Source organism: Papilio machaon, chromosome 24, assembly GCF_912999745.1.
Source record: "Papilio machaon chromosome 24, ilPapMach1.1, whole genome shotgun sequence".
Classification (NCBI taxonomy): domain Eukaryota; kingdom Metazoa; phylum Arthropoda; class Insecta; order Lepidoptera; family Papilionidae; genus Papilio; species Papilio machaon.
Window position 1 is genome coordinate 3,013,056 of NC_060009.1, and position 121,896 is coordinate 3,134,951.

Consider the following 121,896-nt stretch of genomic DNA (forward strand, 5'->3'; position numbering starts at 1 on the left):
CATGAAAAAAACTGTAGCTTTTTATGTTTCAACCATACTCAAGGAAGACAATGTTTGAAGTCGCTGTTAACTTCTGTCGAAACGAAATTTTAATTATGTAACACGTGCTAAGAGTCTGGTATAAAATATGCCTTTAAATTAAATAGCAACTTACAAAGTTTAACGAAGCTATAAATCAATTCAGAAACCTGTACTGTAACTATTTGGTGACATAGCAACATAAATTAGCCTTAAATTCAATTATTACTCTTCATATTTGTTAGAACACAATGCAACAAGAACAACAAAGCAAATAATTCAAAGGCGGTTAACATAAGACATAGCTTAAGTTCAAACAATTTAACTACAATAAATTGCCAGTAGTATAACATGTTGTTAGCCAAGTAATAAATCTACATAGCGGTTTCTTACACTTTAGATTAAATTGTTTATATAATATACTGTAAACAAAATTATAGCACATATCAACAGTATACATAGGGCCTACTATTTTATATATCTTAATGTGGTTTTTATTAATACTTGTATATAGTTATATTCTAATCTATGTCAAAAAATAGATATTATGTGTTACACAAGTTAATCGGCAGTGGAATTTTACGCATTACACTATAACTTATGTGAGAATACATGCATACATCTTATGCTCAATAAAGAATCAAATTTGAATCAAAAATTTTCATTATAAAATCTCTTATATTCATCACATTTTGTGAAAAAGTAAAAAATGTAGGTATTTAACAACGTATTTCAATCTATCGACAACGTAGATAGTTGAAGATGTAACAAGCATCACTAAAGACGTCAAACGTAAACCGCGACAGGTTTATTGGAGCGATTTAAGTTAATGCTTTATCTCAAAGAACTTGTATTTTACAAGTATTATATAATAGACTAACGTAAATAAATATTAATGCCATATACCGCACGGTTTTACATAAAGCATTAGAATCCTTTTGCTTTATTCATGTTATTTATTCAATATTTCATTTCATTTGCACTGTGCCGTACACAACGGGTTCGGTACCCGCGGCACTACATTAGAGTACATCTCGCAAGGGTTGGCGAAATATTGTAAGTATATGAAGTGGCACTTACCAACTCGATGCCCCGTTCACCACCTACAGGTGCCTGGTCACTCTGTCGGTGTCAGTCGAGTCAAATAAGTAATTGTCATACAGTCTAAAGGCGCCAGCAATGATGCACCCAATGCACCGCTTCCCGTAAGCGCCCTATAGACGCGTCATTTTCGGACCGAACGCGGAACCGTAAACTTAGCGACCCTGTACGCTATATAATAGACACGTCCGATGTGCTCTCAAACTGCCAACCATTTTTGATACTGACGAATCACACCTTCCCCGCATAAACCCCCGCAGGCGCCGCGCCCGTCCGTAGCGGAGAGGGATTTCTAACTACCCGCTTATGCGGGGGAATAAAAATGAGTCGACCTACCTACATCAAACCTGTATAGTCGAACCGCGAAATTCAAATATGACGAACTACAGTGCATCTGTACCGAACATACACATATATTAAATAATCCATTAAATTAAACATCAATTCGGTTTTAATTCATGTAATATTTTACTGCCATCATAATTAAAAGTGTATTATCAAAAGAAACTGAGTTGATTAAATTTAATCCATTTGACACGTAAACAGAGCAAATAAAATATTTTTCTATGTAACAAACGAGCAAGCGGCCGCAGCAGCTAATAAATTCGCTGAAACAGCGAAACAATCGCTGCTTATTGTCGTCCATAACTGCAGATGCGTTGCACAAAAAAAAGGATATTTCTCCTTCCTATGGTTTCTAATAAAACCACTCGAAAAAATACTCACCAGGAACTGAATTACTATTATTTATAATAAATCAATTTTTTGAATATTAAGCTAATTTGCTCTTTTTTTTGTTTGTTTGTATTATTAAATTCTTAATGTCGTAAACCAGCAGATGGGCACCTCTGAATGGGCGCATGGCCCACCGGGACAGGCTGAAAACCAGCTTCACAAGGCCATAGCCTTGCCAAGGCCATAGCCAAGGCATACCTTGCGATACACGCTGAGCCTGCAGCCCATTGATGTAATTTTTTTTTCTGTTATTAATGTCTGATATATTGTATTCCTTATGATGACAATAAAGAAGTTTATTTATTTATTTATGGCTGGACCGATTTTGACGGGACATTTACAGGAAAGTAGCTGATATTTACGGGAGTAACTTGCCTTTGTTTTTTTTTTAATTCCATGCTAGCAACATTCCGAACAACAGCCAGTAATTAAATAATACGTTGTACAAATGCTATAGTTTGTACAACGTATTATTTAATTTAATATGATATAATTGAATTCATTAATGGTGTTATCATGTAGAATTAAACGAAACATGTTCCATTCGACCCATGTTGTCGTGTATTTAGTTTATCTATTAAATTGGTCTGTCTAGAGGATTATATTACAATGATGTATTACTACATAGAAATTGTTATTTATTTTCACTCTATTACTGCGTGTTTCCACTGTCGAAACACATGTATAAAAGCATATTGTCATTCTTTGCATACTCAATGAATAAACATAGACATCATGTTTTAATAAAAACTCATCTACTTGTGTTTTTTTTTATTTGTGTCGACTGAGCAGTCACTGTTTGTCTCGAAAAAGCATTTACAGTTTCACCGGGCTTGAGGTGGCCGGGCGCAGATGGCGCTAAGCTTAAACCTCGTTTAGGAGTAACTAGGCTCGAAGGCTGCCTCATGAGCCTAGGCTTGGGCGCTTACTACGTTATTCGCTGCCGCTGAGCTCTAAGGTTGCTTTGGTGGAAGCTCCATAGAGTGACTAGGCTAGGCCCCCCCGAGTTGGGACCTCGGCTTGGGCTGTCACTCATTACGCGTTATACATTCTGATTCAAAGGAGCCCGAGAGATACGAACCTCGGCTTCATCGGTTGCTATTTTCTGATTGACGTTTATCTACATACATACAAGAGGTTTATTAGGCTATTTTGAAAGGGCTCTACGAGAATGACACGTTTAGGAATCTCTGCTTTAATATGTCACTTCTTAGAGCTCCATTTTTATTTCGCCTTGTCCCCAATCTTTTAACTGCATACCTTTATACTACCCAATTTATATAATACCGATACGTAATTTTTTAAAACATGCAATGCAGGTCATGCTCAAAATTAAATCGGCTTACATCATTTTATATACAACGTTGTTCGTAAATTTCTCGGAACGATCGCGATTTAATATCCATTTGGTGATTGGTAACATCGTATCCGCTTAGCCGCAGCGCTTTCAGGTCATATTATATAGTAAATATGTATGACAATTATAAATACATTTATAATCCGTTCTTTGGTATTGATACTTCATTGCTGTGTGTAACTACTATCAAAACATTTGTACAAAAATATTGTTATCCCATTTTTTACAAAGATAACAAGAGGGATGACCATATGTTTTGTACGATTGTTACTATGAAAGATCACAGTAAATTAATGTCTAAATGAAAAATTAATATTTTTCATGTATATGTATGTGTGCATTCCTGTCAGTTAAGCGAAAAGACAGCAACTTCACTTTGTCATTAACTTCTAAAGTAATTTGATTATAACATTTCTTAATATTTCGCCTTTCACCAGCTATGCAGACATAAATTCTTCTCTAAAATTAAAAAAGTAATTTAATCTTGCTTAACTGTAAAACTAATATCACGTTAATGGTGAGAAAAAACCCATTTGTCACTATAAAGAAGCTATAACCTTGAACGGGGAGCGTTGCCCTTTAAAAGCCTTCGCTGGCAATGATAAATGAGTTTACGCGAATTTACATAGACCAATGTAGACAACAACAATGAAATATAGCCAGAATAAAACATCACTGCGACAACTTTCATACATGCACTAAAAATAACAGCGTTCAATAAAAACTAGTGAAAGATAAATACAATTTGATATATTCAAACTTAACTGAAAGATATTTAAATATTCATCTGCCTATCCTTATCCCACTAGATGTGGGACGGACACAATGAGCAATCTTTAGACATAATAAACTGGTAAATCTTTTCAGTGTGATGATCTGACTAATTATATTTATTGGCTTATTTGTTATTCATAAACTAATAGATTAAGAAAAGTTTTTTAAATTGTTTCTGAAAATAAAAATGGTCCTAAACGAATAAAAAAGCTCACATTAACATCTTCGACTTTAACCTTGAAATTGAACAGAAAAGTTTCAAGAACATAGGTCTTGACATTTTCAAGTACTCATCATCATCAACCTGCCCTTATCCTTATGGAGGGTCGGCACAGTATGTACTACTCCTCCATACATCTCTATCAGCCGTCATATCTGAATTTACCCCCTTCTTACGCATATCCTCTTTCACACAATCCATCCATACTTACTAGTACATGGTACTCTATTCTATAAAGTAATATAATAGTATTCGATAAAATAAGGAGATAAAATAACTCTAATAAATATGTAAAGTAAAATAGATAATAATTAGTATAGTATTTGATTCTGTATACATTTGTGTGCCATCGGCTTAAGTTAGGATGCACATTTACAAACGACGACCGCAGCGTCCAGATGCTTTGGCCAGGAATGTTTTGATATTTTGATAACATGGATTAAAACAATATTAGTGTATACATAGCATTATTGAATACATCGCTCTTATTAAGCTCTGTATTCTTCGTGGTCTCTATTACTTTTTGTGAAATGGTACCACTTTATGATTCTTTTTTGTTACAATTTTTGTGACTTAATTTTTCCTTTACTCTCTTCGTTTCAACTACATAAATATTAGAGTAATTGGAATTAAAATAACCTTACTAAAATAAATTTATAAATAATTATAAATGCTAATGTTTAGATAGATGGATGGATGGATGTTTGTTGGAAGGTCTACGAAAAATCCCAAAAATGTGTACGGTTCTTGTGAGATACGAGTACGTTTGATTCACACATTGACTCAAGAACTCCATAGCTGTTCAACACAGCTTATTGAAATTTTGCACAGATATATAAAATATTGAGCAGCAACACACATCATTCTTTTGGTCCTATTGTTTAATTCTGCACAAACGAAGTCGTGGGCAAAAGCTATTTATTATAGTCAAGATTCGTTTTAATTGTAAATAGTTATAGAATGCATTTGTCTATTTTCATAAAATGCTATTAATTTGCCTTGCAAAAATTATTCCGCACATTCCAGTATCTAAGCGTATTTTTATTACATTTGCAGATATCATATTATAGTGAAATATGAGTGACATTCGCTTTGACAAGGGTGAGGTCGAGATGAAGTATATAGTGCGACAATCTTATCTGGCCCGATGAGAAGGCGCTGTTATTGCAGTTCTAATACAAAACATTACACGTAAAACATACTATATCATAAAAAAATTACAAACCAGACAAGACATAATAATATGATACTCCACATAAGCAATTCAGCTACAATTCAGCACGGATTTTGTGGAGCATTTTAACTCTGATATATAGTATATTGTGCAATACCTGTGTCGTACACGACGGGTTCGGGTCCCGCGGCACAACCTGCCTTAGACTACGTATCGCAAGGCGTGGAGTAATATTGTAATTATATGAAGTGGCATTTACCAACTCGATGCCCCGTTCACCGCCTGCAGGTGCTTGGTCACTCTGTCGGTGTCAGTCGAGTCAAATAAGTCACTGTCATACAGTCTAAAGGCGCTAGCAATGCTGCACTCCTGATGCACCCGATGCACCGCTTCCCGTAAGCGCCCTATAGACGCGTCCTTTATCGAACCGAACGCGGAACCGTAAACTTAGCGACCCTGTACGCTATATAATAGACACGTCCGATGTGCTATCAAACTGTCGACCACTTCCGATGCTGACACGATGAGCTCTCTCGACTCACTCTTTACCCGCACAAGCCCCCCGCAGGCCCCACGCCCGTTTGTAGCGGAGAGGGATTTCTAACTACCCGCTTGTACGGAAGAATAAAAATGAGTCGATCCACCTATACATAAAACCTGTATAGGTCAACCGCGAAATTCAAAAGGGCATTAACACGACGTAAGCACATCGCAACTATACCGAACAACCTGTATATTCGTCCTCGTGGAATTTAAAAAAAACTAGTAATAATAAAATAATAATTCAATGCAAATGAACAACCAAATCTTTTCTCTTTGTAATATTAGTGTAGTAAGTATTTGGTACTTTTAATAACGGGCCCCTTAAATATTTCGCACTATACAAAAATATTGACTTGATAAGCGTTTTACAATCTCGCCACGTCATGACAATGTCAGTCTGCAAAAAGATAATATCCAATGTACGACATTTCAAGCTTTACTATTCTACAAAATACTAGAATACCGTCTAGCTTCATTCAAATAACAATATGCAGACAAATTTGGGATCATCGTACAAATCAAAAACTACTAGCGTCTCTGTGTTTTATTGATAGACACCATTATTTTACTCTGACATGCCAAACGAACAAGCGACCACCTGATTTCACGCTAAAATTGCGAAGGTCGCTGCTGATAGAAGTTGAAATTTTGCTGATGCCATACTTAAATGGAGAGAGGAGGAGACTTCCAAAAAAGAGCATCTTAGGCTTATCTATTATTTTTTATCCAACAAATGCCATAAAGTGACAGTATCGAATATATTTATCGTTGGTTTCTGAGACCAAAATCCCTGTTTAAAAAATATTGTCATACCTCTCATTATCTTTAAAAAACTGTGATTTTTTATAGAAAGAATTTGGTTTCAGAAAAAAACGAAAATAGGTTCATTTCATTTTCCTTTTCTTTTTATTATACCTCATTTCATTTACATTATGTTTCATATCAATAACATTGTAATGTTGAAATTAAATTTCCTGCTGCCAACTCAACATAATAACATGCCACGAGCAATGACGTCACAACAAAACGCTATTGTAATATTAACTCAACGAAAAATCATTATAAAACGTTCGTTACAATACTGAGAAATCATGTATAAGTGAAAAAAAGTATTGCGACATATTTTAAACTACACACATATAATAAGATTTATATAAACACATATAAATATATATAACATATCATCATCATCAGCTCACTCTACGTCCCCACTGAGGGGCTCGGAGCCTACCCCAAGTTAGGGGTGACTAGGCCACAGTCAACCACGCTGGCCAAGTGCGAGTTGGTTAACTTCACACATATAATTGAATTTCTTCTCAGATATGTGCAGGTATGTGCAGATATGTGCAGGTGCATCACGATGTTTTCCTTCACCGTAAGAACCCCATATATGTATTATTTCTGGATAGTAATTTCTTTTATGGGCGTCAAATCCAGTTCTTAGGAAACATTTTTTTTATAATAATGTTTTATACACACTGTTATTACTCGTATATTTAGGATTCGAACTTAATAACCTCTAAACCTTAAGTGATTTTACAAGCTACTGAAGTATCACAGCATGAAAGATATTAAACCATTGTAAATAGCTTTACGTGCCATTTATTCTTTGAAGTAGGAAATATTAATTTATTTTAATTTTAAACAATATCCGGAAGCCATTATTGGATTTAATTTCCGGTTTCTCCAAAACGACTTTCCTTCAACCTTATTGTTGAAATATTAATATTGGTAAGAACAATATTATAGATAAAGTGACTAATCAGTAACTTTCAAATTATAATAATTTTGACTATTCCATCGAAAATCCATCAAAAATTATACATAATTGGAATAGCTTAACATAAACAAATTCACAAATTTAATTTAAATCAAATACAATTTACATTACCTATTCAATTATTCCTTCGTCGAAATCGTTATGAAATGTCACAAACAGAAGTTATAATTATTTGTTAGAAAAGGAAGAAAAGGTAATCAAACGTTCTCAGAAAATGGGTTTTTCCGGACGAAAATTAATATTTAAGGGTGCAATTATTTTTTCAAATAATTGATTAATATTCTTTTCGTAGACGTATTTAAAATAGGGATGAAATGTTTGATGAAAAATCAACTTAACTATAGTTTGTTAAAAGTTATTAATATTAAATTCAAAAGATCTAAAGATTTCAGTTAATTATTTAAAATAATATTAGATTCAAATTGTGATGTTAGTTTTTTCATTAAAATCAATTCACAAACAATAAGAAAATATATTGTAGAAAATGTATTTGTCCGAAAGTCTCTTCGGCTCGTAAAAACGGAAATTAGAATCGTATTATTTTATCGAATGTTGAGATCGTATACGTAATTTATTAACTTTCCATCTGCGTCGTAAATCTCAGGCAGTCGTGCTTTAGTAGCAAAAATATTTCAAAGAAAATATTTTTACCTTTTATAATAATCATTACGAAAACTAGAATTAAATTGTTTAAACTTTTGTGAGACCTCGTAATTAATTAATTAAGAAACGTCTAAACTCACGTTTCATCGTCCGGTGACGGCACCGACTAGTTTCGGACCCATCGGGGGTCCATCTTCAGGGCGAGTGTTTAATCCGAGGACTTCGCGGTCGCGTCGCGTCTCGCACTCAGAGCCGTCTCTTAATTAATTAACGAAAACTAGAACTTGTTCTTTCCCCTTATGGCAGACTATAGTTGTATACAATTTCTAATGACAAAACAACGCAAGTATTTCCACTTCCATGATATTTGTGTTGATACGTATTAATCCCTTTCATTATCTCAGACAAAACAGACACGATATGATATTGTTTAGGCAATTTTATTTTAAGAAAAAAAATACTTGACAGTGGTATTTTTCCCATTAAGTTAGAAAACAAATGCCGTTCTACAATTTCCAAATGAAATGGTTAACTTAAAGTTCCAAATAAAAATTTATCGTTAGTTTGTGTGGTGAAAATTGCTGTTGAATTTGTGATGTTTTATACAGGGATTTTGGTCTCAGAAAGCAACGATTAGTGATACAGTCAAAATATGAGCGGCATTGAATTTCGTTTCTCTGTAAACTTAGGAAAACTTTGTGAGCAATCGCTGATCAAATAACAGAAAATTGTAAACCACTCGGGAATAAGAAAACATAAAAACTATTTAAATTAATTCAAGACTTGGTTAGTGAGTGCCCTATAAGAAGTTTGGCAAAGTGTTTTTTCGCATATATCATACTAATATTATAAATACGAATGTTCAGATAGATGGATATTGGTTTGAAGGTATCTCCGTAATGGCTCAACGGATCTCGGAAAGGAACGGAAATTTGGGAAAGGCATAGAACATAGTGTGGAAGAACACATAGGCTAGTAATTAAGTTTTTTCTAATACCGCGCGGATGGAGTCGCGTGCGACAGCTATAATGGAACAGGATAGTTATATATGTTACAATGGTTTCAAAAAAGATTATGAATGAATGCGCCATGTTCTAATGTCATAGGTGTGAATACATTATAAAAAGTTAGAAGCGACAGGTTAATATAAAATTAAATCACACAATTTAATAATATTCAATGAAATATTTATTATTATTAGGAACACCTTAAAAACTTGAATCATTTTACGTTCCGCTTTAAAATGCCACTCAATTCTCAAATTGATTGAATTTTCATTCTTATCTTCAGGAATCTACATTCAATTTACTTAGATATTTCGCCGGCGAACTCAAACGAACCCTTTTAGTTGTCAAATTTATTAATTTTACCATTTTCAAAGTATATATTTACAATAACAAGCAAAACTCTAATTATCAAATATAGTTGTAAATTTTTAAAATACGTGAGAGACTCGGAAAGTTTTCCGACATTAAAAAATGTTCTATAGGTAAATATATTTTTATTACATCTTTTCAAAATACTCTCTACCAGCCTTTATACAAAGTTTCACGCGTCTGAACCAGTTTTCGAAACACTTTTTCCAGTCCGCCGCAGACATCTCGTTTACAGCCTACAGGCACCATTCCCCCCTTGCCTGCTTCTGAACATCGGTGATGTTGTGCGGCACCCAGCGTAAACTATCCTCCGAATCCGTACATGCACGTGTAGAATCTCGTGCAGGCTTCCTGATCCAATCTGCAGTATATGCTGAATCTCTTGATATGTAACTCGTCCATTGTCTTGGATCAAAGTTTTCACTGCTAGCACGTTTTCTTCCGTAACTGCCGTCAAAGGGCGACCACTTCTTTCTTCATCCCCCAAAGTTAGTCGACCGCGCTTAAATTCATTACACGTAATTATAAGTAACTAGCTTTTACCCGCGACTCCGTCCGCGCGGAATAAAAAATAGAAAACGGGGTAAAAATCATATGTCCGTTTCCTGGTTCTAAGCTACCTGCCCACCAATTTTCAGTCAAATCGATTCAGCCGTTCTTGAGTTATAAATGGTGTAACTAACACGACTTTCTTTTATATAACGGCCGGGGTGGCTCGCTATCAGAATTATTATTGATTGAGATCACTTGTGGGCGGCTATGGGTAATATCGGATTCAAGGAATACACTGCTTATCACTTCTCAACTCGTTATAATTGATTCACAGGCTCATGTACAACGAACAATGCTTTAGTTACGATCCATATTTCCAGAATGACTAATGTCAGACGCGCATCGTACAAGAAGTCTCTTCGAACACAGCTCGTGTTCTAATTTCGATTTATTAAAGTTGATTTCTTCTTCTGATTGCGACACGGCCGTCCTGCGAACACCCGTCCTCGGGTGATGTTAGATTGCAAACACCGGCCTCAGTGTGCTCTTAGCATGTGAACATTAACTCAAGGAAATATTTTGTTACGCTCGGCCACTCCTGGCCCAACTTCTGTTATCTAACGGGACACCGCCGTAAAATCAACTTAAATACTCTACAACATTAGTTACTCCCAATCTCCCAGAAACCCACCGAGTAAGATCTCTAACGCCACGGCCTCTCGACCGAATTTCACTCAACGGCTCTCTAGCCGAATCTTTCACCACGGCTCTCCCGCCGAATCTCTCTCCACGGCTCTCCGGCCGACCAAACACCTGTGTTACCGTGATATCACACCACCGATCTGTACAAATGGATAGGCTATTTGCTTGGAAATGATAGCTTTTGCTTAGTTCTGCCCTAAAAGCGCATGTTCACGGTTGTAACAGTTAATTCTATTTCTATTATTAGTTTGAATCATCACTACTGCTACCAACCAAAAATACAGTCAACGTCAAAATAGCGAAATCAAAAATCAAATACACAAAACACCACGTCTTCAGCCTGTCCATTTATAGAGGTCAGTGCATCACACACACTGCGGTCCTCTAGACCTCGATCTCTGCCCGTCACCCTGTGACGTGGCAGTTCCACATCACGGTCCTCGAGACCTCTGCCCGTCACCCTGTGATGTGACAGCTCCACACCACGGTCCTTGAGACCCCTGCCTGTCACCCCGTGACATGACAGTTACACAAACCGGTCCTCCTGACCCCGACCTCCGCCAGAGTAGAACGCGCACCGCTCACCCACGGACTACTTGAGCTGCCCCAAGAGATACCGATTTCCACAGGGCTACGGTTACGACGTAATAACTACTGGTACGGTCGAACACAATACGGCCGATAGAGATCTTTACCCGAGTTTCTGTTACAAATTAGCTTTACTAAATATCACCAAATTCATTATCAACTCCACTTATCTTGCACCAAGCTTTGCAATCCTGCAAACGTCGCTGGTATCCACCAACCGCTGCCACGCAGACGCTACTGCAGTGGCTTAAACCCGCCAGTCTCGGCCATACTGACATTAGCACGTCCCCGTGCTATCCTCATAACAGACTTCCTTCATATTGTACATCTGCAAAAACAAAACGAAACCGCAGAGATTACTGTGTCACACCGCTCGTCTTATTCTGACATCATACGTATCATTACGATTTACGAATAGTTAATAATCATATCAATTAACTGTAAGAATGTTTGACCTTAAGGACATTAATATCTCCAATACAAAATTCTCTCCGTTACTAACTCATGGCAACATGGCTCAAACAATCAAACCATCTGCACCAAATGTCATTTCGTACGATAACGTCGACAACATCATTTCAAAGATTTACTTCATAAATTTAGTAGAAGTCAAACTTCCTTATTCACAATTTACAGATTTTAAAGTTTTGACATTAAGTAAAGGAAAAATAATCGGTAAAGAAACAACAATAATATTCGTAATGAAAACATCCTGTAATTACATGCCATATTTTCATTCAGTTAGTAGCAAACTCTAAAAGCTCTTTTTTTCTTAGCAAGCATAGCTCCTAGGCACCAGATTCAAATTCTCGTAAGCATATTGTGATTACATTAAAACCCAAAGATTTAATATCAATGCCAACCCGTTTTTATCGATTTTACTGAATTGCACTTGTTAATTCTTACTAACATCTTTACGACACCCACATTAACACCTAGACACGGAACCGTTTGAACTAGTTAATGTCAACAAACCATTTGTTTACTTGCAATAGTAACTAAAGACCGAAGGGCCAATCCGCTAAGGGAAAGCCACAAACAAGAAAATGAATTTAATTGAACTTCAGACCGAGAAGAGTTTACTATCTGTCAAATCTAATCACGTCTAAACACATTTTCGCTTTTAAGAAACAGCTACAAGATTTAATTCATTTCTGTTTAAATAATTTTCATTAAAACTGTCAGGGTCATGTCAGTTGACATTCAAAGAACTCGCTATATTTTTAAAATTTTGACAATCAGTTTCATTTTTCTGAATCGTCAATCATTGAGAACAACATCCTTTAATTACAAAATTGACATGACATTATTGATTAATGACAAATAAAAACCCCGAAATGTAAAATAACCGACTCACTAAATAACTCCGAACATAACTGCATTGCACAAATAACCGAAATACTAATTGAACCATTATTTTGGTGCCACTCATTAAACCAATAGTTTTAAATTATCTAACTTTAATAGAATACGTTACGACTAGTGCCCAATAGCATAACAGCTAAAACACACAAAATAGTACAGAAACGAACTCACCGGATGATTAAGTGAAGACACCACCTGTAGGATGATTATGAACTGTTGATATAAAAGAACACACATTCACGCAGAATGCATTCAAAGCATTCAATAGGTTGCACGACCCAACTACTTTTGGGAGACCTCTAACCCCTTGCGTCATCTTGCTCTTAAAGCCATCATTCTTTCTTTTCAATTTCAATTCGTTTCATTCTGATCTAGAATATCGTTTCTTAATTGTTGATGATCATTTTGGACTTCCGTATTAACCCGCATTGAATTATTTTGTCCTTAAGATTGGTTGAGGTGGATTTCGGCTATCCGGTTTTATTCACCTCTGCTCCAAATAGTGATTCAATGCCCATGCCGAACCAATGTCTAAAGTGGCTTGTTATTATTAATGTAGCAATACATTTTTACGTAATCGTTCTGCAATATCAACGTTATAATTTTTCAATTATTTTCTTTTGACATTTGGTTTCTCGAAGCATAATGTCATGAATCCACGCATGCGCGTTGGATTTTTCTTTCTTTTCTCGTAATTTATCTTCGAAATAGTTTTCTTCAAATTATTGTGTACCATAGGATTCCCAAATTACGTTAGCGGCTCACTTGTATCGGTCTGCGTATACCTCGTACTGCTGCGTAGCGACCCATGCATACTTCGTTTACGTATTTAGTTGCTGAAACCTCTAGATCGTACACAAAATCAAATAATATTCTCATAATCTTCCACATCAATGTTTCTTACTTACGTTCTACCAAATTAATTGCGTAGTCGGAATAATTTTCTTTAATGACGGACGGAACGTCATGTTATTTCTTTTCTTTTCTCAATGTCATATTTCACGGAGAATTTTACAAATACCAACTGAAAAAAATTACGCTCATCTCCATTTTCTCAATTACGACTTGAACCGATATGAATCCCACTTCTGATAACGGCCGGGGTGGCTCGCTATCAGAATTATTATTGATTGAGATCACTTGTGGGCGGCTATGGGTAATATCGGATTCAAGGAATACACTGCTTATCACTTCTCAACTCGTTATAATTGATTCACAGGCTCATGTACAACGAACAATGCTTTAGTTACGATCCATATTTCCAGAATGACTAATGTCAGACGCGCATCGTACAAGAAGTCTCTTCGAACACAGCTCGTGTTCTAATTTCGATTTATTAAAGTTGATTTCTTCTTCTGATTGCGACATATATATATAGATTATATTTTAAAATAAATTATAACTGGCCAGTCTCACATACATAAAAACTTTTTCTCGCAATACTTTTTGAGTGACCTGGTATAGGATTATCAGATTGAAATAAAATTGTGATCATCCTTAGCGTACCAAACCAGCTGTGCAATAGCGTATTATTCCTCTTTCATTCCCTTTGAAAAATAAGAGATCATTGATTATTTTTACACGTATTAACCCACTGGTTACAGATATATAATAAAAAATTAACACAGAATTAATTACTAAGGATAATTAAGATCTCTTTCTATAATTCAAAAAGGAAAAAAATAAAAGAGAATCCAATTCTTTCATTGCGGTTTGCGGCTAGGAAGCGGCGAGTGAGAATAGTCGAGGTATTTCTTAATCAAGATTCAATGGCATGGGAGAAACGCTTCCGACATTAGGGTAGTTACACACTGCGTAATTTCCCATTTACCACTACGTACGCATCCTAGTTTAGCGAATTAACTCTGTAAGTATAATCTAGCAAGTAAACAACCACAGAAAGAGCATTCTTTCTACAACATTAGAATCAAAATATACAAACAAATTGGGTAAAGTAGTTAGTAATAAGTAAAACATTTTGGTAAAGCACATTATGTACTTGTTAAACTAATCTGTATCAATAACCAAAAGCTGTAATTTCCAAGCAACGCTTGCACCGATTTCTTTCTAATATTGTAAATTTGGATTTATATGTTCGTTGCGTATCTCCAGAACAGTTGAACGAATCTAGATGAAATTTGCATAGACTTACAATTAAGTTTTTTTTTTAATCCGCACGGACGGATTCGGGGGCAAAAGCTACTACATATTTAAAGAGGAAAGATTCATTATTTGTTTGTTCACATAGTATAGGCTCCGAAACTACCGAACCGATATAAAAAATGTTTTCGCTGTTGGTTAGCTACACTATCCCTGGGTGACAAAGGCTATATTTGATAGTTATATTAATAATATAAAATGTTTTATAAGTTGACAAGCAAATCCATTTCAATATAAAAAAATGAGTTATTCAACTTTTCAGTAGAGTACTTCGTTGGAGTTGGAAACTTTACTAAATTGTTTGAACGGCGCATGAATACTCTTCTCTTTTGTTGTCCTTTTGTATGACTTTGTGTTATGAAACTTACAATATTTGAACGCAACTTATGAGTAAATTTTCCGTCTCGCAATATAAAGATAGAGTAGAAATAAACTTTGAAATATATAAGAGTAAATTAAAAAAAATAACTCAGTGTTAAATAAATATTGAAGTACATAGACTCGTGTTAATAATTTGGTATTGGTATGTTAATGAAATTTTTAAAGATACCTTAGGCGATTTTATAGCGACTTTTAATGCCATTTAAAATAACAGATTTGTTTTGATAATCATTTTTTTATTCAACATCATAGCCATTACGATATAATTTGGAATGTCAACCAAGCAATACTTAATGCTTCGGTTTTATTATTTTTTTTATATAAGAGAAGGGGGCAAAAGAGCAGCGGGAACACCAAGGTGTTCATCGACGCTGAAGGACATCTGCAATACCAGAGGAATCGCAGATGCGTTGCCGGCCTTTGAGATGGTGATACGCTCGCTTCCTGAAGGGTAAGGGTTCGAATAAAATACTTATATTCTGGACTTAACAATATTGAGATTCAAAAGCAATATTCTCTTTTGTTAGATTTATTATATTTCTATGTACAAATAAAAAAAAACTCCTGTACCCTTGCTTGAGTCAACTGAAAGTAATAAATACTTTCGAAAGACGCATTCATCTTTTACGATTGCTCTTTTTGACAATATGGTGTGTAAGGTTTTTATGAACACAACAAAATACACGAGAAAGCTTTAAATAATATTTGTTTTTGTTATTGTTTGTTGCCATCAAATTGATGCCATAAAACCACGAAGAAAAACTAATCACCGTAACGTAAAGTGGTAGACAGGGATTAAGAATTTCACATTGACGTGATATACACATCTGCATGCATTCTTATAATTTATTTTTACTTTTAAATTATGTAAATTAAAAAAAAAAACTTGTCAAAGATTTTACTTGTAGCCTTTGAAAATAAGCCCTTAGATAACTAAACCAAGAAATCGAACTAAAACTGAAGCCTCCAAATATTCAGTTTCGCATTGTTCATGCTTTTGCTGAAAAGAAAGGAAATGTAATCTTAGGTAGATTACTTGAGACATGTCTATTTAGTACAAAATGAAAGCAATTAATTGATAGCAGATACTTTGGCAGTAAATAATCAGCTGAATCATTAATCACAAAGAAAGCTATGGACTGTTAATTCCGCTGCTGTCAATATTGTTGCCCGCCCGTATCATAAATCAACGTCGACTCTAACAATGAATGGACAAACATTTTGTGTAAATTATTTTGCAATATACGTTACCCATTGTATCGTCCTACAAAGAAAATGAATCTCCATAGCCTTTAACTTTATGCTAGTTATTGTTTTCATATGCTAAGTCTCTTCATATTTTCGTTACTACAATCTAAACCTTCCACTCTTGGAAATGCGACAACTCTACTAAGACATTTTGTTATTAAAAATGACCGTTGTAGTAATAAAAATTAAAACATCTGTTAACTACAGTTGTTTTGTGCCGACGTAATATATCCTATGACTGTCCGGTTAAATAGAAGAATATAATGACACATCACTCGTCAAAATCGGTTGAGTCGTATAGGTTGTAGGTCAATACAAAGGAATTTTCATACATACAAAGACATTTTTTTTTTTTTTTATAAGAGAAGGGGGCAAACGAGCGGCGCGAACACCGAAGTGATCATCGACGCCCATGGACATCCGCAACACTACGAGAATTACAGATGCGTTGCCGGCCTTTAAGAAAGAGATATGCTCGCTTCTTGAAGGACCCTAAGTCGTAGTGGTTTGGAAATACCACCGAGGACAGACCATTCCACAACACGGCCGTGCGCGGCAAGAAATTTCGCGAGAACCGCACTGTTGTGGAATGCCAGCCATCCAGATGGTATGGATGGTACCTGGCGGTCTGTCGGGTCGTCCGATGACGAAACTCGGCGGCAGGAATCGTTCCAAACAGTTCTTCGGAACACTCCCCGTGGTATAAACGATAAAAAATGCAGAGGGAACTAACGTCCCTCCGCAAGGCCAGAGTATCAAGCCGATCGGTAAGAGCTCGGTCGTTGACGATTCGAGTCGCTCTCCGTTGTATGCGGTCAAATGGAAGAAGCTGGTATTGGGGTGCTCAAACATACATACATAAAAACAAAATTAAATACACGCATAAAAACATTACCTTCTTGTTACTCGGATAAAAGTATCCATTTCTATGAATGATGAATTAAACTATGTATCTACAATACTATTGAAGATATTTCCTGGTAGTTCTGTGAAAAGATTGAATGTAGTTTTAACGTAGTTAAAGGTAGATACACATTCATTTAAAGATAGTACACAAGGAAAATGGACCGCCCATTAGTGACCACCGACGTGACATTAAGAGCGCTCACCGAGTCATTTACGGCCGAAGCTTGTTAGCACTACCTTACATACAACCTTTTTTTAAGAGAAAAATTTGTCAAACATTTCTAATAAAAATGAATTTAAATTGAAAGAGAAAATCAAATTAAATCTCTACGCACAATTTTTCACACATTGCACGTAAGAACATTCATAATTTTTACATTGGTGTGAGTAATTCATTTAAAAGGCGCGACGTTTATTTGACGTACTACTTAAGTAAATTTGATGTAGCCCACGGGACGCGGTAATGGATTCCTTCACACCCACACCTGTGCTATCATAACTCTACCCCTTTTAATATTTAAAATTAACTCAGATTATATAAATGGTCGCGAAAAAGTCATAAATAAAGATATATCGTAGACCTGTAAAGGCTGAAAATTATAGTCGGTACTTGAACTTTGCTTAGACTTATCTTACGAGTTTGAAATTAATAGTCATATGCTAAACGTCCTAGAATGGACAAAGAGTCATATACATAATGGTGGTTGGTGGGAGACTCTTAAAAGACGTCCTCACATGGACAAAGAGTCACATATATAATGGTGGTTGGTGGGAGACTCTTAAGAAACGTCCAAAGATGGACAAAGAGTCACATATATAATGGTGAATGGTGGGAGACTCTTACAGGAACGTCCTATGGAGGAGAAAGAGTCACACATAATTGTATTTATGATAATTGGTGGATTGACCAATTTTTCATAAAGAAAAGTTGTGTTGACTCAATCGTGGTGGGGATATGACTTGAGCTTATATAAACCCTCGCTCGTCAGTCTGACCATCAGTCTGAAGCAGATACTCGGAGTAGCAAGACGTGGCTACATGTAAGTGACTATTGATTTTTTTTTAATTAATTTTTTAATCAAAACTTTAATATCTCACTCTTACAGTAACGTCCTATAGGGGACAAAGAGTCACATAAATAATGGTGGTTGGTGTGAGACTCTTAAAAGACGTCCTCGCATGGAGAAAGAGTCACATATGATATATGATGCGAAAGTTGTCAGTCGGTGTCATTTGTCACCGCAAAAACTTTGCATACAACTGTATTTATTATTTCATGTTTATTAAAGTTAGAGACTTTTATCTGAATATCTCTTAAGAATAACAATTAAAAAAACCTGGATTATGTTTTGGCAAAATCAGCTTGGAGGCTAGATTTTGTTAAAAAATCACATATTTCTTTAATCATTTAATCAAAAAAGAGTCAGATGTATTATCAAATGTTTTTATACATCGATGGCTCCTAAGTTTATCTTCCCCTGAGAGAAAACCACGCATTTCCAACTGCTTTTGCTTCTATCAATTTATCGTAGGGCATCGAATAAAAGAGGTTCAATACAAAAAGTGTACTGTCAGGAAAAATATCCGATCTTATATCTTGGACTTTGATTTGTAAAAGCCAGGACCTGTTAAGATCGCATATTCTTCTCTATTTGAAAACGAACAATAAGTTCTAAACTTGTCCGTTTGTGTTCGTTTTATGCATGTGTGTAAAATCTTGATTAAGTAGGCCGAGCACGAATATTTGTGAAAATCGCCTTCGCATCATCATATTCGTGCTCGGCCCACAGTAAACGTTCATAAAGATGTGTCATTGTCGACTTTACCTCATCCCTCGCGAAAAGTGGAAGTGTTTATTTTATACAATGGTGGCTCTTTACCTATTTTTTATTATTATTATTGGAACGAAGTTCCTTATCGCGCGTTGTGAAACGGGGCTAGACGGAAAAAATTCTTACGAACAGTTGTCACGACACTTTTTGCTATAGTAAGTATGTTAACGACGAATGAGCGCTACTTCACCATGGCAACGACGACGTGACAATATATAACGAAAATTCATAGAAATAAAATGTACTGAAGACTTAAGTTTTTTATTCATAGGATAAACTTTGGTTCCTTCACTAATAATTAATCGAAAGGAACTTCGTTCCATCCGGGTGTCCCTTGACACCTCTCAACTTTTTTTTATTTTTTATTTATAATACAATGTTAACCTAAAATACAACTATGTCCCACAAAATCATTTAAAATAATTTGACTGTATCAAAAGTAAATAAGTTAAGAAAATTAAAATTAAAGTAAATTTAAGTCCTAATTAATTAGTTAAGTCATAATTTTCCTAGTCCATTTCTCCTTAGTGAAAGATATTCTATTAGGTGACATTTATTTACTTTGATTTATCATCGATCTTGTTTTCCTGAGGGTAGGGAAAACCAATTTTCCGAAGTGAACGCAACAAAAGCATGAATGATACTAATGAACATTGGAATGGGATATATGTCATTCTTAATGTCAGGCCTGAATGAACACCTCGGGAAATAATGAATATAAGAGAAACGTCGGCACAAATAAACTTGTCTGCTGGTAACTTAGTGGTGGTTTAGTTTTAATTTATGTCATCTGCGCCTCACGTGTATTTATATTCGATCTATTGGCGTAACGTTTTTTTTTTCGACGAATGAAATGAACCCTCATTAATCTTATTTTTTAAAACTGTTACTTAATTACTTTATTGTTTAAAACAAAAGCTTTAAGATTAGACACTCGTAGTGTTTAATTGCAAGGAATTTATTATAAACAAAGGAAAAACAAATTAAGTAAACAGTAGCCACTTCGAATCTCCATTAAGGCGAAATTGCACACTTGTTTATTAGCGAAACTTCTTAGAGTGCTTTTGCTACATGTTCCGGATTACTTTAGCTAAAGAAAAAGACAACTAACTTTTTAATCCATGTTACTTTTTTCTTAAGTTATTTTGTTTCATTATTCAAGCATGATACAAATGAACTTCAAAAGAAACCGGTAATTTTATTTTGATAAAAGACCTAAATATATTTTTTACACCAGACTTAAATAATGATAAAAGCTATACTTAGCTTAGCTAAAGCTTAAATTTTTGTTACATAATTAGGTGGGAAACGAGCAAGCGGCTACCTAAATTCGCCTGAATAGCGAAGCAACCGCTGCCCATAGTCATCTGCATTTGAAAATGTCTTGCCCACCTTTGATCGACGGAGTAAGGGACGCACAGAAAGAGAATTCTCTTTCCTATGCGTCTCCTCCGTTAAATCCACTTACCCATCCTATCCTTTCCTTATAAGAAAAGAGTGGGAAAGAAAACAGGACTAAAATAGGCCTGCTACACGCTCACAGATCAGACGCAATGCGGAATTGCTTCCACTTCACTCTTGTCTGTGTGGTCATGGTATTTTAGCGGTAGAGCCGATCTATTCGTGCAACAGATGTGCTGGCGTGTAACACTATAAGCTATAATATGGGTACGCATATGCGTACATTCATATGTATATCCTACTGCTTATTTAGTACCAAGTTTTATTTGATTTAATTTTAATATACAAATAAAGAATTTTGTCTTGTAAAATAGCTTATAAAATTTATATTACAATAAGAATATGAGAAATATAAATTGAATGTCTGTCTTTAGCACTGCAATACAAAATTGTAGCATTTCTAAAAGCATTCCTATAATTTCCTTTGTCGTACGTAGTTCCTTTGAGAAACAGTTTTCGTTTGTCTCTACAATGTCGTTTACAAGCCATAAAAACAACTTATGTAAAACTAGATACGTTTATCCTTATCTTTACAACTTAAACAACTTTTCTGTACATTTTTATTATTATATCGTTCTAGAATCTAAGATAGACGCAGATATGTTCTACATATTATCTACATGTATACCGCGAGTTACAGTTACTTTAAGAAGAAAGGAGAACAATTGGAACGAAGTTCCTTATCGCGCGTTGTGAAAGGGGGCTAGACGGAAAAAAATCTCGCCACTTTTTGCTATAGTAAGTATGTTAACGACGAATGAGCGCTACTTCACCATGGCAACGACGTGACAATATATAACGAAAATTCATAGAAATAAAATGTTCTTCTTGTGAAGACTTAAGTTTTTTATTCATAGAATAAACAATGGTTCCTTCACTAATTAATAGAAAGGAACTTCGTTCCATCCGGGTGTCTCTTGACACCTCTCAAGTTTTTTAATATTGTTACGTGCTAGGGTTCGATGGATTTGCAAAGAAAAAACTTGTTGACTCTTTTGAAGACTTTATTTACTAACACTAGGTCCAACACAAAGGGGGTGCGGTGGCCGGTGACCTCCTCGTGGTGCATCCTGGAAACTCCCCACCTTATGTGGGGAGGCTAACAACTGGCCGGGAGGGAGATAGGGTCTGCGGGGCTAAACCGGACAGGGCTACCCATACCGGGAAGGCCCGTGGACACTATGGGGCTCTTGCCGGGTCCTGCGTTTAGCGCAGGCCCTGGACGGGGTCCAAGCACGCCCACTGGGCGGTGCTGGGCGCGACGTGCACCGAGGTGCCGCCGTGCGGAGTGGAGGGGTGTTTTCCCGCGGGGCTATGCCGGACAGGGCCTCCCATACCGGACAGGCCCGCGGGGAACACCAGTGGACCCTGAGGGGTCGGAGGATGGCGGCCTGCAGGCCGCGCGTCATGGGGACCACACCCCGTATCAAAGGCGGTTTCCGGTGTCCGACAACACTGGAAAACGGTATGAAATGGCAAGCTTAAAAACAGACATACCCCAGGAGGGTACCTCCGGCATCGCCGGAGGAGAATCCCTCCCCGCGGCCTCGGCCGCGGGCAGCCCCGCGTATTCTGGGGGGGGGCAAAGACTGCTGTGGATACACGACGACCTTGGCAACGGAAATGGACATTGAAGCAAGTGAAAGGGACATAGTTTTAAGGGAAGAAGTTTTAAGAGAAGAGGATAACGGGGGCTCGAGCACACCGACGCAGAGTGGGAGTAGTCAGTTGCTAGAGTCTCTCGCAAACAGCGGGCGCACGCTGAGGGTCATGCTGACGCGCTGCGACTCGCTTGTAATGGACAGGGGCGCTACGGCGTCCAACACCGATTTCGACTCGGACTCATCGGCCGCCAGCTACATGTCGGTCGTGTCCGGAGAGTCAGTAGTCAAGGGCCTACCTCAAAAGAGGAAGATGGTGCTACACAAATGGTGCTACTCCCGCCAAGGGGGCAGCCCACAAATCAAAACGAGGACGGGGCCGGCCCCTCAGTACGGAGTTAGCCGAGGCCGAGGTGGCCGCGTCGCTACGCACAGCGAGAGAGGCAAGGGCCTCCATACCATCCGGCCCGGCTCATCTCTCGCTGGTGGAAACCGAGGAGGACCAGACAAGTGTCGCCCTCAACAAATGCGTGGAGGCGTCACTTAAAACAATCATAGACGTGGCAACCAAGTCCACTAATATAAAGGGGACGTTGGTGAAAGCGCTGAAGGAGGCGGCGGCAAACATCAAGGCCGCCGTCTCTCAGCTAAGAGAGCGGACGATGTCGGAAGAGGTGGCGCGGCTGGAAGCAGCAAACGCGCGCCTCCAAAGAGACATGGAGGAGCTACGGCGCGAACTCAAAGATATCGACAAGCGCCGACCTGCCCAGCCTGGCGAAGCAGATATCCGGCAGCTGCTGGTTTGGCACCATACTCAACGCCAGGCTGGCAGGACTAGAGGATCGTCTCCTCCCCGAACCGCGGCGCCGGCCCCCACTGGCGGCGGACAGGAGAGATGACGCCACCCCCGCTCCGCTCCCTAAGGCGAAAAATGGGGCGACGAAGAAGGGACCAGCCAAAGAGCCCCTGCCCACAACATCGGGCACCGGGGCCCAGGATCGGGCGGCAACTTCGGCGGTCACCCTCACTCTCGCTCCGGGAGCAGAGGAGAGTGGTGCTACGTATGCCACGGTCTTGGCCGAGGCGAAGAGCCGCATAAACCTCGCGGAACTTGGCATCGCCGACGTCAAGTTCCGCAGGGCGGCCACGGGCGCCCGAATGTTGGAGGTGGGGGGCGATGCAGCCCCGGAAAAGGCCGACTCTCTGGCCGCTAAACTCAGGGAGGTGCTCGGCCCGGAGAAGGTCAGGATCGGCCGGCCGGTGAAATGCGACGAAGTGCGCATCACTGGCCTCGACGACTCTGTCACCGCGGCCGAGGTCGTTGAGTCAGTGGCCAGAGAGGGAGGCTGCGCGGCCGACGCTATAAGGTCGGGCAAGCTCGCCTTCGGCCCGAGGGGGGATGGCTCCCTCTGGCTGAGCGTGCCGGTGGCGGCCGCCAAAAAGGTGACCGACGCCGGTCGCGTGAGGGTCGGCTGGACCTCGGCCAGAGTGGTGCTGCTCGCCCCGCGGCCGACGCGGTGCTTCCGCTGCCTCGAGACGGGGCACATGGGTGCCAAGTGCCAGTGTGAGGTGGACCGCAGCAAGTTGTGTTTCCGCTGCGGAAAGCCGGATCACCGGGCACGGGACTGTTTGGCAGACCCGAACTGCCCCGTCTGTGAGGCGGCGGGCAAACCGGCGGGCCACTCGATCGGCGGCGACGGCTGCGTCACCGCCGGGCAGAAGTCGGCGCGCAGAGAGAGGGGTGCCCCTAAGCGATGGCCTCGGTGCAAGGCCAAGAAGGCCGGAGTGGAGCGGATGGACACCAGTTCGTAAATGGACACCATCCGACTCCTACAATGTAACATCAAACACTGCGCCCGAGCACAGGACCTGTTGGCCCAAACCATGGCGCAGTGGTTAATAAATGTAGTGGTGGTTGCCGACCCGTACGTCATCCCCTCTCGGGACGACTGGGCGGGTGATGTCGGCAACCTGGTGGCCATCTCCGCTCCGGCCCGCGGCGGCTCCCCCCCTCTCCGAAAGGTAGCGAGAGGCACGGGAAGCGTGCTCGTGGTCGTCGGGGGAGTGGCCATAGTGGGGGTGTACTTCCCACCCAGCTGGCCCCTCGCCGACTTCGAGCGCGCCCTCGCAGAGGTGCAGGCGCTCACGGCGCGGGTCTCCCACCTCCCCGTGATCGTCGCGGGGTCTTCAACGCCAAATCAACGGCTTGGGGATCCCCCGCGACGAGCCCGAGGGGGGAAGAGCTGGAGGACTGGGCGGCCGCGTCAGGGCTGATGCTCCTCAATAGAGGAAGGGAGCTGACCTGCGTGCGCCAACAGGGGGGGTCCATCGTGGACCTCTCCTTCGCATCCCCGGTCTTGGTGCCTAAAATCTGTGGTTGGAAGGTCGAGGTGGATGTGGAGACGTTATCGGATCATCGTTATATTAGATTCGACCTCTCCACTTCCGCCTCGGCCACGACGAACTCGCCACGCACCACGGCCGGGGACGGCCCGCGCTGGGTGCTGGGGCGCCTGGATAGAGAGATGGCAAAGGAGGCGGCTATAGTCGCAAGCTGGGCAGCCGACTCTGATCCCGTCGATTCCGCCGAGGACGTGAACGCGGAAGCGCACCGGCTGGGCGAGTTGCTATGCCTGCGTCTGCCAACTGCTATGCCAACGTCTGCGACTCGTTTATGCCGAGGGCCCAACCGTTCCGTCCGCGTCGGCGAGTGTACTGGTGGCGTTCCGAGCTGCGCGAGCTGCGACGGGCGTGTGTGGCGTCGCGTCGCCGGTACACTCGCTGCCGAAGGCGTCGAGTCCGGGATCAGAGTATGGAGGAGGAGCTGAACCAGGCGTACAGAGACGACTGCCTCGCTCTCCAGGTCGCCATTGCGAAGGCCAAGCAGGGAGCGAGGGAGGAGTGGCTCCAAACGCTGGAGGAGGACCCGTGGGGCAGACCGTACCGAGCGGTGCGGAAGAAGCTTCGACCCTGGGCTCCACCGATTACAACTACGATGGACCCACAGTTGGCGGAGGAAGTGGTCGGGGCTCTCTTTCCGCACCGGGTAGGGTCTGCCTTGCCGGCGGAGGAGGAAGGAGAGGCGGTCAACGATGAGGTGGAGCCGGTGTCCGAACAGGAGGTGATGGACGCCGCCGTAAAGCTCCGCCTCAAGAAGACCGCCCCCGGGATGGACGGTGTGCCTGGTCGGGTACTATACCTGACTCTTCCCGAGCTCGGGGGGCGGATAAGGGCCCTTTTTACCAGCTGCCTTGAGAAGGGCCGGTTCCCCAGCTCGTGGAAGGAAGGTAGGCTCGTCCTTCTAAAGAAGGATGACCGCCCGCCCGACCAGGCATCGGCGTATCGGCCGATTGTGTTGCTCGGCGAGCCGAGTAAACTCTTCGTGGGCCGCCTCGAGGCTCCCAAATAACGGTGGCCGGGACACCCATCACCATCGCAGGTACCATGAAGTACTTAGGACTCATCCTCGATGGTCGATGGGCCTTCCGGGAGCACTTCCGGCGCCTGGCTCCGAAACTGGTAGCCGCCGCTGGTGCTCTCGGAAGGGTCCTTCCAAACCTGGGCGGCCCTGGAGGGGCATGCCGTCGCCTCTATATGGGGGTGGTGAGGTCGATGGCGCTGTACGGGGCGCCCATATGGTCGGAATCCCTTAGCGCCCGTAACCGCATCCTGCTGCGACGTCCGCAGCGGGTGATGGCGCTGAGAGTGGCTCGGGCGTACCGTACGGCGTCATACGAGGCGGCGTGCCTGATCGCCGGTAGCCCGCCGTGGGCGCTCGAGGCCGAGGTCCTCGCGGCGGTCTATCGGCGATTGAAGGAGAGTGACCTCCGCCCGCATCCGTTGGAGGTCAAGCAGTGGAGGGAGGAGGCTCGCGACGACCTCTTCCGGAGGTGCGCGGAGGAGCTGGAGTCCCCGGGACCGAGCCGGCAGTTGGTGGCGGCGATCCGGCCCGTCCTGCGGGAGTGGGTGGAGTGCCGCCACAGGGCCCCCAACTACCACCTCACTCAGATGCTCACCGGGCACGGATGCTTCGGGGCGTATCTGTGTGGGGTGGTGAAAAGGGAGCCCACCGCGGACTGCCACCACTGCGGCACCGGAGAGGTGGACACGGCGCAACACACGCGCGAGGCATGCCCAGCGTGGGCAGAGCGGCGCGTCGCCGTGTCCTCGGTCCTTGGGACGGACCTCTCCCTGCCTGTCATGGCAGACAGGGAGGAGGTATGGAAGACGGTCTCCTCTTTCAGCGTCGGGGTTATGACGCTGAAAGAAGCGGCGGAGCGGGCGCGGGAAGACGCCGTCGACTCGCTCCCGATCCGCCGCAGGAGACCGGGGCGGCGCCGTCGGGCGCACCTTGTGGCGCTAGACAGGGCGCCGCCGTGAGGGACCCGCGGGCGGCGAATCGGGATTCGCCGCCTGCTTTGCAAGGGTCCCGTGCTGTAGGACTCCCCACGTGTTCCGAGGAGTCCTCGGCGAAGGCCGACGGCGCCTTCTGCTGAAGGCGTCGTCGCGGAAGTAGGGCCCGCCGCATCTCCGTGTGGCGGGCAATCTGCAGACGGGGTCGTGGTGGTGGAACACCGTTGGGTTTTGGTGAGTATACCCGGCGCCCCCTATTGGCATCGGGGGAGCCTCACATAACCGCCCGTATCGCTGGTTGTCGCTTCGAAGTCGTCTCGAAGGTAGCTCAAACTGAACTGACTCGCTCGCCTCCCTGCGGCTATTTATATAGGCCGAGTCGAGTCCGAGACGAGCGAACGTCATCGACCGGTTTGGACGCTTCCGGAAAGATGACTCATTTCTCACGCTCGCGCGCCGCGGTTTTCGAGATACTTCCAGTTTTATAATTTCACAACAGTACCTCTAACGCCATCTAGTGTTGAGTAAAGGGTTTTATGTGACTGTACGTTCGTAACAATATTTTTTACAAGTGTTTCAGCAGTGATTACCTTCATAAGATCTTATCACAATTCGCACACGTGAAGCAGATCAGTAAACCGATAGGCAGCTCAGCTCAATTGATTAATGATTTGAGTTGCTTTGTTTTTCTCTGTTTAAGACTGTTTTAAAATTAAAACACGATTTTATCATTAAAAATAACATTGCTAATAATCTTCTAGAATAATTTCAAGCGAACGTAAAAGTTTTATCTTTGTTGGTAATAAAAATGTATCGCTTAAAGAACATTTAATGCTTTGTCTGTATAATGTATATACAAGTTTGTACCGGCAATTTCTGTTAATGATACCACTTAACACAAGCGTTTAAGATTAAAAACAATGGTATATTAACACTTTCCATGCTACTACGATTTTTGGTATAAATCTTTGTCAGACGAGTCGGTGGCATTGTAGGTGTTAAACAATAAAGTAGCGCAGTAAAATATTTTAATTAAAACCAAAAACATTACATGTATCTAATATTAATATTCAAGGTCAACGTAAGGTCAACGAAAAAACGTTAACATTAAAAATGCTATTCACCCCGCTATTCGTGTTCGTCTCTCCTGTCCCACTGGGATGCCTGGAAGAAATCGCTTATAGCGATAAGGCCGCCCTTGTTACGTAAGTTAGTTTTTAGTCATTTTTCTGCATAAGTTATTATAGAAATAAGAGTCGATGAATAAATAAAAAAAATAAAAATACCATTTGTTAATTAAAAAAGAAAAAAACAGCACTGACTGTTTATCTGGAGAAAAAAACGAACGGAATAACACCTCACTCGTCAAAATATGTTGAATACGTTTAACCTACAAGAGGTTACAATAAAACTTGGATACAAAAGCACATACGTACTTAAAAAACATTACCCTCCTGAGTCAGTCCCTTAATATGGGAATTTCTTAATTCCACCAATGCTTACATTTTTCTATCTTCGTGTGAAGAGGGGGAATAAAGTCGAGCCTTGCAGCAATAAAATCTGATGAAATGAGTTCCGGGGTTTACGAACATTCGCGTCAATTGGTTTTATTGCCGCCTTTATGACCTCCTAGAAAACGGCAGCAGATGTTTTAAATTGTTCAACTACATAAATTGTACCTTCGTTATTTTAAAAACTAGAAAAATCTTTATAATAGACAAATGAGTAATTTTGATTGGAGTATATAATCATCCCATGGCTTAATTTTCTGTAGGTTTTATCTGCTGTGGCCTGAACGAGTGGACCGATTTTGACGAGTGAAGTGTAATTAGATTCGTTTTTTTATCCGGAATGTCACAGGATAAAAAAATAGTCAGTCGAGTTTATTCATTATCTTAAATTGATTAATTTATTTTACAATTAAGTTTTATAATTGGAACGAAGTTCCTTATCGCGCGTTGTGAAAGGGGGCTAGACGGAAAAAATTCTTACGAAAAGTTGTCACGACACTTTTTGCTATAGTAAGTATGTTAACGACGAATGAGCGCTACTTCATCATGGCAACGACGTGACAATATATAACGAAACTTCATAGAAATAAAATGTACTTCTTGTGAAGACTTAAGTTTTTTATTCATAGAATAAACATTGGTTCCTCCTAATTAATTGAAAGGAACTTCGTTCCATCCGGGTGTCCCTTGACACCTCTCAAGCTTTTTTAATGTATGTTTATTACTATTGTACATCTTTAAAGTACATTCAAGACCTTTTGTATCCATTTTTATTTCACGTATTCCTTCGAGCGTATACAGTCAGTGCGAACAAACATGGAATAACAAATTTCCTTTTTAACTCGTAATAAAATTATTCATAAAGCTCCACATATCCCACGCAAAATAATTTTCCCAATCTAGAGGAAATCCCACACGGGCATCCCCGCGCCGACACCGCGATTGATTTGCAAACAATGAAAAAACAATCGAATTTAAACTCTATGATTACACCAGTAAAGGCAATTATGTGTCGCAGTGGAAACATGTCTTATGTTACAGATTGTGTAAAATCTTGTTATATGTCTTTGCTACATAGACTAGATTGAAAATATCACAATAATGAATATTTTGAAATAACATTAAACCTTAGTTTAATTACTAAAGGAAAATTCTTTATGAACGTACCAAAATGCCTTTTGGTTTTATGAGGATTTTATGCGGTCAAATTTCCCGGGACGTATTATATGTTGATGAATAAATAAATAATGATAGTGTTAAAGGATCTATGTATCCTTTGTGTTTTTCCTTTTGTAATAAGGCTAAATAAATATAATAGCATTATTTTGATAACGCACGAATTTTCGAAATATTTATTCTTGTCAGGCGTTCGTGCAGAATATATTCTTTTATGCATAATTTAAGGATAACAGTAAACATTCTTATTCTAATGAACAGTGCAATTACATTTGGAAATATAGTTTTAAAAACATAATACCTTTCTTTAAACTGAGTCTTTTGCTTTCTTCTGTTTAATTACGTATAAAAAAGCAGTTTTGTTAACGTTTCATTTGTTAGAAAATTCAACAAATGAATATTTAATATTCAACTCACATTTCGTCCTTCGATCGATGTAAGTTCAAAACAATTTCATAATACATAATAGAAACAATTAGAAATTCATCCTTGTAATCAATTCTTGTATCGGTTTTAATTAAATCAAAACTATTCCGTTTCGAAATCTTCACAATAAGTTTATGATTAGACTAAGTTGATCAAAACTAAGCCGTGATAAACTATGATTTGGCATATTTATTGATTTTCATTAATTATTAACCGTAGAATTTCACTGTCGTAAATAATATTAATACGAAAAATTATCTCTATTTTGCCAAAAATTATAATAGGAAAGACATTATAAATATAATGTAATTAACTATATTGTTAATATTGAATATTATAAATATTATCTTATTGGTTTTATAATTTTCTAACACATGAAAAATTAATAAAATTTTAATGATAAATGATAAAACATCTAGAAATAAATTAAAATAAGTGTGCCAAATCTGAAAGTGTAATAGTTTCTTAGTCAGGTGTAACACAGAACTCTAAACATTATGGGGAGGCCTAATTTTAGTCTACGTTCCCTTCCCACCCTTTTCTTATAAAGAAATGATGAGGGCGCAAGGGAAAGGGAAATATCTTTCTGTACGTCCTTCTCCGTTAATTAAAGGTAAGCAACACATCTGTAATTGCAGAGATCTATGAGCATCGGTAGCTTCGTTATTTCGCTGAATTCAGGTGGCCGCATGGTCGTTTGCTACTTTTCTATATAAAAAGAACTTGAGAGGTGTCAAGGGACACCCGGATGGAACGAAGTTCCTTTCTATCAATTAGTGAAGGAACCAATGTTTATTCTATGAATAAAAAACTTAAGTCTTCACAAGAAGTACATTTTATTTCTACGAATTTTCGTTATATATTGTCACGTTGTTGCCATGGTGAAGTAGCGCTCATTCGTCGTTAACATACTTACTATAGCAAAAAGTGTCGTGACAACTTTTCGTAAGAATTTTTTCCGTCTAGCCCCCTTTCACAACGCGCGATAAGGAACTTCGTTCCAAAAAAAATATTGTGGGATAGTACAGGACTCTCTTCGCTCACTAAGATTAAAACAAATAGTGACACTGAAGTGGGTTTCCACTACACCCATAGATAATATAATAGTATATTAAAATCCGTTTGATGCGATACCTGCGATGCGTCCGATACTAACCTGAGGACGCTTAGTTTAAAATGATATTTTCTTCATTCTATTTTCATTACTTTTCAAATTTCCTTCAAACGCTTTCCTTATCCTGTATCGAGTTATCTTATAAAAGGTTTTTAATTAATGAATATATGGTGATTGAGAGGCAGCCAAATGTATTTTTACAGCTCAATGAATATCTCATTTTCTATTGCAGAGTGTTCTCAGATTGAATACAATTTTCATTTCAATAACGTCATGAATTTATTAAACGGTTTAATTTAACTTGCTCTATTTATTTATGTCATATTCTACTATTATTATAAACGCGAATCTTTAGACGGATGCATGGATTTTCGTTTGAAGTTATCTCCGGAACGGCTCAACGGATCTTGATGAAATTTGGGACATATATAGAACATAGTCTGGAAGAAAACATAGGCTACTTGTAAAGATTTTTTAATTCCGCGCGGACGGAGTCGCGGGCGACAGCTAGTACAGTATATCTTTGAAAAGAAGTAATTTACATGAACATCATGGTAATTCTGTGTTATACATCATACCAATATTGAATATTCCGTTGGGGTGAATTGTAAATCGGTATCATTTGTTATCAATGTACGAGTACATAGCTAACTATAACCTAGTTGTATGATCGACCTTTAAGTCTTTGCGAGCGATGATTAATTATACTTAGAAGGAAAATTTACATAACCTCGTGGCAGGTATAACGCTGAAAAATACCGCTTTCGGTATTAAGAGCTATGTACATTCTCTATATTAATGGATCATTCGTTTCAACGAGCAACCGTTTCAAATGATTTGAAGTTAAACACGCTATCTGTACTTAATCAAAACCACAAGTAATACAAAAATTACAAATCGTAAATGTTACTTATTCGTAATTAAAAGCTTTAAACTTTAGAGCTTCTTAATTAGTATTGTAATTCTTTTTTATTGAAAAATCTACAAAAACAGTTGTATCTGTATTTATTTGTATTAACGCACGATCATAAAAATATTGTATTTGAATAGCATAAAACTATAAGATTTTACAATATATTGTTTGTCTAGAAGTACAGATTTAGCAAAGAGTACCTAAAAGTAACCCAAAATATTATTTATTACCAACATCTGTTGCCAACCTACAACATACAAGGTTCTACATAAAATTTATTCTGTTATAAAAATCACGCAATCGCCAAACATATTTTTATATTGAGAGTTATCGTGAAAGATGAATGCGACTTTCAAAAGTATTTATTGCTCGCAGTTAACTCATGAATACGGGAATTATATTCATATATGAATATATCCAACAAAGAGAGGAATAATATTAAACTCAATACGACTGGGGTGTGCTTTGACTTTTAATAGACAGGACCTGTCAAACGTGCACCCCCCTCTGTCAAATAAAAATGCACAATAACTTTAAACTTGCTTGCTTGCGTGCTCGTTTTGTGTCAATTGACGTTCATAGACACCTTTCAATTTTATTCGTCAGCATGATACTCGTATGATCAAGTATGATTGTCATATTTACCTCACCCACAAATGTGGCAGAATATTTCGTACAACGCTGGCTCTTTTCCTAGTCCGTTTCTCTAAAGTGAAAGATTATTCTCAACACGAGTAGGACAAGCCTCTGAACGCACGTATGGCTTTTTATAGGAAATTTTTTTTTTATGTATAGTCCGAGATAGAAAATTTAAATCTGGACTGAAGTGTAGTAGCGGGAATCAGTTGTCATTTGTCACCGCCAAAAAGTTTGCATACAACTGTTTTTATTATTTCATGTTTATTAAAGTTAGAGACTTTTACCTGAGTATCCCTTAAGAATAACAATAAAAAAACCTGGAATATGTTTTGGTAAAATCATTTTAAAGGCTAGATTTTGTTAAAAAATCACGGCTCTATGGAATAATAAAATGTTTTAATTAGCTGGATATCTTTTATCAGACCGTTTTTAATCGTTTTTATTTAAATAATACTAATACTAACATGCATTCAGTTTCATACATTCAGGAGTTGTGAAACCGCAAACTTATGTGTGAATGTTGTTCGCGACGGGAAATAACAAGCCGTGGCGCCAACGGTTCCGCCTAATAAAACACGCCTAACAAAAACCTAATACGCCTGAATAACTAGACACTCAAGGGAAGAAAACAAAACGAATTATAACTCACTCGTCAACATTGATTTAGTGATTAAGGCTATAAGAAGTCACAACTCAACGGAAATAGACACTTAAAAGTGAGAAAAACATTACCTTCCAATATAGTAATAAATTAATTAGAATTGTTTAGAAGTTGATCCTAAGTTTTAGTAATTTGTTTGTCTAAAACATCGTAGTACATTAGTATTAATAAATGAGAGACATTATTCATAGGGCTGCGAATGTTCGTGATGTTTTGACCCCGTTCCCGCGTCAGACCTCGATGAAATCATTAGGCACGGGTCAGCAGAGGGATAGACGCTGTCACTAACAAATGGTGGCCGCAACACCGGCCATTCGGTGAGTTATTTCGTAATTTATATTACTAGCTTTATTACCAACTTTATTTATGGAGCTTGTTTTCTTTTTCGGATACTACTTCATTATTATATCTTACAACGCCAATTAACAAAATTTATAATTACTACAAACACAAAATTGCTATAAACTTAATTTGAGGTTGCCTTCTCTAAATATTGTAAGTGTAAACAAAATGAAAAACCACTGAATCGCATTGGACAGAAGAAAGTTATAAAATAATAGTTATTCACCAGAGACTAAGCCATCTATGTAACTATTACTATCTCAGTTTTTTTTAATGGAACAAAAAGAATAATATATTTTTTTACAAGTTTTTTTTGGTGTAAACAAATGATTACACTTAAAACATTCAAAAACAAATAAACTTTTATAATTTAATCACTTGTTTCGCGATTGTTGAAATCTGTCTGTGAAAGCTCTAGAGACTTGTCGCTGCGATAAGGTTTGTAAGCGACATTGTGATCGCGACGCGTAAACTGACTTGGGAAAAATTTTACTAGTAAAGCTGCCTAATTATAATCTTAAGTTCGCATTCGCACGCAAATGCTTTTCCATGTACTTAACTGTTCATAAGGCAACGCTTTTAAAACGCGACGCTATTTTGTTGTATTTTGAAAACTGAACGAAGAAAAAAAGTTATTTGAAAGTGTTCGATTGAGAGCCACTAACACTGATTTTTAACACCGCATAAAAAAATAAAAAATAAAGAAAGAAAGAAACTCCTTTATTACCACAAACTCCTTTATTACTAAAAATAAATAAAGAAACAACAAAAAACCTTTTAAAAAAAATAGGTAACAACAAGAGTAAACGAATTTAAATATAAAAACTTATTCGTATCAACCTAATTAAAATGCCAGAAGTTTATTGATTAATCAAAGATAATGTTTATCTTTCGTTTCTGGTATCATCTTTGTTAGAGAATAATTTATTCCACGAACATAAAACTAACATAACTCCTGAGCTCTGACAAGTTTGCAATTCGTTTCTGAGTCGAAAAGATTTCATCACAGCTTATTCGTATTTTACGCCCGTTGCCAACATTATTTCCGACTTCGTGTGAAAAGAAGACGTAAAACTTCGAATACATTTCTGTATAAAATATATAAAAAATACAATTGTATCTTTTAGTGATCCTTTTGTAGTTATTTCATACTGGAGTTCTGTAAATTCACATATCCAAAGAATGTTGGCGTATCTTTCAATAAACCTTTTGTACTTACACCATTCTGTATTTTGAAACATTAATATCCGAATAATATAGTCGTATATTCCAATGAACCTATTGTTATTTAGTCATTGTATAGTTTTCCGAACTCTACTATTAATTAGTATCCAAGTGGAAATTTAATACCATCACTTAATCGCCTAAAGCAATTCTTGCTATTAAACTATGACAATCAATTTGCTACTTCTAAACGAATTTCTATAAATTACTTTTAGTTTCTTACTGAATATAGAAATCTTTACATAGGTTTTTTCGGTTTTAAATCAGACGATCGCGTCATGTAATCTTTTTTAGTTATTAAGTACTAAAATATTCTATCATGGAATTGTTGTATAAATAATTTTTATTTCCAGGTTACCACTGACAATACACTCGTACATATAAAATCTTATTAATATCATGTACTAGCTGTTGCCCGCGACTCCGTCCGCGCGGAATTAAAAAAAACTTAATAAGTAGCCTATGTGTTCTTCCAGAGTATGTTCTACAACTACGTTAAATTTCATCAAGGTCTGTTGAGCCGTTCTAAAGATACCTTCAAACAAACATACATCCATCCATCTAAACATTCGCATTTATAACATTAGTAAGACATGAAAGTATCTCCGGAACGGTTCAACGGATCTCGCTGAAATTTGCATTGGATGTAGGATATAGTCTGGAAAAACACATAGGCTAATATTTTTTTTATACTACGTAGACGGAGTTGTGGGCAAAAGCTAGTTAACAGATAAAATTAAGACAAGATTTTCCCCTTCTTACAAAACGCATTGTAAAATAAACAACTAACTTTCTTCACAATAAATTATACGTTCGCATATACTTTGATTATAACTATATACTTAACAAACTTCTTGTTATAAATATCATCCGTTAAGTTCGCTTCTTTATTATTACACGATGGACGAATGCACAGAACTAATCTTGGCATATAAATTGCACGATGAATGCAACGGACATCCAAATGCAAGCCATTTGTGTACAGATTAACTACACTAACGACCATAAAAAACAAATTATAGTCTGGTCTCTACTGGACTAATATTTAGCCTTTGGGACTAATGACTAGTGAATTAAAATGCACAAAGAGATTACAAAATAATATTTATTAAAAACAATAATAAAACTATTTTGACCAGAGTTTTCATAATAAAATAAATACACAATATATCATTTGCCTGTGACATAATATATACCCTTCTATTCATGTAAGCCTCTCCTGTCCTACTGAGTTGCCTGTATAAAATTGCTTATAGCGATAAAAACCGCCCTTGCTCGCATCATTGTATCAGTGTAATATAATATTTTGACCAATAAAGAGTTATCACAACAACTACTGTTGAATTTCGTGAGACATTATTCTAACTAAATAAAGGCTACACTCACGAGTTTCGAGGCACCGGAGTCTCACCCTGAAGAACAGCCGCCAAGACCAAAGTGTACGTGAGTGGAGCCGTTTATATTTAGTTACTAGCTGTCGCCCGCGACTCCGTCCGTCCATCCAAACATTCACATTTATAATATTAGAAGGATTATGCTATGATCGTTAGTTTGCACAATGAAATATGACTATAAAAGCCAATTGTTATCACTGTTTTTTACAAAGAGAAGAAAGGGGGATGACTACTGACTTATGCGAGTTTTTCAGCAATGGAAACACGCTTTTATGAAGCCAATCTAGTGATATTACATGCATTAGATTGTTATATATTAATTAAAAATTACTCTGTCGTATTACTTCAAAAAAGAAGTGAGACACTGTTTAGTTATACACGTATTTGAACCCCTTGACCACCGGTAATTGATTATATGGCCATCAAAGACTTTACAAAAGAGTATGACATATCCTTAAATACATATTTATCTCCAAAGCTGCTTCTGGTCGATGTATTTTTTATCTGTCAAGATCGCATTTCAGCAGCTCGTGATTGTGATTATGCATTAAATAATCATATTCCTGGTATATTTTTAAGCTAATATGTAATTAAAATCCTTAGTTTTATGGTTAGCCCAATAAAATTCAGCAAGTGCTAATGACTCTTCTTCAAGTTGAAACAAATGGCGTAGAATGCCGTTAAACCAGCGCGACTTAGTATAATGAAATGTGTTAACTTTGTAAGTCCGACAACAGTTAACATTCACAACTTGAAGATATCTTAACAATTCAAGTTATGTAACAACGATTTAATTATTTTTACATGTTATTAAAATTGGAATGTCTGTATGTAATATAAAAAATAGATGATGTATTTGCGTTGCTAATAACGAAACACGTACATTTTAAATATTAGGTCCTTACATATGAAATTGGCGTTTTGTATGGGAGGAACAAAAAGTCGAATATTTTTTAATATAATATATTTAATTAATCAAAGTATAAACCATTATTTTCTATGCACTTTTGCCATCTAATAGGTAGTTCATTGATCCCTTTACTAAAAAAAACAGTCGGACGGGAATCAATAAAATCTTTGAAGGCGATTTGGATTGCCCCATCGGAGTTGAATTTTTTCCCTTGCAAGAAGTTATCCAAATTTCGAAAAAAATGGTAATCTATTGGAGCAAGGTCCGGGGAGTACGGAGGATGTCTTAGACTTTCCAATTGAAGCTCTTCTAATTTAGTAGCCGTCTGTTGCGCAGTGTGTGGTCTAGCGTTGTCGTGAAGCAGCAGTGGCGTGGAGCGATTGACCAGCCTAGATTGTTTAGCCGCTAGCTTTTCCATCATGGTTTGCAATTGCTGACAATAGACATCAGCCGTAATAGTCTGGCCAGATTTGAGAAAACTGTAATGAACAATACCGGCACTAGTCCACCAAACGCTTACAAGTAACTTTTTTGGGGTTAATTTTCGCTTGGGGCAGGATTTGGCTGGCTGGCCAGGATCCAACCATTGCGCTGAGCGCTTCCGATTATCGCAAAGAACCCATTTTTCATCACAGGTAATGATTCGGTTTAAAATACCTTCATTATTGTGCCGGTTTAGTAATGTAACGCAACAGTCGACGCGCGTTTGCCGGTTTGCTTCAGTTAATTCGTGAGGTACCCACCTTTCAAGCTTTTTAATCTTCCCAATTTGCTTCAAGTGAATTAAAACAGTTTTATCACTAACATCGCAGCCTGCAGCTAACTCGGACGTGGTTTGCGATGGATCCGCTTCCACAATAGCCTTCAACTCTTCATTATCAACTTGAGTCTCAGGCCGTCCACGGGGCTTGTTCTGCAGATCGAAATTTCCAGAACGAAAACGTTGGAACCAAAAACGAACTGTGTTTTCTTTTGCAACACGACCGCCATACACATCATTCACCCTTCGAGTCGTTTCCGCAGCACTAGTGCCACGGCGGAACTCGTACTCGTAAATAATGCGATATTTTAAGTTTTCCATTTTGTAAAATGAGTGACGCAAACAGAAAAAAACAGAAGAAAAAAAACAAATGAATGACGGTCATCGAACCACAAATACATGAGTCTATAGCTGTACAAATTTGAATTTGGAATTCCTTACCAAAGAGGAGAAATTCGTGATTAAAGTGACCAGTACGAAAAACGCCAATTTCATATGTAAGGACCTAATATTTGTGTATTTGCCTCTCTGACTGTCCTTAAGGCAGCGTTTGTTTCGAGTAATCACCGGAACGACGGAACCGATTTTGACGGAACTTTGACAAGTCAGATGATGCACATGTCAAAGTTATAAGCTACTCTTTTTTTAAATACTACGCTGGCGAAGTCTTGGCGACCGCTAATCCAACGTAACAATGAATACTATAATTTCTTTACATCTAAAAAGGTTACAAACGAATAAGCACAGTAACTTTATACTGTGTTACATGCCCAACTCACAGGATTCATAAATAGATAAAAAAGGCAGTTTGTTTACTAAGACCGTAATATCTTCTTCATTGCTAGCCTCTTGTAAAATATTTTTATATATTCATATTTATTGTTAACCACTGTATTTACACAGTGGTTAACAAAATTATGTAACCAATAAATGACTGACTATGACATCAAGAAACTCTGATGTTATAGGAACCGTATGACATAACCTAAGATCCGACCTGACTTGCGTCCTTTAGCAACTAGTAGAGTTGTTAACCGCATATCCTCTATAGGCGTAGTGACGATTGACAATTGTGATGTTAAAATTAACTATGTCTAAGCCTACAATGATTTTTACTGATATAAAAGCTATTAATATTACTTAAGCATTGTTGATGAGAATACCTTGACTTCTGGAACTTTCCTCTTCGGTTACAACGGACGGCCGTCCGCTGTAAGAACTTTTGGGCGAGTGACCCCGACACCCCGCACAATGTGCAGGCGCATCCTCCCTCGCACTTCAGACCCCTTCGCCGCATTAGTCGTATAATAATATAATCCTACCAGATTAAATTGGCGGCTCGGAGTATGGCGCGTTTGCAACTACTATTATTACTATTACTACTATTTAATATTAACATTAACATACTCCCCCCCATTGAAAGTTTAACTTTCAATAGTTTCTTGGGTTAATAATGGGCATATTTTCATTATAGCCCGTCGTAGAATTCCTTTTGTTGTTTGGACATCCACAACTCTGCAGACACCGTCAGCTCCAGGATGCAGTTGCTTAATGCGACCGACGATCCATTTCATAGGTGGCATGTTGTCTTCCTTGATAACGACGAGATCACCGACCTTCTATTGCTTGTTGTGAGTTTGCCACTTGACTCTTCTTTGCAGCTCAGATAAATATTCAGTACTCCAACGTTTCCAAAAATGTTGTCGCAATTGTTCTAGAAGCTGGTAGCGATTAAGAGTAATCCTCTCCGTCACAGGTGAGGGAAGCGACGTTAGCGATCGTCCACTCAGGAAGTGGCCTGGCGTAAGAGGATTTAGATCCGATGGATCAGCTGACAAAGGGGTCAAAGGACGCGAGTTTAAAATTGCTTCTATTTGGGAAAATAACGTAGATAATTCTTCAAATGTTAAATTGGTGTTACCAGCAATTCTTTGTAAATGGAATTTTGCTGCCTTTACACCTGCCTCCCAAATACCACCAAAGTTCGGGGCATAAGGCGGGATGAACTTAAAGGTGATACCTTCTTCCCGCGCGAATTCGCTAACTGACTGGTTACAGGCTTGGGTCATTCTGTTCAGTTCACCTTTTGCACCTACAAAATTTTTGCCATTGTCGCAACAAATCAATTTGGGTTTTCCACGGCGTGAAATAAACCGACGGAGACAAAGTATAAAAGCATTACTTGTTAAGTCACTAACGACCTCTAGGTGTATTGCCTTCGTTGAAAGACAAACGAATAAACATAAATAACATTTAGATGATTTAGCACCGCGACCTTTGCGATTTATGATTGAAAAGGGCCCTGCAAAGTCAGCACCACAGTTCTCAAATGGAGCAGCAGGAGTCACTCTAAATTGAGGTAAGTTACCCATTATTTGTTGCAATGGTTTTGCTTTTAATTTTGTACAAGTTATACATTTGTTTACAGTAATTTTAGCTAATACACGGCCACCTGTGGGCCAAAATTGTTCACGTACGGAACTTAATAATTGTTGGGGACCACAATGAAGTAGTCGGTTATGTTCATGCATGAAAAGAAGTTTGGTAAAATTATGTTTAGAATTGATCAAGATTGGATGAATCTGACTGTATGAACAATGATATGCATTTTGAATACGTCCTCCAACACGGAGAACTCCTTCCTTATCTAAAAAAGGGTTAAGTGACACTATATTTGACTTACGATTTAATGAATTTGTATTTTTTAAAGTATGAATGTCATTTGGAAAAGATTCTCTTTGGGACAATTTTGCTAAAATTATTAACGAATTTTGTACTTCATCGGTTGTAAGTTCACCAGTCTGACGTGCTGAAGGAGTAACTTTACAATTTTTTATAAAACGAAACACATATGCAGTTACTCTTTGTAATTTAGACAATTTGGAATAATGTTGAAATGGTATTACACTTTGTTGAATTTGTACACTACATGCAACCTTTGTTTCAGGTAAATTTAATTCAAATTTAGTTGGAGGCCAATCAACTTCATCTTTGATTGTAGCTTGTATAACAGCGTGATGTGGTAAACAGTAACCGAATTTTGGACTTTGAATTTCCGTTAAATGACCTAACCTTTCATACTCGTGAATAAAATCAGCATAGTCTTTTTTAACATCAGACAATTTGGTTAATTTTCTTTCTAAATTTATAAAACGCCTTTTAGCAATGGCATATGAATCACCTAAAGCATCTTCAGGTTTTGCAGATAAAGGAATTGTTACAGAGAATCTACCATTTGGTAATCTTTTAGTAGTTTGTATAAAATGAGATTCACACAATTCCTCAGCTTTGGATAAGACATTAGAGTGGGAAGATATTTCTTCTATTTCCCAAAATTTGGCAAGAGATTGTCTAATCTCTTGAGAAAAGTTACACTTAACATTAGCTGATAGTTGTGTTGAGCCGGTTGGACCAGCAACGAGCCAGTCCAACTTTGAACCTTGGAGAGTGGGTTTGTTTCGCCCCGTTTTAATTAAATTGGACTCAACGATATCCCAAAACACATCTGCACCTAACAGAATATGTATTTCAGAAGGACGGAAAAAGTTTGGATCAGCTAAAGTAATATTGGACGGTAAGTTAATTTTAGTTGTATCTACTTCTACACTAGGAAGAACACTAGTAATTTGTGGTATAATGAAACATGACACATTTATAGTAAATGGGCTAGATCTAGACTTTATTGTAATATTACATGATTCAGAAACTTTGCTTACAGTATCATTAATACCAGAAATTAATATTTGGTTTTTATTAGAACATGATAAATTCATTTTATTTTTGGCACTTTCAGTGAGAAAAGATGATTGACTACCACTGTCAAGAAGAGCCTTGCCAAGGTAAGTTTTATTTGTTTTAGAATCAATGATTTCTACTTCAGCGGTACAAAGTAACACTTGATTTGATATCCTGGTAGATAATGAAACTGGAGTTGAAACAGAACTAGAAGTATTAGGATACTCATTGGATGAATTTGAAGGTAAGTTACTATTATTAATAGAAGGTAAATTATTTTTTGTATTCTTACTATTTGGATTATTATTTGGATTATATCTGTGTAACAATGAATTATGTTTTTTCTTACAAATTCTACAAGGCCCCAATTTACATTGAGAATGATGATGACCTTGACTGAAACAATTTAGACATAATTTAAACTTAGTAACTTCTTTAAATCTATCTTCTAGGGTCATCCCTTTGAATTTATCACATTCATAGAGAAGATGACTTTGTTTGCATAAAATACATGATTTATTATAAGCAACGCCAGAAGATGAACTTACAAACGACTTAGTATATTTATTTTCCTTTGGAATTTGTCTTTCAAGTTTGGAGACATCACCCTTAAATTGTACAGTTTCCAGAAAGTCTGCACGGTTCCTCAAGAATTGGAAAAAATCTTTGAGCGTGGGAGAAGTAGACTCACCCCTACTTTCCTCCCATTTGCGAGCTGTGACACTATCTAATTTTGAAGTCATGATATAAATTACTAAAGTGTCCCAAGACTCAGTAGGCTCCTTTAAATTATTTAACGACTTTAAATTTTTTGAATATGTATCAATCATAAATCTTATAGCTTTGTAGGATTCTTTTGGTATAGGTTCAAATTGAAATATGGCCTTTAAATGATTGTTTACTAAAATTCTTTGGTTGTTGTACCGATCACAAAGAAGATCCCATGCTAACTTATAATTGTCTCCGGAACACTCAATTGATTGTATTACAACAGCAGCGGCTCCCTTTAGAGAATTACGCAAGTAATGGAATTTATTTATTTGGGGAATCATGTCTACTTGGTTAATAAGAGAATCAAAAGTGTCTCTAAATTCTAACCATTGTAAATAGTTTCCATCAAACACTGGTAAATTAATAGTCGGCAGTTTAATATTTAAATTGTTATGAACACAAGAACTCTGAACTGAGCCGTCATGGCTGCATGAACGATTAGCATTAGATGTACTATCTATAATCAGCTGTGTTGTTGCAATTAGACTACAAAAGGAATTTTCTATTTTTTCTCTTTCTTTAATTTGAATTTCTAAATTATCATCGCTAAGTGTTTCTATTTTATTTTGAACATCATCAAACAAATCAAATAAATTTCTAAATCTTTCTAATCTTAATTGCAATTCCGAACACATAACCGCAGTAATTTTTTTGGGTTCATTGGTTCCAAATAATTTTGATAAATAGTTATTCTCGCTCTTATTTTTGACCGACTTGAAATTAACGTTCTTAAATCTTCTGCCATTGTAATTTAAATATTTTGGAAACAATAATAAAAAAAAAAGATAAAAGGTGAACAGAACGGAAATAAAGAAAATTCCCAAACCGTGCTGGCCGCGCGTATATGTTACGCAGCGGCTCGACCTGCAACCAGCAGCAGCTCTGCAGCAGCTGCACCAGCGCAGCCCGAACTCCGGTGATTTCAAAAGGCGGTGCGCAGGCAGCGAAGCCTGGAATTGTCCGTCAAATAAAATTTAAATTGAGTTGACCTTGGTGGACTTTAAAGGAATAGAGATCGACTAGCAAAAAAAAATAGTTTGGTTACGCTTTACGACGAAATAAACAGCAATACAAAGTGCAATTAGTACGAATTATTTAGTATTCAAATAAGTAATATAAACTTTTAAATGGACTAATTGTTATTTGCCCTTGGAAAAAGTGACACTTCGGAAATCAACTTACGAATTTGGAAATTAATTAATCGATTCGGCAATTTATGCACTTTAATTTATAAAAAAAGGAAGGTAGGAAAATGCGTCGTAACAATGGAAAGTCTAGAAACTTCTTCTAAAATATTTTTTAATACGAAGGTAGGAAAAGAATTACGTCTGGTTAGAATATATCAATACTACGATGTTACGATATTTTTTGCCTAAAGCAAGAAAATAAATTATCTGCACAAATAAAACATTTGTTAAAATGCGTGTTAAAATTTAGAAAAAAGACCACTTCCCTTTATGGCTCGCGTCGTCGATGTTCCTTTGGCTGTTTGAATCGTCGTTACCGTTTCGTCCCTTCGATGTAAATTGATTTAAATTTGTTAGTCCATTGCGACGAAGGGGTCACTTTTTGCCGTCGATCACGTCGGGGTCACCATAAATGTTGATGAGAATACCTTGACTTCTGGAACTTTCCTCTTCGGTTACAACGGACGGCCGTCCGCTGTAAGAACTTTTGGGCGAGTGACCCCGACACCCCGCACAATGTGCAGGCGCATCCTCCCTCGCACTTCAGACCCCTTCGCCGCATTAGTCGTATAATAATATAATCCTACCAGATTAAATTGGCGGCTCGGAGTATGGCGCGTTTGCAACTACTATTATTACTATTACTACTATTTAATATTAACATTAACAAGCATTGTTTAAAGTAGACTCCTTTCATATGTATGTTAAAAAGTGAATACTTGTGTGGTAAATACCTCCGGGCCGGCAGCGGTACAAGCATTCGCCACTTTATAATACTTTTTGAAGTGACAATAAATGCGGCTTATTTTCCTTTGATACAGACTTTATAAAGGTCGTGAAAGCAACCGCAGCTTCATTTAAGTGGTTGTCTGAATATATTTTAAATTATTTATTTTCACGTAGACATTAAAATATTTTGATATAAGTTATTTAACTATTACTTTATTACTCTACAATTAGACAGTTAGACTACAGTTAAAGAATAAACGTGCTTTAACACTTTAACTGCTAGTTATTGATATTATGGAAGTCGACCAAAACTGCTTCGTATTTGTTAATAATAATCATGATTTCAAGTAACGCCTTATATCAGACTGTAATAAAATAGTTGACATTTATTTAAAGTAAAATGTAATTGTTCATGATTTAAATTTAAAAATGTTTCATTTTGTTTTTGACAAAAATAATAGCGAACTACCGCACGAACTGTGAGTTTCGACTGGAGACATTTGTATTGACACATGATGCCATCACTAACACCCTCTTAAAAAAACAGTGACAACATGTGTCAAAATAAGTGTCACGCCAATCGAAACTCAAATTAAGATTGGTTTAATGTTACGTAGCTATCCTTTCGAGTAGATTTCTCTAAACATCTCTGACTGCGATGATTATACTCGAAAATGCTCCAACTATACAACTTGAAACAAGTTATGCTCTACGTTCTAAACTTTCCAGTAAAACAGAGATCTTATCTAAGCATTTAGAACTGTCACGAAGCCTCCGTGACGTATGTTAACTCGAGATCAACCTTCCGATTGTAAAAACCGATTGGATACTTTTATTTTTGCTGACAGATATTTATTTAAATTATTTTTTTTCTGTTTTACTTTTTTACATACAATGTGCCAGCATTAAAAACAATATTTGATAAAGTAACTTTCACATTGTCGTTTATTAATCTTTATTTAACTTAATTTATAAGTTATATCAATGACACACGTCACAAAAGATGTGTTAAGAAGTAAATAATTTTATACCAACTTTAAACGTGTAACTCTACCTATTAGTATATCACTAAATCTTCCTTAACTATCTCTTACTTAGTAATTAAGTTTTACGCACATAAGACCCTTAACCACTGGAAGCTTGCAACATCAAACTTGAGTCTCGTCTCTTTGGGTTTCTACTTATCGCTTCATAACCTTGCTAAACCCAATTAATAAAGGTAATAATTCTCTAGTTTGTATGTATATATGTCCGTCCGCTTACTTAGCAGTCTTGACTGCTTTTGAAGAGGTATTATTCAATTCCTTCTTTTCCGTAGTGTCGAGTAACGGCCAGCAAGACCAACCCTTACAAGTAGGTTTAGAAAAAGAAATCTACGCTAAGCGGCTCTCTTATTGGTTATATAACGACTTCGAGTTCAACATTTATCTCATTACTGATATTTGTGGAACTATACGTGAACTTACGTGGAACTATAGTCGCATAAGTTTAGGTAAATGGGCTAAAACTGCATACATTTACCTCATTTCTTTATAACGTTCGATCGAGAACCTTAAACGCATTACGGAGCATTTTAAACGAGCCACGTCAGGTCAAACGAGAGGGTTGAAATCAGGTCACGTCAATGGTGCGTCACTTTTTCCATTTTATTGGACAACATAACTGATTTTTTCGATCGGTTACCCCATGAATTAAAGTTATATCGAAAATTGCACATGTTAGGAGTTTGGTTACTATATTAATCGCATGGTCTTAACGTCAGTTTTCACAGCTGAAGTATTCGTCTAAAAACATACAGTTTCACATTTTTCAGAGAGGAAGATAGCTTTTGTATAATTTTTTCGGTCGTGGATTTCCACGGTTATTCTTTATTTCGCTCACTTCTCACAATAATATCTTGTCAATAAGCTAAATGAAAATAAAAATCGATACCAAAGAGGTAAATATATTTTAATTTCCTTATCCATAAAACATTTTATAATGTTCATATTAAAAAAAAAGTTTATTTAATATACAACCTTCGAGGTAAGCTACGGGTAAACTCGTGTTATTACTTCCGCTAAGTACTTACCGTAGGTTTTAGAGACCAAAACCTTTGTATAAAACATCCCTGTCATAATATTTGACAGAGATAACAATATATTTTAAACGGAGATTTTGGTCTCAGAAACCCACGGTAAGTAATTAGACGTAATATAAAAGTTCAAATGAAAATATATGAATACATTCCTAAAGAGTAAAGACAACATGAATATATTTTACAAATATGATTAAAAATAAGATGATATAACTACGAGGGGAGGTCCAAAAGTTCGCGGAATGAAAGGGTTGTCAATGAAATATAACAATAAATTTATTTTTCCTTTTCAATATAATCACCCTTAAGTCTAATACATTTATTCGATCTATGAATTAATTTTTCTAAACCATCGAAAAAATATTTTTTGTCTTTGGCCTCAAAATGGGCCGAAATTGCCTCCTTCACTTCATTATCGTCGGAAAATTTCCTTCCCCTTAGCTCTTTTTTTAAATTTGGAAATAAATAAAAATCGCTAGGAGCCAGGTCTGGACTGTAGGGTGGGTGAACAAGTGGTTCGAACCCATGTGTGTGCAGAGCAGCCATGGCAACTCGGCTCTTGTGAACCGGCGCGTTGTCTTGCAAAAGCAACACACCCTTGGCCAATTTTCCTCGACGTTTTTCTTTAATTGACTCCTTTAACTTTTCTAATATGAGTGCGTAGTATTCTCCGGTTATAGTGGTACCTTTTTCTTTATAATCAATGAGTAATATTCCCTTACAATCCCAAAAAACAGTGGCCATCAACTTTCCCGCCGATTCTGACACCTTGAATTTTTTGGGAGGTGGTGTACCCTTTTTGTGCCATTGCATGGACTCCTGTTTGGACTCAGGTTCAAAGTGATGAACCCATGTTTCATCTCCAGTAACAATCCGCTCCAAAATCTGCACGGGCTCGTCTCCACACAACTCCAAAAAGTGCTTAGACGCGTCGACGCGCTGCTGTTTTTGAAGCGGCGTGAGCATTCTCGGCACCCATCTTGCACTGACTTTTGTCATGCCCAGGTGGTCGTGCAGGATACGCAAAATAGTTGTATCTGATACTCCAACAAATGCAGATAATTGTTTCTTCTTCAAACGTGTGTCTTCGAGTACAAGTTTTTCGACTTTTTCGACGATGTCTGATGTGGTGGCGTCAGCTGGCCGCCCAGAGCGAGAGTCGTCTTCAATTGAATCTCGACCATGTTTAAAAAGACCATGCCACTTATAAACCATTGTTTTACCAGGGCACTGATCTCCATAAACGGCTTCCATTTCATTTAAAATGGTTTGAACGTTTTTTCCTTGCTTGGTAAGGAATTTTATCACAGCGCGATGTTCAATTTTCTCCATAGTTGCAGTTTGCTTCCGGATTGACTTGTTCAGCAGGCGAGTACTCGTAAACGAATGGCACTATAGGGTTGAAATGTTATATATATACTAATTATGAGTGCCCAATTAGTATGACACTAAGCGAGCTACCCTATCCCCACTCCATCCCCTCCATTCCGCGAACTTTTGGACCTCCCCTCGTAACATAAATATTGCAAAACTTTATCAATACCGCATTCAATAAAAATAAGGAAATAAAGACTACTTTATGGAAATAGCGCTAGCGCTCCGCTAAACCAGTACGTTTAAATCCCAAAGGAATAATGGAAAAGTTAGTATGCAAAGAAAGAGGAAATTCAACTCAAAAGTAAGCCAAAATAAAATGAATTATTTATACAGCGAACTTTATTGTATTTTTATGTTTAAGAAGCTACGGGGAAAGAAATCTGCAAACACGATTAAATGTATCTAAAATGGATGATACTTATCTCCATTGAGTTTTTTTATTTGTTTTAAGCATTTCAACATTGGTTAAGCTGTTTCTGCTAAAACAATGGTTTCCTATCCGTGGTATGTGGACAACAAAACAGATGTGAGGATTTACATGTAACTTTCAGTGATCAGAGAAATAACATTAATCCAAAATTACACAAGTTTATTCTAACATATTGTTTTTATGTAATTTCCTATTAAGTATTTAATTCAACTTTCAGTTTATATATTACAGTTATATTTTATATTTAATACATAATACATAATAGATCTTGCTAACAAGAATAATCGAAAAGTGGCCCCTACCCATGAAAAGTTTAGGAACCCTTGTGCTATAGATAATCATAATTCGATACGAGGCCTAATTTTAGTCCTCTTTCCCTTCCCATCTTTTTTCTTATAAGAAAAGGATGGGAAGAGGATGTGGATTTGATGCAGGAGGAGATGCAGAGGAAGGTTAAATATTTTCTTTTTTTGCGTCTCCTCCTTCGTCGATCGGGGGTAGGCAACGCATCTGCAATTGCGAATGTCTATGGGCAGTGGTCTCTTCGCCATTTCGGCGAATTCATGTGGCCGCTTGCTCGTTTGCCACCTTGTAAAATAATAAAAAAACCCATTGCATTCATATACACATAGTACATACACGAGAAAACATTACCCTCTTAAAATCGAGAAAAATATTGAAACTATTAATCTAAAGTTTCACGAACTTCTCAACACTTGACTGTAATTAATGATAACTTTGGATTGGCTTGCTAAGTCGATAAAGTAATTACTTTACCAAAATGTCAAGGCTATGATTAATTTAATGTTTATTTTGTCATCAAAGGAAACCATAACGATCATAATCATAGTATCTTATTTGTAACCTTATTCTTCAATATTAAGATATAAAATTAGGTTGTTTTAAAAATTACAACAAACAGTTATAAATCAAACAAAAGAAACGTTTATAAAAAACAATGCGACATTTACGTATAATGTATATACAACAGTATATTGTGATACAAGTAAACAAATATATATTTTGAAAATCAAGAAATAGCAACGTTGAGAGCACATCATTTAACAGTAAACATTTGCTTAAGAAAAAGTCAATCGAATTCTTAAATACAAAAGAATTGGTGCTATTACTTAACTATTATTAAAGGAAAAGTCGTTATATTTCTCCTTTTGTTATATCACACTTATATCCATCATTCTTAGAACAGCGAACGTGCTATTATAATCACATAATAATCTTTTGTAAGATAACTAATGAATATACTTTTATTTAACGCATCTTTGTGGCACTGTCTACTTCTGTATTTTATTTATTGTCCTACAGTTACGTTGTAAACTGTTTGTTTTAGCGTAAAAACACATTTGCGACAGTTTCTTAGAGATAAAGGCTCTTGTCATTGCTAAATAGAGTAAAGAATCATCTATAATTTAAAATACCGAATAGGCAAGCTCAAACCCGCTTTAGCCATATAGAGCGGACGCTTGCATTATTGCTAACCTTAAAAAAAATAAAAAACAGTAATGAACAGACGTCATTTTACAGTACAGTGCAGTATAAAAACTACATAATGTATAAAATGTGCAATCGTAAGGAATGCGACAAGCGAGCAATTCCCTATCCATTAAATTCCGAATACAATAAAATTTAACGACTTTTCTATGGCCTTTTCTGAATTGTATTAAAGACAAAATTCCTTGATGCAACCTTCTTGTAGTGACCGTATGTTACATGATTAGTGTAGTAATGTACATACTATGAGTTCTGATTATATTCAGTAAAGGTTTTTACGTATGCAAATAAAAAAAAACTTTGCCGTCGTAATTGCATGAAATCAATACATCCTACCAAAGAAACATCAATATATCATAACAAACGATGTCTTTTGTGATTTCTGTAGGATTGTGAATAATATTTTTTCTTTGTAAATAACTGAGCTCCACATACGTAAATTGTGTTTACCCAAAACAGGGTCAGGACTAATTTATTAAGCCCCTGGGTGCTCTTAAAAAAAGAAGATTCTTTAAGGATAGGGATCGTAAAAGAATGGTCTTTGTAAAATTTACTTTGTATAATTAAATTACTGTATTTTCAGAGTCTAGAAACCTTTTTATCAAATTAAAGAAAGATTAAATATAAAATATGGATTTCAGAAAGTCTTTCTAGTTCTTAATTTTGTTAAGTATGATAATAAAAGAAAGTTTCTAATGAATAGCTTATTCGTTCGTATAAAATATTAGCAATAAAAATTACGTAATCTTAAAGAACCCTTTTCCCTTCGGAGGGTCGACACAGTATGTACTTACTACTTCCATACATCTCTATAAACAGTCATATTTGAATTTAAACCATTCATACGTATTAACTTTTAATATTTATTACAATTTCAACATTTCTTCAATGGTAATATCAAAATAATGTTCGTGCTCTCGAAAGCCGCAGGCGGATTATGAACGAGCCGTCTCGGTCAGATATTCCCCTTATCAATTTTCAAACGGGAGCCTCTTTTATGGCGTTTTCAATACAGCCTTAACTTTTCCTCATTGTTAGTATTATATATAACTTTTTTAACACCACATTTTTATTTTCTTTTCAATCTAAATTTATTGGGGGATTATTTCTTTTGTACTCAACTTCGTAAAACCGAACAAAGTTGAAGATATAGTTAATATACGATTATAATATATCTGAATGGAATGACGTAGCATGGCATGACAAATTTTATACAAATAATAAAACTTATAAATACGATATCAATCTTTATGTCTACCAAAAATAAAATTATCACTTGTACGAGCTAAAAAGCGACAGTTAAAAAAGTTTTTTTTACCTGTTACCTATATGAAAAAATAATAACATCGTTTTGAAACACCATCGATAAGCCTAAACGCATTACAGAGCGTTTTAAACGCGTTAGGTCAAACGCTACAAATCAGGTCACGTCAAACGCACACAGATGTATTAATTTGTTCACGGCAGTGAAAAGGTTAACTGACAACTGACGATTAGTAAAGTGAACAAAGAATTTAAGTGACATGAATTACTTGTCATTATTATAAAAATCAATTATTCCCACTTACAACAGTCTGGGAAAAAAATGAAACTTTAATGGCACCTAAACGATCAAAATCATTCAAGCAGTAACCGTATAATTAGAGAGTACCCGCAAAAACCATTACCGTCTTAGCAGTCGGAGTTATTGTTAGTTTCTGAAACCAATATCCCTGTTTAAAACTTATCATCGTCCCTCTCAGTATCTTCGATAAAACAGAGATAACAATATATTTTATACAGGGATTTTGATCTAAGAATTCAACGATTAAACAATTAAATAATTTGTTTTATGTGAAGATATTTGACTATTCATATAAACTGATAAAAATTATTCGACTTAAATCGCTCTGTGTACCCAAATATTAATATTCTTGTTACGAATAAAAGTAATAATCTAATTTCAAGCCAGTAGCCGTAATTGTGCGGTCGTTGTCTTAATTAAAACAGCAGGCCTAAAGAGAATAAATTTTCTTTACGATTAAAATGTCCGTTCAGATTTTCGTATTTTTAACACGCAGAGAAAAAACAAAGGGCTAAAATAAACAGTAATACTAACTAATAAAAGAAATATTACATTTTATTGATAAGATGTACTTACAATAAGTGCCACCAACTAGAAATAAAAACAAACAACACTTAGTTTTTTAGACAAGAAAGAATTAGTACATATTTAAAAAAAGGCAGACCAACCAGTAACAAATTGAAATTTAGTAGGAAAAATTATCTATTTGTCAAAGAAATATTTCTTTTGTGCGACGATCCCGACGTTAATCTACCCACATTTGAGCACGGTACTTTAGCCTTTTCAATCAAAAATTCATGTCAAAGAAGGTAAAATGCTTTATTATAAATATTTTTAGCAATTTCTAATAAAATTCGCTCACCGTACCCGTGTCAAGCCAAAACGCCATTCAATATACCCGTGAACGAATTACAAGGGTGATATAACGATTTTATAAAATGTTATTTCAAATGCTTCATAATATAATATTCACACAATGAAAAATTCTTTAAACTATTTGTTAACAGTTATTGAAACAATAATTAGCATGTTTTATTCCTTTTCTAAATAAAAAAGATATGATTTTGATTAAATCGCATAATTACATTGTTAAAAATGTATTGTAAATTGTAAATATGAATTTCTGTTACTTTTCTAGCAATTTTTAACCGAGGTCATTGACGCGTCCCACTTTATTTGAAAGTCATAATACAAGCTATCTATTTTGTACAATAAAGGAATATTCTTTGTGAAAACGGCGCGACACAGCTGTTGAATGATAAGTGTTAGCAAAGTTGTACAACTTTAGACTTCTGATAACGTTATAATGTGCTTAGTTTCTTGTTTCTTTGCATCACTTTGTTGATGTCACGCCGTATTCACGCTGCCTAAACATACGTATAAAAACATATTATAATTTACCCTTTTGTGTAGTTTTATAAAGCTGTCGCCCGCTCCTTCGTCCGAGTTTAGCCGAAAAACTTAGTAAATAACCTATGAGTTCTTCCAGAATATACCCTACATCTATGCCGAATTTCATAGAGATCCGTTGTACTGTTTTTGAGATACCTTCAAACAAACATTTATTCATCCATCCAGGCATCCATCTAAACATTCGTATTCATAATATTAGTCAGATTACCACTGGTATTTATATGAGTTTTGTTGTGAAAAATATGTGGTGTGTTGTAATACTTGGACGTTCGATCCTATTACACGGACAAACAACATTTTTTCACATCATGAGCAATTACATTAAGTAATCATTACGTTTTTACGCGTACATTTTGTGGGGTTCTACTCATAAGTAAGCTTATACGGAGAATAAATAAGAACGAAGGAATTTTTGAGTAAATAAAACCAAGATAGAAAGAAATCTTTTACATTTATTAATTTGTTAAGTGTCGTGTATAATTTAAATAATATTTATAAAATACTGGCTGTCACCCACGACTCTGTCTGCGCAGATTTACAAAAAAAACTTAACGAGTAACCTATGCTCTGGATTTGATCTGGATTTGTGGTCACAATCTCTGCACTTATAATATTATAGTAAGAAGAAGAAAGATATGCGTTTCATATAAAAGCAGTGGGCGAAACGATCCAATATGCAAGATTTTTAATCTGTTTAATATTTAGTACTGTAAAATATATGTGATCATTAAAATGAATTAATTGCTAAGTAAACTTTAATCCTCATTTACTACTGATGTAGTAAGTGATAATATTGACCAAGTCGTTTTCATAACCTGAAAGGTAAAAAAAATTATACACAAATCTGCTGAGGCGCAACCAATTATTCCTTATGTCACTCCCGCAGCTAGAATTTTGAACTTTTAACTATTTTTTTCCCGAATCTATTTTAATTTAGCAAAAATTTAATAGTCTTGAATTACGGAATAATCAATTTCTAGGAATTTGTCAAAAAACTGGTCTTTAACAATTAGCAATTTTCATTGTTTTAGATTTTTTACTTTAACATAAAATATCCACAGTCTTTTTGGGTTTATTTTGTTTATCGTAGTACATACATTTTACTGCCAGTAGCATAACGTTCTGAGTTTCCACTGCCGTAACATGTGTTCCAAAAACATAATAGATATAACAATATGTATTTGTACATTGGTTTCGCAGTGTTTTCAATAAAACTCACCTTAGTAAAAATAGTCAAGGAAACTTCTGTTAGACTAATCGATTGGACGTAATTAATTTTCTGCGATCTGCAAAATTATCTATTGACTAGATAACTAAATAAGAAAAAAATGTGATTCAGAAAAGTTAACAAATACCTCTGCATTATAATAATCATAACTTTTTGATATTTAATTGGTAGATTGTACCATTTACTCTCATATATTTTTGTCCCAACATCTACACTCTGAAAGATTAAAAAAAATCGTTATTTATAAAAATATATAATACTAGCTTTTACCCGCGACTCCGTCCGCGCGGAATAAAAAATATAAAACGGGGTAAAAATTATCCTATGTCCGTTTCCTGGTTCTAAGCTACCTGCCCACCAATTTTCAGTTAAATCAGTTCGACCGATCTTTAGTTATAAATAGTGTAACTAACACAACTTTCTTTTATATATATAAAAGATGAAGTTTTATTTTTGTATGAGAATGTCACTAACAAATAGCGCGTAGCACTTACTGAATCTGACAAAAGTTGACCATATAGACAGACGGAATAAAAATTTGCAATCACCAAGGTTGAAGCAATAATATTATTTAGATTTTCTACCACGCCATTTACCTAAATTTAAGAAAAAATGTTTAATAAACCCTTAAAAGAAGTAACTTAGTACATATTTCGAAAATACTCACAGTTGGAGAAAGAAAAAAGAATGCTATAGTACCAGATACAAATATAAGATGTACCGCGAATACATTGCCGAAAGCTTTACTCAAATCTTCTATTAAACTGTAATAAAATGAAATACATTTTTTATTGTTTTTGACCTGAAGTCGCCAAAATAGCGAAACGACCGTTTCCCATAGAAATCCGCAATAGTAAATGCGCTGCCTACAGTTAATCCACAGAGGAGGAAGGCACAGAAAGAAGACATTTACCCTTTCTATGCGTTCCCTCCTGCGCCAAATCCATTTCCCCTACCCGTCCTTTCCTTTAAAATAAAAGATAAGGTGGAAATGAAGCCTTTGGCACACACAGTCATCAGACGAAACGCGGAATAATTTCCACTTCACGCCTGTCTTCTTTGTGGTCGTGGTATTGCACCGGTCGAGCCGACGCATTCGTGCAGCATATGTTTTTGTTAGTGGCGTTTCCACTGTTAAAATGTTTAAAATGTGTTGTGATTAATTTTAAAGTGACCTTAAAATTAAAACTGGTAGTAAACACCTGGAAAACTTTCAAATTTTTGTCAAACTAGTTTGCCAAATTATTTGATAGACTGGATCAAATAAATTCTACCATAGTTTACCGAGCGCTACGATGATGATAGCTGCTACGTAGCATAGTGTTTCTACACGAAATCGCTCGTCAGTTTGCGTAAAAACGGAAACTAAAAGAAAAATATAATTACTTTAACAAATCTATATGTATTTTTAATATCCTCTTCATTTCCTCTTCGTCAAACTCATCTCCGGCGTCGAACAACTTTTTAAATTCATGTTGTAAAATAACAAACAGTGTTTTCAAGTTGCTCATAGTAATAGTGAAAGTTAACAATCCCATGTTTATTAGAGCAGTCAGATTCATAACTAAAACATTAAAAATATTTATTAGAAAATCATATTAATTAAGTAAAATATTACAGATAACTCAATATTATTTAGAGTTGCAGTTACAATATTTTACTAAGAAAATAAATAAAGTAATTAAAAAAAGAAAGATTGACATCAAAATCGTAATCTTTACTTACTCCGGTACTCTTCAAAGTGGCACAATGAAACGGGGATGCATACAAAGCCAAGAAAATTTTTATCGTATTACTCGCGGAAAGCCTTTTCAAAGTTGAACTATAATTTTTAATTATTAATTTAACGTACCAGTTATAAAATCACCCACACATAACATGACATACAAAGCGAAATTGTTCTCCCATTCAAAGGGTACTAGAAATCGAAATGTCGTAACATAAGCAATATCTTTTCTTAGTATAAACTTCATAGTCAAAACTTGCATCAGTGAAGCCAAAATGTAGAGGAAAGCAAATCCCATTATCATAGTTGAATATACTGAAAAAGAATCGATGACTTGACTTTTATACTTTTTTTATAGCAATTCAAAGTTTAGTAGGCTAAATTGTAATCTTCCCTTTCCACCCTTTTCTAATCAGGAAAGGATGAGCAGGAGGTATTGACTTGATAGGGCAATGTACAGGAAGGATAATCTTTTTTTGAACAGCTACTTCTCAGACCATTAAAAGTATGTACCGTATCTGCAACTTTTTATTGGCTACTAGTAGAATTCTTATGAAAGTCAACAGGAATTCTACTTTACGTATACATAAATACGGATAATAATCACGTTAAATGACACGCCTTCCTCGAGTTATCACAAGAAAATATGAATTGCAGAAAACTCACTATATTTAAAAGAGTAAATAGCTTTCAATTCTTTTTTCTTAACAATAATCAAATCCTGATCCAAGTCGCTGTCGTTGCGCCATTGTTCACTTATTTTAAGCAAACAGCTCTTAATTCGCTGCTTACCAAAATACAAAATGGGATGTAAAACCCAACCTAAAACGTTAACATAAATATGTGAAGTAGCAACAGAGAAAACTAGAACTTACAAAAAAATCAAACACGTTTATTTGTAAGATGTCAATTAATAGTCGACTAATATTTATTATTATTATTACCTTCAGCAGCTGCCAAACATAGAGACACTTCGAGAGATAAATCTATAACATCCGCACCATTATAGATAGACGTGAATAAAAAAGCCATGTGCGAACCAGACCATAGTATCAGAATTATTATTTCAATGATATACAAAGGTTTCATAATAACAGGATTATGTCTATCGAATACATCATATCCGATACATTTTATGTATCGTAAAGAAACATTATATTGTTTTAAAAACTCTGCGTTCACTGTAGAGTCTGTCATTTTCCCCACGTCTGACTACTAGACCGTCTTATAATGTAAAAAGAAAGCGCGTGTCTTCGTTGAATAATTTTTATCGATGCCATAAAGCTACTAAATTTTAGATCAAGACATATTTAATTGCATAAAGCCAACTGCACACCTTCAGTTTTAACTGAACAGTTGTATTAAATAACTATATTGATAGAGTGTATGGGCTTTATTTAATTTTGTTCCTTCTAAATTCTGAGCTGAGCTAAAAAAAATTATGATTACCGGGTTTATATTAAATATAATTTTATGTCATCCCAAAGGGAGGAGTTATTCGTAGTATATGAAAGGAAGTGGCGGTAGGAACAATTTAATGAGAAAACTATATGGTCATGTTCAAAATGGTAAAATGCGAAAGGATTTTTTTTACCAAAGAAATGAACCATACCTAATTGAAAACTACTAATATATCAATATGGTTTCTTTATTGTTATCGTAAATCCTGTAAGTTATCCAATTATTACGATTCAACTTACACGCCTCTTTGCACAAACATAATAATTTTTTCAGCACAGAAATTTTTTTAACAAAATGATATGTGAAAACAGTTGGTATAATTCAAATAATAAATAATACATATTTCATGTAAGAAAAATTACTTTAAATATAGTTAAGTTACATGTAATATGTGATATTAAAGTTCGATAAAAATTATACAGACACAATGGTTCCAACATAAATAACTGTTTGTTTCAATGTAAATACTACAGGTACTTTAACACTAATGCAAGTAATTACGCCACGTACAGTAGTTAGGTACATTATTTATTAAGTTATGAACTTTCTAAATTTCATGGACTTAAGCAATTTTTTTGAGTTGTGCATCACAGGAAAAGATCCCAAACTTTTTCTCTTAAGTGCTTTCAAAATTTTACTGATGACTTCCTAGGGTCTAGGATGCTGTTTGAAATGTAATGTTGTTTAAAATGTAGTTGAGCTAAGGCTCAACTACTAAATAGGCAGCTCACGGCTCATGCGATTCATTATAACTATGTGACCCAACGAGCCGCGAGTCGTTTAGTGACTTGCATTTCGCGGCTCGAAACGCAAATCATAACCATAAGCAGGTACAAATTGAGCTGAGCTGCGAGCCGGTTCACTGATTTGCTTCACACATGTAAACCATGTCCTGATCAGGTGGTCACCAATTTTAGTTCACTTACCCATGACTAAAAGGAACGCCATAGGGTCTGCGAATTACATATATCTTATATAACCCTGTTATCCCACCTATAATCATGCTAAAAAATTAGGGCATCGAAGTAATCTCGCTCAGGGCTTTAGCAATACTAAAACCATTACTGACCGTCGTCCACCCCTCAGGTTGTCCCCTTTAACCCCAATGGGTTCAGCTGAACCACTTTGAAAATTTCTAATTTAAAGAGTTAAAAAGTGTAAGCTATATATTTCTTCCTTTTATAAAGATTCTTAAGTTTAATAAATAAAAACATTTTGAAGGATATTTCATTTATTTTACTTAGATACACAGATAGTAAAAGTAAATTATAACATGACTGCTATAAGGAATATTCTTATTATGATAAAATTGAGACACAAGAGTATATTTTAACTAATCATCATCTTCTTGTACCAGAACAACTCTATTTTTATCAACTCTAACATTTGGGGCACTTTTTAATTTCTTTATAAATTTCTCGGCAATCCTGTCGTCAACTTCATTGCCAGTAATTTCCGAATATTCAGAAAGAACTTTCTTTTGCAGTCTTTTAAAAGGTACTTCATTATCTTTCTTCTGTAAAACAGACACAATAACTGCATGCCAATTAAATTTGTCATTTTTAGTTGATTGTTCTTCACTTTTGGCTACATTTTGGTCATGCAGTGTAACACTGTCTTCCTCTGAATCTACTTTTTTCTTCTTTTGTTGAGCTTTTACTTTAATTGGCTCCTCAATTGCAATTTCATCTTCAACAACTTCAGGTATAGTGTTAACAGTATCCTGACGTTTTCTCTTTTTGTTTTTATTTTTCCCTTCAATGTTATTATCACCTTCTGCTTCATCTGTACCATTTGCTTTATTCTCTTTATTTTTATTCTTTTTTCCTTTCTTTTTCGATTGAACTTCTACAACTTCTTCTTCAGCAGGATGTTGTTCAGCATCCTGTAATTCAGCTTCATACTTCTTCTTTTTCTTTTCTTCTTTGCGCTGCTTCTTAGACAATTTCTTATCAGGGACGTCACAGTTACCATTTTTTATTGGCACATCATTACTTTCATCTTCGTTCTCTTCCTTTTCAGTGGCATTTTCAACTTCATCGCCATTCTTCACATTGTCTTTAGAAATTCCTTTTGACTTGTCTTCAGATTTTCCATTACACTCTCCATTTGCATTCTTTTCGCTATTATTCTTGTTATGTCCATTCACTTGGGATAAAGCTGCCAGCTTTACTGAAATCAGATCCCATGCTTGATCAATATCTTTTGGATTTGTTTTTTGACCACAAACATTTTTAACAAAATTAACAAATTTTGGCTTCTTTCTGGGAGTATTATTATGTTTACTAATTGTTTCAATAATTCTAAGTACATTAGGAGATTTTGTTTCAGTCTCGTCTAACACGGATTGTAACATCTCAACCCAGGCATTTTGCTTCTTCTCGCCTTTCTTTTCTTTGGCTGTGAAACCTTTGCCAGAATATCTTTCCTCCTCAGTTATACATTTGATATGAGCATCATAATCATTCCCTCTGAAACATTATAAGTCTAATATTTACTCACTATAAAAGGAATTACAAAAACAATTACAAAAGTGATGCATAAGGAGTGGAAGCATTATCATCTAAATATTTCACTCACAACAACCCCAAATTCAGTGGTTTTTACTTGCCAAGTGGGTTCCTAGTTAAGACCTAGTATCAGTACTACATGGCCACTGCCATTTCTAAAATTAACTACGCCAAGGATAACAACATTGTCATATTTATATTTATAATACAAGCTGATAGTCCACATATCTTTTAATTTAACATTTTAGCTCATATCTATTTAGGATTTTATATATCATAAGGTGACATTTAAGCAAGCAGCCACCTGAATCTACCTGAATAGTGAAGCAACTGCTGCCCATAGACATCCACAATTGCAGTGTGTGTTGCCTACCTTTAATACACATACGAGGGGATGCACAGAAAAAGGATATATTCTCTTCTCCCATCTTCTGTCAATTCCACTACCCCTTCCCATCCTTTCCTTATAAGATAAGGGTGGGAAGGGAATGTGGACTAAAATTAGGCCTTCAGCACCACACTCATCAGACGAAACGCGGAATTGCTTCCACTTCACGTCCGTCTTCTGTGTGCCTCATCACAAGTCTCATCGTTTTTACTAATGTTAATCATTAGAATACTACTTCCATGTAGAAATTATAAAATTGAAGCAAAAATGTAACAATTACCAAATGCACATCAAATTCAGCAGTGGAATATAAATGGAAATTTGAATGAAAGTACTCACAAAAAGTCCTTGAAGCAATCCATACAGGACAAGTTAGGAGTACGGTTCCTACATTTTGTGAGATAATGCTTTTCTACTTTTGGTTTTTGTACGGATTCGCCACAATGTCCACAAGTAAACACTACCATCTCTTCTTTTAGTATATCTTTCTTACAAAGATTATCCGGTCAACCCCTGAGATAAAAAAAAATAATTACAATATGTCTGAAAAGTCTACGATACAATATAGGAAACTAAGAATTCATCTGATTATTATATACTAACTAAAAATGTAAAGCTCCAGAATTTTTTAACATAAACACGTGTGCGCTAAACATATGACGACAAAGAGTAAATAAAAATAATATTAAGAAAAGAATGTCAAAAATTTTAAATTGTCAAGATATTTTTGTTAGTCAAACTCTTACCTTTTTAAATGACATTCCTGTTCCATTTTAGGATTTTATGATCTTCAATCGCCCAAATAAATTTTCCTATTTGCACACAATTGCATGTTATATACGAATCGAGACCAAGAATTTGTAATTTAATAATTAATATATAAATAATAAATGAGTTCTTCATTTGGTTGTTTGTAGCTTTGTTGTAGTTCCAAAACATTTAAAAATCGTTTGAACAATTAATTTATTATCTATGACCACTTTGCTTTTGTGTCTCTTTCAATACTTTAAACTTGCTTCAAACTTCAAAATACCGAATAATTGTTTGGGGTGTGTCATTTGAATATTATTTTGTAAGTTATAATTTTACGACGATATAGTTTACAAATGTAATTATAAAAGTGGTAAAAACATTAAAATGGCAGCTATGTATAGTTTTGTAATACTACTGTTAATAGGTAAGTTCAGAATGTCCTTAGTTGATGAGCTAGAATTATTTACAAATCAAAGCCTATCCAACATTTATTTAACTGCTAACTCTAAAATGCTTTTAAAACCAAGTTTAACTTTCAATCATCTTAAAATCGATGAAATGTTTATGTTGTGTAAAAGTTTAAATTTAAGATTGTTGATAATTTCAATAAATCTTTCAGGTTTTGGAGAAGCTTATTATTACAATGACAATTTATCTCAAGTTCTATTGCAAAAAGAAAAAGAGAAAAATCTAGAACTTGTAACATGGTGTACCACATCAGTCCTAGAACAGGAAAAATGTGAGAAATTGGCCAAAGCGGTGATGCAGGATAAGGGTCTATTTGGCGATGATTACAGAGAAATTGCATGTAAAAGGGTAAGATGCTGAAAAAAAACAAGTGTATATTTGTTAATAGAATTTGTATGACAATGTAATAATGTAACAGTGATAGTCACTAGCAACAACAATATCTGTTGTATGAATGGTCTGGCTCAACCGGTGCAATACCAAAACCACACTGAATACAGGTGTGAACTAGAAGCTATTCTACTTTTTGTATGATTAGTGTGGGTGCTGGAGTTCTAATGTTAGTCCTCTTCCCTTTCCCACCCTTTTCTTATGAGGATGGTGTGAGAAGAGGTGGTGGCTTTGGTTGAGGAGAGGATGCATTGGAAGGGGAAATATCTTTTTGTGTGTTTCCCCTTCCCCAGTTGGTCCCAGATATCGCTGGATGGATGAGGTAGATAGGGATCTTCGGGACCTACAGGTCCGAGACTGGGTCGGGACGGCGCGGGATCGGAGAAAGTGGAGACTTTTGTTGTCGGAGGCCAAGGCCCACTTTGGGTCACTGCGTCACCCTAGTTAGTGCTTCCCCTGCTCTGTTGTTTAAAAGTTGACAACACAACTACAAATGTTTGTCTGTGTGCAATGGGTTTTTTTAGCTAATTCAAGTGGCCATTTGCTCATTTGCCACCTTTTGGCCAAAGATATAGTCAATGGAATAGTAGGTCTATAGTTTACTCTCAATTAAGGAAAACAAATATAGAGAAAGGAATTGATGGAAATGCAGATGACAATTCGAATTCATTAATGTTACACATTTTTACAATAATAGATTTTTTTATTTCAAACTTCCAGGCTTTTGACACTGAAGACTGTATGATATGGGTGGATCAAGGAGAAGCTACACTTTTAGCTTTAGATGCTGGTGAAGTTTATATCGCAGGCAGATATCACTCTCTCGTACCAATAGCACAAGAGGTATTACACATATCATTTTAATATATCATCAGAAAACTTCTAACTTTTAAAGTTGAAATTAATTAAGTTTGTCTAAATTATAATCAAAAAACTCGACTTAATTTAGAGGTGTAGACAAGAGATCACATTCCATTTTAGTATAATCTTGGCATAATTTTTTATGTAATAACATGTCAGTAGATAATTTCTTAAGTAATTACCATTATGTTCGACCTAATGTGAGAATTTTGCTATTGACAAACTAGATTTTTTGTGCTTAAAAAAAATGTGTACTTTTATGTAAATAATAAAATTTTGAATAAAATTTTTCGATGAATGGAGAAAAGAGCTATAATCTATATATATAAAAGAAAGTCGTGTTAGTTACACTATTTATAACTCAAGAACGGCTGAATAGATTTGACTGAAAATTGGTTGGCAGGTAGCTTAGAACCAGGAAACGGACATAGGATAATTTTTACCCCGTTCTATTTTTTATTCCGCGCGGAAGGAGTCGCGGGTAAAAGCTAGTTAATTTAATAAAAAAGTGTCCAAACCTGTGTCTAAAAGTGTGTAAATTTGACATTATTATTAATAGCAATTTGTATTTTCTAGTTATATGGCAATGGTGAACCATATCAATATTCTGTGGCTGTTGTGAGGAAGGGAAGTCTACCTTCAGTTCAGCCGAGTACAGGACTGCACGGACTGCGGGGTGCAAGGGCCTGCTTCCCTGGTGTAGGGGCATTAGCTGGATGGGTTATGCCAGTACATATTGTAAGTTATTCATTATATCAATATTTTGTAATGTATTTTAGCCATATAATATCTGGAATTCGCTGACGGATTGTAAACATTTTCCGTTTGTATTTTGTCTAGACAAATTGCAAAGAGTTGTCCAACAAATTGTTTTCATCACAAACACAATTTGACCAATGATTGGTTTCTAGAAGTTAAAATTATATTGGTTAGTTTATTATTTAACTTAAAGACGGACAAATTATTTTCAGCTGATGCAAGAAGGTGGTTTGAAAATAACAGATTGTAATAATCATATCAAATCAGCGGTGGATTACTTCGGAGACTCGTGTGCACCAAACTCATTGAAGGACATATACAATCCTATTGGAGACAATCCTGACAAGTAATTCTTTATTTTTCTTAAATATTCATCATATTTTATAAAGTCTGGATTAATATGAATTATCTATTATTTACAATGTTGGTATTTTAAAATATGATTGTTTTATAAATTATAAGTTAGCAAATAAGCAAGCGGTCACCTGAATTCGACAAAATAGCGAAGCGACTGCTGCCTAAAGACATCCACAATAGTTTATGTTTTGCCTATTTTTAATCTACGGAAGAGTAGAAGGACAGAAAAAGAATATATCCCCCCTTCCTATGTGTCCTCTCCATTTTTGAAGCAAATTACAATTACAAAAGACAGAATAATATTCTTGTATTAAATTCAAATAACTTAGCGGCTCTGAACATCATATGAGTCGCTACACAGAACATCATTTTAAATGTAAAGGGATGTAAGGGGAATGACCTTGAACTGTCACAAAATTTGAAACGGCCTATACTTGTGTTTCGGCAGTAGTTCACTAAATTACAACAATTTTCAGGTTATGCAAGTTGTGTTCTGGTGGTGCGGGTATACGTTGTACATTAGCGGACCCTTACGCAGGGTACGAAGGTGCACTCAAGTGTCTCGTAGACAACAACTCCGGTGATATCGCATTCGTAAGAGATACGACCATACAACATGCGCTGTTATCACACAAAATATTAGGTAAGTCTATTCGATATGAATGGAATAAAAATACTTAATTAGTAACCTATGCAGTCTTTCAGCATCTTTCGCATTTCTAATTCTTGTACATTTAATTTTATTTACATGTTTATTTTTAATAAAACAAAAACTAGCTGTCGCCCGTGACTTCGTCCGCGCGGAATTTTAAAAAACGTTATAGCTTATCAGTTCTTCCAGCCTATGTTATATATCTGTGCCAAATTTTATCAAGATCTGTTGAGCTGTTCCGGAGATACCTTCAAACAAACATCCATCCATCTAAACATCCGAATTTATAATATTAGTAAGATAAAACATCTAAATAAAATTAAATTTGCAAGGATTTTTTTCAAAAAATGCATTATCTACTAGCCCTAAAAATTCACATGAACATTAGACCTCTATAAAGATTTACTATTGTTTCTGTGTTTGTTCTTTTAATTTAGATCCTCTGTAACCTAAACAACTTAATCTATTTTGAATAGGTGAAGTTATTTGATATCATTTGAAGTGTTATATACTTAATATTGCCATCGCTCTCATTCTCTTGAACTAAACACATATAAATATATATTTAGGTGGAGTGAGTGAGGATAGCTTTGAATTGATATGTCGCGATGGTTCCCGCGCTCCTGTGACGTCATGGGAGAAGTGCAACTGGGGTCGTATCCCCGCTGACGCTGTTGTGACCAGCAGCGCCGCCTCACAGGAACAAAGGAAAAGGTAACCTGTGTTGTACACTTTTGGACAAAAATTTGGGGGTCATTAATAATGTTGTAGAAAAAAATATTTAATATAAAAAAAATTTATTCATCATCAGCTCACTATACATCCCCACTGAGGGACTCGAAACCTACCCTAAGTTAGGGGTGACTCGGACATAGTCAACCACGCTGGCCGAGTGCGGGTTGTTTGACTCAATTTATTATTTTTTTGATATTCCATATCAAGTCTTTATTCTTAGCTATCTGTGCTGTATGTGTAGCGTTGCCAGGTGTCCGGATAAAGCCGGACATAGGTAGGCTTTTTGATTGCGTTTTCGGCCAAAATAAACGGTGTCCGGGTTGTCCGGCTTTTGTTAGGCTTTTTACATTTCCCAAATGAGAGTGTACCTATTAATACTGAGACAAAATCCTAAAGAATATAGGGTGTCCGACCTTTCTACCCAAATGTCCTTCCAAACTGGCTGGTCTGTCCGGCTAGTAGGTTTGGCGACCTGGCAACCCTATGTATGTGTAAATAAACCTTTTTTCCGCAGCTATCAAAATCTTCTACAGAAAATGGTGCAATTGTACGGTGAACCCAATCCTTCTAATAAGAATCCAAACAATACATTCGGACAACAGAATCGCGATCAGTATGGTAATCCGTTCAGTTCTACTGAACGAGATTCATATGATACATATGACCCGTACAGAAGAAATAGATTTAATTACGATGACAAACAAGATAATGATGGAAATAGGTAAGTACAATAATATTTATAATTTACTAGCTTTTACTCGCGACTCCGTCCGCGCGGAATAAAAAAAAATGCACACAAGATAAAAAAGTTCCTATGTTCATCTCCTAGTTCTAAGCTACCTCCCCATCAATTTTCAGCTAAATCAGTTCGATCGATCTTGAATTATAAATAGTGTAACTAACACGACTTTCTTTTATATATATAGACTAGATGTCGCCTGCGACTCTGTCCGCGCGGATTAAAAAAAAAAACTTAATAAGTAGCTTATGTGTTCTTTCAGACTATGTTCTATATCTGTGCCAAATTTCATCAAGATCTGTTGATGTCTTCCGGAGATACCTTCAAACATACATACATCTAAACATTCGCATTTATAATATTAGTAAGATTACTTATCATTATGGTTGTTAATTACCAGAAAAAAATTTAGGTAATGTGGAATACATATAAAACATCTTAAATATATTTATTTGAATAACAGGTTTCGTTAGGATAATTTATTAATTTTTATTTGTGTATTTTTTATTTCTTAAATATGATAAGTATCAGCAACAGGTAACACTATATTTTTTCTGGTAATTACATAAAAAATGGTATTAATTTGAAGTCACTTCATATTGAGGATAAAATACGTAGATCCTACGTGTGGAAAAACAAAGAGATATCTCTCCTTGGATAATATTGACCTTGGAAAAACAAATTTTATAGCACCACTTTTTTATTTGAGTATTTATAATATTTTTTCAGAGTAAGCACACTAGCACCGTACCAAGCTAGATTGGATCGTTCCGGACAACCTATTGAACTGCCTTTCCAATTGTTTGTTTCTAATGAAACTACTGATTTGTTGCTACAGGTAAGTCTTTCTTCTTCTCTTTCACAGTTTCTCTCCACCTCTCTCTCTTTCTGTGTGTGTCATTAAATAGCATCGTCAACTTTGTAATTTAAAAAAAAACTTAAGGTCGATTTTTTTTTTAATTTGATTTTTTTTATTTCAGGATGCAACAATAAACTTCCGTATGTTACATGAAGAAGAACAAGCATCAAAACACATATTGAACAATAAGTATGTCGGAGACCAGGCAGAGAAAGCGGTGCTGGGTGTCAGAGCATGTCCATTGAAGCGAGCTATACTGTGTGTTACAAGTGACCCGGAGATGGACAAGTGTATTAAAATGAGAGTAAGTTATGAAAAAAATATATATACAAACAGACAACTGACGAAGGAGGTACACAGAAAGATGATATTTCCCCATCCTATGCGTCCCCTACTCAATCAAATCCACTTTTCCTTCCCATTCTTTCTCTGATGACTAAAATTAACCGTCCGGGTCACACACTCATCAGATAAAACGCAATATTGCTGCATTTGATGCCTGTCTTTTATGTGGTTGTGGTATTTCACCGGTTAAGCGGACACATTCGTGCAACAGATTTTTTTTATATCGAAAGGTGACAAACGAGCAAACGGCCACCTGAGTTCGCCGCAATAGCGAGGCGAACGTTGCCCATAGACATCCGCAAATGCAGATGAGTTGCCTAGCTTTAATCAACGGAGAAGTTGACGCACAGAAAGAGGATATTTTCCCTTCCTATGCGTCCCCTCTTCCGCCAAATCCACTTTCCCTTCCCATCCTTTCCTAATAGGAAAAGGGTGGGAAGGGAAAGAGGACTAAAATTAGACCTCCGGCACCACACTCATCAGACTATACGCGGAATTACTTCCACTTGAGATCCGGCACATTCGTGCACCCAAGAAATATTGTTAAAGGTTTACATTTTTTCTGACAGAATTAACAACGATAGTATTACCGAGTCAGACTATATTGTAGTATATATTAAGTTTGTCTATTTACGTTATTATTGTGACATCAGATAGCGTTGAAGGCGGCTGTGTTGTCGCCGACATTGTCGTGTTGGCGCGGACACAGCGCACGTCACTGCGAGCGCGCGGTCGCTGAAGGTAGTGCTGACTTCACAGTACTGGATGCTGCGGACATGCTGCACGCCGCGTATAAACACCGGCTAGTACCCTTCATGCAGGAGGTATGTATGACTAGGATGGTCATTTTTATTTATAAGTTAGTTTATTGTATGAGAGGTCAACTTATAGTGGTTTTTACAACGCAAAATTACACTGGTCTACAATGACATTTTCTGTAACCATTACAGAACTGTAAGATTTCTAAGACTAAATATGCCAATACAACACAATATTTTTAGGTACAATAGCTTAACACAGTTCTTTTTTTTTCGTACAGAAACACATTTGCAGCTTTGGACATACGTTTTATTTTGACATTCAGTAAAAAAAATATCGATTAAATGATAATTGATATAATAACGATTTTTGTAGAAGGTAAAAATATTCCCCTTGAGCGTAAAAGGGTAAAAGGTATTTCTTCATAAGTATTTAAATTTTATTATCCTGAATATATTTATGTTGTTAGTTTTTTTTTGTAGTGTGTCTACATATATTTTATGATTTTTTTGTTTTTGTGATATTCTTTAATGAAAACTTTTTACTTTTATTTTATATTAATTTAAATTTAAATTTTTGATCCCACAGTCAAATTATTTTATATAATTTTGTGGGACATAGTTCTATTTTAGGTTATCATTGTATTATAAATAAATAAATAAAAAAATAACTAATAAATAAATGTTTGAATATATTTTCTTTTTTCGCAAACATCATAATTTCAAGGTTGTTGGTCAAGACTAATTAAAACTCCAAGACTTAAAATCTGCATGCAGATATAAGTTTACCTAATCTAATATTATTAAGCATAAAAACCTAAAGCATTAATAAGAATTGCGGACCAACGTTATCACAAAGGATATAGATTTAACTAAGATAGTTTGAAATTTGTAAAGGTTTACACAAGCGGCGAGAGTTGGTACTACGCAGTTGCAGTTGCCAAAGAACAAGACCCCGACACCGACCTGACGTATCTGCGCGGCAAGAACACCTGCCACTCTGGGATCGGCACCGCAGCGGGATGGATATATCCATTGGCCTATCTGCTATCCAATGGATGGATCAGGTATGAGAAATAGATTTGCTTTTTCATGTCAAAATGTAAAGAAATATAACCATTGTAGTAGACGGCCTTTACTACTTCTTCTTCTTCCGTTAAAATTGGCAAATGTATGTGATTCGGTTTAATATTAATTTAATTGCATGTAGTAATTTTAGTAGTAGTAATTTATACATTTATAAATTTGTAAACTTTGCAGTATACATATCCAATGATTTACACGGTACTTGTTTTACATGTTTTCGCTTTCACACGGTTTTCCAAATAAGTTTTTTTTTGGTTTTTATCGCACTCTACTAAATACTACTGTGATTGAACACGTGCGCTGTGTACACATCTCACAGGGAATCCCGAGCTTATGTGCTGACCTGCTGCACACACTGTGTCTGTATTTCTTCGCATAAAAGAACAATAGCAGAAAAATAGCTGAAAAAAAAATAGCGTCTAGAAATGTAGATATAATATATAGATACAATTAATTTTATACAATTGATAAACTATTTATGCAGTGTGTTGTAGTAAGGAAATAATTTTTATCTTTTTCTTTTTGTGCCGCAACAAAAAAAGGTTGAGAATCACTTATAGATACTATATGTGTCGTATTTACATTGAGTATATAACTTCAAACTTTCGTGGTTTTTACTAATACATATAATGTTCGTAAGAAACGGGATTCTTACCACGATTAGGCTGATTAGGCTGTTGTCAGCAGTCAGCCCGTGAACATGGCGCATGCAACTGTGCCGAAATATCGGGAGCTCAAACAGCCTAATCGTGGTAAGAATCCCGTTTCTTACGAACATTATACATTGAATAAGTAATAAAAAACAGTGTTAACATTTTGCAGGCCGTACGGTTGCGATGGCGCACACGCAGCCGCGCAGTACTTCAGCAAGTCGTGCGCACCTGGCGCCCTCAGCACCGAGTACGTGGACGCCGCCACTGTGCCGCACGACAATCTCTGCCATCTCTGTCATGGAGCTTCCTTCAGGTAACAACAGGGTCGGCGAATGCCCAAGGAGGGAAACACCCCCCTACCCCCAACCCCAAAAAAAAAATTTAAGAGAATGCCGTTGAAATCTCACCTAGTACTCTAGTATAGCTGAAATCATAATTGGGTAACATACAAATCATACAAACTGTATGAAGACTGCTTATTTCGCAAGAACTTCAAACATGTCGCACAAAAAACGTGCAATCTTTAAAATTATTATTATCTTTATATATAAAAGAAAGTCGTGTTAGTTACACTATTTATAACTCAAGATCGGTCGAACTGATTTAGCTGAAAATTGATGGGGAGGTAGCTTAGAACTAGGAGACGGACATAGAATTTTTTTTATCTTATATGCATTTTTTTGTATTCCGCGTGGACAGAGTCGCGGGTAAAAGCTAGTTGTTTATAAATAATTTATTTAAATTGATATATGCAATGAAAGTAACAGGTTTTTTGTATTTTCCAGTTATTACGGGTTTTGAAATAGACAGTATATAATTATTTTTTCTCTATACAATTGTATTAACCATGTACAGACGTTGTCGTCGTGACGCGAGCGAGCCGTACTACGGGCACGTGGGCGCGCTGCGCTGCATGGTGGAGGGGGGAGGGGATGTTGCCTTCGCGCGACACACCGCCCCCGCTGAGGTGTCAGGTGGGCGACGACGAGAGTGGTGGGCGCGAGACCTGCTGCCAGACGACCTGCAGCTGCTCTGTCCTGATGGTATACCAACTGTCTTCATACTTCGTAATAAGTGGAAGTCATTCCGCGTACAGTCTGATGAGTGTGGTGCCGGAGGTCTAATTTTAATCCTCTTTACCTTCCCAACCTTTTCTTATAAGGGAAGGATGGGAAGTGGATTTGATGGAGGAGGAGATGCATAGGAAGGTTAAATATTCTCTTTTTGTGCGTCTCCTCCTTCATCGATTGAGGGTAGGCAACGCATCTGCAATTGAGAATGTCTATGGGCAGCGGTCGCTTCGCCATTTCGGCGAATTCATGTTCGATTCATTCAAAAAATACACTAATGTTCTTGATACTTTGATTACTCTCAACAAACGCGAACAGTTTATGTTCACTAATTTTTTTTTTCGATATTACATACAAACACTACAATTTTATTAATTTTATAGATAGATTAAATTTAATAAGATATATTCTAGTTAATATCCCGCACTTCAAACAACTGTACTGTTGTTCTCAATGCTTGCACTAACAAGCGTAATTCTTTAGGGTTATCAATCTAGTTTTAGGCCGTTCAGTTTTTGTATCAGAAACATCAATTTACAATTTATTCTAACGTGAGCAATAAATATTTAAAAAATATGAATACTGGTATTACAAATAACTAAATATGCTAAATAACTTTGTTTTGTAAATTTATTATTCACAGGTACTCGTGCTAAGATGTATGAATATGAACACTGCAATCTAGGCAAAGTACCCGGCGCGGTGTTGATGGGACGCGCCAATCACACAGAACTTGATACGTATTCGAATCTCATGATATACGCACAACAATTATATGGCGCAGCCACTTCTGATGAATTCAGGTAAATTTAACAACATTTTGTACGTGAAATTCAAAGAATTGAAAGCCTTGAATGAGGTCAGGAATTTAAACATCACTAGATTTTTTTCTACTTGCTGTTACTTCTCAGCATATTGTGACGTCATCAAATCAAAAAAGTAGGGTCTGTAAAACAGATATTTAAAAATATATTTTTCAAATTTCCCCCGTCTCAAAAATTAATCTTATATATATATAAAAGAAAGTGGTGTTAGTTACACTATTTATAACTCAAGAACGCCTGAATCGATTTGACTGAAAATTGATGGGGAGGTAGCTTAGAACCAGGAAACGAACATAGGATAATTTTTACCCCGTTTTCTATTTTTTATTCCGCGCGGACAGAGTCGCGGGTAAAAGCTAGTTCTTATTAAAAAAAACGAATAATAACGCTTAATAATTGTTACAGTTTCAGCATGTTCTTTTCTCAACCACCATACGCAGATCTAATCTTCAGCGATGCAGCAGTCCGTCTAAAGCCATTGGCACACAGCAAGCGATCAGCTGAGACAATAGCTGGTCCAGCGCTACTCAGAGCTGCAAGAATAGTGTCATGTGATGCACCTCAAGCCTCATATTATGTAGCTCCCGATCCTGAATTCTTATCACATTCTTACAGAACATATATTATGGGACATGTACTGGCTATTACATTGTTTATGGTCGTTTTAATGCAATAAGTCGTTAAAGTGAAAAAATGTTGCCAGTGATATATTAAAAATTAATTCTTTTCTTTGAATAGAATTATTCTTGAGTTTCTCGTCCTATTTTGATATAGTTGATTACTTTATAGTTTTCTCGATATACACTGACAATAATGATTTTTTTTAATTAAGTTTTAAAAAAATATATTTTTATAGTATATATATGGCAACTTTATTCAAATGTTGATTTGAGACTAGACCATAAAAAATAGTAATACTAGATTGTAAGAATTAAAAGCGTAAAAATAAGTGATTGATTTTTGTAATGAGATTTTAAAAAAGCACAGATTTCTACAAATTATGAAATATTAACATATGTGTGTAAAAACATCTTACAAATTGCATTTACATTATATTATGTATGTTGTTTTTAATGTTTAATTTAGGTAAAATATTCCGTCCTAGTGAATCTCTTGTTTGTATGTTTTTTTTTATTGTATTAACCGCGCCATTTTTTGACCCAGTACCTACCTTTCTCACATCTTGTTCTGCACAGCGACTTATACAATATTCAAAAGCAGGAATATAAAATCTTTAATAGTGTTATTATTTCTGAAATTTGTGATTTTTATTTTTAAATACATAGCTGCAGTATCCATATCATTGTTCACATTAGAATTAATATACACAATTACAATGTTAAGAACATAGTTTTTAACAATTCTTAACCCTATGACTGCTATCACGACAAAGTTAAATTTTAAGTCGTGTTTGAATTATCTATGCATTTTCGAAATACAATAAAGTTATGTGTTATTTATATTTTATAGTGTTTTACAATGCATTCCGTCCATGTGAATCTTTTTTTTTTTGTACATGTTTTATACAAATAAAATTAAACAATTTTAATAAATAAATCTTTTATTTAATTTAACAACTTATTACTAATGTAACATTGGAATCCATCAGGTAAATTTTCAAATTTCTTCATGATTATTTTTAAATCCGGTCTACGGCATATTTCTCTAACAGCTGATTTACAAACTTTACCATTAGTATATAAAACACTAGCATGTTCCTTCCATTTACCAGACATACAATTCGATTTAGCTAATTCTGATTTGATAATTGGCAGCAATATACTACATTTTGATGTCAACTTTGAACATAAAAACAATGCTTTATATGAAAGATATCTCAAATGATTTATACAATGTACGAAATTTAAATCTTTCGGTTTATTGTTCATTATTATTTCTATAATAAAATTACATAATTTAACTGTAACCTTTTTCTTGTACAGAAAAAAATATTTTACAATCTCTTCTTCATCGCAGAGTATAGACAATATGGTACAAAATTTATTTGCTGCTAAACAAAATGTTATAAATATATGTTCCCACAATGACTCCTCAGTGTTATAATGCAGATTAAAAATATGACCACTTATTTGAATACCCGATACTCCAATACGGTTCTCTAAGAATTTATAAAGGTTCGTAACAGCATGGGAAAAGGAGATCTTATAACACATTTGACCTGAATATACATTATTTGCCCGACTAACAGTTAAAGTGTTAGTATCGTAGGAATAACCCAAAAATGTCATTGTATTGCTAAATTTAATAAATTCATGAGGAAAATTTACCAATGTCTTATCATAATTGACATTTTTATATCTAGATAAAGCATTTAGAAATGATTTTGCATCATCTAATGAATTTGTAATATATAAATAGTCATCCACTACTCGAGTAAATAATTTCAATTCTTTTACATTTGTATGATGTTCGTGGAAATAAATTTTATCCATATAAGAGTAGTACAGTTCAGAAAGGGCTGGTGAATACTTATACCCTTGTACTAAACCTTCTTTCCATTCATAAATTGTTGATCCAATACGAATTAATAAAGGCTTTTGTAACTCCAACATAATGTCCTTAAAATTCTGCGCTAACTTTCTTTTCATAAAAATACATTTCTCTGATTCTTGTAACATTAAATGTTTTTTATAAATTATCTTTAATAATTGCTGTTTATTAATAGAACCAAAAGCATTAGTAAGATCTGTTTTTATAAAATACAGCTTTGGTTTATTTTTTTCAAGCCATGTTGCATGGAGTAACTCATATTGTTTCCCCATTTTCTCTTGAGTCTTGCCAGTTAATAAATTTATAAAAATTAATTTCTCTTTTATCTTATATTTTTCATCTTTACTTAGCTGATTATTTTTGTAGCATACAATTATTCTACAATTGTTATTAGGCTTAAGTATTAAATGAAGTTTTGGAATGTCTTTTTTAAGATTCTTGAGACACAATCTTTCCTGAAGATTGTTGTTTTTGATACATTTATTACCCAATTTCAATTCATATTTTTCAATAACTTTGGTGAGGAGCATATTGCAGACTTTTTTGTCATGAAAGCTTTGCCAATGCTCTTTTTTAAAAAAATAAAGCTTATTTTCATCTGAATCTAATTTACATGTAGTCACATAAAAATTTAAGCTTATAATAGCCGATAATACATATTTTATAATCCAATCTACAAATCTATAGAGTAATTTCCTAGATGTATCAATATAAAGCGTTTTCCATGGAGATACAGAGAAGTCCCATTTTCTGAATATTTTTGAGAAAAATAAATATTGTCGATTCATACTGTATATAATTGTGTGGACTAGTTTTCGAAAAATTTTAAAATTATGATTTCCACCGTAGAAGTGTTTAGGTATTAAATCTTGTAAAGCCTTCATACATCCAATGAAGATATCTTCCTTTGCAACTGCTTTCATAGTTTCAGAATATATAGATCGAGGAAAATACTGTTTAAAGTCTTCTTTGCAGTTAATTCTAACATTAATTCTTACCTCGTCGATCAAATTAAAAAATGTTTCGGATAGTTCGTCCACAAAACATTTGTCTTCAAATATATATTCACAAAACACTTTGCTATCTTTTTCTTTTAGATATTTCAAATTAAGAACATTTTTAAATGTCCTAATGTTTTGTTTATTTATAAAGTAATGAGAGAAACATATGGGATTATCCATAACACACCAACTGAAATTACCAGATTCAAATAATAAACAACTAAATTAAATCAATCCATATCTTTCACTTTCTTTTCTTTTCAAAATGCATTTAAATTTTGCGGCTACTTGTTGCAACTTGTATTCGAAATTCGAACAAGTTGATACAAGTCGCTACGTTTCTTTTTAAGTGTCTATTTCATTGAAAGATAAAAAAAAAACAGTTCTTGTAAAATACAAGTTTTTTCAATATTTGTGACAGAATATTATGATAATTAAATAATTAGTTGGAACCACTTTGTAAGCAACAAGATTAAAAGAAATTTAAATTATTACTGGGTAAGCGGGTGATTTTGTCTTATGGCAACATGGATATTTCGATTTAATTGGAAAATTGCGCTTGCACACTTGCGCATAATTCAAAATGTTTTGTTTTCTAAGATATATACTATAACTTTAAATGTAATTTATTTATGAAATTACATGAAAAATATTTATGCAGGTTATAACCTACTTTATTAAATAATTAACGTTAAGTTATGTAACCTTAATGTCAATATAATTTTCATTATCAAATTATCAATATACGCATGTGATAAGCTAAAAGCTAACACGACGGTTCGACGTTACAACACAGCACAGCATACAATCGACAAACTTTTATTGTTCTAAATTATTATGGCAAAGGCAATTGTGAATGATTTGATACAAATTTTTAAAAGCGGTGTAACAGCGGTCTTACCAGAGAATATCGTAAAAAAATGTTTAAATTACAGTCCTATTACACAGAATCTAAAAGTTTGCGAAGAAAATTACGACTTAAAAAACAAGAAAGTCTACGTAATCGGAACTGGAAAAGCTGCACAAAATATGGCTGTTGAAGTTGAGAAATTATTAGGAAGAAAAATCACTGAAGGAATAATTAGTATACCCAAAGGAAGCTTAAATAAGAATTTAATTAAAAATAATATATCTTATTATGAAGGTGCCAAAGACAATTTACCAGATACAGAAGCTATGATTACAGCTAAAAAAATTGATCATCTCATAACAAATCTAGGGAAAGATGATTTCCTTTTAGTCCTTATATCAGGAGGTGGCTCGGCTTTACTACCTTTACCAGTAGAACCAATAAGCCTAAGTGAAAAAACTACATTGATAAAACAATTAGCAAATTCAGGTGCAGATATTAAAGAGTTAAATACTGTTAGAAAAAGGATATCTGCTCTAAAAGGAGGAGAATTGGCTTTAAAAAGTAAAGCAAACAAAACTATTGCTCTAATACTTTCTGATATAGTTGGTGATCCATTAGACTTGATAGCTAGTGGTCCTACAACAGAGAATACAGATAATCCAGAAGATGCTTTAAATATAATTAAAAAGTACAATTTATATGACAATCTTTCACAATCTATAATAACAGTGTTAGAAAAGAATTATCAGCAAAAACCATTTCCGAAAGAAATAGTTACAAACTTTATTATTGGCTCTAATAAACTGAGCACAGAGGCAGCGGCTATTGAAGCTATAGCACTTAATTATTTTCCAATTCAATTATCAAATATTGTGACTGGTAATGTTAAAGAAATTGCACTTAAATATGCAAATTTAACAAAAGCATTTTGTGACTTTTTGAGTAACAAAATCAATGCACCAACATTTAAAGATATCATAGACAACTTGAGTATACCAGGACTGAATTCACATTTTGTAGATTCTCTTGAAAGTATAAAAGAGAAAGATATCTGTTTAATATTAGGTGGAGAAATTACTGTTGAGGTAAAAGGAAGTGGTTTAGGTGGTAGAAATCAACAATTAGCTTTAGAATTCTCAAATTATTTGAATGACATAAAAAATAAACTAATCAATTATGATATTTACTTTCTAAGTGCAGGAACTGATGGTATTGATGGACCAACTGATGCAGCTGGAGCTATTGGCTATATTAATTTGATATCGGATTGTGAACTTGAACAACTAGATGTTAATTCATACTTGAATAATAATGATTCATATAACTTCTATAAGAAGTTCAAAAATGGATCTCTACATATAAAAACAGGTCATACAAACACTAATGTGATGGATATACATTTAATACTCATTAAAAGACTAATTATATAATAATTATCAGAAATATATTTTTTAAGAACATGGTTTAAGAAATAAAGAAATGTTACTGGGCTTTTCTTTTTCCACTTTAAATTTAGCAGAAGCTAGCACTGCTTGTTTACATAAGCCGGCAAATTTATCCTTTTTCCTTTTGTTGTTCTTGATTAGTTTTGGTTTTTCCTTTATAGTGTTAGATAGTGTATTGTTTTTATTACTCAATGAAAACACATCCTTTGATGTGATATATGCATTTAGTATTTGATTTTTATCAGTTGATTTTTGGTCCTCTTTTTTTTCTATTACATTTTTGGATTTTTTGCTTTTTGTATGTCCAGCTTCCACTTTAATGAGTGCTTTATTTTCCAATTTAGGTTTTAAAACTGTCCTAGTAGTGGTGTGTTTACAAAAGTTACAAGTTTGTTCCTAAAACAAAAATATACAGAGAAAATGATAATAAAAAATAAGTTATAAAAATAATGTTTTCTCACTGTACTTACAAGCTTATTGCTGTACAATAAATCTTTTTTTAATTTGTTTCTCTTGATTCTTTTTCTCTGTCTCTTACTTAGTTGTAAAGATTTGACCTGAAAATAAGTTATAATGGTCAAATAATATCAGTACGAATTTCGTATGTATATGAAATAACAGAAATGTCATACTTTTGTGCCAGTATTTCTTGTCCATTCTAAACAACAATGTGGACAACGATTTTTGACAGAAAATTGTTGCTGTGGTAATCCATAACCCTTTGTTATTTCTATACACCTCATCCTGAAAATATTTGTGTATATTTTAGTGGTTAATATGCAAATACAACAGTTAATAAAAAGTAATTTATAGTTAGGATTATTACATGTAATAACTTCTTAGGTGTTTTACTTGTGATTCGTCTTTTGGTACAGTTGCTAATCTAGCAGCTACTTTGTATAAAAATCCTATTTGCTTTTCAGTCATTTTATTTACTACAATAAGTTAAAGAAGTGAAATAAAACAAGGGCCAAAATATTTCGGCAATTTCGGTTCAATTACATGGAGAAGGTTATGTTTCAAATCGTAAAAATTCCTCACTAGTCTCCAATCACATTGTACAGAATAACATGAAAGAATACTATATTTTAATACATTAGGACTGTATTAACTTAAGTTTTTATTTATTTGCTAGATTTTTTTGTATTGCTTTGCTTTGCTACAACTTGTCACATGTCAACATCTGTCAAATATAATGTTGACCTCAAAGAGTATAATAAGTATAGTCTATGTTCACTTTGTGTTTTCTCGAATAAGTCTAAAGTTTAACTGAATGTTCGTATTTTAATAAACTAAAGTTGTCATTCGTTTCAAGTTCGACTTTGAATTTCGTTTAGTTCAATCTAAGTTGATATGCTAAAAATTCTATACGCTACAAGACGAAAAAATATGCTAAACTGACCAAAATGTTCACAAATTTAGCATAAAATATGTTAAATTGCCGACACAAGTCGTTCTGGAAAAACTTTCTAACAAACATACATCCATCCATCCATCTAAACGTTCGGATTTTAGTGATGTTAAAAAATAACTATTGGCCAAAAAAAATTGTATCCAAAGCTTAAAAATAACGAAGGAACACTATCAATTTCGCGCCAAAATTAATTGAAGCTTGTCAAACTCTTCTTCTTCTTCTTCTTCTTTTAATTAATAGTGGACCCCATCGTTTTTATTTCGATGATTTCGCCAACGTCAAGGTTGAAGATAAATGAAAGTGTAAAGTGCGTGTGATCAAAATATTAATTAGCAAGAGACAATCAAGGTAACGAGGTTCGGTATGCTCCGACAAATGACCGGTAGCTGATAATGACAGTTGAGACACTGAAAAAGGACAACACAATTGTTAGTGGGTTAATAAAAATTAAGATATCAAGTAATTGTCAAACTCAATCAGCAACTTTATTGAAAGTTGATATTTTAAAACAAAAAACTAAGTTCCCATTCCAAGATACCAGACTATTTTTTAATAAATGTGTTTTAACTAAGAATACGAAAAGAAAGTGGTCTCATAATTGATATATCTGAACCTCCTCATGTGTAAAATAAAATAAAAAATTGCAACCTAACCTGTCAATTGTTAAACAGATAGAAGCTTTTATTTGAAAATAATAATAGTAACAGTTTTTAACATTTTTAAAAATGGATGTAGCTGATACTTATTCTACCCAGAAGCAAGTAAAAGATGATGTAGGTGTGCGTTGCCAAAAGTTGTTTCAAGATTTTTTAGAAGAGTGAGTTTTGTTTTTACCGTATTTGTAATACATTTATAATTTATAACATAAACACAAGTAAAGGAATATTGTACAATGTAAACGTAAAGAAATAGTGTTTATTAACGATGAATTTTTAAAGAATTTTTCAATTTTTATATTAGGATATAAAAATCTACAATTCCTACCAAGCCCTCTGAGTAATATGGAAGAGAGCTTCGACTATATGTTATATTATGCTACAATGTTAAATTACTATTTAAACTTGTTTAACTAATATTGCAAACTATACCAACCTTTGAGTTTCTTCAACAACAGAATATTTGTAAAATAGTTTAAAAAAGCTGTTGATATTTGAAAACGAAATACAATTTTCATGTTAATAATTTCAGGTTTAAAGAAGACAATGAAATTAAATACGAGAAACCGGCAAAAGAATTAATAAAGCCAGAAGCCAGTACCTTAGAAGTCAGTTTTGATGATGTTGAACGATACAACCAGAATCTAGCTACAACTATTATTGAAGAATATTATAGAATATATCCATTTCTCAACCAAGCTATATTAAACTATGTGCTGAGTATAACTGACAGTAATGTTAAAAAGGAACTCGTTGGTAAAGAATGCTATGTGTCATTTGTAGATGTGCCTACAAGGCATAAAGTACGAGAATTAACGACAACTAAGATTGGGACGTTGATAAGAATTTCAGGACAAATTGTAAGAACTCATCCCGTACATCCGGAGTTAGTTTTGGGCACATTTGTCTGTTTAGATTGTCAGACTGTTGTAAAAAATGTTGAACAACAATTTAAGGTAAGTTTTTAAATAATCAGGAATATTTAAAAATCTCTTTATTTTGAGACATTATTAAAATGTTTATCATCAAGAAAAATACCACAATTCCTTAGACTCTTGCTTGTATGTTTATTATGTAAACATCATATTAGTTGAAGTTCATCATTTTTATTTAGTTTATAATAAAAAAATCTGTTTGTTTTATTGAAACATATTAATAATTATATTAAACTAGCTTTTACCCGCGGCTCCGTCCGCGCGGAATAAAAAAATAGAAAACGGGGTAAAAATTATCCTATGTCCGTTTCCTGGTTCTAAGCTACCTGCCCACCAATTTTCAGTCAAATCAATTCAGCCATTCTTGAGTTATAAATAGTGTAACTAACACGACTTTCTTTTATATATATAGATTTAAGAACTATAAATAAATTAACTAAAGTAATCATATAAGTAGATAATACGTAAGGTAAATCTTTAATTTTCATTACTTTATTTAATCTTTTTTTTATTTACAGTACACTTTACCAGCAATTTGTAGGAATCCAGTGTGCGCGAATAGAAGACGGTTCATGTTAGATGCTGACAAATCAGTATTTGTTGACTTTCAAAAGATAAGAATACAAGAGACACAAGCGGAGTTACCCCGTGGCTGTATACCACGCTCTCTTGAAGTCATACTTAGGGCAGAGGCCGTGGAATCTGTACAGGTATGTATTTTATAAAACCTTGACTTATATCAACTTGGTGGTTTTTAATTTTATCCTTTACGCTTATTTAATTGTAAAGTGCATTGTTTATCTACCATTTCTTTTTTTTATATTTTTTGAAGTGGAAGTAATTCCGCATTACATCTGATGAGTGTGGTGCCGTAGGCCTAATTTTAGTCCTCTTTCCCTTCCCACCCTGTTTCTAATAAGGAAAGGATGGGAAGGGAGGTGGATTTGATGGAGGAGGAGATGCATAGGAAGGTTAAATATTCTCTTTTTGTGCGTCTCCTTCGTCGATTGAGGATAGGCAACGCATCTGCAATTGCGAATGTCTATGGGCAGCGGTCGCTTCGCCATTTCGGCGAATTCATGTGGCCACTTGCTCGTTTGCCACCTTGTAATATAAAAAAAAATCTACCATTTGACTGAGTTTGGGATAAATAAGTCTGTATTAAATATATTCAGAGCCACTGTTCTCTTCACCAATACAAAAAAATAACATAGTGAGTTAATTCTAAAATAAAAATGTATAATTTAGATATATAGTTACACCTGGAAAGTTAACAACCTCTATAAGCGAGAAAAATATTGTTGCGCCTTAAACTCTCGCTTAACTAGGTTCAACTGTATTTTATTACATAATAAAAGAAAAGGTATATTTTAGGATACATGAACATGCAACTACATTAGAATCTAGAATTTCCTTGAATATTGAATACCATCTAATTTAATAATTTTAATTTGAAAAATTCTTGTATTTCTCATTCATATTTCTTTAACATTACAGGCAGGTGACAGATATGATTTTACAGGTACACTTATAGTAGTACCAGATGTTGGCTCCCTTTCATTACCTGGAGCCAAAGCGGAACTGACTACAAGGACTAGACAGGGTAATGAGGGTCAAATGGAAGGTATCAAGGGACTGAAAGCATTGGGTGTACGTGAACTGCATTACAAGTAAGTTGTGGAGTCTATTCATACATAGTCAAATAGTGATAGGTACAGAGCTACTAAATCTTAACCAATCTAATTAATGTAGTGTGTACTTTTTGAGAGATTTTTTTTTACTAATAGTGGTAGATTCCGCAACAATAATATTTGTTGGATGCAGGAATGGGAATGACTGGTGAAATACCACGACCACATAGAAGACAGGCGTCAAGCGGAAAAAAATTCGCGTTTTGTCTGATGAGAGTGGGCCGGTGGCCTAATTTTAACCCTCTTTCCCTTCCCACCCTTTTCTTATTAGGAAAGGATGGGAAAGGGAAGTGGATTTGGCGGAAGAGGGGACGCATTAGAGAGACAAATATCCTTTTTCTGTGTCATCCCTTTTCCGTTAAAGTTAAGCAGCATATTAGGATTTGCGGATGTCTATGGGCGTTCGCCTCGCTATTTCGGCGAATTCAGGTGGACATTTGCTCGTTTGTCTTTTTATATAAAAAAAAAAAAATTGTATAAGTAAGTAGTTAGTAACCTGGATAAGCTAGAATCCAAGGGACCGTGATATTTTCTTCGCTTATAGACGTATCTCTCTAATTCGAGTTTCTCGCTTATCCAGGTTCGACTGTATTTGTTTAAGTAAGGTAGTTAGTGTGGTATTAAAATGGTTTTCAGGACAGCATTCCTCGCGTGCAGTGTACAGGCAATGTCTCGTCGCTTTGGCACTGCGGAGATAACTGCAGATGATCTAACAACTGATGACATGAGGAAACACATGACTGACAAGGAGTGGAACCAGGTATAATATTTGAAAACATACCTAAATTTAGTAAAAGTCATACTTATCTCCTTAGCTTTATACCAGTCACATGACTTTGGTGCATTAGGTGTTATAAACTTTAGTCCCAGTGCATTCCTTTGGAGATCCCGGGACTCTTACCATTTGCACATGAAGATGGCCACTGAGGGGGTTTTAGTGAGTTAAGTCTCACATAATCCTGACTTTCCCTCCGAATTTTCCCACGAAAAAAAAAAGAAAAGAAAAGGTGAAAAAACTTTAATGTTTTGGCTTTGAATTTTTATCGTCGCCTGCCTGTTGCTAAGTCTACTTAGGACGGAAATTAAAATTAAATATTTATATTTTTGAAAATAATTACAGAATAAAGATGTAATTATAAACTAAATAACTATAGCTAAATACTTTAAAATACCTTTAAAATAAATGTTAACAATAAACATAATATATAATAAGTAGAACACAACCTTCAATCTCTTGTCGTTTTATAGTGAATATCAAACACAATTAATTCAGGAAGTATGTAGCTCTTTATCATCTCTATATTCTTGATAATTACTATGTTATTTTAATAGTATAAAACAAATTTCTTGATAATTCAATAAAAATTACAGTCTTTTTTACTCTTAAATGTGTCGGAATTGAGCGATAACGTGGAACGAATTTTAAGTAATTAAATAGCTAATAGGATAAGGTATTGTGAGAAAAAAATAATTGTTTTCTTGAGTATCTGGAATTTATGTATATGTTATGTATTATGTTAGTCTAAATTTACTTTACCGTTTGAATCTTTTAATTTTCTTAAACATCAGTTTCCACTGCTGACTTACCCGATTATTTCCACAGTGGAAACTCACAAGTACTTAATTTTTTTTTTATATGTTTTTCTATCTAGGTGTATGAGATGACAAAAGACAGGAATCTGTATAATAATCTAATAACAAGCTTATTTCCAAGCATACACGGGAACAATGAAGTAAAACGAGGAATATTACTTATGTTATTTGGAGGAGTCGCTAAAACTACTATTGAAGGTAGGTCAATATTAAATTTTAAAGGAAAAGCCAAATTAAATTTGATTTAATTTGGCTTTTCCTTTTTTTTGTAATTAACGTTAAAATTGATAAATTCTTATTAGTTAACAATTATTTATTTTCCTTCGCATATGTTTATGTAGGAATACATGATTTGATGTAATAAAAAAGATTTCTGATATTAAGAACTGCCTCGACAATGTTTTTGACCAATTTACTACTTGACTGCGGTAACTTGAAATATTATAGTCCTCTAGTCCTTCCCACTCTTTTCCTATTAGGAAAAAATGGGAGGTGGATTTAGCGGAAGAGGGGATGCATAAGGTGAAATATCCTCTTTCTGTGCGTCCCCTTCTTTGTTAATTAAAGGTAGACAACGCATCTGCATTTGCGGATGTCTATGGGCAACAGTCGTCTCGCTATTTCGGCGAACTCAGGTGACAGTTTGCTCGTTTGCCACCTATTGATATAAAAAAAAGCTTGAAAAAACATATCGATTTTTCGAAGTTAGATATTACAGAGATTATTTGTTTTATACATGTTTCGTCAGTGTAAACGTTAACATGTAAATATTATCAGGTACCACACTACGTGGTGACATCAATGTATGTATAGTGGGAGATCCGAGCACTGCTAAGTCACAGTTATTGAAACAAGTCAGTGAGATGACACCCCGTGCTGTCTATACTAGTGGCAAAGCATCATCTGCAGCCGGTCTCACTGCGGCTGTTGTTAGGGTGAGTATATTTATGTCTTTATATTTGGTTCCAAATAAAAGTCTTAGCATGGGTTTCTGTGACCAAAATATCCGTTTAAAACATATTATTATCTCTGTTTTGTCAAAGATAACATATTTTAAATTGAGATTTTGATCTCAGAAATCCACGCCAAATATTGCTTGTTTGTTTGTTTGTTTGTTTGTATGTGCCATTTTTGTGGTTAATATTTCTTAACCCAGCCTAAGTGACCTACATTCTATTTGAAATTGTCTCTATTTTTTAAAACAACTAATATCCCTCGTATATTCCTAATACAGTCGAACCTAGATAAGCGAGAAACCTCTATAAGCGAGAGTCATTATCCGGTCCCAGCTGATCTCCATAAGTGAGAATCTTTAGTTAGAGAGAATGAGGATTCTCTCTGATCTCTGATTATAGAGGTATAAGCGATAAAAATATGTCCGTCTTTTGGAATCTCGTTTATCCAGGTTCGACTGTATTTACCCACTATCATTACCCTTCTGTAAGTCGGGCAAAAATCAACATATAACTTGGTATTCCAGGACGAGGAATCATTCGACTTTGTAATCGAAGCGGGCGCACTGATGTTGGCTGACAATGGTGTGTGCTGTATTGATGAGTTTGATAAGATGGACCCCGGAGACCAGGTTGCTATACACGAGGCCATGGAACAGCAGACTATATCCATTGCTAAGGTTGGTCCAAATGTTTGGCAAATAAAAAAAAAATTGTTTCCTTGGTAATATTAATGGAAGCAGTTAAGGGATTTAAATTTGAAATTTCTGTGGTTTTTTTGTACTTAAAGTATTAATAGCTTTAGAAAATATTAGTGATAAACACAATGTTTACTTTATTTAACTTATATTTTACCAATACAAGAACGAAAGATAAATAATGTGAATGAATTAAAAAAAATGTAGGGTAAACGCGACAATTTTAGGCACCCAAAAATATAATCTCTAACTCATGCTAATTAATCTAATATATAAAATTCTCGTGTCACAGTTTTCGTTGCCATACTCCTCCGAAACGGCTTGACCGATTCTCATGAAATTTTGTGAGCATATTCAGTAGGTCTGAGAATCGGACAACATCTATTTTTCATAACCCCTTTTAAGTTTTTTTTTATTGCGCGCAGACGGAGTGGCGGGCGACAGCTAGTCATTTTATAATATTAGTACCAATATTAACAGTGAATAAAATTGGAGTGTCTGTAATATTGAAAAAAAATTATATTTCGTATACGTGATATTTCCTTTACCTATAACGAAAATATGTCTGTCTGTCCGTAAACCGTGTTTATTCCAGGTAATCTGAGTAATATCCGGATTAATTTTGAGCATATTATAGGCTACTTTTAATAATTTCTATTTATAACTAATATTAATTATTTCAGGCAGGAGTAAGAGCAACTTTAAATGCTAGAACTTCAATATTAGCTGCCGCCAATCCTGTAGGTGGTAGATATGACCGTGCGAAGTCTCTGCAGCAAAATGTAGCTCTCAGTGCACCTATCATGTCCCGGTTTGATCTATTCTTTATACTAATAGATGAGAGCAGTGAAATGGTTGATTATGCCATTGCAAGGAAAATAGTAGATTTACACTGCAATAAAGAAGAAACCTACGACTGTGTTTACTCTAGAGAAGATCTGTTAAGATATATTGCTTTTGCGAGATCATTCAAGCCGTTTATCACTGAAGTGAGTGTTGTTTTTTTTTTATTTGGCACAGATGTGGAACTTAGGCTACTTACTAAGTTTTTTAATTCTACACAGATAATGTGGTTACAACTAGTTGTGAATTAAATTGTGAAAACATAGTTATCTCAGTTTTTGTTAATTACATGTTTTTTATTGTGACGGCAGTGAAAATCAATTCTTATGTATATTTTTAGTAAGTTGTAACTCTTAAGTATTCATCATCATCAGCTCACTATATTATGTCTCATCCGAGGGGCTTGGAGCCTCCTCAAGTCACCCCTGACTAGGTCATAGTCAACCACACTGACCAAGTGCGGGTTGACTTCACACATGTCATTGAATTTTTTTTCAGATATGTGCAGCATCACGATGTTTTCCTTCCTCCTTAAATGTACATATGTAAATATAAAATCGGAAAACACATTGGTACATGGCGGGATTCGAACCAAGGACCTGCAGATTGCAAGTCAAATGCTTAAAACTCTGAGCCACCGACGCTCTAAGTATGTTAGTAAAAAAAACATACACACATACCCAAGCACAAACACATATATATACACGTGTGCACACATACAAGCATACTGTATAAATAAGTACCTGACTTTTAACTTACAGGAAGCAGAGTCGTAATAAAATTTTGTGAACCAATATATTTTTTTTATTATAGGAAGCAGGGAAGTTACTAGTGGAATACTACACAGTGCTGCGGGGGCGTGACGCGGGCGGGGCGGGGGCGGGGTCGGGGGCGTGGCGTATCACAGTACGTCAGCTGGAGTCACTTGTGAGGCTCTCAGAAGCCGTTGCCAAGTTGCACTGCAGCGGTGCTGTCACTGAACATCATGTACATGAAGCTTACAGGTATAGTCTGTTCTATACATGTTGTGTGAACAAAAAAAAAGGTCACTATCATGTGTATACTCTGTTCTAAAATAATCTTGGAAATTTGTAAATTAAAAAATGTCATTTTAGTTAATAAGTTTTGCAAATGCAAAATGCAGATGCGTAGCCTTCCTTTAACCGATGGAGAAAGGGATGCACAGAAAGAGAATATTTCCCCTTCCTTTGCGTCCCCTCTTCCGCAAATCCAGTTCCCCTTCCCATCCTTACCTATAAAGATAAGGGTAGGGAGGAAAAGAGGACTAAAATTAAGCCACCGGCACCACACTCATCAGACTGTACTCAGAATTGCTTCCACTTGACGTCTGTCTTCTGTGTGGTCGTGGCACTGCACCAGTCTTTCCCATTCCTGCACCCAACAAATATTGTTGTTGCGGAATCTACCACTGTTTAATTCTCAAATCTATTAAATGTATCTTTTTTTATACGTGATATTATAAATTCTTATGCAAATTAAACGTAAAGAAAACTTACAGGTTACTAAACAAATCTATAATCCGAGTTGAGCAACCTGATATACATTTAGATGAAGATGATCCTCAGTCGGAACCCATGATGGAGGTTGACCAAGACCCATCTACAACCACCACGGGTGAGTATCCTGTTTTTTCAAAGTTTAACATATTTAATTATTTGTGGCTTAATTTCTTATTAGAGGACGTCGGTGGCTCAGGTGTTAAGTACTTGACTTGCAATCTGCAGATCCTGGTTTCGAATCCTGCCATATACTAATGTGTTTTTCGATTTATACATTTACATTTATCCGAGGTTCTTAAGGTGAAGGAAAACATCGTGATGCTGCACATATCTGAAAAGAAATTCAAAGATATGTATGAAGTCAACCCGCACTGGGCCAGTATGGTTGACTATGGCCTTGTCAACCCTAACTTAGGGTAGGCTCTGAGCCCCTCAGTGGGGATGTATAGTGAGCTGATGATAAATTCCTTATTAGTTATTTTTTAATGCTACTCAATGTTACTGAGAAAATATTATCAAACTCTCATGCTGTCATCACTCTGCTGCTCAACTCAACTCAACTTTAACTATTAATTTTTCAATGAACGGTTCAAAAAAATTAGTTTTTTTTTTTTAATTTCTTTCTAGTAAACGGAGACTCATCTGGAAAGAAGAAACTAACCCTATCATTTGAAGAATACAAATCTCTAAGTGTCATGCTTGTTGTGTTTATGAGGAAAGAGGAAAGCGAAGCTGAATCTAGAGGTAAGTTATATTTTTTTAATGCTTTTGCCCACGACTTCGTCCGCACGAAAGTAAAAAAAAATGTTAGTAAAAAGTAGTAGTAATAAATTTAGCTTGTTACTCAATAATAATGTAGCTTCCTAATGAAAAAAGTTATTTTTAAATCAGTCCAGTAGTTTTTGAGTTTATTCTATAATCCGACATTGCAGATGCGTTGCCTACCTTTAATTGACAGAGGATGCACAGAGAGAGACTATATTCTCTTCCTATGCGTCCCCTCCTCTGTCAAATCCACTTCCCATTCCCATCCTTTCCTTATAAGAAAAGTGTGGGAAGGGAACATGGACTAAATTGGTATCCAGCACCACACTCATCAGACTGTACTTGGAATTACTTCCACTTCACGTCTGTCTTCTGTGTGGTCGAGGTATTTCAATTCGGCACTGTTGTCACATTGATGTCATTGAGGTGTCATGTTATAGTACCCGGGTAGTACACTGATTATTCTTTCAGGTGAGGAGAGCGCAGGTATGCGTAAGAGTGCAGTAGTAAACTGGTATTTAGAGCAACTGGTGACACAAGGACAGATAGAAAATGAAGACGAGTTGGTTGAAAGGAAAGTTCTGGTTGAAAAAGTTATTGAAAGGCTCATGTATCATGTAAGTATAGATAGCCGCTCCTGTTTGTTAAGAAAATATATAATTTTTAATTTTAATATCTTACCAGCCATTATGTACCTTGAATTCATGTAAATTCCTGTTTATTTCTAACTAGCTTTTACCCGCGACTCCGTCCGCGCGGAATAAAAAATAGAAAATGGGGTAAAAATTATCCTATGTCCGTTTCCTGGTTCTAAGCTACCTGCCCACCAATTTTCAGTCAAATAGACTCAGCTGTTCTTGAGTTATAAATAGTGTAACTAACACGACTCTCTTTTATATATATAGATTTTTGACTAAGGGAAATTTTAAATGTGTTCAAATGTAAGGTTTATTTCAAGAAAAGAAAAGAGATTGTCTAAAATGGTGATGAAATATAGTTTGTGTCTATCACATGTTTTTTTTAAAATAAGATTTGCATATTATATGTTTTTCTATTTTATTACAGGATCAAGTTATTATACCTTTGACAACCACTGGTCTAAAAGCAACTCAGAAATCATCAGAACAAGAGATAGAAGACGATCCATTATTAGTCGTCCACCCAAACTTCGTTGTGGACGCATAATTGATTTTTATTTTTTAATTATTATGCTGGTCTTATTATAATAATTAATGATGATTTTTTTTTAAGTTTTGTTTTTTTTTGCTGATTAGCAAATCCCTTCCAAAATTTTCAAATCACTGAACTGAGATTTCTGCTCCGTTACTCTTCCTGTTGAAGATTAAGACAATGTTAAAAGACAATTAAATACTAAAATTTTTATAGTTTATTGTTTACAGTTGAAAGAGAAAATTGCAGAAAAAAATTTTGACTATAATATCAACTTCTAGAATAGAACCTGTGAACAATGATTACCAAAAATGTGTAATCAAATGGTTAGTAGATTCAAGAGTATCACAGAAGAATCCAAAATATCCAGTATCAAGTTTAGGACACAAATAAGTGTTCATTTAATGTAACCAGGTAATGACAATATACATTTTATATTAGGGCAAAAACACAAATTGTATTTTTAACTAGCTTTTACCCGCGACTCCGTCCACGCGGAATAAAAAATAGAAAACGGGGTAAAAACTATCCTATGTCCGTTTCCTGGTTCTAAGCTACCTGCCCACCAATTTTCAGTCAAATCGATTCAGCCATTCTTGAGTTATAAATGGTGTAACTAACACGATTTTCTTTTATATATATAGATATGTAACTTCAAACTTTCGTGTTTTTTTATAAGGGGCAAATGAGTGGCGGTAACACCAAGATGATCATCGAAGCCCATGGACATCCGCAACACTAGAGGAACTGCAGATGCATTGCCAACCTTTAAGAGACATATATGCTTGCTTCTTGAAGGACCTTAAGTTGTAAAAAAATAAAACACAGATTAAAAATATAATTTATATTCAACACCGTTCAAACACTTTATATAAATCACTCAAGTTTGCTATTTGTAATATCACTCCGTTAGTCACAAATCTATTTGGAGGTAGAAAATTTCTTCGTATCGCTGGAAATATGACATGTTCTTGTTTCCATTCTTCTGATTTTTGTGTTTCTTGTATAGAATCAGGGTTCGGTTGAGAATAAAAGATGGCGGTCTGACGACAGAAAGTATCGAAGCATTCCTTCTCTGAATCCCAATTCACTTCGGTAACTAAACGAACTAGATATGTTGGTAAAGCACCCATGAATGGAGTGTGACCATCTAAAAAAGAAAAAAATAATAAAACAATCGTCCATTGCTGGATAATAACTCATTTTTAAACCTCCAATATTTTATAAAAAAAAAATCTTAAAGTTTAGATGGATGGATGTTTCTTTAAAGGTATCTCCAGAACGGTTGAACAGATCTTGATGAAATTTGTTACAGACATAGAACATAGTCTGGAAAAACTACTTATTAAGTTTTTTTTTTTTAATTCCGCGCAGTAGGAGTCGCGGGTAAAAACTAGTATATATATACAATAATAATATACCAAGCAACAAAGGCAACGCCAAAAGTTCACCATCTGCATTCATTTCCAATGAGAAGTATTCAAACAACATTTCCTTCTTACTGAGCAGAAGTAATGTCATTTGCTTTGCCACTTCGCACATTTCACCTGAAAAAAAACTTACTCTATAACACGTCTATTGATGTTACGTAACAGTTAATTCGCTAACCTTCGCTAGTTGGAGAGACACCTCAAGAAGAACAATTAATTCTATTTATATTATTAGTTCGAATCCACACCACCGCTACAAACCGCTACCATCAGCGATAAAATGGCGAAAATTAAAAAAGCACAAAATACTACGTCTTATAGTCTATCCATTTATAGTGATATATACCAACAAATTAAAAAAAATCACAGGTATACTTAGTTTTGATCGTCTTGAGAAGGAAAACGATCTTAACTATATCTAATTTGTTCCAACATAAAAGATAGGGTAGTTTTTATTTAGACTATATTGATGGAGAATAAATTACTGGATTTATAAACGAATCAAATTTAAGCTGTTATTACTGGCAAAGTAAAAAGTGACAGGTAAATAACAAGAATATGTCACATTTCGTTACATGAAAGAGAAGGAACATAAAGCGTAGGCGCACGGAAAGAGACAGATATAAAAAACTAGCTTTTACCCGCGACTCCGTCCGCGCGGAATAAAAAATAGAAAACGGGGTAAAAATTATCCTATGTCCGTCTCCTAGTTCTAAGCTACCTGCCCACCAATTTTCAGTCAAATCAGTTCGACATATCTTGAGTTATAAATAGTGTAACTAACACGACTTTCTTTTATATATATAGATATGTCATTATTAATTTTTATAGTGATTATTGTTTTTACCATATTGTGAGTTCCATTCTGTTTCCTGCGTCTTTAGACCTAACATCATCAGTTCTTCGAGAGGCAACGGGTTCGACAACTTGATCAAACCAAAGTTTTGAAAGTCGTACAACAACGTCTCGTAGAAAAGTTCCTCCCTGCAACACATTTCTAAAGGTCAGTATATCGTTCGTTTTTCCACCAATTTAATAGATATATGTCCATCTTTTTCATGTAACGAAATTTGCCTAAACTGATGCATTTTTAAAACACTCCACTTGTATCTAGTCTTACAGCTAGCGTTGCTAGGTGTCCGGATAAAGCCGGACGTAGGTAGGCTTTTGATTGCGTGTCCGGCCAAAATAAATGGTTTTCCGGCTTTTGTTAGGCTTTTTACATTACTCAAACGAAAGTGTACCTATTAATACTGAGACAAAATCCTAAATAATATAGGGTGTCCGACCTTTCTACCCAAATGTCCTTCCAAACTGGCTGGTCTGTCCGGCTAGTAGGTTTGGCGAACTGGCAACCCTACTTACAACCGTACTTAGAGTTTTTTTAATTGATCACTAAGAGTAATTACGGTATATTTAGTATAAGAATCATGCCTTGTCAAAAGGGGGTGGGCAGTAGAGGTCAGTTGTGCTTGAGTATCGAAAATTTAAAATATAACTATACTCAAAAATACTAATATGCTTACAAACCCTATGGTAAAGTCTAGTTTTTTTTTAAGAATTATAACTTATTGAAATACTCACGTTAATTTCGTCGTATTACATAAATATAATTTAGTAGAATGTTGTATTAAAGATTGATGGCAATCAATGCAAGCGATGAATATTAGATTCGCTAATATTTCTCTCAAATTCATATTACAATTATTTTCTACGTCCATACGTAGTTGTTTAACACTTGTAAGTTTCGTTTCTACCCTCTCATATTTAAATGTTCTGGTTTTAAAGGATTCCTTTGGATCTATATAAGTTATATTTGCTTGGTCCACTGCGGTATGCAAATTCCATTTTTCTTTGCCTTTTATTTCTTTTGGTTCCTCTATTAGAGAATTTTCTAGAATATCTGAAGTTTCATCATTAATTTGTACGATTGGTTTATCTTTAATTTCAGAAACAATTTTCTCCGTCTCTTTTGCATTATTTGTTTCGTTTTCATTACGTTTGGAAGCGATTTGGAAAAATTTATCAATTTTCTGTGTATCTGAACTAACTCTGACTAAATCTTTGGCGTAAATTTTTGCTCCATCGGTTGTTTTTTTAATAATTTCATCGACCATTGTCGCGCCAGGTAGACGAGCCTGTGTAAAACTGAAATATTACCACTTGCCTAGACCCCTTAGACCCTTTTTTCTCTAAACCCTGCCATTATAGTCATCGCTATCGCGCCAGTGAAAATGGAACATTAAATGCTCACGGCTTATTCTATTAGTAGAATTAGGGTTTTCTAGAGGTTTGAGACGCAGTCATAAGCCGATTTAGTTAGTTAAATAGAATAATTTCAAAGAATGGGAAGAAAAGCTGAAAGCTTAAATAGTTGGCGCTGGCGTAAAGAGTGGGCTATCATTTTTTCTTTTTTAATTATTAATTTTTTGTTATAAAATAATTTTAAATTGTATCGTAAAAAAAACTCGTTGCTATGAATACAATCCACAGAATACTTTGAATGTAAAATAAAATGTTTTTATTTTATATCTGTGATATTACTTTTTCTCAGTATTGCCAGCACTGAAATTATTCTATTATACTTAAAATATAAGACTTTTTGTGGTGAAAAATTAATATTTGTAATAAAAAAATGAAAAAAAATATTTACCTGCGTATACATAACCCTGGATGAATTACAACTGAGCAGTTTTGCTTCAATGCAAGATTTAATTTTGTCAATTATCTGCTCTTCATACAAAAATTGAACTTCATGTTTTGTTGGATGTACATTCACATCTACATTTCTTGGATCTAATTTGAGAAAAAACAGTTTTAACTAAGAAAAAAACTATTTTTTTTTATATGACTAAGTGAAATAGAGTGAGTATAGTTTAAGGTTTTTTTAAGGCCGTTTAGACAAAACAGAAGGCGTGGAGTAGAGCAGATTTTTTTTTGTCAAATAAAATTAATCTTTATACGATTTAATTTTATTTTACACGTCTTTTATTATCAAGATCAAGGGTAAAAAAGACATAAAAAATAAACCTTGTTTTAATTACATAAAGTTCAATTTTATTTGTATTAAAAATTTGCTCTACTCTCCGCCCCTGTCTATATAGACAAACTTTGAGAGGAGATATTTTACTCATATTTTTTTCTACACTAACTTATCGTTGGTTTCTGAGATGAAAATCTCGTCATTTCTGACATTATCTTTAACAAAACAGTGATAAGAACATTTTTAAACGGGTATTTTGGTCTCAGAAACCCACTGTAAGAGATGCAGTCCTTTATATCCTATATATTTATCTATGTTAATATTACCTAGTTCGATACTGAGGTAGACATAAGAATGTGCATTCTTCGGCAAATATGTTGAATAAACGGAATCCACCGCTTTTCGTATACCTGAAAAAAGAAAACTTTAACTTAAATATAAACATTTATTATTAAAAACATTTAATAAGTAACAAAAAAATACTTTTATTTATTAATTAATTTTTCTATTATATTTTTTACAGGTAGTCAAAATTTAAAATACAAATAAAAACTAAGTGTTGGTGGCTCAGGGGTTAAGTACTTGACTTGCAATCTGCAGGTCCTGGGTTCGAATTCCGACATGTACCAATGTGTTTTCGATTTAAATATATAAATTTATCCGACGTTCTTACGATGAAGGAAAACATCGTGATGCTGCACATATCTGAGAAGAAATTCAAAGATATGTGTGAAGTCAACCCGCACTTGGCTGTGGTTGACTATGTCCTAGTCACCCCTAACTTAGGGTAAGCTCCGAGCCCCTCAGTTTGGACGTATAGTGTGCTGATGATGAAATAAAAACTTACTCTGTGAATCCACTAAACGATGATTTATAAATAAGAGCATGGTTCCTCTCTTATGTGAGTAATTGACATTAGTAACAAATCCATGCAGCGACATTTTCAATGTTTCATCCTTTAATTCAATTTCTAACAACTCCCTGGCGATGTTATTTCCATGAATCTTTAAATATACAATTTAAAAAAAAACATATATTAAAACAACAATATAAAAGCTTTCATTTAATGATTAAGCAGTACCTTAGATTTCTAATACTAAAATCTCCTAACCGAGTACGACAGCAAATATTTTATTTAAAAAAAAAACTATATTACTAACAATCCTAATATTTTCCACCACTGTTGACTTAATAGACGTTTTGATGTCCGTATTCTCTCCGAATTTCTTCAACGTGAAGCCAACATGACTATTATGTATGGCATATCCACCTACAACCTCCATTATATATGAATATTCTTCTGTTGCACTTCGGAGAGACTTCTTACGAGCTAATACATTATAGAAGAGGTCTTCGACAGTTATTTGTGTACCGTTGTTACCAGCACATGCCTTTATTGGACCTTTCAGTTTACTATTTTCATATGAAGCCCTGCAAAAAAATTTATAATTCAAGTTTATCTCCAGCTTGAAGGACCAATGTGCAAGTTGCCATGAAAGATGTCATAAGATATGTTGTATACATTGAGAAATGGACCAAAAATATTTGAGTCCATTGAATCAGCGGCACCATTGGACCAGTTTGATTAGGTGAGTCCAAAATAGAAGTGGCAGGTTAAAGAGCTTCCCTTTTAGTAAATTATTTTGTAACCTCGAAATAACACTTGTATTAAAGATCATTGTTATCTCTGTTTTAGTCTTAGTGATAGTGAAGATAGCATGTTTTTTTAAATATTGAAATTGCACACTTATTTGTATCTCAAATTACATCGTACTTATAAGCGCATTTATCAGCCGCTGTCTTCGTGAGTATAGTGAGGTGTGAAATATAGCTGATACTAGCCAGGGCTTCACCTCGGAAGCCATATGTACTGATCTCCTGAAGGTCCTCATATTGTTGAAGTTTGGATGTTGTGAACCTCTCACAAACAATGTCTAAATTATCATGCCTAATGCCAGTACCATTGTCTTGGATCTGAAAGAAAGAAATAGAAATTTAGAACAATTTAATGTGTCAAAATAGAAATTCAATATAATGTTGTAATGAAATCAATATCATCTGAATTTACCTGTAAATATTTTAAGCCTCCCGCTTTAACGGTTATTATTATGTTTGTAGCATTTGCATCTAAACTGAAAATAAAGAATAAAATAATCAATATAATGTATTAAATAATCAAAAACTATGAATAAAAATCATAATTATGAATCAATTCATTTATGAAGCATGAAAATGGTCATGTCGGATTACAAGGGGAGAGAGGCCAGACAGCTGTGGGTCTACTGTAATGGTTTTTGTTTTTATATTATATATTCATAAACTATTAATAAAAAAAAACAAAAATAAGGTAACAAAAATTACAATTTATTTTATGTATTAATTGCCTAATGAAAACGACAACATAAGAAAAATTTTCCATGTAAAAGGCCATAATAGGACTTTTAACTTGCCTCACTTTTGTGTTCTGGATTAGGTATTAATGCTCGAAACCAAATAAACTTGTGAGTTCTATCTTTATATCGTAAACAATTTTAAGACTTAATGAGGGTAAAAAAGAACACAATGTAAACGTATACTTTGTATGAATAAATAACAAAACAGAAAGTTGTCTAATGGGTGAATAGATTAAACTCGCCTGTTTTCAATTAATTCTTTCAGAGCATTGGCGGGTCTTTGAACAATCTCACCAGCAGCTATACGATTCACAACATTCTCATCTAATTTTCTAATAATTCCTGGTTCTGCCATTATCGTTTCATATTATTTAATTAACACTAAGTTGACAAAACGAAAATAATCAAGAGAATTTAGGTTTGACGTTTCCCGCATTTTTCTTAGTCAAAGAGATACTACACTTGGCCTTTGGCGTAAAAGTCAAGAACTCTATGGCAGTTTAGCTAATTTTGATTTGCCAGATTTTGTTTGACAACTTCTTTCAATCTCTTTGTCAATTGATGTTTTCGTAGTCATACACATAACACATACATTTTGAATCTCGCAAATCGTGTATTTAAATATATACTTTTACGCGCGACTTATATGGTGCAAATAACGATATAGCAATTAATTAGGTGTTTGGGATTCTGGTGATCTTCGTTTATAAGTTATAACAATGAGTTTTAAAGACTTTAATTTTGAACACAGTGATGATGATGTTGAAGTATCAGATTTACAAGAGCTTAGTTCGGTTTTGGACTTTATTGGCCCACCAAGTACTGCATCAACGTCACAAATTACTTCTCCATATATCAACGCCGACACTGCTGAACCAGTTTATACAAAAATAGACGAAGCATTATCACTGAACAGGTTAGCCGACGAAAAGTTACATGGACTGGAAAAAATCCTTATGTTACGATTAAACGAATGCAATCATAAATTAAAAAGTATTGAATCTAAATATAAGAGAAATAAGTTTTTTGACAAAAATGAATCATTTAGATATGTAAGCTGTGGAAAACCATATTTTAAAGATAAATCTAATTTTACACCTCCTCACAATAAAGACACTATTACTATGTTGAATAACGGAATGTATAACTTCTCAACAATAAGTCCGGTCCCTGGCTGGACTGTCAGAGACAAGAGTCAATTTCTTACTATGATTCATAGGGTCTCCCTGGATATCCTCAGGAAAAAAGTTGAGACAAAGATAACAGAGTTAAATCGTGAAAAGAAGATACAACCTAATATTAAAATTGATAGAAAAATAGAAGCCTTAAAACATGAAATTGTTCTTATTAACAAAATGACATTGAAGCAATCAGCATTACCAATAAATGAGGATTATGATTGGGACTGTATAGCTAATAAGCTAAATAATCGCCATTCTGCACACGAATATGAAGCTCTATGGAAATTGTTTTTACATCCCAATATTAATAAAAGTGCTTGGTCTAAAAATGAGCATACATCATTACAGAAAATTGCTTTCAGTAATAACTTTCAAAATTGGGAAGATATTGCTACAAGACTGGGGACAAAACGTACTGGCTATCAGTGTTTTGTTTATTTCCGTACAAACATGAACAACACATTCACTGGTCAAAAATGGACAAAAGAAGAAGAGGAGTATTTGAAGAGATTAATAGATTATTATAGAGAAGATAAGTACATTCCTTGGGGTAAAGTGGCAACATCAATGGAAAATAGAACTAAAATACAGGTTTACAACAAATATAATAGACTAATCGAGCAAAGGAAAGGAAGATTTTTACCTGAAGAGGACACAGTGATTCTGACATGTGCAGACCAATTTGGACTTGACTTCAAAAGAATGACAAATTACTTACCTGGCCGGTCATTAGGACAATTGCGTATCCGGTATCAAATCTTAGCCAAGCAAAGAATTTCAACAGTGTGGACAGTAGAGGAGGATAATAAACTTATTCAATTACTAGCAAACAAAAAAACACCTACGGTATATTCTGACCTGACTAAATATTTCCCTGGTAAAGATAGAATGCACATAAGAAGTAGACATATGACACTATTAAAATGGATGAAACTTAATCCTAATAGTGATGTTTCAAGAGCACCCAGGCGAGCAGCACGACGATTAGGTCATGGACAACCTTCCGATAACAATTTGCACAAGGCAATTGAAAATCTAAAGAACCGAATTAAATCAGAAGTGGAAGAACGCAAATGCAAAAAAATAACAATCAATTCACCAGAAAATGTTATTGAAGATGGTATTATGGCAACATTAGTTAATCAAATCACAAAAGTTGAAGAAGTTAAAAAACTACAACAAACACAAAATGAAGTATTGGAATTCTTAGAAGATGTTAGTATTTCACCTCAAAATTTAAATGCAACAAACATAAAGAAGTTGCTCATTTTATTTAAATCTAAGTTGGACAAAAGCAAGCTGGCAAATAGTGAGTATGTTAAAAGTTTTCCTGACTTAATTGAAGGCGAGCAAGAAGTGTGTCTAGTGAAAAAGAAATCATATTCAAAAAAAGACCGTGAAAAATTGGTTGTAAATAACATTCCAGATATATTTGGGACAAACACATTAGACACTTTAGAATATGTTTTGCCACCTCATTATGCAACTATTACTGGCTGTAGACAATTAATGGCATGGGTATCAGAAAATAAAAAGAATAAAGCGTGCGATATTAATTTAAATGTACTAATAAGAAAAAATGCTTTATTAAAGGAACATTTCTTTCACTTACTGGAAAGATTTAATTCACTGTTTTTGTGGCCCATGCTACTTTCAAATGAATCCCCTCATTTGAACCAGGTAGATGAGAATATTTTTAATTTGAGCAAGCCAATGCATAGTATTTGTGACTCTACAGAGAAAAATGATATACCTAATTCTATTGCGGATAAGCTGCCAATCTTGACCCGTAATCATACTGAAGACACAGAACAAAATCACAAAGATAAATTAAAATCGGATAACACTTGTACTGAAAAATCGATTTGATAGTGTTAGCACATGAAAAGAAATTTAAAATTTTTGTTATAACAATTTGATAATATAACAAAGACGATTGAATAATTTGAATTTAGGCCAACACCATTTCTATTCTTTTTACTTGACATTTGAAAGTAAGGGAGGTACCAAATCATGGTAAAACTTGTACTATTAAAGTTGATACATATTTATGTATAAATTAATTGCAATGGATGGATAGACAAACTTTCATTTAGTAAAATACTAACACAAAAACTGATCACAATTAATAATTTATACTTCTACTTTCATTAAAATTGCATTTAGTTTTGATTACTCTCTTGTATAAGATGGATTAGATTTAAGACTTAAGATTGCTTGTTAGCCATAAATACTTGTATTAAACTTAAGACTGAGAAAATTGTATGTAGCGAAAGTAATGGTAAGTATATAATTTGTTACGTTAGAAAATCATTATGTTGCTAGCCAATATAGTTATAATAGGGTGCCAAAACTATTTTTTTCTCCATATGTTTATGTGTTGAAATGCAGTGGAAACATGTATCTTATTAAAATTACGAAAAACTTTTTGTTATGTTTTAGAAATATTTTGAAACCATAAAACATGTACATGTATTATAAGTAGCTAGTTCCTATTAAACAAGCTTTTAAATAAATAAGCAGTAATCAACATTTGTGATGCTTTCGGAGTAGACTCAGTATATACACTGCATGATTCATTGACTACAAATACTGTGATAAAATGTTTTTATAACATCACAAAATCACTTGTGTTAGTTTGTATTAATTATAATATCAATGTAAAGAAAATAAATTGTGATATTAGATGGATAATATTTAATTGTTTGATTATATTGCCAAACACTGCAGTGTCTCTGCCAAAATGCTTGCACAAAAACTTATCGTCATCCTTTAATTCTCTTACTCTAAAATTGGCAGGTTTGGCAGGTCCAACTAAATGTATGAGGGTAGATATAAATTTAAAATTGATGAATAACATTGTTTGGAATATATCACTTGTATAATTAACATAATTTTATAGTTCTTTTAAATTGTAGGCTTGAGACTTATATAAGCACTAACTGGGGAAGGATTCTCTCTGTAATAATTTGTTTTGTCATTTTTAATGGGAACTACCAATCACTTTAGTCCCTTTTAATCAACGTTATACGTTTTAAATGTCAAAATTTCTGTTTTTATTTATTAAGTTTCGGCTTTACTTGTTTACTCTAAACTGTAAATTATTTTCAAATTTTAAAAATCATACGAGATTTTTAGCGAACACTTTCGTTTATCTGTGTTTAATTGGGATGAACACTATGGTTTTTGTCGCCATCTTTTTCGTCGTGACGTGTTTTACAAAATTCTCATATACTCTTTGGTTTAAGGATTGATGTTCGCTTGTATTTTTCTAATAAACGTTTTAAGATATATACTCTTTGAAAAATAAGTTTGAGCGGTAAAATGATTATAGAAAGTGTTTTTGATTCAGATTGATAATATTACAATAATTACAAAATGATGGATTTAAAAGCTTGTGCAATATGTTTGACTACGGACACGGACTCCATTGGCGTGAAATTCTATGAAATGGATGTCGGGTTAAGAGTCGAATACAACATAGTATCAGGATTACGAGTAACTGATTTGTTTATGATTTTGAAGTTGATGTAAAACAGTGTTTTGTTTATTTACTAAAAGCTTTTTCTGTTCGTAGACACAAAAGGGAGATGGCTTCCCTGGGTACCTTTGTTACGAGTGTTTCGCCTACGTAAAGCGTTTCATAAAATTTAGAAATAAATGCCAGAGAACCCATTATGCTCTCAAGCAACTTCTTGACAACAGAAAACAAGTAAGATTATTTTGTTTTTAATGGTAATTATAGGTAATAACAATAAAAAAGGTTACCTGAATTATAATGATTTTCAGCCAACCAAATGAAAGATAAAATTTTCAGCTAAGGTGCACCCTTTCTTTTAGATTTTTCTGTCATCTTTTGTCATAGAGAGGAAAGGAAATAGTCTGGTTAAAACATAAGTTTACTATTATTCTTTTAAATTACTCTATATTTTCTTAATTTCAGGTAACTAAAGCCGCTATTGAAGTCATTGATCGTAAATTATTAAATGTCGAGCCATCCCTGTCTTACTTAGAAAGTAATCGAACACATTACGAGCAAGTAAAGTTTCGATGGGTAAAGCACAACCGCTTCAGTGATGTAAAAGGTGAAGTACCGATCATGCATCACAGTACAACGGATACAGTCAAATTTGAGATCCCCAAAAATGTTACTATTAAAGCTGAAATAGATGAAGAAAAGACAGATCAAGATGTTAGTATGCCTCTATCAGAGAATATTAAAGAGTCTGATGATTTCAATCAAACACTACCACAAGAAGTGGAGTATTCAAATGATGAGAATGTATACCAAGAGTACTATGCTAGTAACCCAGAAAGTGATAATAATGATTACGTTGAAGAGGCTAAAGATAATGGTGAAATAAAAAATGAGGATGAAGAGGTAGACGGCTGTAATTTGGACGAGGAGTATGCTAGTGTAGTACCAATTACTATGAATGAAGCAAAGGCTGCTGTAGAAGTGTACAAAATGTTCAGTTTTGGAAAATATTCTTGTAACATATGTACAAAATCATTCTTTAGTGAAAATAGATTGATAGCACATATGAGAATGCATGATAAGGTTTGTTATGATTTTTTAAGCTAAATACAGTTGAGCCTGGATAAGCGAGAAATCTCTATAAGCTAGAGTTGTTGTCCTTTTCCAATGGACCTCCATAACCGAGAAATTAAAGTTAGAGAGAATCTCTATAAGAGAGATATATATCTTGGTCCTGTAGACTCCAGGTTCAAGTACATTCAATGTTTATGTTCATGTATTATATACTGGAATTAAATGGGTAATGAGGTTGCTTAGCAAAAAATTATAGACTCAGTCCACATTAGTTTTTAAAATTAGGTAGCAATTGTTATATTTGACAAATAGTATATAAATTTCAATATTAATGTTTATTTTTTCAGCATATAAGTGGTACATATTGCTGTGAGTTATGTAATTATTATTACAAAACTGAATTTCTTTTAAAAACTCATATGACCGAAAAACATATGTATAAATATATATGTAGAAAATGTCCCGAAGTTAGTTTTGATAGGTAAGTTGTATTTATTATCCTATACACATGTTTTTTTTTTAAGTTTACTAATATTATAAATTCAAATGTTTATATGGATGGATGGATGTTTCTTTGAATGTATCTCTGAAATGGCTAAAGGGATCTTGATGAAATTTGGCACATATGTAGAACATAGTCTGGAAGAACACATAGACCAATTAATAAGTTTTTTTTTTAATTTCGTGCGGACGGAGTCGCGGACGACAGCTAGTACTATAAATGTGAAAGTTTTGATGTATGGATATATCTCGAATAGAATATAGATGTAGAACATAGTTTGGAAGAACACATAGGCTACTACTAAAGTTATTTTTTTTTATTCCTACTTTAAGTGGTCACTAGAAGTGAACTACAATTAACGACTTTTAATAACCATTAAATAACTTTGAGTGCAGCCCTATAGTATATTTATTTTTCAGAACTTCAGCTAAGCAACATTTCATTTGGACACATTTACAAAAAGGGACCTCTAAAGACTTTAACTGGTACGAAACTAGACCTACTTGGTTGAGTAACCGAGGTGGGAAGAGACACAAGGGTGTGGTATCACTCCGTCCAGTACGGAGAATCACAAAGTTACCTGATGACTTCTTGGTATATTCTCCTGTGACTCATGAAGAGCAGTACCAGATTGTGGAAGCAAGACAAACTAGTATGAATTATTTGGAAGCAAAATTCAAATGTAATTTGTGCTATAAAGGTTTCCGTGAGATTGTTACATATAATAAACATATGAAGAAACATAATCCGGTAAATATTATCTGTTCTATATCTATATATATAAAAGAAAGTCGTGTTAGTTACACTATTTATAACTCAAGAACGGCTGAATCGATTTGACTGAAAATTGGTGGGCAGGTAGCTTAGAACCAGGAATAGGACATAGGATAATTTTTACCCCGTTTTCTATTTTTTATTCTGCGCGGACGGTGTCGCGGGAAAAAGCTAGTATGTACATATTAAAGATGTTAGTTTGTTAGTTATTTCGTAAATTTAATTTATAAAATGTTTCAAAACAAAACCTGTGATCTTTGTAAACTAGTAAATGTCATAGGAGAAGTCTGTGATTACGCTACTTTGTAATCTAACAGTAATTATTGTAATTACAAAATGATAAAGTGAAATTAAATTAATATTGATTGTGAATTCAAATGGTTTAGTCGAAGGTTAAATTTTATTTTTTTGATTTTTTTAAAGTATTCTTCTTATTAAAACATTTCTTTATTGGAAAATGTTTTAATTTTCTTTTAAATTTAATGAATTCAATTTCTTCTTTTATTTCTTTAAGTAAGTGGTTAAAAATTTTTACAGCCATATAGTAGGGACTTTCATTTAACATTTTAATTCTAGATTCCAGTAAATGTTAATTTATTTTTGTGGCGAGTATGAAAAACAAAGACAGTAATGTTTTTATACAAGTTAAAATATATCTGAAATAATATACAACTTGAAAAGTTTAAAAAAAGTGTTCCCATTATTAATATAGGAGATTTTATTGCAGGCTTTCTCCGGCGACTACCAATGTGATGTGTGCAAGTTGTACTTCAAGGATTTAAGGAAGATGTACAAACACATGAACATTACTCATTTGTATAAATATTCCTGTCAAATGTGCAGTTATGTTTGCTATAACAAGTAAGTTTTACTGTTTATAAAGTAAAAAAAATACAGTCGAACCTGGATAAGTGAGAACTGTAAGTGAGACCTTTATAAGCGAGAGTTGTTGTCTAGTTCCGAAGGATGACTTCCAAAAGCGAGATACATAGGTTATAGAGATAATCCTGTTTATCAGTTATCCAGGTTCGACTGTGATAGTGGGTTTCTTTTGTTATTTAATGTCACAACTGTATTAAAACTATCTAATATATAAAATTTTGGTGTCACAATGTTCGTTCCCGTACTCCTCCGAAACGGCTTGACCGATTCTCATGAAATTTTGTGAGCATATTCAGTAGGTCTGAGAATCGGTCAACATCTATTTTTCATATCCCCTCCCATTTAGTTTTTATTTAACTGCGCGCGGACGGAGTCGCGGGCGATAGCTAGTAATAAATAAAATCTTAACACTTTGTTGACCGGTCACAAGTTAACTTGTGATGCGCTTTTTTACGCATCGCTGTTGTTGTCTCTGTTGGTGAGCATACAGTGCTATTGTTAGTCAGTATAACACAAACTGTTTCTCTCGCTTGTAACACCAGCCAGATCTTTTGTTGAAAAAATATTTAATAATTAAAAAAAATTAAAAAAACGATGACGAAATCTTTCAATGAGTTATATGCGGATTCTTTATCTGATTGATTTTCAGTAAAATTGCCGGTCAACAATGTGTTAAATTAATTGAAAGATAGGAAGATATGTGGGTTTTGTGTTAAATAAGAAATGAGATTATCATCATATTGTATTTTTTTATTTATCACAAATAATGTGGAAATAGTTATTTGTGAGAGGTACATTATGTAGAAATAGTTTTGATAACTTTATGTATTTTATGTTCCAGAGGTCAAGCACACTTGCATTACAGATGGCATAAGAATGTGACATATAAATGTCAACATTGTGACAAAGTGTTCAAGTGAGTGCATTGTCATAATATAGTTTCTTTACTTATCTGTTAGGATTATCTCTAATTACTATATTAAACAAGTGTCAGTGGTTCAGGGGTTACGCGGTTGACTTTTAATCTGCAAGTCATGGGTTCGAATCCCGACATGTGCCAATGTATTTTTAGATTTTCGTTTTACATATGTACATTTATCTGACGTTCCTCCGATGAAGGAACACATCGTGATGCTGCACATATCTGAGAAGAAATTCAAAGATGTGTATGAAGTCAACCCGCACTGGGCTAGCGAGGTTGACTATGACCTAGTTATAAAAAAATATTTAAGTTATTTACTAGTTTTAGAATAAAATATATAGTTTGCTCAAAACATTTAGATATAACAAGATATTGTAATTTATATTTTCAGGAAATCATCAACACGTTTAACTCATATAAGAATAAAGCATCCGTCAACAAATATATGTGAATTGTGCGGACACAGCTTTGTCAGTGAGACTGGATTATATTGTCATAAGAGAATTGCACATAGTAATGAGGTGAGTTTATGATATTAACTACTTATCATAGCACTTCACTAAGTATGTAAGGTCTCTGTGTAGAATTAATTTAAGAAAATTTCAGTAAACGATTGTTTAAATAAGTATGGTTATAAAATTTCTGTTCGCGCCAATTCGCTGTTGTGAAACGCGCCTGCCACTTTACGACGAGCAACTCGCATTCGTCTCTTCCCTCTTTGGCATAATTTTTTTTTTATTCCGTATTTAAATTCACTAACTTTTACAACAGGTATCCGCAAACTATTTTGAACAAGTGACCTCCTTTTCCAAAATGAACTGTTACCATATACCCCCCATGGCCAAATTATCTACTTTTAAGATCAATTATTGTTATTTTTTTTCATTCTGACTTAGGTCAATAGAAGACTGAGTGAGAATTAGCAATGCTTTAAGTTCGATATTGACCCCTTTGGGAATCCCTGTTTTACAACTTCTGATTTATTATTGAAAATATTAAAAAAAAATCCAACCTAACCAATGGTATATTTACGTTTATTAAAATATATATACCAAAAAAATTGATTAGTTTGATTGTTAATAGGAGATAGAAGTAAGTGAAGATGTGAAGATAGATGTGAACGATCCATTGTACTGCGCAGACTGTAACATCTGTTTCAAGAACCAAGAGGCCTACACCACACACTTTGGTAGCTCCAAGAATCATTCCAGTACTAATTTGTAAGTAAACAGTTTTCATTGCTTAAAAATATGCACAATATTATCTATTTAAGAGCGTTGGTGGCTCAGGGGTTAAGCACTTGACTTGCAATCTACAGGTCCTGGGTTCGTATCCCGCCATGTACGAATGTGTTATCAAAAAAAAATGGTGATAATTGCCTTCTATCATATGTTTATCTATGTTAATAATATGAAGAAAGAAGTTTTAATTTTTTTTTTATTGAATAAGCTCCGGAACTATTGAAATTATTTGAAAAATTATTTCACAGTTGGAAAGTTACATTATTACTGGATGACATAGACTATATTTATTATTCGTCAACGAAATCGTGGGCAACTGTTATTGCATTAGAAATGTATTACTAATAGTCAATACATAGATAATATATTATATTAATTTAGTGCATCCTATAATAAGTGATTTGTTCAAATAAATAAATAAAAAATAAAATAAATATTATAAAAAAAGGAAAACATTTTATTATTATTTTTTTAATTTAATTCCAGGTCGATCAATCAAAATGGCGTGACAAAGAGACGTCGTGTGACTCGACGCGACACATCTCTCATCATCAACAACGGCGTGCCAACTGTCACCAGATGTGAAGTTGTGAGTCATATCCATCCATACATTATAAATTATGTATGGATTGTATGGAAGATATAAGAGAGTTAATTTAAATATGACGAATGATAGACAATATGTAGGGAGTTCTGTTCTAATTCAATGTGGTTCAATATGTAGGGATGTTTGTGGAGTATAAATTCGTAGTGTGTAGTACTTGCTATCGCCCCAGGTCTTAAAAAAACTTAATTACTAGCTTATGTATTCTTTCAGATTATGTTCTACATCTATGTCTATTTGTCCATTTTATAATGATTAGTTTGTAAACTCATGTCTATGTAGTATTTTTTTGTATGACAGTTAAATTATACTTAATTGACTATCTATTATACGATTAATAGTGAAAAAGGCAATACTGAGATGTTTGGTTTAATGTTATTCTTTGTTTGATTCTGCAAAAAATAAAACTTGTGAGCCGTCATGGGACGCCTGGCAGATGTGAAACATCGTGTGTGTACAAGTAATATGCATAAAATATTAAATATTATAATTAAATAAATAATAATGATAATGATAATTATAATAATAATAATGATGATAATAATGATAATAATAATAATTTATACCTCAGCGTACACTCTACTACACATAAAATATATATATGTATACCTTAATATAGCGTGGCGACCCGTCGCCACGGCAAGCGTCGCCACGCCAACAATTCGGTTTACAAGTGATCCTATAGATGTTTCACATCAAAAGTTGGAATAGAAAGTAACAATTTTATTTGTATTGTAATTCAATAATCACCAACCATCATTGAAAATCATATCCAAAAAAATTAGAACCGTTTTTATCCAACGCTTTAATTATAATTTCCTTGAGATGCATGTATTTACGAGATAAACATCCATCCATCCAAACTTTTTCATGTATGATATGATTAAAATTGTTGTATGTGTATGTATGTAGTGCGGCGAATGTCTGCACAACGACGTGGCGGCTCGCAAACACTACGAGGCGCAGCATCCCGGCGTTGATTATCTCAAGCGGTACATGTGCGACGTCTGCGGACACAAAACTAGGGTAAATATTATCTATATCTTATAAAATTTATTTAAAAGTCACAAACCTACTGAGGCTCTATATTTCTCAATAGATGGCGCTAACTCATCCAAATAGCGCCATCTATTGGTTACATTTTGAAACAAAGAATTTAATTTTTTTTAAACTAAATAAAACTTCATGTAATAATTATTTTTTAATGTACGCGAACAAAATTGCCCTCCTATTGGTTGTGTAATAAATAAACTGTCCTAAGTGCGGGTTGACTTCATACATATCTTAAAATTTCTTCTCAGATATGTGCAGCATCACGATGTTTTACTTCATCGTTAGAAGTTTATTAAATATTTTTCTATTGTAAAAATTATGATATATTTTTAGCCGACTTCAAAAAGAAGGAGGTTATCAATTCGACTTTATTTTTTTTTATGTATGCTACTGCGAAGCTCCGCCCCTGGTGGTCCGATTTAGATTAAAAATATTTCAATCGAAAGGTAGTGCTTGCAGATGGGTCCCATTTTTTTGATTATTTTTTAAAATAACTAGAAGACTAGTAGATTTTGAATTAAGCTTCAAAATGTGTTGCGAAAATTTAGGACATTTTTGCTTTCAGCGCTTACGTAGGCTAAACTATATGACCTACATAAAAATGATGTATGGAAGAATTGTAGCTCTTTAAATTTGCTAAATAAAAGTCCGCGATAGCATATATCTATATTTTATAGTTTTCTCACAATAACAATTTTTTTCTTTAGAAACATCAATTATAACATTTGTTTCAACTCTAACTTGTATTTCAACATGTTTGAATGTGCGTTTCCACAGCAATATGCCAACCTGATGGTGCACATGCGTGTACATACAAATGAGAAGCCATACCAATGTCCTCACTGCGACAGGCGCTTCAGTATGCCCAGTAACAGGGACAGGCATCTTGTTGTAAGTACATACATACATACATACATACAGTACACTAAATATTACCTTTTTTTGTTAAATTATTTAAACATCTTTCTTATTTATTAAATTAATGTCACAAAAAAATAAACATATAATTAAATGTGTTATGACTCATGAATAAATCGACATAACAGTCGTTGTTATGGCTTTATATAAATTTGTATATAAAATAAAGTGTTTTTTTTTGTTAATCTGTAGTATATTTAGTAATATTTCGCAACTGACCATACTGATATGCAAAACAAAATGTTAGTTTTTCTCTCCTAATATATGAAATAAAAGAAAAAAAGGAACCTAATTTACTATATAAATAAAAAATAAATATATAAACAGGTGCACACCGGTGAGAAGCGGTACCAGTGTCAGTTGTGTAGCAGACGTTTTACACAGAGTAGTGCTGTGAAGCTGCACATACAGACTGTACATCTCAAGATACCATACGCACCCTGGGATAAGAAGAACAGGTATACTGTCCACCCTGTCTCATATACACCTTCATCATAAAACAACCCTTAAATGATAAAGTACGATTGCATTAAAACTACACTATTTTATTCTAAAACTAGCTTTTACCCGCGACTGCGTCCGCGCGGAATAAAAAATAGAAAACGGGGTAAAAACTATCATATGTCCGTTTCCTGGTTCTAAGCTACCTGCCCACCAATTTTCAGTTAAATCGATTCAGCCGTTCTTGAGTTATAAATAGTGTAACTAACACCACTTTCTTTTATATATATAAGATTGAGTCAGACACAATAAAAATCATAGTGAATCATATTTCCCTTCCCTCTTTTTTCTTATAAGTAAAGAATTGTAAGGGGAAAGTGTATTTGACAGAGAAGGGGATGCATAGGAAGAGCAAATAATTTCTTATATGTTGTACCCTTCTGTGAAAGTGATCTCTAACAGCAGCCCAACCCACATTGTACAATAATAATAATAATAAATTCATTTAATCCATTCAGAAAGCAAACAATAATAATGTAAAAAAACAAGCATTCTGAAAGGAAGGAAAAACACAAAAACTATAAAAAAAAAACAATTCTGCGTAATAGACAATCCCCAACACATACTCAAAAAATATACCAACAATACAACCGACCCTTTTGATGTAAAACATCTATAGGATCACTTGTAAACCGAATTGTTGGCGTGGCGACGCTTGCCATGGCGACCCGTCGCCACGCTATACTGAGGTATACATATGTATATTTTATGTGTTTAGTTTAATAATATTTAATTATTTAATATTATTTATTATCATTATCATTATTATTTATTTAATTATAATATTTAATATTTTATACATATTACTTGTACACACACGATGTTTCACATCTGCCAGGCTAACCATGATGGCTCACATTTTTTTTGTACCATTATCAACTTGCCCTTTTTCCCTTCAGCTTGAATATACTATACTTATAATATACATCTCTATCAGCTGTCATACACTTTCATACAATCCATATTATTATACAATGTTATATTAATAAAACTAGTTATCGATCGCGACTCTGTCCGCGCGATATCAAGAAAAAAACGTAAAAATTAACCCTAAGTGTTCTTCTATACTAGCCAAATTTCATCAAGATCTGTTAAGCCATTCCGGAGATACCTTCAAACAAACATCCATACATCCATCTAAAATTTCTAAACTTTGGTATTTATAATATTAGTAAGATGTATTTATTTATGTAGGAAACGTCGTCGCGAGGTGGAGGCGCCATCGCTGCCGCTACCTGCGCCTGTGCCGCAGAAAGTGGAGCTCGACAATGTGGACTATCTGCATGCTTATATCTCTTATAATGATGAATAACTTTGTATCATCATCATCATCATCATCTCAGTATACATCACCACTAAGGGACTAGCTTAAATCTAGAGGGGAAAGGTAGGAAAAATCTTTTTTTTATGCAAAAAAAAAGTTTTTTCCTATATTTTATAATGCTTATTAGCTAGAGAATGGAAGAAAGTGACAAGTAGTTTTTGAGTTATCTATGTGGAAGTATTTAAAAATAGTTTATATACCTATTTTATATTTTTTCCTTTCTCTATGGGGGGGGGGGGCATCCCCATTGCAACCCCATCTATCGACGTACATGCCTCGAAGCCTACCCTATATTAGGGATGACTAGGCCATAGTCAACAACTCAGGCCCGTTACTGAATTGACTTCACACATATCTTTAATTTTCCCAGATATGTGCATGTTGCGATGGATAACTTCGTATTTGACTTTTCAAATATTTTAGCTATTTAAGGTCATATGCGCCTGCGCAGTGATTCCCTTCACATCATTGTTTACCTCGCTACATATAACACTGTGTTCTGAACACCGACTTATGTAATGTTTGAAAAACTATATACCCTATATTACCCTCAATCTCATTTTTTAGCCAACTTCAAAAAGAAGGAGGTTATCAATTCGGGCTGTATTTTTTTTTATGTATGTTACCCCGAAGCTCCGCCCCTGGTGCTCCGATTTTGATAAAAAATATTTTAATCGAAAGGAAATGCTTGCAGATGGGTCCTGTTTTTTTGTTTTTTTTTTTAAATAACTAGAAGACTAGTAGACTAGTAGCTTCAAAATTCGTTGCGAAAAATAGGGACATTTTTGCTTTCAGCGCTTACGTAGACTAAACTCTTATCTTCTCCATATTCTTTCTCAGAAGAAGAAAGAAAAGTAACTTCTAACAATATTAATATTGTAAAAAAATCTGATATATGAAGTTAATTGTTTATTTTTAATTTCATGTATATTATAACTATATGAAATTAAATAATACAATATTGAACAAAAAAAAAGTTAATGAAAAGACATAAAATAGGCTTAATAAGAGTATTTTATATATATTTCACAATATCAATATTGTGTTAAATTTAAATAAATAAAAAACACTTGCTCCTTATGCAGGAAATTATATAATGTATATGGCTTTTATCAAATTATATCAATGAATTCTTGTATTGAATTGTTGCGTTAAATATTTTACAACTGCTTAATTTTTTCTTGTATATTAAAGTTGCTTTTCGGTAAAAAAAAAACTCAGACGGAATTATTAAAAATTTAGTTTTACGTATTAGATATAATTAATATAGTTTATTTTTCATTTGTATTAACTTAGAATAAAAAATTATAATGATTGATAACTAGAATTTTGTATTTATAATAATACTGTATTTATAGATTTGTAACCTATAGATGGATATATTTTCAACCTCACTTTTGTAGTTTGGATTAGGTATCTATAGATTTTTTTTTTATATTACATAATGGCAAACGAGCAAGCGACCACATGAATTCGCCAAAATGGCGAAGCGACTGCTGACAATAGACATTCTCAATTGCAGATGCGTTGCCTACCCTCAATCGACGGAGGAGGAGACGCACAAAAAATATTCTCTTTTTGTGCGTCTCCTCCTTAACCTTCCTATGCATCTCCTGCTCCATCAAATCCACTTCCCCTTCCCATCCTTTCCTTATAAGGGGTGATAAGGGAAAGAGAACTAAAATTAGTCCTCCATCATCACACTCATCAGACTGTACGTGGAATTACTTCCACTTGACGCCTGTCTTCTGTAAGGTCGTGGTATTTCACTGAGCGAGGACAATTCGTGCAACAGATGTTGTTACTGACGTCTACCATTGTTAATTAATTATAGATTATATATCTATGAATTTAAATTTGGTTTAAAATGTAATAAAGATTTGTAAGTTTCTATGATATGATTTTGTGTAATATTAAAATAATAATTAATTATTACTTTAATCCATTGCCGAAACACATGTACAAAAACATATATCCTTTTTTTTTAATGAGAATATGAGATGTTTTGTTCAAGTGTTTAAACTTACGGTAAGGGATTTGGTTAATTTAGATATTTAGCTGTAATGTTTAGTAAAGTATTATTTTTAAGCTGCATAATGTTTGCTTTTTAAAACTATTGTGAATTTTGGTTTATTTTATTCAACGACACAATTTGTTTGCTTTCATTAGTATTCATAAATTTTTCTCCTAATATTGAATGTTTTATTTAATAACAAGCTACTAAAATTTGGGTAGCAGAAAAATAAAGTACCGCATTACTATTTTTAGTTTTAGTATTTTTCTCACAAATGAGGGTACTTCGAAAGTTTTAACTAAAGAAGCGGGACATTTGTCCAGTCGCCTGCTAGTCGTGGAACCGTTTGGTCGCGTCTGTTCGCATCTGTTCGCAGTTCGTATTGGTTAATTTTTCAATTAAATTAAAAAATATTAACGTGCTTAAGTGAAGTGTTGTAAAAAAAGTTTGCATACAACAGAGTAAGGCAACGCAAGGACATCGTGGTGGTAAGTCTTATTCGATATAATTTATTGATATACTGGCTTTTGTCCGCGACTCCCTCCATGCGGAATTAAAAAAAGGAAACGGGATAAATATCCTATGTCCGTCTCCTAGTTCTAAGCAATCTCACCACCAATTTTCAATCAGATCGGTTCAGCGTTTTTTGTGTTAGTGTAACTAACAAGACTTACTTTTCAATATATAGATTACACAACATGTAAATCTAACGACTCGATCTCGAATCATTTTTACTTATCCGCGGCATTTTTAACTACCAATTTTTAATTATGTTCATATATTTCTGAAGATGGAAATTGATGGAAATGGATTGAATAAATTATTATTGTATTCCGTTTCATACAAAGTAATGAAAATAATTTTCGGATTGATCTCAAGCGTCGGCGCCGCAGTCTTCTGAACTTGTTTTTTGCGGCAAATTAACTGCTAGTAGATTGAGTTAACTACACTTATTATAGTCTTTGAAGTTAACCCTTTAACCGCGATAGGTTAAACCTTTCAACCTCGTAGGTATTATGAATCGTCATAAATAAAACACATATAAAGCTATGCAATAATTTATTTTGACACATTTGTGATGACTGTAATAACTATTGCAACTATTAGTTTTTGTTTCTGTAATAGTTAAGTAAACAAAATGCAAATTAATTATCGTAATTCATTTTTTTAAAACCTGTTATTTTATTAGGAGTTCTACTGTGTCGAATACAAATTTGAGGTTATAAAAATTTATACAAAAATATAAAACTTTAATAAGTTACAAAGAAAAATACCGCACTATTACAAAAAAAAACGAACAATGTAAACAAAAACAATATATAAAATTTACATTATAAACAAAAGAACAAACATAAAATTTACAAAAACACTTAATTTTTAATGATAATAAATACAGTCCATATTCTTTAATAACTTAAATAAATAATTTAAAATTACAGTTTTGTTAAATTATTATGTATTAGGTATTCATATAATTTTGTAAAAAGTATCGTCACATCAAAGAAAAATTAATACTATCAAAATGTTTGTTATAGAGATTATTTGTTATAAACCTTTGTTGAAAACAACAACTTTACATGAAGGGCATTTCCTCTTCACGATACTCTGTAACATAAAACATCATCATTTTTAAATTGTCTCTGTGCGGGTCAATGACCTCGAACTGTCAAAAATTGTTACAAAACTACAGATTAAAAAAACAAATAGGCATATTATTTTGCGTAAACATATTTATTAAACACGGAAATGCTTGAAATATCTTCTTTTAATATTTTTCGATTTGAGGGCTATGACGTCACAATATTACATGCCCAATAAAAATCTGTTAAATCCTAGTTAGTTCCGGGTAATCTCCGCAACGACTGGACCGATTTTAACCGGACTTTAATTGGAAGGTAGTTTATATAATAATTATGTTTAGGGATCGGTTCGCTTAATGTCAGGTTAGGGTTGTAATTAGGATTGTGTATACCTGTAAGTTGGATTCGATCTTGTCGACTCCGATGGACGCTTGCTGCTCGAACAGCGCGCAACAGAGAGGTGTGGCAAATACCACACAGAGGCCCACCAGACCCAGTTGGAAGGGGATCACCATCATAGGTCTCTTGCAGAACATGCCACGCTTCGTCGCTATGTTCGTTAGAATCGGTGTTAACGCTGGAAACATATTTTATTTTGATGTGCCATCTTACTCTAAGAACTCTAGTGAAAATTTTAGAGTATTAATCCATATTGCCCTCTCTCACAGACATTTTAAAAATATTTGTTAATACAAGTTTTACGTCACCCAAAGTGAGTTAAATTTATTCTAGTTTGTGAATTCTTACCCAGTGTTTCCCAAAGTGGGCTATAACGCCCCCTTGGGGGAATTTGAAACCTAGAAGGGGGCGTTAAGGGGCCCAAAAATTGGGGCGTTGAAATTAAAGTAATGAAATTGTGGTTTTTAAGTTTTAGGGGTGAATAAAAAATGGGGGGCGCTGAAATATAATTGATTTTCAAAGGGGGCGGTAAAAGAAATAAGTTTGATAATCACTGTTCTAACCTATAATAATACTAATATTGATTAATGATAGAAAATTATAAGTTCTCACATTGCAATGTTTGACAGCGCTCAAGCGATTTGTAAACGCTCGTAATTTCTATCCAACAAAGTTTGTCAAATTATTTGATAAGCGTTATTGTTTCACGATTTTGTCCGTAATATGAAAATTTCTATACATTGAAGTGAATTGAAAAAAAAAATTACCATCAAGAGCCTTACCATAAAAAAACTTAGCTTTTGAAATACATTTTAGCTTAAACATACATCAACCCTTTTATACAATGACTAGCACCCGGCGGCAATTTTTGACATCATAGTTATCGAATGAATCTTTCCCTTCCTACTCCTTTTCTTATAAGAATGAGAAGGGGAGATGGATTTGATGGAGGAGGAGATGCATAGGAAGGTTAAATATTCTCTTTTTTGTGCGTCTCCTCCTTCGTCGATCGAGGGTAGGCAACGCATCTGCGATTGCGAATGTCTATGGGCATTTGCGCGCTAGCGGTCGCTTCGACATTTCGGCGAATTCATGTGGCCGCTTGCTCGTTTGCCACTTTGTAATATAAAAAAAAAAACATTACTATGCGTAGGATTGCAAAATGCGATCTTTATCAATATATAATGAAGTACTTATACCGAAATCATTGTGGTGATGCATATAACCAAGTTTACGTTAATAAAATCAGTAGCGGTCAAAGGGTTAAAACACGTGTTTAACCAAACAGTGTCTAACAATATTTTTGTAGTAATACTTCGTAATAAGTATGAAATATACTTATATATTTTTTTAAGGTTATTTTCTTTTAATATATTAATAGTTTTTAAGGGTAAAAAAAAATTTAGAAAACATATTGTAATATGTATACGTTTATTTTGTAAACATTTTGTACGAGTGTAGCTTAACATAAATAAAGGCGACTTCACAATTGTTTTTATTGTCAACGTTTAATATATTTAAAACACACTTCATTATCTATGAAATATTTTTAATATAAAGAAAAATATCATTTCATGAAAATAATAATAACAAATTACTTTCAATTAACGTTTAGAGAAGTTATTTTATATAAAATAACAAAAAAAACATAGAGTTCGTAAATAACCATTCATAAATAACGTAATCGACGATGTAACGAACCTAAATCAACGAAAAACATACAAAATTATAAATAACCGTTAAATATTAATCACAGCTAAATAAATGGCATTTTTAAAGTTTTATTTGTCTTTTTAAAAAAACTTTATACAACAGTAAAACTTCGTATTTCATACAAAAAAAAAACCTGTAATAATATTAAATTATTAAAGGTAAAAAACCAGTGAAATCCACATTTATTTCATAATCAAAGCAACCGCATGAGTTATAATAAAAATCAGATCATTTTGTAGTCACAACCTAAAAAAAAATCTAAAAAATTGAGCATTACAAACAACTACTATACGGGCACAATAACATGAAAATTCAATGTATTTACGTAACAGTATACAGTAAAGAAAAATTAGCGAGAAAAACTGTGTTCCAGATTTTTCCTGTTAGGCAGATCAACTTACTGATACGATTTTTTTTCGACAAGGTAAATACTCAATCGGCCCAATAAAAAAAAAGAATCGGAAAAATAATAGAATAGGCCCAATAGAATAAAAAAAATCCCAGAAACAAACGATTCCATAGAAAAAAAATGCTATTGGGTCGGTATTTTTTCCACCATAAAGAAGATAGTCGGTAAATATGACAATAGCATGTTTTACAATGTATTATATTCTGGGGGTACAATAGAGATAATACACGTCGATTAGACACTTTATTTTGGAAGGGGCGTAGTTTAAATTAGTTATGAAGTGAAACGGCAATTTTTTTTTTGTAACTAGAACACCGCGAACGAATTTGACTGTACATTGTATTTTACGAGACTCTCATGTTATTTCACACGCATTATATTACATATAATAAATAATTATAACAACTAAAGTTTCAAAATTACAAATATATATTTGATCTTTTATTATGGAATGTTTGATTTTGGAAATTATATGTACAATAATATGACATCAAATAAAACAAACATACAAATTTTAAATTAATATACACAATTAACTAAAACCTATTAAAAAATATATCCAAAAATTGACTAAACTATTTGAAAAAGTACATCATTTGACTAATAACTTAAACATAACTGCACTAAAATTCAAACTACCTACAAAATAATTTGTTCTAGCAACAAGAGCAAAACTACCCTACAAGGTATCTCGGAATTATTTATAAACCCTTGTTGAATACCACCTCCGATACATCGGGATGTTTTTTCATAATTATCTCCTGAAATTGAAAAAAAATAATTAATGTAAAATTATGTAGGTAGGTAAAAAATATTGGGAACCTTGAACTCTTTTCGAATGGTTTATAATTATTCCATAAAACAAGATATTTTGTAACTAAACTATTTTAGAGATTTAACACTGATTTCACATGAAAACTATCAAATTTATTTTTGTAATACCCTCACTTTGAAAGAAACCTAAAAGCTTTCATTTCCTTCAAGGTTTAAGTCCCAAAATTTAAAATCCTTTTCGTTACAGTACGATCAGAACTGAGCAATAGATCTTGGTTGAATATTTTTTTTATAAGATATCCCTTTCTTAATGTTTGTGTCTCTACGACTTTTTTTATCAAAATATCCTCACTGAAAAAATCGTTGGCACAGAAAGTGTTAAACATCAATAAATATGTCGTCTTTTCGTTAAATTTATCCTCACCTGCAGATGAGGTTCCAGCTTGGAGACACTGATGGTGGCCTGCTGGTTGAAGAAGGCGCAGCACATTGGTGTGGCGAAGGTCACACACATGCCCACCAGCACCAACTGGAACGGCATCACCGCCAGCGGGTACTTGTTGAATAGACCACGTTTGGTCGCCATGTTTGTTAATATAGGAGTTAACGCTGAAAATATGTTAAATATAAATTTCAGTCGTTTGAACATTTAAGAAAAATACATGGAAATATAAAGAAAGTATAGTACGTATTTTAAAATTACAAATACTTTTTACTATAAAAGCCTCTTTCTCAATGTCCAAGTCCTGTATAAGTTACTTAGAATTTATTATTATTATTTATAAATAAAGTCGTTACTATCTTTTTACAATTTCCAATTAAGTTGTGAAACTTTAACTATATTGACAGGAAGTTTTATGTGACAGTTAATTTATTAGTAAGTTATTTAATTATGCATTTTACTTAGATATAGTGAAAAAAGGCTTTTAGCGTATTTTCGTATCTATTTTTATGTTATTATATACTCGCTAAAATACTAAAAAAAAAAACAATTTGTATATACTTTATGTACATATATCTAAATACATTTAATAACTACTTTATTAAGTTTTATAATAGAAAAGGAAACTTATGATAGATTGGCCTTCGCTTCCATTTTAATTAAATTAAATCACATATTTTGAAGTCACACAAAAAAAACATAAACTGAACATCTTTATTTTTTTATTTTTTCCAGTAAAATCTAAAATGTCATTTTTTCGTTACGCGAAAAGATTATTTGTGTTTTTTTTTCGAATTTTCTCTTAGAACTGTCATAAAAAGATTTAACAAAATATTAAATACTTTTTTTTAAAAAAACAAAAGTAATTAGAAATTATTACGATTTATTATTTGTTGAAATAAAAAAAAATATGTTGTTCTACTCTCCGTTTCGTAATATATGAAACATGTTATTGAAGATTTCCACTAACGAAACATCCTTTTAAAAACTTAGTCGTTTTCTCTGTGAAAACTTTAGAAAACAATACTGTAAAAAAATGTTCAACAATTCAATAGGGCTATTTGAAATTAGATGTACTCTGTGTCTGTGACAGCGTCTTCTCTCAGATATGACTTTATGCAACACGTTGTATGTTAGTGCAGTGTAACACGTTCTTAATAATACTAACTCATGCCGGGCAGAGCCATGAACGTGCGTGAGATGCAGACGAGCATGATGCCGAGTTGCGCCGCACGTTTCGACTCCCCGATGCGTTCTCCCGACGGCGTGAACACAGGCGTGCCACCCATCAGCTCACTACGGATTTTTTTTTAAATCTTAACATATGTAAAGTTAAGCTGGGCTTTGTGATATGGCGGGAATAGAACTCAAGACTTCGAAACCATTAGGCTATTGATTCATCTGAAATATGAGCATTTTATTCAAGTAAAGGCCTAAATATATACCTCCGTCCTCTCTCCATCTTCTTTTCTGTCTATCTCCGACTACTCGTAGAATCTTGTTTAAGTTAATGATTATTATTAACAAAGGTAAAATATTCATTCATGGGTTGTTATCTTTTCATCTTCGACGAAGGATTTATTTATCGTGGGTTTCTGAGACCAAGATCCTCGCTTAAAATATATTGTCATCTGTGTTTTGTCAAAGATAGTGACAAGGATTTTACAGAGATATTTTGTTATGAAAAACCAACAGTTAAAGATGTAAATTGAACTTACTTGCTCCTCATCATAGGGATGTTGATAAAGTTTGCGCCGCACACAGCCGCGAAAGGCACGAGGCGGGCGAATATTGGCGGCATGTTCTAAAAATAACAGTGCGGGTGTTTTTATATTTTTCATATTGAATCTAAGCTAAGCGTGTCCCTTAGCGATCGTTTAACGCTTGACTGTTCCTTCCGTTTACAAAATCATAGTTTTTACAGAATCCTATATGTTTTCAATTGCAATGACTTCCAAAGATCACAAAGAAATTGACCTTGAATGTTGCTAATATCTTATCCGCTAAACATATAAAAATGTGGGCGGAACTGTGACGTATAGATGACGTAGGCACTTATCATAATCCCTGTTATGTTATGTTATGTTAGAAGGCTTGTTACTATCTAGTTGGCATATACAAGATAATTGTTTCATCATGTTTTTTATGTAATTGTTTGAAATTGTAATCTTTGTGTAGATGTACATGACACATTATTTGCTAGAAATTATTTATTATTATTGTAAATAATGTAATTGATTAGGACAGGGGTGGAGAACACTATGAAAAAAGTGTGAAGTTGGTATTATGAGGAGCCATCACTGGGATCCCTATGCTACGAAATATTCACAATAATCGCATAGGCAAATTATTTGATGGCACGTATATGACCTCATTAAACAATTCTTTAGTAAAATGGCACTATTATGTGTAAAGGTTCGCCATCTCTAAATTAGCAGATTCATTAGTTTACTTTATAAACATTGACAAATGTGTATGGTTCATTCCCTTACTGTACTAAAACATTTCGGTGTCTCTATTTTATTCAAAAAGAATAAAAGGGATGAATATTTGAAATTGTAACGAGGCGTCTTAACTTCGAGTTTACCGAATTGTATAAATTCAATTCGGTAAACTCGAAGTTAAGACGCCTCGTTACAATTTCAAATATAAATAATATATACTTTATTAATCTATAAAAACGACGTAATAAAATGTGAAAACGTAAAATCATTAAAAAGTATTTGTTAATAGCTGTCGCCCGCAACTGCGTCAGCACGTAATTAACAAAAAAACTTAAATAAGCAGCCAAAATCTATGCCAAATTTCATCAAGATCCGTTGAGCCTTTACGGAGATACCTTCTTACAAACATCTATCCATCCAACCATCTAATCTTTCGCATTTATAATATTACTTAATATTAAAAAAATCAATCCTTTACAAAAACTTTCCTATATCTCATTAACTAGTTTAAATTTTTGTAAGAAAGTCATATCTTAAATACGTGTTGCTATGACATTTTAAGTCGTAGTAAGACGAGCCATTCATCAAAATCTAAGGCATGTTTTAACACTATCTAATCTATAATTTTCCATGTAGATGAATGAATCAAATAACCGGGATCAGGATGTTTACTTTCCCATATCACAATCTAGCCGTGGGTTTACACTGTTGACACAATCAAAATAATAATCTATCTCAGTCATTCTTTTGGAATTATTTGAGACAACAATACGTAGTAGTTTCCGGTTTGCGTATGTTTACAAAACTTTTTCGTTAAGTAGGCGTTGGCTGTTACGTATGTTGCGTATGTTTGATGATTTTATATTATGAACTTAAAGTTAATGGATTATGGTTTAAAATTGAATGACGTATAAATAGTGCGGATTATGCGATTTATTTGCATAGTTGTAAGTTGCTCGTCATGATTTGTTGTAATTTTCTATTATAGCATTGTTAAGGTTTATTGACGCTTTATCTTAAATAGACTTAAATATAGGCAATAACATAATCTTACTAATATTATAAATGCGAATGTTTAGATAGAAGGATGGATGGATTATTGTTAGAAGGTATCTTCGAAGATATAGAACATATACTGGAGGAACACATTTTTTTTTAATTCCACGCGGACGGAGTCGCGGGCGACAGCTAGTAGTATACATAAAGACACATATACATAAAGACAATAAAAATACTTGTTATAGTATTTTTTTACTAAGTACCTATCTATATTAAAAAAAAAAATAACTTTGATCCAATTCACAAACACATAAGTAATCCTACATTTGTATTGTGCTTTATATTACTAAATGCTTATTTTTGGATGGATATTTGTTACTACATACATATCTTCAAAACAGATCAACAGATCTTACTGAAATTTGACAGAGTTGCGGGCAACAGCAAGTTTACCTTTATTTGATAATTTTTGATTTTTTTTATATAACTGTTTTCGTTCAACGTTTTTCAATTTAACTCCATAAGATAACAGATAATTAAAGTCTTAGCTAAACAATGCA

At 34.5% G+C, this 121,896-nt stretch overlaps 10 protein-coding genes across 10 annotated transcripts; 5 read left to right on the top strand and 5 right to left on the bottom strand.

The window, feature by feature from the left end:
- Positions 1-58,345: 58,345 nt before the first annotated feature.
- On the bottom strand, positions 58,346-60,648 carry LOC106720487 (cell growth-regulating nucleolar protein). Its single transcript, XM_014515202.2, has 3 exons — positions 60,549-60,648; positions 60,285-60,458; positions 58,346-59,518 (listed from the first exon to the last, which is right to left on the bottom strand). Exons 2-3 carry the CDS (start codon positions 60,410-60,412, stop codon positions 58,381-58,383), a joined length of 1,266 nt encoding a protein of 421 aa, XP_014370688.2. The 5' UTR covers positions 60,413-60,458; positions 60,549-60,648; the 3' UTR covers positions 58,346-58,380.
- Positions 60,649-61,014: 366 nt separating this feature from the next.
- On the top strand, positions 61,015-71,976 carry LOC106720476 (melanotransferrin). The gene is made up of 16 exons (XM_045683937.1): positions 61,015-61,122; positions 61,318-61,514; positions 62,277-62,399; positions 62,994-63,155; positions 63,389-63,522; positions 64,010-64,176; positions 64,755-64,899; positions 65,435-65,641; positions 66,389-66,497; positions 66,640-66,822; positions 67,517-67,687; positions 68,519-68,688; positions 69,530-69,673; positions 70,216-70,403; positions 71,074-71,233; positions 71,660-71,976. Exons 1-16 carry the CDS (start codon positions 61,083-61,085, stop codon positions 71,928-71,930), a joined length of 2,571 nt encoding a protein of 856 aa, XP_045539893.1. The 5' UTR covers positions 61,015-61,082; the 3' UTR covers positions 71,931-71,976.
- An 843-nt stretch (positions 71,977-72,819) lies between these two features.
- Positions 72,820-74,955, bottom strand: LOC106720475 (telomerase reverse transcriptase-like). Its single transcript, XM_014515189.2, has one exon. It carries the CDS (start codon positions 74,944-74,946, stop codon positions 72,820-72,822), a length of 2,127 nt encoding a protein of 708 aa, XP_014370675.2. The 5' UTR covers positions 74,947-74,955.
- Positions 74,956-75,423: 468 nt separating this feature from the next.
- On the top strand, positions 75,424-77,049 carry LOC123722380 (glycerate kinase-like). The gene has a single exon (XM_045684032.1). It carries the CDS (start codon positions 75,604-75,606, stop codon positions 77,047-77,049), a length of 1,446 nt encoding a protein of 481 aa, XP_045539988.1. The 5' UTR covers positions 75,424-75,603.
- A 57-nt stretch (positions 77,050-77,106) lies between these two features.
- On the bottom strand, positions 77,107-78,243 carry LOC106720474 (the record flags this gene model as incomplete). Its single annotated transcript, XM_014515188.2, has 4 exons — positions 77,891-78,243; positions 77,697-77,808; positions 77,535-77,621; positions 77,107-77,460 (listed from the first exon to the last, which is right to left on the bottom strand). Coding segments are annotated over exons 1-4 (654 nt in total), but the record flags the coding sequence as incomplete, so codon positions are not given.
- Positions 78,244-79,039: 796 nt separating this feature from the next.
- LOC123722387 (DNA replication licensing factor Mcm6-like) lies at positions 79,040-89,340 on the top strand. Its single transcript, XM_045684083.1, has 14 exons — positions 79,040-79,295; positions 79,667-80,090; positions 80,588-80,779; positions 81,567-81,739; positions 82,397-82,520; positions 83,413-83,551; positions 84,131-84,288; positions 84,834-84,986; positions 85,688-85,993; positions 86,661-86,851; positions 87,367-87,482; positions 87,995-88,111; positions 88,604-88,749; positions 89,198-89,340. Exons 1-14 carry the CDS (start codon positions 79,204-79,206, stop codon positions 89,315-89,317), a joined length of 2,451 nt encoding a protein of 816 aa, XP_045540039.1. The 5' UTR covers positions 79,040-79,203; the 3' UTR covers positions 89,318-89,340.
- An 810-nt stretch (positions 89,341-90,150) lies between these two features.
- Positions 90,151-96,621, bottom strand: LOC106720472 (DNA mismatch repair protein Mlh1). Its single transcript, XM_045684084.1, has 11 exons — positions 96,351-96,621; positions 95,784-95,847; positions 95,490-95,689; positions 94,876-95,146; positions 94,563-94,719; positions 94,042-94,125; positions 93,386-93,528; positions 92,317-92,870; positions 91,580-91,716; positions 90,724-90,849; positions 90,151-90,452 (listed from the first exon to the last, which is right to left on the bottom strand). Exons 1-11 carry the CDS (start codon positions 96,461-96,463, stop codon positions 90,151-90,153), a joined length of 2,151 nt encoding a protein of 716 aa, XP_045540040.1. The 5' UTR covers positions 96,464-96,621.
- A 94-nt stretch (positions 96,622-96,715) lies between these two features.
- On the top strand, positions 96,716-100,688 carry LOC106720514 (snRNA-activating protein complex subunit 4). The gene is made up of 2 exons (XM_014515234.2): positions 96,716-98,598; positions 100,642-100,688. The coding sequence occupies exons 1-2, from the start codon at positions 96,828-96,830 to the stop codon at positions 100,644-100,646; spliced, it is 1,776 nt and encodes a 591-aa protein (XP_014370720.2). The 5' UTR covers positions 96,716-96,827; the 3' UTR covers positions 100,647-100,688.
- On the top strand, positions 100,576-110,772 carry LOC106720509 (zinc finger protein 616-like). Its single transcript, XM_045683997.1, has 14 exons — positions 100,576-100,787; positions 100,867-101,001; positions 101,233-101,850; positions 102,189-102,322; positions 102,763-103,093; positions 103,845-103,978; positions 104,841-104,915; positions 105,313-105,442; positions 106,005-106,141; positions 106,649-106,751; positions 107,679-107,792; positions 108,597-108,710; positions 109,065-109,195; positions 110,433-110,772. Exons 1-14 carry the CDS (start codon positions 100,668-100,670, stop codon positions 110,548-110,550), a joined length of 2,394 nt encoding a protein of 797 aa, XP_045539953.1. The 5' UTR covers positions 100,576-100,667; the 3' UTR covers positions 110,551-110,772.
- A 6,501-nt stretch (positions 110,773-117,273) lies between these two features.
- Positions 117,274-119,726, bottom strand: LOC123722374 (sideroflexin-1-like). Its single transcript, XM_045683957.1, has 4 exons — positions 119,612-119,726; positions 119,062-119,189; positions 117,876-118,060; positions 117,274-117,438 (listed from the first exon to the last, which is right to left on the bottom strand). Exons 1-4 carry the CDS (start codon positions 119,692-119,694, stop codon positions 117,379-117,381), a joined length of 456 nt encoding a protein of 151 aa, XP_045539913.1. The 5' UTR covers positions 119,695-119,726; the 3' UTR covers positions 117,274-117,378.
- Between the last annotated feature and the right edge of the window lie 2,170 nt (positions 119,727-121,896).

Excerpts from the sequence above, each read along its gene's own strand:
- LOC106720487 (XM_014515202.2), bottom strand. The coding sequence starts at position 60,412 with ATGGTAGTGTTTACTTGTGGACATTGTGGCGAATCCGTACAAAAACCA. Across the intron at positions 59,519-60,284 it reads GATTGCTTCAAGGACTTTTT|AGGGAATGATTATGATGCTC; the intron begins GTGAGTACTTTC and ends ATAATGTTTCAG.
- LOC106720476 (XM_045683937.1), top strand. The coding sequence starts at position 61,083 with ATGGCAGCTATGTATAGTTTTGTAATACTACTGTTAATAG. Across the intron at positions 62,400-62,993 it reads TCGTACCAATAGCACAAGAG|TTATATGGCAATGGTGAACC; the intron begins GTATTACACATA and ends TGTATTTTCTAG. Across the intron at positions 64,900-65,434 it reads TCACAGGAACAAAGGAAAAG|CTATCAAAATCTTCTACAGA; the intron begins GTAACCTGTGTT and ends TTTTTTCCGCAG.
- LOC106720475 (XM_014515189.2), bottom strand. The coding sequence starts at position 74,946 with ATGGATAATCCCATATGTTTCTCTCATTACTTTATAAATAAACAAAAC.
- LOC123722380 (XM_045684032.1), top strand. The coding sequence starts at position 75,604 with ATGGCAAAGGCAATTGTGAATGATTTGATACAAATTTTTAAAAGCGGT.
- LOC123722387 (XM_045684083.1), top strand. The coding sequence starts at position 79,204 with ATGGATGTAGCTGATACTTATTCTACCCAGAAGCAAGTAAAAGATGAT. Across the intron at positions 79,296-79,666 it reads TTTCAAGATTTTTTAGAAGA|GTTTAAAGAAGACAATGAAA; the intron begins GTGAGTTTTGTT and ends TAATAATTTCAG. Across the intron at positions 85,994-86,660 it reads TCAAGCCGTTTATCACTGAA|GAAGCAGGGAAGTTACTAGT; the intron begins GTGAGTGTTGTT and ends TTTTTATTATAG.
- LOC106720472 (XM_045684084.1), bottom strand. The coding sequence starts at position 96,463 with ATGGCAGAACCAGGAATTATTAGAAAATTAGATGAGAATGTTGTGAAT. Across the intron at positions 95,147-95,489 it reads GCTGATAAATGCGCTTATAA|GGCTTCATATGAAAATAGTA; the intron begins GTACGATGTAAT and ends ATTTTTTTGCAG. Across the intron at positions 93,529-94,041 it reads CTACCTCAGTATCGAACTAG|ATCCAAGAAATGTAGATGTG; the intron begins GTAATATTAACA and ends TTCTCAAATTAG.
- LOC106720514 (XM_014515234.2), top strand. The coding sequence starts at position 96,828 with ATGAGTTTTAAAGACTTTAATTTTGAACACAGTGATGATGATGTTGAA.
- LOC106720509 (XM_045683997.1), top strand. The coding sequence starts at position 100,668 with ATGATGGATTTAAAAGCTTGTGCAATATGTTTGACTACGGACACGGAC. Across the intron at positions 102,323-102,762 it reads CCCGAAGTTAGTTTTGATAG|AACTTCAGCTAAGCAACATT; the intron begins GTAAGTTGTATT and ends TTTATTTTTCAG. Across the intron at positions 104,916-105,312 it reads CATTGTGACAAAGTGTTCAA|GAAATCATCAACACGTTTAA; the intron begins GTGAGTGCATTG and ends TTATATTTTCAG.
- LOC123722374 (XM_045683957.1), bottom strand. The coding sequence starts at position 119,694 with ATGCCGCCAATATTCGCCCGCCTCGTGCCTTTCGCGGCTGTGTGCGGC. Across the intron at positions 119,190-119,611 it reads ATCCCTATGATGAGGAGCAA|TGAGCTGATGGGTGGCACGC; the intron begins GTAAGTTCAATT and ends AAAAATCCGTAG. Across the intron at positions 118,061-119,061 it reads CATGGCTCTGCCCGGCATGA|CGTTAACTCCTATATTAACA; the intron begins GTTAGTATTATT and ends ACATATTTTCAG.